Here is a 139,470-nt window from a genome sequence, read left to right as displayed (position 1 = left end):
AGCAAAGATTAAGTCTGAAATGCAACGGTCTCTATAGTTTCTTTGTATTTTTAATTCCCTTGACATTTTACATCTTCAGACAGAAAGCGTTGGTCAGACTTTGGTCATCTGTCTTGAACACTGAAAGATCAAGAGGCTTTAGAGAGACTGCAGCTTCACAACGATTCAGCCAATCTGTGCTTTCCCAAATGCTCACATCTATTTTGTATCACAAGCCTTTGCCAGTTTTAGTCATGAGTTTCTGCCTTTCTAATACATTGTTCATTTATTTATTTAAGTCCCAATGTTTGATTTAGATGCCCGTTTTTGAACCAAGGCCTTTTTTTAGTGTGCACACATTTTTCTCATGTATTTTTTTTTTTGGCTGCTTTAACTCCTCCATTTGTGTGGTCGTCCCTGGACTTTTCTGTCTTTTTTGCTGAAGCATTTCTTTTTAATATGTGTTATTAATTGATTTGGCACAATGGAGCATGAACATTGCGTCTGCTACACTGTCAAACCTTAAAAGTTTAGCTTTGCCAGATACTGTAGCTACAGTACTGTAGTTTTAACCAGGATTCCACCACTAGTTAACAAATAACACCAGCCAGAGACAGATTATTTAAAAAATAAAAAATATATATACAGAACAAATAAGAGAAAATTAATCATTACATTTATGGCACATTTACATTAATTTTTGCATCCAAATGTGGTATTATTAGCTATCACAGCCACATTTGATGCTAGCCAGCTAACATATAGTTATATTGTGTTGTAAGGTTCAATAGTGTCCATCACTCACAAATGTTCCTGTTGACTTTCCCCTGTTTCTCATCAGCTTCATTTGTAACGGCTGCATAAGAGTTTTTGTAGATTTTCAATGATGACAATGGCTGCTGATAGATGATTCACGTGATATGTTCACACAGTCTGTACTGACTGACATTTCCCAGCTATTTCCCTTGGCATAAATACAATCTTATCTGAAATTAACTTAGGTGAAAGTAGGGCTGGGTGATAAGGCAATAAATATGATCACGATAAGTGATATAAAATGATATTTATCACGATATATAATTTGATAATTCTGTCAGTTTGAAGAGTATCCTGATAATAACTGATGCCTGAAAAAAACAGAGGGTTCATTAGTTAAACTTTAGAATATAGTTTATTAACATAAAAAAATAGAATAACATAATGTAACATTTAACTGTGCAAACATGGCTTGGTTTAGAATATATTTTGTGATAAAAGAATATATTGAATAACATCTAAATGTAAACATTTGACTTTGCAAACATGCTTTATCTGCCTTAACAAAAGAGTACAAGTTAGTAATGTAAATGCAAATAATGTAAATAAAACTTAAAGCTGTGACTACTATCACATTCACTTTTCATATGGTGCAATGGTAGCAAAAGACGACATGATTGATTGTTGTTTTTCAGCCCCGCTGGCGCTGCTAACAGCAGAAGAACCACTAGGACGTTGGACAAAACTTGTGGGCAGACTAATGTTAACATGGGCCTGCATTTTCAAACTCTGGGTGTGGTCGCTGGGATGGTAGCTTTTCAAGTGACAGAAAAGATTGGTTGCGTTTCCCGTCTTGGTTGACACCGACCGAAGGCATATTTTGCCGACCGTGTTAATCTGGTCTTCGTCACTTTTGAGATATCCAAACCACTTCCATATAATTGACGTTGTGTTACCTTTTTTGTCAACAATTTCCTCAGCTTTGGAGGATAATGCAAGTTCACTTTCACCGCTTTCGTGCCCATGCCCCTCGTTTCCACTCATTTCTTCCATTTTCTTCAACGCCGGTAGCTCAAACAATGCTCTGCGTAGCAAAAGGGCATGTACTTTGACGGGCAAGCCAAACATTTCTTCTACTATTGACGTTTTTTGGCGGTTGGCAAACAACTTTTGGTGCGCATTACCGCCTCCTTCTGAAATGGAGTTTATTTCTGCTGTGTGATTGGCTGTTAGATCTATCCATATTGAGTAAAATATGTCCAAAGTTAATCATCGTTATAGACCTGAATTTTATCGCGATCCCATATCGAGATTGTTTTATCGCCCAGCCCTAGGTGAAAGTCAGAATCTCAGTATTTGAATGTGAAGTTAGACGTCCCTTAATTTTCATGTAAAGAGCACAATTTGCAGTAGCCAACTTATCTCAACATGGACTGAAATAGGGCTGCACAATTAATCGAATTTTAATCATGATCACGATTTTGGCTTCCCACGATCAAATTCACGATATTTAAAATGCTTCATTCCGTTCATAGAACGCTCTGTATCAAAGTTTTTTTTTTCCAAAGCTCCGTAAACCACTCTCTGATCACGTGCCTCCATGAGCCAATCAGAGTTGTTCCCTGCACCGCGCAGCTTAGTTTAGATGTAGACAGTCACAGAGGACAGAGTAACGTGAGGAAAATTCCACAACAGATAGCAGTCGGTCATAAGTCGTCACGAGGTTTACCAGTTTACCAGTAAACGCAACATTTTACTAGCGTGACATGCAGCGATGTTTCTGTTGCCTCTAACGTCTGTTTTGGAGCATCAGAGCACAACGTAGACATTTAAAGGACGCGCAAAACAAACCTAGGGGTTATTAACAGATGTGTACCCACTCTGTCGCTCTCTGGGGTGTTTTCATGCTAATCAAATGAGTTTTTAGCTTGAAAGACGCTAGCATGGACCGCCGATTAGCTTACAATGCTAGTATTCGGGGCACAGGGAACGTAAAAACAAATCGCTATTTATACCACTAAAAAGGCTCAAAATATCACCAAACTTCAACGGTAGCATAATGAGGGTCCCTAAATGTTAACTGAAGCATTAAGAACTTTGTAAGTGTACAGACAGTTTATTGAAAAGATAGATTATAAAGACACTCGCGTTCATGTAACATGCCGCCGCCATCTTGGACACCAGTCATGACTTACAGCTGGCGATGCAAACTAAAATCAAAAGCAATTTGCTCAATATATCTGAAATAATCGCACTCTGCATAACTTGTCTAGTGTACTTACTCAGTGGATAACTGTCCATCTGGTCCCTCCGGTCTGGGTCGCCGAAAAAGTTTCAAGTACAGCTCTGTTTATCAGAAAGGGGAAATCTTCAGACTGTACAAAACACTGCGTCTCTTGGGCATCGCGACGCAACAGGTCCCACTCCTTGCAACACAGACACTCCTGTTCGGTGGCCATAGCTTCATGATGTCCGCAGGTAAACCACCGGTTTCCCGAAGTCCGAGGCTGTGTTGCGGCATTGACTACCGGTAGCTCTCTCTCTCGTAGCCCTTTCATGGAGCTCCCGCAGCTCTTCGTTCAATAAACTGTCTGTACACTTACAAAGTTCTCAATGCTTCGGTTAACATTTTGGGACCCTCATTATGCTACCGTTGAAGTTTGGTGATATTTTGAGCCTTTTTAGTGGTATAAATAGCGATTTGTTTTTACGTTCCCTGTGCCCCGAATACTAGCATTGTAAGCTAATCGGCTGTCCGCGCTAGCGTCTTTCAAGCTAAAAACTCATCCGATTAGCATGAAAACATGTCCCAGAGAGCGACGGAGTGGGTACACATCTGTAACCCCTAGGTTCGTTTTGCGCCGGAATTGTCCTTTAAGTGGCACCATAATCCGCGTTACTATTTTGTCCGGTGGATACCGGGCACCGGTGCCCTATTGGCACCGGATTTTAACATGCACCGTTAACGTGAACAGAAAATTGTGTTGCCTGTATCTTTTCACGGCAAACGCACATGTTTGGAAAGCGGTCGCACAACAGCTGAAATGGCATACTCCTTCATAGTATCCTTCAACAAAGGAGGAATGTAGCACAATATGGATGTGAAAGCAGTTATAATTAGCCTATGTGACTATAAAATGTGTTTTGGTTAAAATCAACAAATAATTGTGATAATTAATCATGATCAATATATTGATCAAAATAATCATGATTATCATTTTGGCCATAATCGTACAGCCCTAGACTGAAACTCCACCGCATAGAGCTTGAGTCAAAGTCTGAAGTGCTCCTGATCCTTTCTTTTTTCTGTTTGACTCTCTCTCTCCTGTTCTGTCAGATGAATCTTGGTATGTTTAAGCAGTGTAGCATCATTAATGATAGGTGGTATTATGTGAGATACTCAGAGATAAATGAGGGTGTTGGCCTTGGCTATTACTCCCTCTGTTAGAGCGAATCAGCATGAGCACCTCACAGCTCATCTAGATCCGTCTAAATTTGCCTCGGGCAGGCCGGACCAAGGTCACTGAAGCCTTACCATCATATTCACATACTGTGTTTACTATATATACAGTAAGAGCTAAGGTCATTTGTTACTGTGTTGGAGTGCAGTATAAACATGACTCTATGGGTGGATACAATTTGATAACGGAGTAATCTGTTTGTTTTTGCATTCATGTGTGATGAGCAAGTACTGTATGTAGTTGCTAGTTTCCATGTCTCTGATATGTGTCTATTTATTCCTTTTATTGATTTACTCTTGTTCCTCTCTCTCTCTCTCTCTCTCTCTCTCTCTCACACTCACACACACACACACACACACACACACACACACACACGCGCACGCAAACACACACACACACACACAATGCATTTTCCTCAGGGGGTTTGGTGCTCCTTCCCCAACCTTCACAGAGCTCCCAAGTCTCTCTTCCCTACTGTCTCACTGTGTGTCTGCTTGTGTGGGGCTGAAGGAACAGTCCACTAATAGAAAGTCTATTGACTGGGCCAGTCACTCATTGCTGCTATAATAGCTGCCGGGGCCCTCTGGATGCCAGTCGATAAAAGCGGCTTGTCTCTGTTCAATGGTGGGAGGCCTTTGTCAGCACTGGAGGAAAATTAAATGTTTGATCGACCACCTTTTAAGATGTAGTTCATGGTGCGTGTGTGTGAGCATACATGAGAGGTGTGTGTGTGTGTGTGTGTGTGTGTGTGTGTGTGCGCACTAAATACCGGGAACTTGGGAAGCTTGTTTCTCTGTATGTTTGTTGCTGCAGGTCCACAAAAACACACTCCTGCCAAGTCTCCCCAAATAATGTTTGGCAGCAGAAATGAAGTCTTAGAGGAGACAGCGTGAAAACAAATTGGACTTTGGATAGTGAAAATGGACAATGAGGTAAATGTTAACTTACAGTGTGCAAGGCTCGATATCGATGGATGAATGAACTGTCGAGTATTTAAAACTTTCAACTACCGAGAGCAGATTGTTTCTGATTTAAATCAGAATGTTGCCAATTTTATACCATATTTTATTTAGGCATAGTTCTTGTACAACTGTTTGTTTAGAACAATTGAGAACTGGATGCTTTTTGTCAAATAAAGAAAAAGTTTAGCAAAAAAAAAAAAAAAAACATGTTCATATTTCTTAAAGTAAGGTATTGAAAAACATTGTTTTCATACTGAAACTCAGGAATTATGTCAAAAAATATCTAGCGCTCTTATTATGTGCTGTATTGCACTACTACAGAGAAAAATAAATCTTTTTATGGCTTATCTATCAAACAGCTGGATAAAGGTGCTATCACTGTCTCTATGTTCTCTCCTCACACACCATAATGACTGCCCTTGTATGAAACAGTCTTACAGGCAGCCTTTTGTCCCATAATGCCAACATGCACCTCATTAGAATAGTCCCTAAGGTAACGCTGGGGGGGAAGTGAGGAGGCTGTTTGATTGACAACACTGGCATTCAGACTTAGGGGGTGGAGACAGTGGGGAGACAGCGCAGCAAGGTCAATGTCAAGGGAGAATAAATATAGAGAGACCTGCCAGTGCTTATAAAATCTGTGGCACATAGTGAACTACCTCAGTCATCCCCACGCACACTCACACAGTGGGGACCAAGGCCACAGGGTGAAGGACCATGGTGAGACAATGGTATGCAGTGTGGATGTGAGCGGGTGAAATATGTAACTCCCTTTTCTCTGGGCCACATGATCCTCCGGGGGGTTCCCTCGTAGCCAAGCATGGCAGCATGGTAGAACTAATCCCGCCGTCTGGCCACTAACCTCTGACACCTGGTTCATGTCATTACTGCGAGCGGCCACGCGGACAAGCCGAGACAAGGACATCACATTTGAGATTTGAAATGTGGTGTGGTAATTCTGTGGCAATAAACTCCATTGTCAGTTTTAAGTGTCTTTTATCAGCACTCACACAACACTCAACAGTGGTCTTTGTAAACACTTTGTCAGGAGAGTTGATCACAGGCGTGAGATTACTGGGAAGGAAACTTGCTGCTAATTCTGTCCCACATTTATACTCGCGGCGGATGAAGAGAGAGAGCGGTAAATATGATTATGACTGATTTCTGCCAAACTGCTGGTAATGCAGCTCAGGGAGAAAAACACATCCAGACACAAACACAAACACTCACACACCCTGCTTCCCTCCATGCACATACACACACACAATGCAGGAAGACAGGCAACTGCTGATTGAATAAAGGTAAAATTAACTGGGAACTTTGTGAAAGTTGTGCTGCTCCACAGGCGACAATCCGATTAACTTCATTAACATACCTGGCTAGAGCTCCGGTGCTGGGAAAGGAAGACACGCTGATAGAGAATAGACGGTGTGTGTGTGTGTGTGTGTGTGTGTGTGTGTGTGTGTGTGTGTGTGTGTGTGTGTGTGTGTGTTGGAGGTGGGGGGGTAAAATTGTGATGAGCCAGTAGCCAGATGGAGAGGTGAGGGAGAAGGGAGGGAGGCGGAGGTAAGGGCTGTGCTGAGTGATATCTGCAGTGTGCAGGGTGTGAAGCGTGTCATCTGTCATCTAATAGAAAACCTGTTTGTGGCCCAAACTGAAATGTGAAAACATACTTTCCTTTCCCTTCTCACGCTTGCTCTGTGCTGCTATTTGTACCCACAGGGTAAGCGGTCCAATCAGTAACAGTTCCTCTACTGTCCCTGTCCATCCGTCTGCCTCTGTCACATATGCAGGTGACGCAATTTCCCACAATTGTGTGCTCCGAATTTTAAGTAAGCTGTGACTGAGACGTTAGTCGGAGGCTGTGTTTGTTTAATGCAAATTTTAAGACCTATACACATTTGTAAAGCCAGAGTAACGAGCATCTCATTTACTTTTTAGATGAGTGTGTCTGTTTACTGCTTGTTGACAAACCGTTATCTTCAAATGAAAGGCTTGATTGGCAAAATATGCTTGCAATTAGTCCTATGTGTTCTGAAAAGAAGATGTAATCACATAACCATGTTGTCACTGATGAGCTGTTTTACCATTGTTGTAGTACACATGATGGTTGCTGATTGCATTTATAATCTATTGTCTTACAAAATAATTTGAAATCAGTCACACATGAGATTCAGTTCAACTTTGATGTTACTACAGCTGTTGCTGTTGCAGCTTTGAACAGTGAGGTAGCCATAATAATGCCTGTAAGCTGATGTGTTCATATTTAGTCTCTGAGGATCTTTTGACTCTTTAGAAAGATGGCACCTGTCATGGAGTGTTTGTGTGTGTGCATTTTCTGATGACGGGAGCGTGAATACAATGGCATGAACAATATGTATACCATTCTGCAAGTTTTCATTCATATCAGTTGTTATTGTTTTGAAAGATGGAAATCTTTTGCAAACTTTTTAAGACGGTCTTGCTCAAGAATCAACATTCTTGTTTTGCTTTGTTGTGTTAACATGCGTCACAAGAAGTGACGCTTGTTACTCACATGTGCGAACTGTCAACTGCCTTTGCACGGACGTCAAAACGGCTTCATATTTTAGGAATGACATCATCCACCCTTGGGACCTGAGATATATTAGCAGTCTATTCAAACCCTTGCAATGTTTTTCATCCCACAGCGATTGTGATGACAGCCGCCCTCTGGTTTGTGACCTAAAAGATTATATTTCTCTCCTCATGGGCTCAGCCCAGTTAACTCCCCGGCCTTTTACATTTACCAGCACAAAAGATGAGTCTGGTTGCCATGCAGTCACTTACCACTTTTTCCTCCTCTAATGAAGGCTAAGTGTGTTTTAGTGTTCTAATGGCTCTGTATTATACTCCATCTCATCCGGTTCACTTTTACAGTGGCTGATTGAGGCCAAGACCCATTGATATTCTGCCTTAAAGAGTAGAGGGATTGTAAATTGTTAGATACACATGGTTCATCCATTTTAGTGTTTAATTATTCATTTAATGTAACATTTAAGGCCTTAAACACATGAACCATGTAGTAAAGGGCTTCACACGGAGTCATTGTAATGATTTCCGACGGGGGCCCGGCTGGGGCAAGTCACAGATTGAAGGCAGGATTAATGTAAAGCCCAATATTTTCTGTGATAACAGAGTCATGGTAGGAATTGCAAAATTGACAATTTAAAAAAACAGCTTCCACAGGGCCCTTTTTAAAGCAACACTAGAGATTCTTTTGTACCTTAAAATAATGTTTCCAAAATCGTTTCAGTGGTTCATCAACTCGTAACAGGGTGAACGACACTTCTGCATTCGCTTTGCGAACCTTTATCGGCTAAAACCGCACTATGCAAGTTTGCCAGATCGGGTAGCAGATCTGTAGTTCGAATAAGAACGGTAATGGACAATTCCGCTTCCAACCTGTAGGGGGACCGAAGAGGAAAAGTGCTTTGGTGTTGCAGTTCCACTCTGGTTCCATTAGGGTGCACTCACGGGCGAATGCAGAATGAATGGGACTCTATGGAGCTATACCCCTCAAAATCCACTTTTCTCAGGATATAATTTTTTGTCTAGTAATTTGAATGTTGCATTCAAAAGGGGAGGCTAAGAAAATACACACTGCTGGGTGTTAGATTTTTTTAAAGTCGTATTTTTGTTCTAAAAAGCCTTTTAAAATGTCAATGACGTCATACATATCGTACAGCCAGAGATGCTGCTTTACGGCAAGCACTGAGTCACTTCCTTTTTTCTCTCGAGTCATCGACAACACAGCTGACAGGTTAGACTCTCCCTGTCAATACACATGCTAGAAAGAGGTTTGCTAATGTTTTAAAGACCACGCCGAAATATTCACTCTGACATTCTGGTTCCGCTTCGGATGCCATCAAGCGGGATCTCTGGTCGTAATCAGTCCTTCACTGACCAATCAGCATTCATTAGCAGAATGCTAGCGTGTTATGGGCAACAACGACTCAACCTGTAGGACATAGGACATAAGTACTCGTTCATTCAACTTTCAACCTATAATCCATGTTGAACTTGCAAAAACTACAATCAAATCTGAGATTTGTCAATGGAAATCAGGCGAAAGAGACAAACTTAGCAATCTAGCTCCATAGAGTCCCATTCATTTTGCACTCGCCTGCGATCACCCCCAGTGGAACTCTGGTGGAACTGCAACCAAATTCGGTACAATGGGGCTAAATAAGGAGTGAACAGGCTCTCCGTAGACCGGCTCTGGTTAGGGTTAGGGCGCGAGGGGGATATTTTGAAATAAATACATGAATTTAGGCTCTATGTTAATTTTTAATAAATTTAATTTTCCCTGTCACCCATAGATATAGGTAAGGGTATCCACCTTTCTATAGATTTATGTACAGAGTTCATTATTTCTTCATATTTTGTTGGTGCTACAGTTTCATATAAGGTGTTATTTTAATGTCCATATATGTAAAATTAGATGAGGGCTTGAAAGTAAATATATATTGGTTTATATATTGTCTTTCATTTCTGAAAAATGTATTTTCTTGGACTGTAGTGTATCCATCTTCATTTCTTGCCTTTTTCAGGGTCTTTATCTTCAGTTTGGTCTTCAGGAAAGGGGTTTGAGGTCAGGTGACTGACTGACTGAATGGCCAATCATGAATATTCCACAGTTTAGTCATACAAACTCTTTGGTTGCTTTAGTTGTACTAGGATCACTGTCCTGGCTGCTACATAATATTTGAAATGCACAGAAAGAGTATAAAATGGCTACAATTCCTAGATGGTTCACCCAGTAATGGTGTCAGCACTGTTTGCACCAGCACAGTTGCTGAAGGTTAGCTCTTTGCCTTACAGTTTTTCTTTAACTTCAAATGTAATGTGCTGGAGTACAAAAGCCAAAACCATAGAAAATGTGACACTGCCATACTACTTACTAACAGCACTGTATTTGTTAGTGAGAAGTCTTAGAAGCTTTTGAAAAAGTGTTTTACATATTATTCCACTACAACTAGGACTTCCCTTTCTCTGCCTGACCATTCTCCATGTTCTCTCTCTTTCTCTCCCACACACATAATGCTGACCCATTACAAAACCTAGTGCCTTGTTCTGTTACTGTGCACACCTTTAATTCGTCGTGTTCATGATTGTAAGGTAATTTTCTGCTTAGCTGAAACTCCTTACATCTTACATGATTTGCAGCAAAGTCACCACCACACCCAGACAGTTTGTGCAATGAAGTAATCTACATTAGGTACATTAGGCAGATGTAGTATTTGTATAATTTGCAGCAATTATAGAAAAAAACATGGAAGTAGCATCTTTGACATCACCCATATGTTTCTAAAGGGATGTTTTGAAGTTGGATCTGTGTTCCAATGTCACGGTACAACCTAATTCTAGCTGGACATTTAGTGTGTTAACACTTAACTGACAAAATGAAGTGCACTAAAGATGTCAGTATACATAGACAATTTTGACTCTTGAGTGGTGTTGATTGACGCTATTCTCCCACAATGCCATTAAGACAAGGAAATGGAGCAGCTGTTTACAGCTAAAAGATTAAGACAAATTGCACTAAGTGGGGAGACAGCTCTAGAAAGATTAGAAAAAATAAGACTTGGAAAATCGTTTGCTAATCAGTCTAATTCACAGCATATTTACAAAGTCTGTTGATGCACATCTTATTTGTATAAGATGTATAAATTGCTAAGATACATTAATTTCTTTCACACTAACTGCTAATGCATTAAGCAATGAAGATTATTATGTAGTACTGAATAGCATAGTTTGGATTTGATACTCTTTCTGTGATCGTGTTAGAAAGATGAAGACAGAAAGCTAAATTTAGGCAAGGATGAATAAACTAAATGGACCCAAAGAGCAGCGAGCAAACAAGCACCTGTCTGTCAAAGCAAAACGCCTCCAAACATAGTTCTCTTTAAGCCTCAATGGAAAAATAACTTTAAAAACCTGAGACCTTAAACTCAATAAACATATTGTTTAAAAAAAAACAAACCCTGATACCTTTTTAAAAAAGGATTTCGTATTTTATAAGACAAGGTAGATGTCCCCCTTTAAATTCATAGATATATTAAGGCAATTGCACATTGGCTCCAGCAATTATGGTTATTGATTGGATTTGGTTGACAGGGAGACAAAGGACCTGACTAGCTACCTGTTAGCTTTGACAACCTAATTTCAGCAGCAGATGGGCTGTCTGTGCATGTCCTGTATGTGTGTATGTCTGTATGCTGGTTACAGATTTAGATCCCTGTTTTGGGGTGTGCTCTGCAGGCTGTGAGCAGGATGCTGAGATGACAGCAGTCACAGGGGGGAAACCATCAGATGTAGCCGTCAGCTGACAGACAGACTTATTACACTGCCTGTCCCCCTCCTGAGTCGAGGCCCAGATACATATGATATTAGGCCAAATGCTGCCTCACTGGCCCAGTTTATGCATAGCCTCGTAGTGTTGTGGGACATCCATGTAATATGCCTACACTCAATCCCTTTTGTTTCTTTTAAGCCAGAATGTGCCAACTACAATTTGGAGCAAAGGAGCAACTATATTGGGTAAATAGGTTTTTGGTAAACAGTAAATTTGTTTGTATTTTTGTATCAAATGTAACTTGTTTGCGAAGAGGTCCCGTTTTATTTAAATCAAATTACTTTTCCATTGAACAAATCAGATTGATTTGTCATGAAAGATGGTGAAATAGATAGTTTGCGATGTGCGTGCATCCTAAAAAATTCATTACAACATTACAATTTTTTAGGGTGCACAAAGGGGCCGGCCTGCTAGTGAACCCAACAATAGTGACACAGACTTCAGTATGAGGACGCGCATTGTTTACAGACTTATAAAAGCTTCTCACCATCGGAGTACCCCGCTTCCATTGCTAAAATGACCCAAAACCTGGCCACAGTAATCAAACCAGCAGGCCCTAATGCTACCACGCTGTCACTCATTGATGGTAATGCTAGATTTTGGGCACAGAACACGATTATTATCTTACGGGACCACTATCAAGATAGCATACAAGACAACATCCAGATCCTCATTCAACTGCCACACCAGGAACAGGCCAACCTCAGGTACCTGAGTGGTTACATCACCACCAACCACAACTTCATCCATGAACTGCCCAGAATGAACTTCTCCACGGACAGAGAGCACATTCACTGGTCACGTTCCACAGCAACACACGTGCTGGATCACTGGTTGGAGGTTTTAAAATAGCTGTCCCCGTAAATACAGTTCCACAGACAGGGGAGGGAGAGAGTTGTAAATCTGTGTAAATATTTCACATTAACTGCAGCACAATTATCACTTTTGAACAGGGGTCTGAATTTTATTCCATCTGTGTGTAGCCAAAATAAGAGTGTGAGGGACCAAATTAGATTTGATATCCAGCAATACCACAGAAGGCTGAAATTAGCGGTCTATTTTGAACACAAACTGGACTCAGACTGTCTACCTTTCACCCCCAAATTAAACTGGACACCCTCTGATGCTCAACTGCCTCCCGAAGTCACAGCAATGATGAAGGCTGATATTCAGCATTTTCACTGCAATTTAAGAATTGGCTGGGTAAAACAAAATTTGAGTAAATATGAGTCTGAAGCACTCATTTCACTCTGTGATAACAAAAATATCATCATTAAACCGGCCGACAAAGGGAGCACAGTGGTCATCATGGACTGTCAACAGTATGTTTTGGGAAGGTTACAGACAATTAAAGGATTAAACTTATTATACCAAACATAAAAAACCTATTTATAAGGATACTATACCTATTGTGGACAAGATTATTCAATCATTATTGTGCATGCACCCTAAAAAATTCTTGTAATGAATTTGCTGCTGTGGAGCAAGAACAACAAAACACTTTTTACTAAAGGAGTGTTTGGCACTTGGCAAAGCTTCCTCATTTGATAAATGGCAAGAGACGGATTTGTGTTATAGCCGAAGCCAAAACAATGTCTCTGCTTGACTGGAGCTACAGCCTTGTTGTCTTTAGCTTAAAACAAGGTTAAGAATACTGGAGTAATCTGTCAGGCTCACTCATGTTATTATTTCATTATCATGTAACTATTGGCCTTGGCTACAAAAGCAGATAGGATACAAATTTACAAGAAGGGCCGTCATGTAAACACATTTCTTTGACATTAGCATTGCTATTTTACTGAGCTTTAATCTTTCAGTTGACCTTGAACACAGCTGGACTGTAAAATTGTTGTTCATTCACTCAAACCATTTGTCCAGTGTTGAGTCTTGGCTCTTGTTTTCCTACAAGGCGGAAAAACTGCCAATAGGATGAGATTTGGATAGATGTAGTTTCAGATTTTAAATCTGGACAGTTGAGGTGTGCCAGGTCTAAGGTCGGCATGTAGTCCTGCATGGATAAATCAACCCAGACAGGTCAGGTATCGCTGCAGAGTTGTGAGATTGCTTCTCTAACATCGCATCTCTGTCTTCAAGAATTAGCACACAACAAGTACTTTGGTGTTGATGCAGATCCATTCAGTCCTGCTTGCTGCATGTGTGTCAGGCTGCTTGTATGTCCCGCCAGCATGTGATCCACTGTCTAAAATGCCAGCTGGGGCTGTAGGGCTGAATATTGTGATGGCGACAATGATTTTTGACAGGGAAGCTCTGACAGGCTCTGACAATGAACAGAATGCTGCATGGAGCGGGGCGGCAGAGTGGAAATCTGTTGCTACTGGGCTGTCTGAGGTCACATCACTGCTGCTGACATACAGCCAGTTAAGGGCATGCAGACACAACATTTGATGGGTGAAGTGAGAGACACCTTAACTATAAGTAAGTTGTCTTTGAGTTGTGGAAGGGTGAGTCATATGTGCAGGTTAAATGTCTCTTATGTGTATTCAGAGACAAAAAGTATTCTGTGCTCGTTGTTTGTCCTGTTCTTTGTGATCATTGAAAGAGGTTTTTATTAGTGCTGTCAGTTAAATGCGTTATTAACGGCGTTAACGCAAACCCATTTTAACGGCACATACATTTTTTTATCGCGAGATTAACGTTCTTTTTGGCCTAGCAAACTTTGTAGTTTTTTTCACATGCTGTTGCAGCAACTAGTAACGTTAGAAAAACTACAACACCACACCGGATCTAGCTAGACCGGAAACAAAACAACAGGCACGCCGCACACACTTGTTTGGGCTTGCGAGCCGGCCAAAGAGTGGTAGGCTAACGTCACGTTTTGAGTGGATGGCGAGCGCGAGACGCCGAAATGGATGCCAATAAGATTCTGAATGGAAAGTTTACTTTTAATAAGTTGGCCTCTAGCTCACCCAGTAAGAGTGTTCGCCCCATGTTGGCTGAGTCCTGCAGCGGCGCGGGTTCAAATCCGACCTGCTGCCCTTTGCTGCGTGTCATCTCCCATCTCTCGCTCCCTTTCCGGTCTAGCCACTGTCAATAAAGGGAAAAGAAAAAAAAAGAAAAAAAAGTTGCCAAATGGTTCCATTGACAAGACCAAAGTGATCTGTGTGTTTTGTCGTTGTGAACTGAGCTATCATCGCAGCACGTCCAGTCCGAAATACCACTTGATGGCCAAGCATACAGCTGATGCGAATTCTCCGCCCCCTTGTCAAAGCCAGGCGACAAAAGCACAAAGCAAGCCGATCCACTTTTCCATGTTGATAAGAGCATTAAAATGAGAAAAAATAATTGGACAAAAATGATTTTATAATTAAATATTTTAATCGTTTGACAGCACTAGTTTTTATAAATTAATGTCAGCCTCTACACCTACATCATTAGGATGACATTTTCCATCAGGCCGGGATTGTTATTACTCTATTAAATTAAAGTACAATTGAATCAAAGTCCAGAAATTTTACCAGCCAGCGTTGTTCTCCCCTGAAAGAAATTGTGAAATTGAGATTTTCGGCACGAACTCCGGTAACGTTAACAGAGAAGTACGGATGGCCGCTGTTCACACTTGGGTGCCTGGGGTCTGATATGGTCGGTTTCCCAACAGATCATTAAACTGCCGTTAGCATGGTTAGCACCTGGCGCTGGAGTTAAGTGCTTAATCGTGGGTTAGCCCAGTGCTGGTAACTGTGGTCAAAACAATCCTACTAAAAATAACTTTATGAGCGTGTTGAACATGTAATCAATAAAAAATGATGCTGTGTGGCAGAAAAAAAAACTGTATTACAGTTACTGAGTATAACTCTAGAGGGGTCAAAGATTACATAGTCTTTATCCTTCGCGTTCCACTTCCGGGATTGCTCCCGTGCTGCAGGAAATTACGCTGGATGCATGTATTTTCCTTCCGCTTTCTTTGTGTTGGAGGACTATTGTTTACTGCTCCTCAGATCTCTGCAGGGTAAAGCCAGACAGCTAGCTAGACTATCTGTCCAATCTGAGTTTTCTCTCGCACAACTATTTTGCGGAGTTTAGCACCGCCCATGACCATTCTGATTGGTTTAAAGAAATGCAATTAAACCAGAGCACTTTTTCCTCCTATCCCGAATGCTATGTGGAGTAGCCAGACCCTCCTTCAGCGCGCTTTGGAGGAGGGTCTGGCAAAGCGAGACTAAAGGTTACATGACGCCACTGACAGGCGACCAAACGAACGTCCTGTCATTGAAATAAAATTACAGATTTCTAGGTAAAGTGTCCTCGTGGTGGCATAACAGTATAACACATTTACATGATATGGTAATAAACAGTAAAATAATATAGTACAGTATCGGCTATATAGGAATATGAGTGTAATATAGTATAAAGTGAGATGTAGTAGTGGTACAATAATACCATCGGTCTGTCCGTCCTTTGGCCCGTTTACCCTCGGATCATTTGTGATAAAATCCTCTGCATAATCACTGCGGAAAGATTGTGCCAAAAGTCACATGATATTGTTTTGTCTATGTAGGATATCTTTTTTTGTACCTGTAAGACATGGTTTATTTGTTTCTGAAGCATAATGTATTAGGAATATATTGTGTACTTATGTGATAGGTACGTTTTGTAATCGCAAAACAAAATGCATTAGTGTGCTAATGGTCTTTTGAATTTGCAAACCATACTGTTAGTTAGTGAATTGTAGGGCATTTGTAAAACATGGGTTTTGGCAGTAAGTTAGCTTCATAGATACACCGTCATGTGGTGTGGAACTATTACACAATCAATTACCACAGCTAATTCTTAAACTTTACAGTGAGGCAATGCCACTCTAACGGAGCAGAGTTGTGAACTGCAACTACAGTAGAAAGATTGCCTTTGCAGAAACACATCCCAGCAGAACATGGGGTTACATTGATAGGGTCATGAATATGGATGAGCCGAGATAACATGCCCTACTGTGGGCTAAGTGGTGTGGTGGCCTAGTATTCTTACACCCACTGACTTTTGATACACAGAGGTTGGATAGCACAGTGAAAATGACATAATACCAGCTTCAATGTTTTATTTAGTTCATCTCCTGTTGACTACAGTGGGCCATTAAGAGCGAACAGAATCTCCGGTTAGCACTGATTTCCTCTCCCTCCTGCCTTTATTTCTTCTCTCTTTCTTGCACTTGTTTTTTCATGCATTTACTGTGCTGCTCTTTACAACAAGTTTGATTTTCATTCAAAAGTACAAGAAAGATAAGCATTTTACTCCATTGAGATATCTTGAAGCTCAGTGTAACCACACTCATGTTGAAAGTCTGTGGTTATTATACTCATGTGTATACAATATTTTAAAGAAGGCTTGTGTGTGTTTCTGTGATGGTGCTCTTAGAATTACCTCAAACTCTCCACCTCTCTTTCCTCATCTAACTGAAAAAAACAATGTTACTATGGAAACTTTGTTGAGGGAGCTAAGCTTTGCAGCTAATTGCTTGATCAGAACAAATGGCTTGTTCTTTTAAAAACTTTTTTTTAATCTTTCACCATTTTCATCTGTAATTGTAATTCAACACAAGTCACATCCACACAGTTCAGATTACACTTTTTAATGGTCGTCGCTTTCCATGTGCTTCCTACTTTTCTGTATGAATTAATTATGCGTTGTCACCATGGTGAAAGTCTATTATGTGTATGTGTATAAGACACTGCAGTGTTATGATAGGAACAAGAACATCTCCTGCTAAGTCTACTGGATATGAGATGCAAATTATTACTGTAGGTTTATCAAAGTGGTTGGGAGATAGTTTTGGTGTGCTATCAGAGCATGAATGATGCATTAGCATTGTCGATATTATCAGCCTATTTTAGCTTTCACAGATATTGGTACTGGTATGTAAGAAATTGTTAGAAATTCCAGAAATATGTTTGAGATAATTTGGAAACCATGTAGTGTTACCATTACATATTTTGTCCAACGGAAAGCACTGAAAAGTAAAATGTCCCACTCAGAACGCTCTTAATAAGAAACGCTTTAATAAAATGTTTAATGAAATACAATTAATTAAGGGTTTCCCCCAGGGATGTTGTTTCTACCTCTCCTAACTTGAAGTCACAAAATGAAAAACGAGCACTATGAAAGGTTTTTGCCACAAACGCAAATGACTGGCTTCTCTCCTGTATAATTAACCTCTTCAGACCTAATACCTGTGGCGTTTCTACCGGGAATTCAAAATGCTGACATTTGGCACCAATTGATTAAACGTGAATCGGTCCTCAGTACTGCTGACATAAGTAGGTTGGTACCCAACCCTAGTGGCGGTGGGATCTTCTATGCTAATTTCGAGGTCAAAGCCAGACTCTGTCATGCTGGCTGCTGCTCTGCACTTGTGTACTGTTCTTCTTCTTCTTTAGGCTTTTACGGCAGTTAACACTTGTATACTGATATCGCAAGACAACTTTTCACTTCGGTGATAAATATTGTCACGTTTTAATATCGCAAGATCTCGTGGGACGAGATTTCGTCACATCTCCACTAGATGACGGTTTAAACTCATTAAATACTGGTGGTACATGTGTTTTTCTGTGTGAAGTAGTGCCATTGCTTGTTTTCCTTTAAGCTGAATATTATATTTCATACAAGTGTAATAATTTCTCCTGATGTCATTGGCGGTGTGCCACTACTTTTTTTACGCTGAAGGAAGTTATATAATTCCTACAAGCAATACTTATATTACCAATAATTCTTTAAAGAAATACCTTATGTAAAAAATAAATATCGTTTTCTGTCATCATCAGACTTTTTGAAACTCAAATATCGATATGGGTATTGATCTCAAAAAAGTGGTTCTGATTTTTATAACATCTGTGTGTTCTGTGCCACCGTAGAGTCCGATTTTACATTTTGTCCCATCTGATTTTGTCTGCCTAAGTTAAAACTACAATATAATTTGTTATTATTGGATATCTATAGCTTATATTCCACATCTCATATCTCTTGATGTATCTGTTGATGTACCTTTGGCTAAATTGCTGTATGATGGTTATACAGATAAAGAAGATTTGCGAAAAGGGAATGACAAGACGAACTGATAGACACTAAAAGTAAAAAGAGATTAAGTAATTAATAAGAATAATAATTAAATATTATTGTGTGGTAGATAGGGCTATAACGATACACCAAACCCACGATTCAGTTCGTATCACGATTTTTGACCCACGATTCAATACAAACCTTGATTCTTTTTTTTGGGTGGGGGGGGGGGGTTACTCAGTAAACGTAATACAACTTTTTTTTGCCACATAGCATCGTTTTGTCATTGATTACATGCCACTTTGCAACACAATAATACAACAGAGACCTTATTTATTGATATTGATTAATTTCAATATCGATCGATCCAACACAAAAGATTCTTTTCTACCTTAAAATAATGTTTCCAAAATCGTTTCAGTGGTTCATCAACTCGTTCGATTGAGACATAAGAATAATGGTAATGATAACAGTAATGGACAATTCCGCCTCCAACTTGTAGGACTGAAGAGGAAAAGTGCTTTGGTGCCTACTATAAAGGTGCTGCTTGACAAGTAGCTAATGCTAATGCTTGATGTTAGCTAATTCTTGGTGGGTAACATCATAAGATTACGACATCGTTCAACACGCTCAGTTATTTTTAGTATGATTGTTTTGACCACGGTTAACAACTCTGGGCTGACCCACAAATTCATCCGTAACGTTAACTGTATAGATAGACGACTAATCTAATGGTAATTTAGCCAGCTAGCACACCCCTGTCTGTCTGCCTCACTCTCCCGGCACTGCAAGACTTCAGTCGGGATGAAAGCTGACAACAGCACTGGCCCGGGGACACATCCACAGTCAGCCCCCAGCCAGCTAGCAGCCAGCCACGTTCACTCCGGTGCTAAGGACACTAACGGCAGTTTACTGAACCGTCGGGAAACAGACTCAGGCACCCGAGTCAGAACAGTGGCCATTCGTAACGTTACACCTCCGTTGGAAGGGGTGTGTCGCGATTCTGCCTTCTCACACAGATTTGAGGATCTGAGTGTCACGTTTTCGGTTTCATATCGCATATCGTTACAGCCCTAGTGGTAGATACTGCAAAGCTCGAGGTTGTGCATGTGTGGTAACAGATACTCGCTGGCAGGAAAAGCAAATTTCACACATCTACAAGGCAGTGCAAATGCACAGAAAAAGAAAAACACAGGTCTGGATTTTGCAAGAGAAAATAGATATAGGTGTCATCTTCATTGTATTCATCAGATGTGTTTACAAATGTGCTCATGGTCTACAGCTCACATAGAGTCTCCCACTGCCAGTGCAGTTTACAGTTTCACATACAGACACCTACCTGCAAACATCATGTCACAAAATTCCTACCCATAGATACATCTCTGTCATATATTATGTGACATCTAGTAAATTATGTGACTCATGGCACAGTCATTCTTTGCACAGACTGTGATATCGCCACACCCCGACACCGCTTCTATTGTGAATACACCAGTACAGGAGAGAAATGAGTCAGTGTGAGAAATGAGTGTAAATAGTAATAGTAAAAAACAGTCATGATGCAGATCAAAAATGCCAAATTACTTCTTGTTTTTGTTTTGTTCATGGCAACAGAGGGATTGGTAATTTTAGACATCATGTTAAAATCCAACAGTTTGTAGTCCTGCATCGTCGTTTTTGGCTGTTTTATGAATCCACTGGCAAAACAGTCACATATCGAATGTTTCTCTGAGGGGATTTCTTTGTGGTGATTGTGGTTGTCCTCATGAAAACAGCTGTTATCAGAATCCCTCTATGATCACTGTCTTCCAATGCTGGGTTTTGGTCCATCAACACTGACTCCTTGGCTCAGGATGAGTTTATTTTCACTTATGGTTATCCATTTAAAATCATGACTCACCAAAAGCCATTTTATTCTCATTTCAGTGCCAGCATATTTGTATTTTTCAGTAATATCCATGTGAAACACATTTCCCTTATCGCCCTATAGCTTAGTGCAGACAAACACTATGAATACAAAACTCTTGTACTCTTTTACTTAAAACACAAACTTCACCTGCAGCTATTGCTTATTTACGCAAACTGCTTTTTTTGTTCGTTAAACAATTTCACTTCAAACCCTCATATGGTTCTTAATATTAGTGTGATTGCATAAAACCATTACTCATCCATATGTCTGCAGAAGAAATACAAGTTTAATCAGGTCACTCGTAATTCACTCCCTTCACCATGAAATAAACAAATCACAAAATAAAAACATTTTTAATGTGTTTACAGAGAAAATAATAGCTTGAACCAACAATAACTCACAGAAGATAGCTTAGCATTGAGTGCCGTGTTTTTTTCAGTCCTTTCCCCAGGTTATAGAGAAATGCTTCTTAGTGCCAGTGCAGGAAAGTGGAGCATGTCTTCTCTTTGCTCATCTTGTGCTGCTACAAACCATTGTTGAAACTCCCTTTACAGACACTCTGAAGACTCTACAGATGAGCGGTGTTATACAGCGGTGACTCGTGTAATTTCCAGGTATCAAAAGGCTTACATTTTGATTGAATAAATTAGATGTGGAAAAGAAACCAGTACTAAAAGGTGACCTCTTTGCTCAGGTGCAAGCATGTGCAGTAATACATTATGAAGCTATCACTAGAAAGCAGCGCTATTGCCAAAACACGCAAGCAATAGGTTTCCAAAATGGCAAGTGACTGCAATATTTCACATTTTGCATGCATTTAATTACATCCCAGTTGTATTGTTCATTGGCTGCTACATGGATTGGGAGTGACTTTTTTTATTTTTATTTTTTTTTTCTCACAGAAAAATTTCAAAAATATTATCTACATGTCGCCCATCTCAACAGAGAAGATAATTTTTGTCACCTCCAGACTGCACCTGACATCAGTATTCAGTGCTGTGGGAATGTTTTCAACAATAGATGATTCACAAAATTGCACAGGGTACACTTCAGAGCAGGAGTTTAGAAGTCTTTGTGCTGTTTTTCCTCCACTGCCCGCTTTACTGTAACCATGCCATAGCTCAAGGTTTTGATTATATGAAATGCATGAAAAAAAAAGGGTTTTAAAATGACACACCCACCATTTGAAAAAAAGTGACACCAATCCACTACATTTATAGATAACACAAGATTCAAACCAAAAATACCTTTTTAATGCAAATTCATGCAACCTGTAATGGCTGAGGTCGTTGGGAGTTCTCTCGTCCTTGGACTTAAAGGTCTGGACCTGAGTAGGTCTCAAGTGGTCTGAAAGTGAGCCATGCATGTGCCACCATCACTGTATATGAAATGCATTTAGAAACAGAAGACTTGGATCACTGTCAGAGCACTTGGGGGACGGCTAGTTACATAGTTATTATTACTGCTGCTCTATGACTATCATTGTATCATTGTAATGATTATTACCACTCTGGGCAACACACTGACATCAGTTAAATTTTAGGATTGTGGCTCACAAAGGAGTTATATGGCAATATGCAGCCGCAAGTCTTTTGACGACTGTTGGGTAGCGAGAACTCATATCAAACACTTAGGTGCTAAATAAATCTCAGATATATTTTTAGATCAAAGATAGAAATAAACACAGTCGCAATGACCCACACATGCACACTGCAAATGCATACTGCAAATGCATGCATGGGTGCCTATGACACACACACACACACACACACACACACACACACACACACACACACACACACACGCTCTCTCTCTCGCTCTGAAGTTACTCTGCACTACCTTCTCATACTCTTCGGTTTCTGACAAGTCCTTTTTTTCTGAAGTTGTTTATTCCAATAATCTCCATCTTCGTCTCCAGAGTAGCCTGTCTCCGTGGCTTACTGCTGGTGTTGCTTCAAGCTGAAAACGAAACACAGGAAAGAATTTGTTACTCTTGTTTTGCCTCTGACACAACAGATCCGACAAGACAGGGCTCTTTAACCACAGGGAACATCAAGCCCACTGGGAGAAGAGATTCTGTTTCTGCCCTTCTCTGTCCCTGGGAAGTTATCTCATTTACCTGTAATTCTTTGTCTTATGCTTTTTCTAATATATCATAATGTAGCAGAAAAAACAACGTCCTCATTGCTAATCAGTCCCTCCAGGATTTCGCGATCGCACCAATTCACGCGAATTCAGCCAATCACCGTGAATTTGGGGCAACTCGCAATTTTGACCAATCACCGCAACTTTCCCGCAACTTCAACACAGCAGTCCCACGTGTCAGACTTTGTATCAGTATGTGACTCTGGGAGCCAATGACCAAGCGGGAGTGAGAACGGGTTGACGTCACACATACAGTACGTCGCCAAATTCATTTCCTTGTTTCTGATATGAAGACGTGTGTGATTCGAACATCTCACATTTACCAACAAAACGTACAGCGAAAGACCGTGCAAAACATTTCAGACCATCCTACCAACCTGTATACATTTTAACATCAATGTACGCTGTAACGTTTTTTCACTTTGAAGTCGCTGAAAGCTGCTGCAGTTTCAATCCTGTCGGCTCTCTGCAGCAGGCGGGGTTGCTGCTCAGTTCCCCCCGCGACTGGCGCGCGCGCGCGCACACACACACACACACACACACACACACACACACACACACACACACACACACACACACACACACACACACACACACACACGGTGGATGCAGGAAAAACCGGAGATGAGACGTACAGGATGACCTAAATTGAGGACAGCTACGCTCGTTATTGTAAGTGCAATGATAAGTTAAAGTCCAATAAGTAACGTTACTTTATCAAACCATATAAATGTGTGTCCCAGGCCTGGTTAGGAAATTAACTAACAATGTAAAGATCAACAAGCCACTGACACAAATCAAATTTGATTCATTCAATAAATTATTATTTTTTGTCTTAAATCCACCAGCCATTTTCATATTATACCAACATTTGCAGCATCCTGAGCCTTTCTGGAAAGGTTACCAGGAAAACTCAGCCCAGAGTAGTTTTATTCTCCCCAAAGCAAGTTTCCTTTTTATTTTTAAAGAATTATACAGCAACAAAAAAATCACAACTTTTTTTTTGCAACTTTCACGGTCTCTCGCAACTTAATTGAAACAAAAATACAAAAGACATCGCAACTTTTATCTCAATTTTTTTTTACAAAAGCTCAAGTGAAATCAGAGATTTGGGGCCGCAACAATCTCAAAAAAAGGCCGCGAAATCCTGGAGGGACTGGCTAATGTATCAAGATGCAGAGATGTTGCACTGTAACCCTGCATTGCTTTATTTCCTCTGCTGCACTGAAAATAATTTCCTTTCACCGGGAATGCTCTACTGTATGTGAAGCATTAACCGATAATCCTGTCTCACAATCTTCTCATAATTACAGTCGTCTATTATGCCTTCTGTCTGGCTGTTCCCCAAATTAAAACAAGGAGAAAGATATGAGCATAAACCCTTGTGTTTAAGGTGCAATAATTACTGTGGATTTGGCCTTTATCTTGAGCTGCTGATTGTTTTTCGAGATTACAGGCGCTGTGGCTGCATTCTGTAGCTTTCTCGCCATTAAACAAAGCAACTCCAGAGGCAAACATGCCACATTTAATTAAAAACAAAGAGATAAGTTGGATTAAAGCTCATGGCAAGCAACTCCCACAAAATTGAATAAGCATTTCTTCAGTGAAATTTATTTGGACCCCCAATAGGAAATGGGGATTTAAAGGCAGTAAAACTGATCTTTGTATAACTGAAACAACAAATCAAGTTAGCATTCAGAGCTGGTCTCATTCATTCAATTGCCTAAATGTTACAACAGAAATCCCAACAAAAATAAACAATACCTCTTTCATCTCAGCAGCTTTTTGTATAATTGTTCCTCTTGTCAGTTTGAGTAGATTTGTTTCATGATGCAGTTTCTCCTTAGTATGAGCTTAGCCCTGTCTGGTGTTACGTTTGTTCAGAAATACAAACAAAATCAGACATGCATAAAGGGAGAATAAGATATTTGTCTGCAAATGTGGCCATAGGCCTGATCCTGAAATGAAAACGCATCCTCCTAACAGAACAACAAATTCCACCATTTTCATCACAGTCCTTGCTCTAATGCCACTCCTCCACCGTGCCTTAATTGGAGCGTTGTTCCACACGCACACTTCCAACGCTGAGAAGGAGAGAGAGAAAGAGGCAGGGATGCACAGGCACTCTAGCTGTCAGCACCTATCCTGGTAATGGTTGTTCAAACAGTGGCCTCTACACCCTGTCTGCTCTGTTATCACTCTAGCACTTTGGACCCTGCGAGGGGTGGCAGGGTGTGACTCTGGTAGCCTGTATTGTTCTCTGGGAGGGGACAGGTAGCAGCGAGGAGGGAGGGAAGCACAATAAGAGGAGAGTAACAGAGTAAAAACAGTGTGGGTTAGGAGTGGTAGGGCTGCAACTGACGATTGGTGTCATTATCAATCTGTTATCTTACAATACATTTTTTAGTCTGTAAAATAGAGAAAAAGGTCCATCACAGTGTTGCAGAGCAAGAGGTGATCTATTCAAATCACTTTTTTGACCGATCAACAATCCAAAACCCTAATGATTTTCACTGTACAATGATGTAAAACGAAGGAAAGCAGCACATTTTTATATTTGAGAAGCTGCAACCAGAGAATGAAAAATACTTGTTGATTCATTTACTGTTGATTAACTAATAGATTAATGGATATTTTTCGGCCATCATTCTCAAACGGTGATTTTTCCTTATCAGCTTGTTTCATATGAAGGTTTTTAGAGACTTAAAGAGGTGAAAGTATGCAGTATTCACAAGAAAGAAGAAAAACCTTTTGAAAGTAAGAAGAAAAAAAAAAAACGTTTTTATTTTGTATCACTTCTATTGCCTTGGGACTGCTCAGATTGATCTTTGGACCCCCATTTCCTAGAGCCTAAGGGGATGTCTTTAAATTGCCTGAAGACATCTCCAACAGTCGAAGATACAATAATCCAAAACAGAAATGCAGCAGATCTTTACATTTTGACAAGCTTGAACCACCTTGAAAAAAATGCTTGGCATTTTTGCTTGACAATTGAGTAATTTCCTGTCAGTTGAGTAATCGATCAATTGACTAATTGTTTCAGAACCTCGGAGAAGCAGCAGGGAGCCTTCATAATGCCAGAAGAAGAAATGTGTTGCCTTTTAGGTTTTGCTCTAAGTTTGTCACAAAGTTGTAGATTCCAACCTCCCTCTGTGATCTGTCATATTGTTTTAAAAATGTCCCCTGATTGGACTGTTTCTATGGAAACATGGTACTAAGAACAAGAAGGTTTTGACTGTAGTGAGCGTCGGCTACATACCCAACATTTTCTTGTATTTTGCATGCACATTGATATCTCTCACATGCAGCACTTTTCACTATATCTTCAACCACACTATTATTAGTAGGTGCAGGGTGTGATTTGTGAAAAAAACAGAGGGGGGGGATGTTTTTTGATAATACAAAACAAAACATCCAAGAATTAAATCCAATACCATATACCATTCCAATCCCATGGATAGTGCCACTCGGCCAGGCATGCCAAAACACTTATTTATGAACTTCAATATTCAATGGAAAATAATCTCAAAATGAAATAGCAGAACATGGTGTCAACAACATCAAACATAGCGCTTTCAAGCTGGGGAGCGGAGTTCACTTTCCGGTGAAAACAAAAATCTTTCACCCAGGAAAATTGTGTTCGTTCCTCGGGAGTGTTTTAATCCAAACCACGATCTTTTTCCTAAACTTTAATAGTCATTTTGGTGCCTTAACTGTCATCGCTGCATGACACTCACTTTTTCTCGACTAAACTCCACCACCAAGGCCCCTGAAAGGACCGTCACCTGGCGGTGCCTGTAGCCGGCTCACAGTCACCTATTAGCGGCTAAACACGTCTACCAACCGCCGCTTATTCAACGGAACTCTGGAGCCGGCGTCCCGGAGCTCTGTGGAGGCTAAACAAAACTAGCAACTGCTGCTTGGATGTTATCGTTCTATTGCACTATAGACTGTTAAGACCCTAACAATTAATTAACAAGGGCAGGAAAGGTGATGGAGCCAACAAGGACAATGAAATGCAGAAAAGTAGAAGGTGATGCAGGTGATGGGGTAAAAGAGAGGTCACGGAGTGTTAATAAATTAATCCAATAATCTGTCCCAGAGAGTGGGCAGAGATAGTGCATGCAACTCTGTTTCCGAGGGAAGTGTTTGTGAGGATGTGAAGGTCACCTTGGCTGTGTGTGTGTGTGGTGTGCCAGGTAAATGCAGTCCGGCAGCTGCTAAGGGAGCGGAGCTGTGAGTCATGATTCAGGCATGATTCCCCCCTCACCGCCCTAGCCTTATTAACATCACAGACAGTGATGCTCATGGCGGTGTGTGTGTGTGTCTAAACAAAACTTGTTTGTTTGATTTTTGGGTGGAAGGTGTGATGGAACACAAGGACTAATGGCTTTGGGGCAGATGAGGAGAGCCTAAGGCATGAGCCTGCATGTGTGTTCAGGTGTGATAGGGAAGGCATGTAAGAGGAGAGCTGATCTGCGACGGTCCTCAATTAACCTTTCACCTTGCCACAAGCAGAGAGAGGAAAACCATATCTCTCTCTTTAGTTTGTTTTGTAGCTTGTGTGTGTGTCCTCTGTGATACTGATGGTGAATAATTACCAGGGTGAGTAGGCTAAATGGATTGTCCCGACCTCAACATCATACCCTTGGGGCCTGCGTTAACATCAGCATCAACATTGCACATATACACTCATACACAAGCACACGCTATGCACATAAACACACATAAAGGCTGGCCAGACGTCGAAAGTTGTATAACGAAACAGCACCCAGAGAGCAAAGGCCATACAATCCTAGTGAGCGATGTGAACATGAATAATATTATACGGGTCGTTAAAGCCATGCACTGTAATTGGTCAGAGACACTGTACAACCCTGCTGACAGTTCCCATCAAGTAAACTGTGCTTTACTGGTTGCTTTGTTTTCTTTTGTGTACTCCAAGGAACTAATTAGTGCCCTTTTCCTGTTTTATTCTGTTTAAAGTTGTATTTATTTTCATATATACTTGGACAACAACTTTTCAGGCTGATAATCATTGCATAAAAGCCATCATAGCCTTGAGGAGAAACTATACTGTGATTATGAGCTCTCTAACAACACTGGTTCTGGCTGAGACTACTGGATATTATTAATTAGGGATGCACCAAATCCAGATTTTTGGGGTTCGGCCGAATACCGAATCCACTGGTTAAGATTCTACCGAATACCGAATCCTACTCCCATCCTCAGTCCATTAACACAGTAAACACATTAATGAAGTAAACATCCACAGCCTCTAAAATAGTTAAATGTGTAACTATAATGGTTTCTTATATCGTCTAGACCCATTGTACCGAACTCGTACCGAACTGTGAATGTCTGAACTGAGGTATGAACTGAACCGTGACTTCTGTGTACCGTTCCACCCCTACTCTATAGTCACTCTATGGTCGCTTCTACTGTCATTTTTGATAATATGTTGTTGAACCACTCACATGTCCTTGTCACAACTCTTCAATCACCATATTTGAGGGATTCCTAAGTCATATTTTTTAACAATAACATACCTTCCATGGAAACATAACTACAACAAATAAAGAATAAACTCTTGCTTCTATACGGTTGGCGATAGTAATATATTTAGAAACATTTAAAACTTGATTAAAAATGACCTCCTGTATTAACAAAGACATACAGTCGCCGCTGGGAACATCCTGCCATCATCAGAACATTTGCCAGATTTTTACACAGCTGTAGGGCTGGAAAAACCAATTGAGCTCCTCTCTGCTGACAGCCTTATGTTCATTCTTTAATTGTCACTTTTTTCAAACTAGCCATTAGATTTTTCTCGTAGTACTTGAGTCAGTAACCAACATGGGGATTTAATATTCATCTATCAGGTTTAGTTTTATCTGTTGCCCACTTATGTCCCTGTCTGCCTGCCAGCTAAGTGCATCACTTAATTGCAATACAGAGTGTACACTGTGAAAATGTTCTGCCAAGTTTATCTAGTTATATCTCTTCTGTTATCATCCTGTACAGGTCCAATTACAACAGCCAGTCTGTAGCGAATATGTGGAGTCTGCAGCGTTTCAAATGACCTGCAGCTGATTGTGTATGAAGCAGATGCACGGTACAGATAAGAGCTGGCAGACAGATGCATCCAGCTGTTTAAAGAAGAGAGAAATATGTTGTTATTTCGATAGAGTTTCCCTGGTGCGGAGCCTCACCAACAGCCAGCCTGTGAGACAGGCGGTCAGATCGCCTATAGGCGATTTCGAGTAACCACGATTGGACAATTTGAAAATATTAGCAATCGCCCAAGCCTACACATGATCACTGTAATGTTCTAGTACAAGTCAGAGATAACAGTAAAGTTCTCGAATTACTGGTATTAAACCACTCAAAACAGTGCCATAAAGTACATTATTATTATGTGTTGCAATGTCTCACAGAAAATAAAATGTATGCATGGTGCGTACAGTATTACGGCTGCTGGCTCTATTTGGCACCTTAATATTCTGATTATGAATGGCCAAATGGTGATGCATCGCTTCAAATTTTGCTGGCGCAAGTAACTGTGGGACGGCATTATCTCCTTTATAAAAGATGGTCCAGTTTATCTATGCTAAAGGAGATACTAAAGGAAGCATTGAAGCACCTTTCCTTAGATAATCATATAGATAATTTGACCGGCTCTTATCATGGCTGCCACTGTACTACTTCCGTGGTTATAGCCCTCCGTTAGGAACCGTCTTAAGCAAAAAGGACTATTCGACCGCAGCCACAGTCATGGATGTTTCTTCAGTGAGAGCTAATCCCCTGCCGCTGTCAGCCGTGCTTTCATGTCCTCTGGAAAGCTCCTCACACAAGCCAAAGCTCATCCTGAATGAGTGTGAAAGAACACACACACACACACACACACACACACACACACACACACACACACACACACACACACACACACACACACACACACACCTACCTACCTACCTACCTACCTACCTACCTACCTACCTCATGGGCCCTTATGTCCTCTTATTTCTAAACTTGCAATGCCTCCGACGTTGTCTAGTCTTATATGTATGCTGCAGCCAGAGTGTTCATGTGTGTCTGTGCGCATAATTATTGAACAGAAAAATTACACTTGTATACAGTTTGAAAGTGCCATTATTTGCTATCATATCATGCCCCGTTACTATTGTGTTGCAAAGGCTAAAATGTAATGCACATTGATGTAGGAATGGTTAGGGTATGTGTATGTGAGCGAGAGAGACTTATCCTGAAGCGGTTACACATTTGTACCTGTATTGTGTTTCACCTGAGTGACTGGGTGAAGGCAGAGGAAGTGCAGTTGATGAGGTGGAACCTTTGGTCTTGTTTTATGTTTCCCATAGGATCGATCCAGCAGTGCAACAGAACTGGCAAGACTTATTTCCAGTACCAGTGTTCACCCTCGTGGACACAACAGAAATCGGCGCGTGTTCACAAAATAAGTCTGCGATGGCTCAGGGCTGTCGCACTGTAAGATTGCTTGTGCTTTGAGGGCTCTCATGGACTTTTTTTTTTTTTTACACTTTATGCACACAGTAAGTCTGCAATCCTGCTATTGTTCTAATAAACTATAAACATATACAACTACATGTGAAATACAGTATGAGTCTCACATCATGAGCCACATTAATGCTTTAGCCCCAAATATCCCAGTGTTGTGCCATTTCCAATATACTGTATAAAATTGATGGGTGGAATTTAGGTTTCATAATTCAATAATACAAACATCTGGATAAAAATTGAATTTTAAGATTCATAAAATGATCATTTGTAATGCAATACATGTACTCTCTATTTAAGAAGCTGTGCACATCAGAAGAAGGCATTGTTTACCTTAAACTACTGTCTGGAAACATGGGAACCTTTGGATATATAGGGACAAAAAAAAAATCCCTGTTGGGTGACCTCTAGCTCACCCAGTAAGAGCGTTCACCCCATGTAGGCTAAGTCCTTTGCAGCGGCCCAGGTTTGAGTCCAAAACCTGCGGCCCTTTGCTGCGGTTCATCCCCCATCTCTCTCCCGTCTATCCACTGTCACTATCTAATAAAGGGAAAAAGCCAAAAAAAAAATCTGAGTTCACACCGATTTGCTGCTTTCTAAAAATCTGGGTGAAAATCTGTTGACAATGAACCTTAGAAATTTGAAGTCTTGACAAAAGTTTCTGAGACTGAGATTTGAGCGCTTAAAGCTCCATTGTGTAATGTTTTGAGTTGATTCTTAGCAAAAACTCCTTTGTTCTTTCACAAATATGTGCTCATGCATGTGTAATTACTTCCACCAACTACTCAAAGTATTCTCGTAAGCGTAGAATCTGACATTCAGAATCATTCAGAATACATACGAGCAAGTCACTCGAATGGCGCCAGCCGTGTTGCGCCTCCATCTTTAAAATACATTAGCCAAAGAGGAACATACCTTTGCCTTTTGCGCTTTTACACTCAGTGGCACCGTGACACAGGTGAAGATTACAGCAGATTTGAAAGCCTGTTGAAGATGGAAGATACGCCTATTCTCGAGGACATGTAACGGAGTCGCTGCGTGTAAACAATGGAGATACTAAGAGCTAATTTCGGTTTCATTGACATGATTGTTCATACTGCTCAGAGAAATATATTAAAAACACAAACCTCCGTTGCTTCTCTCCTTTGTCTTTGAAGGGCTTCCACTCTGTCCTCGTCATCTTTGGAGAGTGTCTCTTTAGTTTTTCTTTGCCTCACCGATCCACTGCCACCGGCTCTATCTTTTGGTTATTCTTTACCTTTCCCTCTTCCTTTAGCTTTACCTCGCAACTCCGTCGCATCAACTGATCTCTGACTCTGCTCACGGAGAAAAATATGTAGCCTACGCTGTAAACATTGCCTTACACTATTAATCTCGTACAATATACAGAATAACGATAGCACTGATACTTTACTAACATTAGCTTGCATTTGTTTGTGAACCTGATAGCTGATGTTAGCAATGAAATGGTACCAAAATAACGAAAATGTAAAACTATTATTGCACTGGAAGGAACACTCACGGACAAAGTCGTACTTCTTGGAAAAATACGGCCAGCGTAGGGGTTACTCTACGCTTGGAATGGGAGGGGCTAGAAAGTAATATTCAGTTGGTTGTCATATACAATTTCACCGCTAGATGGGAGAAATTCTTACACAATGTAGCTTTAAGGTGGACACTGAGTTGGGGCTGTAAAGTTTGTTCCAAACTTGATTCCTATCTCACAATCCTGCTCTTCTCTCTTTTCAGTAAACCATTTGATAGTCTATATTTTACCCACAGTGGCATCATGAGGTCCTTACCTTACCCAGACTTCTTTTACTTTAAGATGTCACCAAACAGTCATCATGCTACACAATGTTAGTATTATATCCTCTCCTTCTGTTGTAATCTTTTCTGAGTAAATTCCACTGCTGTGAAATAAGAACAAAACCCAGCTCGGTGCCTTCCAGGCAGCGCGGCAATGGTTATGTTTAGGGTTAAGGTTAGGGTTAGCTGCCTGAAAGGCAATGTTGGACACTTAAAACACCATTGAGCACCCAGCTCTGCACACTTCTCCCCCAGACTTCCTCCACTTCAGACCACTTTGCGTACACCTGCCTGATAAGTTGGATGAGGTACATTCTCCCCTTCTATCCAGTGACCTATCAGCACTTCCCCTGTAAATATCCTTGGTACCTCTCTCTCAGTTTGTCTCTCACTGCCCTGTATTAGTCGATGTCCTGTCAATCCATCCTTTCCATCCTAAGCAGCAAAGCCCTGCAGCTGTCAGCAACACTGGGTTCACCTCAATCTACACTCCAAATCTGCTCCTTATCACTCTGGCTCCACTTTTCAGTTCAATTTACAGTAAGAAGATTTTTTTTTTGTTTTACTTTCTCCTGCTCTTTGCACATTTCTGTCTCCAATCCATCCTGGTTCTGTCTGTATTATTTCTCCATGGCCATCTGTCTCCCCTTATCAATTTGATCTCACTCTTTTGCCATCTCAATGCTTTTTTCATTTGTTTTGCCTCTGTCTCAAACATGATGTGTCTTTCTGTCTTTGCATGTCTCTTTCAATCCATCTCTCTCTCTGTGGTGCATACCGTCTCTCTAGTGTCTATCAGTCTTGCTAACTCGCTCTTTCTCTCTCATAAACATGACTCTTTCAGTGTGTCTGCTCTCTTTTTCGCTTTACGACAGTAACACTGACAGAAGGAGAGGCAGAGTTATGAGGCACCATTTTCTTCCATGATTTACAGCTTCTGTGCAGAGACATTATACATCTTGACAATCACGCTTTGGAGTTTAGCTGACACTCTTATCCAGGCTGACTTAAGGCCCGGACACAGAGCTGATAATCGGCCGTTGGACAGTCTGGCGAGGTCAGTGACTCAAGTCTGTTTGGTGTGTTGCGTGCCGTTGTCCGTCCGAGGGACTGTCGTCCTTCATTTTGGCCGATTTGACATGTATAATCAGTAGAGGTGTTGAAATTAATCAAATAATCGATGCATCGGGATGTGGACATGGACGATGCTGCATCGATGCAGTGGCCCACCATAATCAATTATAACGCAATGACGTCGCTCGTTAATTTTCCGTCCACGGCATAAACATTCAAATGAAAAATAACATTCTCAGTAGCCTAACCCGTTTCTCACACACACACACACACACACACACACACACACACACACACACACACACACGTACACAGACAGACAGACATGCACACAGACAGACAGACACAAAAACACGCAAAACGGCTGAGCGGAGACACGGGAGAGTGGAGAGAAGAGGAAAGAAAACACTGAGAAACATCGAGAGACACTAGAATAGTTAGCTTGGAGAAGATCTAAGTGGAATAACGAAGCCGAAGAGGTGTAGCTACACTACGGCACTTTTCCTGTCTAACAGTAGTGGTTTAGAACAAATGTTGTGCTAGTGTCCCTGGCTAAAGTTGGAGCTAACGGACTAGCTAAAGTTGGAGCTAACAGCGGAGAGTTGCTCATTTTGGAGGACGCTGATTTTGGACCGGAGAGGACGACAGCGTGTTTCCCTGCTGAAGAGGACTTTGCCGTAGCTGGTGACTGGTTTTCGTTTTGTTTGGTTTTAGTTTGAGCTGTGTTTCTTGGACTAACAGCTAACTGTAAGTTGGATTTCTGTGTGTTTGCTTCTCTGAAGATAACGTCCTGCACGTCCACACGAGCTACCATCAGGCCCGCAACTTTTTTTTTTTTTTTTTCTGTCGGCGGGTGTGTGTGTGGGTGGGTAGGTGTGTGGTAACACAGTGGTTTAATAGGGTTTGAGTAAGTTTTACATTGAAACTGCTGTAAGGAGGAATCATTGTGTAGCTGGAGTGTTTTAAGTGGAAACTGATAGAGAAACTGGTATAGGGGTAGTTGCGTGTAATATCATTTGAAGAAATATTGCAGTTAGCATATTTGAAGGGTGTGATTTGTGTTATTTTTTTTGTTATTCAATCTAACGGCTAAATATTATTTGTACATTTAAGTTATTGTTCAGTAAACAATACCTTTTTTGTTAAAGAGTTGTCTGGGGTCAGTTATTCCAATACAGCACAATAGATTTGCTGGTTAAAAGTAGGGTGGTATATGACAAATCCAAAATAGGTAAACCTTCGTGGTAGCTACATTAAAAAAATGTATCCAAACTCTTCATCATTCCAGTCTGAAGTTACTTATTGCAGCTTGGGTATTGCACTTGACAATGCAAGTTTGTCAAGTCAAATATCCTATATGGCTTTAATAGAAAAATGTTTTTTGACGCATCGTGATGCATCGAGATATTGAATCACTGACCTGATAATTGTAATCGAATCGGGAGATCAGTGAAGATTCACACCTCTAATAATCGGTGGGGTGGGCACTGCCGGCAGTCGGACTCAAACGACCCATCTGATTGGTAGAGTGCTAACCCGGAAACGGGGAGCGGAATGAGCGTGACTCAAAGTCTCTCAAAATCTGACGAAAATCTTTTAAACTGACCTTTGTTGATCTGAAATGAAGACAGATTCAGCAACTGCATGGCCTATTTCTCGCTTAAAATGTTTTCAGAAACACGTTTCGGTGAACTATTTTAGTACAATATGAGATCGTATTCTGAACAAGCCGCCATGACAGTCTGTCTTTGAATTTCCGGAGAAACAAGACCCACGTGACGGTTTCGTCCAATCAGCTGCCGGTTTTCATTTTTGGGCGACACTACAGATTAGCGCCACCTACTGTTATGGAGACGTTATTACGTCTCGTCTCTTCGGTGTGTTCTGAGGCATTTTTTTTGACAAACTCGAGGAGACTGATCAGTCCAACTGCCTTTTCTGCCGATGGTTGGCCGTCTGGTTGGTGTGTAAGCAGCTTTAGAGTGAGTGAAGAGCTGTATTAGGCGTTCAGTTACATTGCCTTCTGTAACCTTTAGTCTCATCCAAAAACTAGGGCTGTCAAACGATAATTTTTTTTAATTGCGATTAATCGCTGAATTTCTATAGTTAATCGCGATTAATCGCATATTTTATCACATGATTAAAATTCTATTATTTTGCATTTCAGAACCGTTTTTAACAATCGAAAGCAATTCTTACCAGTGTATCTTGATTGGGAATCAAATGAATGTAAAGAAAGTTACTTTATGAACTTGATTTTAAGATTTGTAATTATTTATTCACTGTAAACAAAAGAAAAATGTGTGAATCTGTCATTATTTGCACAATTCCTCCAAGTACCTAACTAAAAAACTAAAAATCCCTATCCTTACCAGAGTCAATATAGTGTTTAGTAACTCCTAAATAATTTTGATTACTCACTGACGTCGAGTGATCACCGGTTAATGAGACCGCGTTTGCAGCACCTTGCAGCAATTCCACTGTGGCTGCTTTCTCCGTGTCATACAGGCTGTGCGTGGGGCTGCTGTCCCCCTCGACGGCAATGTGACGGGTCAGAACATGCCAACCGTAGTACGTCTTTAAGACCCGAGTCATCTACGATGCTGACAGGGCTGCAGTTAGTTGCCACCCATTTCGCAAGAGCTGTAGTAATTTTTTGTGATTTGGTTTCATCCACAGGTCGGCAAGTAGCACTCTCCAAAATAGTGCTTTGCCTGAGTGTGTAGCATGCTAGCGGCTAGCATCAACGTTAACTGTACTACTATGCTTAGCTCGTAGGTGGTAGCTTAAGCTTGACGTGCTTCGGTGATATTTTAATTCGGCTTTACACAATGTGCATATGGCTTTCGACTTGTCTACGAGCCGTCCGGGAGTTTTGGAAAATAAAAAGCGCCATTCAGAGAGTTGTGTTGCTGCTGTCTTTCTCCATCATGCCTGCAGCCTGCAGCAGGAGGATGTTTGGCAGCTTGATGATAAGTAACGGTGCTGCAAAGGGTCAAAATAGTAGCCTGTTAGGCACGACGCAAAGCCGAGTGTAAAGTGTAAAATAAATTAATAATAGCCGACATGTGATTAATGCGATTAAAAAAAAATTAACGCGTTATGCTGGGCCCTTAATTGCATCGCAATTAACGCGTTAATGCTGACAGCCCTACCAAAAACCCAATACAACATTTTCCTGCTACTGAACGTCTCAAAATACAGTATAATGATGCAGTTACTCATGGTCATTTCCAAACCTTGTCTTGAAGTTTTGACAATTTCACCAATGTCTATCTCTGCACATGAGCTTCTGTGTAGTACATGAAGTAATCTTTCAATTCTGTTTGAAAAATGTTAATGTACTTTTTGATGCTTTGACCTCCATAAACCAAAGTCCAGTTAAGTTCTGTTGTACTGATGTGAGCTGCTATTTCCTCACCTCAGCAAATCACACTAAAGCTCTTTGAATGGACAGAGGTCATTCTGGGTAAGAGAAAAACAAGTTTGACTGTTGGATTCCCTTCTAATGTCTTTTCAGCCCAGCCACAATTTTACCTCTAGCTTTAGTGTCACTCATACACAAATTTAGCTTTTTCAGTTTCTCACCCTTGTTATTGCTGTTGTTATTCTCACTACACCGACCACTCTGTAACAGTTAACTTGTTTGCAGAAGTTTGGTGTGTGCAGCCCAGACAAGTTATGCTCTAGGGCAGATAAATACAGACATTTCAGCTGAAGTGTCTCAACTCTCCTAAAAAAAAAAGGGAAAGAAGAAACAGCCGCAACAACAAACTTATATCCTCAAGCAACCTTTTATCTAACAAATACTTCATTCATAACTTACTTAATTTCCATTACATTGCTTTAAATACAAAGAGACGCATACATGCACACATGCCACAACAACGCCTATAACCATGCTCACAGCTATCTCATGGTAAATGCATGAAATGTAATCGTTCCATATCACACACGCTTCCTGCTGGTGAATATAATTTCCCTCACATTGGCTGTGATAAAATTTTCTAAAATTGGTAATGAAAATGAATATCTCATTGTTGTCACAATGGCAGACAATGACCGTAGTGTGACATATGCATCCCATCTATAGGGCAGGGCAAGAAAAGGATTGTGCTTCAGTTCAAAAGTGTTTTCAAATGCATGTAACACAGGCAAAAAGCCTGTTGTCATAGCCTGTCGTCGTAGCCTCCTCCTGACTGCATCGCACTGCCTCTCTTATCTCTCACTGAGTGCTTGTTTCTTTTGTGTGTCTTTATAGTCTCAATGCAAAGACTTACAGGGCCCTATTTTAACGAGCTAAGCGCACTGCGTGAAGCGCCTGGCGCAGGTGTGCTTAGGGTGTGTACGAATCCACTTTTGCTAGTTTACCGGTGGAAAAAGGGGTCCGTGCGCCAGGCGCACGGTTCAAAAGGTTTGTACTTAGTGTCTTAATTAATCGTAGGTGTGTTTTGGCCGTAACATGCAATAAACCAATCAGTGTCATCTAGGGATGTAACGGTATGAAAATTTTACCTAAAAATTATCACGGTTTTCGGTATTATCGCGGTATTATTAAAAGTGTGTTTAATATGTTCAGAAAGCACTGATAGGCCTACCAAGCTGAAATAGTTTCAAAAAGTGTAACAGTGTTTATTATATTACAAAAATATAGGCAATAGGCTTGTAAAAACTATTGAAAACTGGCTACTTAACCACTGGCCCGCTGTAGGGTGTCCAGTAAGAACTTGAACCAGAGATGTCTGACTTTGAGATCCAGGAATATTTATTTACAACTCCAACATGAAGTTAACTATGAAGTATTTGACGTTACATGTGAAGTTGGATGTGGTTCTGAAATATAAGCAAATAATAATGCACATTAATGAGCATCTGACTGAACATTATTTACCAAAACTAAATAGTATAGCCACCAGCATATAACAAGAAACAATACTAAGAATTACATTCATTTCTCTGTAATAATTAACATAAATGTAACATATTGCTCAGTAACACAAACTGAGAATAAGCCACATCTATTACAGCACACATATCCATACCCGAGCAAACAGTGTAATATACCTTTAATAGTTAAGCATGTTTACCGTTACACCGGTAATTGTTACATCCCTAGTGTTATCTCCCATTCCCTTATAAAAGCCAGGTGCGTTTGTACCTTGGCGTATTGCTATTATGATGGCGGATTTGCTAAGCAGGAAGGAGAGATTTTCAGGAGAAGAAACTGATCTGCTCGTGCGTGAAGTGAAAGCACGCGAGCAGATCATATATGGCACTAGCATTATACCACCAAAACTCCACGAGGTGAAGCAGGCGTTAAAATAACAATGAAATGCTGCGTTATTGACTTTAGACCAGAGGCCTCTACTATGAAGCAAGATTTGGCGTTAACGAGGTAACTTCAGGTTCAACCCAGGGTTTTGTGTCTCACGACGGTGGATCACTTGTTACTGGGTTAAATCGCCGTGGTAACTTATGCTCGGGAGCAGGTTATGTAGGAGATTAGAGATCATCCGATGTAAAAGCACCGCATACTGACCAATCAATACTCCATTGATAACGGCAACACCGTTTTTAGAAGATCCGGTGGAGCTCGGTGCGCGGAGAGAGAGAGAGGTGCGCTCATAAAAGTTAAAACATTTAGAGACCGACAACCCCATTAACAAGGCAGGTAACTGAAATAAATCCAGGGCATGTTAATCTTGATTCGCAGTACAGGCCTCAGGTTTTTGTTGGTCAATGGCGTGATCACTTTCTGCTGCCTCAATATAGCAATACACCAAGAATGCACAGATGGGCGCAGGTGCATTTGCTATTTAAACGACGTGGGCGCTGGATGGGAAATTGACAACGATCTTAAACTAGCAAAGACACTTGCGTCTGGCTTTGCATTGCCCCGGGTGCAACATAGGGCCCACAATGTACAAATGGGGATAGGGGCGCAAACTTTCGGTATTTCCTAAAAGGTATTTATGGTGTTACACTAATTTGTACACATGAAAAGTGCTTACAGTAGTTGTGTGAAAAATGAAAGACCTTGAGAGAAAAGTTCAACCCTGCCTACTCTCAGACCTCCACACACCTGGACAATCGCCATATGAAGTGGGCGTGATTGTCAGATTGTCCGTTTCGGAAAGTCTCTCCTTCTTAGCATTTTTAGATGGATGGATGTATGGATAGATAGTCAATCAGGTCCTAAGTTGTTATACTCACTTGTTCTGGTGCTTGGAGCCCTGGAGGTGTGCATGGTACTGCTCAATAGAGTTGAGGACCACACTGCAGACACTGCAGGAGTAACTACTGCGCAGCCCTGGAGAGACACAAATACAACCACACAGGTACAGCTCTTACTGTGAGGGCACTTTTAATAAGTATGGCTCATTGAAATCTTTAAAAATGGTCAGCGTCATCATCTGGATCATCTGCAACAATAGCCGTGAGGCCAACATGAGCAATAATAAAAATGTTAACTGACAAGTAGGGTTGTGAATTGTTTTTTTCCCACGATACCGGTGCCTGAACCAATACTAAAAAAAAAAAAAAAAAAAGGAAGAGCACAAAACATCAGAACGGCTTGTTTATTGCTAAGGCCATGTGGTCAAAATTGTATGATTTATTAAAAATGTAATAACAATAACCTACTTCATTAGGAAATTGCTGTTAAAACGACAAAAACAACCACTGAATGAGAAAAGTATTTTTTATTTTTATAACTTTGAATGCACCACGAGGCTTACTAGTTTCAAGTAAATGCACCGTCCGTGTTGTTTTTCAGACAACGGTAGCTGCACGCTGTTCACAACCCGTTCTCACTCCCAACAAAAACACGGACGCTTGGTCAGTGGTTCTCAGCGTCAGATACAACGCAATAAGCACCCCTCAGCATGTGTATGGAAGGCACCAGGCAGAGCAGCAGCTCTGTGGCATGTGAAGATGACGTAGTATTAAGAGTGACAACGGTAGCGAGTAGTATCAAAGGCCAAAATTCCGTGTAAGGAGGTTGGTTGAGGTGGTGTGAGACTGGGGTTTGTGTCCCGTGTGTCACTGAAATGTGCATTTTATAACCCCACCCACGATCTTGTCCTAAACCCAACTGTCGCGTTCTTCTTTTCCTAAACCCAACTCTCCCGTTCTTGTGTCACGTAAACGTACCTTTTATAAGCCCACCCACAATCTTTTCCTAAACCTAACTGCGTCAAACGTGACAATAGTCCCGACCCAGCCCGTTTAGATAAAGCACATTTACATATGACACTAAAGGAGACTTTTAGCGTCAACAACAGCGCCAAAAGCACCTGACCAAGCGTCCCTATTTGACACGATGAGTGTAATAATGTGTCTGTTGAACGTCCCGGTGTTGGAATCCTCTACAGTGAAATACAGTCACACTTTACACCGTTTAGCTGTCAGCATTTTAAACCTGTTTAAGCTAGTCACTAGCTAACAGTAGGCTAACATCAACATTACCTGCTGTCAAGTCTAGTGTTAACTAGCGTCCTGTGCAGCGATGCTTCTGTTGCCTCTAACATCCATTTCGGAGCATCAGAGAGAAGCGCAGGCATTTAAGTGGCACCGCAATGAGGCACTGAAATCTGCGTTGCTATTCGGTCCAGTAGATACCGGTCGTTTTGGCACCGGTGCCATATTAGCACCGGGTTTCGTTAACCAACCCTACTGACAAGTCTTATTTTTACACTTCACAGTGCGGGGTAATTTTCCCAAGTAGAGTGCATCTGGAAAAATACTTTTAGCAGAAAGCCAGTTACATTTTTAGATCCTTTGATCATCTTCTTTTTAGTGCCTGTGTGTGTGTGTGTGTGTGTGTGTGTGTGTGTGTGTGTGTGTGTGTGTGTGTGTGTGTGTGTATAGTTGTGAAGGTGCCTTTTGAAACTTGAACTTCAACAGGGTGAGAAGAATTAGGACACTAGGGGTAAGAAAAGAACAGTGCAGTAGGTTGTGTACATGTGCGTAGTACCGTGTACGGCTGTGCATGCATGCACATTTGTATTGTATTGGTGAATGCATGCTTGAGATGGTGCGGCTAAGACACAGATGTGAACTAATTAGAGGGTTTGCAGGTGGTCGAGATGAACACCCAAAAATAGATTGATGATGATGGAGATACTGACAGGGTGGGGTGAAGAGAGATGAGGAGGGGCAGGCGGAGGGTTAGGTAGACAGAACGAGTAAAAAGAGGACATTTTCAGGTGAAAACTAAGATGTGTATTAAAAGACAAAGGAGAGGAGATGGAGAAGTGGTAAGGATAATGAGTTATCAGACTGCAGCATGCTGGTCTTTAATGACCGCAGGAGTAAATATGACGTGTATCCACCCCCCAAAAAACGTTCTTACACATGTGGCAACTACAGCATGGCAGTGCACATCTTCTTACTTTCACAAGGGCAGAGGAAGCAGTGGAAATGCTCTGTCGACGAGGAATAGGCCAATCAGCAACATTACTTAATTGGCTGTTTTTTTTTTTGTCAGAGATGCAATGAAGTGCTATTTTAGTTTTCTCACATTTTGCACACTTCACTCAGATCAGAGATGAACAACCTTGACATTTCAGGACTGTATGAGAAAACAGTCAAAAACAAATTGCTTGAAGCCCTTTCCCCCCAGTTGATGCTCCCTCCCCTCATTGCTTGAGCTTCTATTTTATTTGTTTGGTGACTGAAATCGGGTGTGCTTGCTTGTGTGTAAGTGCCCGTTTCTCTGCTGTCATTGCTGTCCTTGAGATTTATGAGTTGTCTGTATTCCATCACCTTTTTGACCTTCTGTGGCGGTAATTGGTGATGTATGTTTGGAGACGAAGTTGTGATATAGTTAGGAGTGGTGGGAGGTCATTTAGACTGGGCTATAGCTGCATAATGTGGCATATCTACTCCCTGTAGTCTGAGTTACTCGGTCTGTTTCAGGGGTGATTAAGGACACGCCGTCATTTACAAGAAAGCCACGACTGAATTAGTTGCCTGGAGTAAGCACTGTCTTGGCTTAAATGTTGATATTTTGCATCTATTAGGAATAACTAAGTCTGTGTGCGTGAAAGAGAGACAGTACATCCTCTTCTGCCAAAATGTCATTACTTCTGTTCTCTCTTAATGAAAAGACCAATAATTGGAGAAGAGATAATTTAGAAAAAGAAAGGAATGATAATTCCTTTTCTCATTCTCCTTCCCTTTTTCTTCCACGTAATTCTATAACGCCGCAAGGATTACATAAAGAGGTATTTTGTTGTATACACGATTAAGTGTGTTTTATGTGTGTGTGTGTGTGTGTGCGCACACAAAAGCAGCTTCCATGCTTTTAGCCTGATTGATGTCACCTCCCTACTGCCTGGCCGAGAAGCACTGATGTACAATATGCTGCAGTTTGTGTCTGTGCCAGAAGATTGGAAATGTGCGTTTGTGCCAGTCTTATACACACACATACACACACACACACGGACACGGTCACATGCACAGACACTGTGCTTTTGGTTACTAAAGCAGTTCTGGCATAAGAAAACACTGCCCTAATCCATGTTAATTACATGCAGAGAAAGTGTGTGTGCAATGCAGCTGACAGCATGCAGCGCAGGCAGGGTTGTGAATGATGTTTTTTTTGTGTGCATGAGCAGTATTTTTGTGAGGGTGTTCTAAGCCTTGTTAATTACACAAGAAGATATGCCAGGGAGAGAGGAAAGGGGGGGTAAGATGAGTTAAGGCTGTTTGTGAATGTCATTTAATACACAGAGGCATTGCTGACACCTCTGGTATGGAGACGCCCAAATGCTTGTCAAAAAAGTAATGAGCTACATAATGTGCACAGAAAATTGAGAAAATGTTGAAAATTGATTGCTTCAAGCAAAGAAATGTAACTGTTTCCAAGATATATTGTAACTTAGCCTCTCCCATCAGGCAACATTAATGACCCATTTGGAGCGTGATGTTCATGGCTCGTTCCATAAGGACACACTGTCAAGCTCTAACTGCAGCCTTTTTTTTATTCTCAGAGGGTTTACAGGTAGTGGTCAGCGCAAGGGATCGACCGATACTGGTTTTTCAAGGCCTATACCGATTATTAGTAGTTGATGAAACTGATAACCGATATTTGGATCCGATATGCATTTACAGTGAGAATGAAAATCTTTAAGTCAAAATTAAGATTTTGGAATGTTACAAACTCCAACACAAAACTTTGTGTAAATGCTTAAAGTAATTATTTAATAAATTCGAAACTTTGAACATAATGAAATAGTAAAAGATAGTCAGATAGTTTTGTATTAAGTCAGACTCAGTGGTGAGTGAAACCAAACAGACATAGAGCTGTAGCGGAGCCAAAGTAGTGCACTTTTTAATTAATTAACTTTATTGGTTATCAGGCAAATTAAACGCAGATACAGATAATCAGGGCCGATAATCGGTCTATCCCTAGTCAGCCGATGGTAAAATCTAGTGTCGCGTGAACATTGTTGGGTAAATACTTGAATGGTTTTAGGTTGCATAGGGAGTAAATGAGACTTAAGCAAACTCACAACCACCGCTTAACATCAAGTTATATATGGATAATTTCAAGGTCAAGTTTCCTCTATTTTCCGCTTCCTTCCTATGGGCCAGACAGCAACTAAGAATCTCACTGTATGGTATTCATCTGTAGTTTTATTCACAGTGGAGGCAGGCATACTAGTTTTCAGAGCTCTTCAGAGCCTTTGTGCTGTGGTACACCATTAGTTTACCATTTGCTTTGCAAGATTAAAAAGGAGCTGGATCCAAAAAGAAGCCCATTGAGATGCAATCAGAACCAACAGTCTGCTGCAAATGCTTGACAGTACATCTCACAGGACTATATCACAAATACCATAGCAGAGAGGAATTGAGCATGGGGTGAGAGTGAGATTGAATCCAAGTGGAATTTTATCAAGTAACAATCTTTGAACGACCTATAGAGAGACTAATTAGTTTTGCAGCGAACGTGACAGTAATTGGAAAGGCCATCTCTTTTAGACAAAAACGTATTATACACAGGAAACAAACTATTTCTGAACTATTTCTTTTAAATAAAAAGACCTGGGGTCTCATTTAGAAATAGTTATAATAATATATAATAATAATAATTGCGTAGGATCCTTACTAAAAGTGTATGTACGCCCAAAAGCCAAAAATGGCATACGGCAAAAAAAAAATTCAGATTTACAAAACCATGCATACACACATTTGTAAGCAATGTTCCCTTTATAAATCACAGATTATCCACAAGTGTGCGTATGTGAATCGGCCTCTTATCCCGCCCTGTACACGCCCATTTTTAAACCATAAATAGTCAATGCAAAGCACCTTATGAATGCTGATAAGTATGTTAATGACCCTGGCAGTTGTTCTTTCATCGCCGAATCATGATGACTGGCAGGGAAAAAGCAAAAAACTTCTCAGACGCTGGTGAATTGCAGCAAATGGAATTATAATTTCGACCTGTTCTTGCACAGCGTAGGTAAACGAGACTACCTATATTAATAATACCGTCCAAAATGGCAGGCATTACGGCACTCGGGGACAGCTTTGATATACCAGACCTATATGATAAGATTTAACAGAACTATTTATTATATCCAAACAAGCTTTAGTGATAAAGTTGAATATTATATATAATATTTATTTTAAAAAAACACTTAGCTGCCATGGAAACAGCCGGTTGCCCACAGTGTGGTGAGGACCGTATATATATATATATATATATATATATATATATATATATATATATATATATATAGGACAGTATATCTTGTTTGTGTGCATGTATAAGCTTGATTTTCTTGTGCGACTGTGTCACAGTGAGTGCTATCTCATGGGAGAGGTCAGCTCTTCCAACTCCGGCACAGTCATCAATTACACAATTTTCTTTGGTACTTCACACACACACACACACACACACACACACACACACACACACACACACACACACACACACACACTCCAGTCCTAGACGCTTATCTCACTGCTTCTAATTATCTACTGAGTCTCCAGAGAGAGGAGACAATGCACTGGCTCTGTCTTGAGGGGTTTCTACCCATTGTGATTTATGTAAAAACACAGCCGAGTCAGCCGGGCTCCATCCCTCGTCAGTAGCTACCCCCACTGCAACTCCCTCGTTCACCTCCGTAATCCATCTCCAAGGGTTTTTGTCTGGCACCTAGCCGTGGAAAATAACGGCAAACTCCCCTGTGCCCTGTCTGCGCAATTACACCAGAAAATTCCAAGAGTAAGAAACAATGTCGATATATAAGTCATGGGGATTTTGTGATATGTTTCGGTCGTGAGAGTGTGAAAGCTGGGGCAAGGCAAGGGGGGAGAGACAAACAGTGAATATGCAAGTACAAGTAAAGGTCAGTATCATCAATAGGACGCAACCAGAAAATACAGCAGGGCAGACTCTGTAGCCATAGTTTAGAGACAGAGGAAATATTGGTGTGTAAGTAATTTACCTGTGCCTCGCGGGGAGCTAATAAGGATGACAGATGAGACATGACGAGAGATCGGAGCCCCTAGTGGTGCACACACACACACACACACACACACACACACACACACACACACACACACACACACACACACACACACACACAACCACCACCGCAGTAACAACGGACACAAGACAGAGTACAACAGCAGTGACAAATCTGCACTTGGCCGAGACAGAATTCTTGCCGCCTTGCGTTGGACCCTCCCTCTGAGATTACACCCGGCACACCTGTGACTTCACACATGAAGTGGTGATAAAAGCCAATCAGATGTGAGAATCTTGCACCAATGGAAATGTGTCTAACTGAAGAAGACCAAACGACTACTGACAATGGAGCCGTACTGTGATGAACAAAGTGTTTCAGACTAAAGGCACTGGAACAAACACTTGATTGATGGCACATATAATAGATCAAGTCAGCAGTGAGCTCACTTAGAAATCTTAGACCAGTTCATTGCCCTTGAAAAGAAGACGGGTAATAGATTTTGCAGTAGAGCATCACTCTTCACTGAGTGCAAATATCATTGATTAAACAAAAGCAATTTTAAATATTTATTTATTCTATAGTTAGAGGCTGAGATTTGGAGTCAAAACCTCACAATTTTTTTTTAGGTTGTAGGATGTGGGTCACAGTGTGTGGATAGAGGACGATATCCAACATGACACCACTTAAAGCCTCTGAGCCAGTGTAGGCGGCAACATGACTCATGCTTTTAATATGATTGGCTTCTTGAGATGATGGTTTGTGTCATGGCACCTGGAGCACAAAGTGAACAGCGCGGCTTTGGCTCACAGAGGATTTGGTATGTGTAGCTGTATAGGCGTGCTGCGTGTCAAACTTGAATTGTGTGTGCAGTAGAGGTGTTGTGTGGCACTCAAGTTGCATGTTGGGCTGCGTGCTGTAGTAGGATGATGAAAGACAATATCATTCATAGGAACCAGAAAAGGAAAAGCACTCTGTGCCAAATACTATTAATAATTTCATTAGAATACCCTTCTGGCATAAATGCATGTATGAGCATGTGAATCAGTGTTCTCCTTCTGCTATATTGGTGTGTGGAAGAGTTTGTGTAGGAGAGGAATAGAATAGTATAATAAATTCCAGGACTCGCTATAAATATAATTTCATCTCAGTTTTACCAAATAGGCTATTGAATATAGGCTACATTAAGAAATAATTTCAGTTTAATCGTTTACGTTTAAGTTCCTGATTGTGTCACGCTGTGTGAGACTCATGTTTCAACACTCAGCAGAAATGTGAGTGTGTAATTTGATAATTAATTTGTTCTGCACGGTGTAGTGTATTTTCTCTGCTATATGCAGCTTGCCAACAGAGGTCCCATTACTTTTTTTTTGACAGTTTAACACATTGCAATGCTAGCACTAACGTGTGAAAAGCTATGCTGCACTGTAATATGAGTGGACTGTGACCCCAGATAACTGACATGGAAACGTTAGACTGTGGCAAACAGATGAGGACTAAGATATGTCAGAATTTCAGTTGACTGAGATACACAGCTAATTAGGGAGAGAAGATATTTTCTTGGGATGATGGATGAGCTAACTCTTTCATTTTATTGGCTTAGGGTTCAACCCTTAAGATTATTTACCCGGTAAATACGTTTCAGAGAGTACTCTAATGATTTAGTATTATATTAACCATAAAGTTGGGGACTGATTAAAAAACAATGGTCAGAGTTAATTCAGCACTAGTCCCTCGTGTCCCTAGTAAGGGTCAAGCACCAAAAATGCTGGTTCCTACACTAAAGCCCCCTTCCCACTGCAAACTCACTAACATCTGGCTATTGTCTTTAGTGGGAAAGGTTTCAATCGGCATTAATTCCAGGGAAAAATGACTGTTGATCACCCATGTTTTTTTTAAACTACACGCCCCAGTTTGTAACGAAGGCCTTCTAATAAGAATCTGTAGCCTCCAAACCCAAGCAGAGATATCTAGGTAATGTCACTAGAGCTCTTTCAGAGTCATTACAAATTACGTTATACAACTGTTCTCACAGGCTGACTTCACAGACAGACTTTGACATATAAAACTGGTGGAGTGTCTCTTTAATTTAGGAAAGTTTATATATCAGTTTCATTTCTGCATCTAAATTTAAAGGTAATCATTAGCAGGTATTCCAACCATCTGTGGGATATTAATTCTCTACTGTATAAATATGTGTATATATATATATATATATATATATATATATATATATATATATATATATATATATATATATATATATATATATATATAATCTCTCTCTACAGTGGGACTGTAGAGGGGGTTGATCCGAGGGAGAAGCTCTGGACTGATTTAATAAACACATGAATGACACAGGAGAAAGGAAGTCGGTCACATAGAACCCATGTTTTTGTCCAAATGTATGGTGAATGTGAATAAGCTGATCTTTATACTAACTTGCTTATGGCGCTAATTTTATCTGTGAATAACTGGTGTGGCTTACCAATATCTGTGAAATGTACACCACATTGAAAGGCATATGAATAAGTCCACCCTCACCGCCACAGATCTTGAATGTGATCTCCCCCTTATCGTCTTTCCTCGTACAAAGTCGTAACACCCTTCCTGCCCTTCACTTGTCACTTGTGTCGGGCTCGGGGCCAAGAAGCTGACCTGTGCTCTCCGTGGCATCCAGACTGCCCGCTAGCTGCTCCAGGAGGCGTGCTCTGGCTGCGTTCCTGCGGTGTTTCTTGCCCTCGTAATGCTGCTGGGCCATCAGCGGGTTGTTGAACCAGGCTCCGCACAGGCAGCAGTACTTCCCGGCCTCTCTTCCGCCGTTTCCGCCGACCACCGCCAAGGGCCAAGCCAGGTCAGGGGGAGGAGGGGGGCACGCAACGGGGTCTGTGGGCAGCGGGGTGGAAGGGGAGGAATCTGGGGGGAAGAAGTGAAGAGACAGGGGTGAGTGGTGAGGGGACGATAGAAGGAAGAGAATGAGGGAACATATTAACATAAAATCAAATGCAAATGGAATGGCGAAAATGACGAAATATTTTCATGAATTTAAATTAACATGAAAGTGTCATGCGTTCATATTTGCACAGACGCGCACACACTTCGTCTTTCTCACAGACACAGATGACATTTTACATTTGAAAGCTCTACTTTTAGATCATACTGATTGAGACTAAGAGCAAAGAGCAATAGATTGCTGTAGGCCATCATCTGTGGAACATAGAAGAAGATCAGGAGAAAGTCATCAGCTCTCCAGGGGGCAGTCTTCAAGTGCTTTCTACTCCCATCTACTGTATGTGTGAACCTTCCTGCTTCATCTTTTTTTTAATGTACACCCTCTTCTCTCATCTTTCCTCCCCTTTCATCCCTCTCCTATCCGTGAGGGAATGATAAAAAAAAGAAAGAAATGGCAGATTTCCAGGTGACCTGCTACTCGTGACATGACACTGGTTACCATGGTGATTGCCCAATAATAGCCAACAGGCACTGACTTGTCCACAGGACGCTGTTGTGGCTCACGCAGCGAAGACAGCGAATACGCGTGCGTCTGCATGTGTGTCTGTGTGTGCATGTGGGTGTTTAGGTGGCGGATTAAATTTATAATCCATGCTTGAGAAAATGTGTGAAGGCTTGTGTGCATGAATGAAGCTCCAGAATAGGCTGCTTGTGTGTGTAAGGTACAGTACGTGTACCAAAGAATCTCTCCTCAAACTGTTTATGTGATCACAGTGAGGGAGTGTTAGGTCCACAGCCAAATTTTGTTAGAAAGCTCATAATGCCAGATGGCATGTCCAAATGTGCCGATTCGCCATCTACAACGTGTCAGTGACTCTCGAGTTATTACGACTATGACTACACAGCCACAACACAGCATGTTTAACATTTTATATCACGGACAAAAGCCCACTCACACATGCTTATAAGCCCAAATGAGTCATACCACTTCTTTCAACCAACAACCATCAACTGACTGATAACAAATGAAGAGCATGCATGATATGTTGACTTGTGACCACGAGTGTGAAGCGTGTTAGTTTGTGTGTGTGTGTGTGTGTGTGCAGCCGTGTTGACTTGACTCAAGCCCTGTGCGCTGAGAGGTTGCTCATACCTTGATGTGTCTTTGGGCTCTGTTCACATAGTTACTGTATCTATGGCTGTGTCTCCGCTCATCTCACCAACCCACCCACTCACATTCCCTCCGCTTGTGTTTGCCTTCACCACACTATCATCTCACTTCCAAAACTCAACCGTGGAACTCTTGTAATTTACTGTTCATTTTTCTGCTATTAATCCTAAAGACAAGGCCATCCTAAAATCTCTGGTGCGTCATTTGTGTGTGATCGTGCATGAGTGAAGCTCCTGAGCTCTGACAGCTCTGTGGAACAGCACGGGCTGAGCAGCAACAGCGAGCGATCCTCGGGTGTATTTTTTTCCTCTCCATCCCTTGTTTTCCCACCCTTTCTTTTCCCATGACTGGGATCTCTGCACACTGGAGCAGAAGTCACGGAGTGTGGCACAGGAAGGGTGTGTGACAGTGTGTGCGCAGGAGGAGGAGGTGGTGCTTTGGAGCGTGTAGTGTGATGTGCAAAAGGGGAGGGAACACAGGTACAGTCTCTGCTCTCCACTTCTCAAAGCCATCTCCAACACACATGGCCCTTGTGTGGTTTGTGTTTGTGTAAATGTTTTGAGTGTGTTTCTGTATGCATGTTAGTGTCCATGCATCCTTACATGCAAGTGAATGTCTAGCATGAATGTGCATGCATCAGTCATCTTGCTTATGTGTGTTTCTGATGATTCTGTGTGTGGATGTATGTGTGGATGTGTGTGATTCTGTGCACACAAGCCTGTCAGCTCGGCTGTGCATCTTCTGTGGTGCGCTCATCTCATAGCGATCATGAAGGCTACTTTTGACTTTAATCTCTCCTGAAATCCTCTTCTTCTCTCCCAGGTCACTCTTCCTCTCATCTTGCTCTCGTTCTCTTGTTTCTTTTCCTCCAGGTCCCACTGTCATAAAAACCACAGAAACTCCAGGGCAACGGTTGTACAGAAGTGACACTTTTCTAAAGTAGGCCAAAGTTTAGGAAAAGTCACTCAGGGGCTTGATTATAACACTCCATTTTGTAGCGATTGTGTGTTTATAGCTCTGAATTTTCACTTTGAATCCAATTTGAATCCCATTATGTTAAGCTCCCCTGGACACGATTCATCAGCACATACACTTAATGAAATTCTAATCTTAAAAATCACAAGTATGAACAGAAATATTACTGTAATTTGTGGATGTCTTCATTTGTTAAGGGGAGGTTTTACTAATCGTAAGACCTTCATAAATTAAAGGCTGTGCACTTCACCGTCAGAGTTTTGCTTCTTCGGCCTCTGGCATGTTAGCATTACCCGACATTTCCCTCTGATATCCAGGCTTGACGTTTTGACTAAAGCATGACTAAAGCTTTCCAAATCCACTTCCGATAAAAATGTAAGCTTTAAACTAAAAGTAATTCTCAGTCAAGTGATATATGTTGCAAAAACTGTCTGGATTACATGACCGTGTGCGAGCAGAGGTGAGTGTGTTTTTCAACCAAGTTGATTACCTTGGTCTTCAGGGAGGACAGGCTCTGTGTACAAACACCATGATTGGAATCCAATAGAGGTATTGATCAGCTAGGGCTGAAATGGGTGATCACCAAAGCACCAGTTTGTTGTCAGATGTTTGATAGATTTGATGTTTCAACTTAAAGTCTGACCAGAAGACCGACAGACAAAGACCAACTAGCTTAAAGGATCAGATTCATATTCTATTAACTTTGTTTCCCGAAACTCAACTGGCACTATGTCCTGCTGTGATCACTACATTAGCATTTGGCTCAAGTATTGTAAGATGCATGTCTCCAACAGTGCATGTTTGGATGTGTAAGTTTGATCTCGTTGCTAAAATCATACCCAGATAGCAAGACCGGCAGAAGGTTTGTGATACCTGTGTTTGTAGGGCTGGTCATGGCTGTGGGTAGGCTGGGCGGCTCCCCCAGCACCAGGCGGACTCTCTTGGCATGGGTTTTGCCCTGGTAGTGTGACTGGGCCACAATGGCGGAGGTGAAGAACATGTTACACAAAGTACAGCACTTGTTCCTGTCCACCTCTGTCTCTGCACAGTCCTACAGGAGGAGAGTAGAGGGAGATGGTGAAAGAGAGTGGTGGGGGAGAGGTGTTATGAAGCAATGGGAGGAGAGGGTGAGTGAGGTGAAAAGGAAAAGAGATTGGTGGAGGTGAAGACAGGAATCATGTGAAAAGAGGGACAGAGAGAGGTGAAGGTGAGAAAAGGACAGAAGGGGGGTGGGATGAGAAATGGAAAGTTGTGCACTTTGCACTGACCTAGTGCGCTTTGTCTGCTTCTCTCTCTGACACACACACACACACACACACACACACACACACACACACAAAGCAAATAGAAGGCTGATCAAATATTCATCTGTCTCTCTGGGCTGATGCTGTGGCTTGGCCCTTTCACCGCTGCTGGTTCATTACTAATGATGAGGGGGAGTTGCTCCCCGCGGGAGATAGGGATCACAAACAAAAAGACCAACTGCCTGATTGATACAAATGTACACACGCGCACACACACACACACACACACACACACACACACACACACACACACACACACACACACACACACACACACCGAATTCTAGCAATATTCCTCCTCTCTTGCTTTTTCTGTTTGTTTTCTGCCCATCTGTATGAAAAAACTCAAGGAAAAACTAAAACATACTGTAGGCTGCATGTCAGGAAAATGACACCAATCCAGTAATTTTTACAAATCATCCAACATTTCCAGTAGTGATTGATGGAATTTTTTTTAAACTGAAAAATAACCTTACAAAAACTCTTGGAATAAACTAACCACAAAACTACCAACAAAAACGGTGTTGAACTAAACAGAGGAATATCCAAGAACAAATATCTGCATGCAGTTACAGACTTTAAGTATGTGTCATGTATTTTAGTGTTTTTTTTAATGTTTTGGGCTAAGTTCCTTGTAGTTTCAATTGGAATCAAAATGCTACAGTATAGCATACAATAATATATTGTTTTGTGCTTTCAACTTTGTGGTAACAGTTTGGAGAAAGTCCTTTTTCTGTCCTCATGCATAAAGCAAGATTTTAAGAAAGACATGCTTTTCTGAGTTTGGTGAGAAATAGTCTGGATCAATAGAAGTACATTTCCAGGATAATGATCTGTTCCTCACCTTCCAATCTCTGCGTGTTGCCAATCTCAAACTCTGTTCACTTCAGGAAACAACAACCAACTTTGAGCTAACAAGCTACATGCTAAAACTGGCAAGTTTTGAAGATAATTTTGGTTGTGCAACAAGGCAGGCCTGCTTGGTTCTTTTGGGGGAATGATTGTAAAGATTTACAAAGAATATGTTTACTGTGTTTACTATCTAACTGGGAAGTTTTGGGACCGATTGGCATGATTACTTAAATAGCTCACGTTACTGTATTGTGTGGACAGTTAACTTCTGTGTGGCATTTTCTTTCGTGGGGTGCAAAACCGGTTCCTTTCCAAGACCATTTTGCAGATACACCATTGCTGCATTCGGAGGTTAGTGCCGCACAAGACGATTGTGATCGGTTTAAAGAAATCCAAACAACCGAGTGTTTTTTTCTCCTATCCCAGAATGTATGTGTGGTGTAGCCAGACCTTACTCCACAGCTCTGTGCACAGTTAGGTCTGGCAATGCGAGACTAGGTGAGAAAGAACTTGATTGGCCTGCACAAAGACCTGACCTCAACCTTATCCAACCCCTTTGGGATGAATTAGGACAGGCCTTATATGACATCAGTCCCTGGCCTCACTAGTGCTCTTGTGGCTGAATGTAAGTTAATCATGCAGCCAGGCTCCAAAATCTTGTAGATATCCATGGTTTTGTATTAAGATCTTGCTGTAAACAATCACATAATGGTGTGATGTTCTGCAGCCCGCATAGTTAAATACATGAACTTGAACAGGGACGGCTTAAATAAACTAAAAAAAAATGATCAAATATGTTTCATTGTCTTTAGGAGTTGTAATATTTCATGCTATTTCAGTGCAACCGTTTAAATTCTACACTTTCACAACTTTTCCCACAGTTTTTCTTTTCACTGCTCATATTGAACCTCCACCTTCTCACTGTCTGTTCATCCCGGCTTCAATTCTCGTAAGGTCTCTGCCTCTGCTGAACTCTCTTTGAGTTTGTTTGCACATCTCTCCCTTTTTTTCTTTCTTTCTTTTCACACCAGCACTCTCTCTAGTTAAGGTGTCGGCGTCGGAGAAGAGAAACCTCAGTCTCGGCAAAATCAAGAACAATAATAGAAAAGTGTCTGCGACACTGTATCTCAGTGTGTGCTGTGTCTCTGTGGATGCAATTTGTGTGTGTGTGTGTGTGTGTGTGTGTGTGTGTCTCTTGTGTCAGCCCTGTTTAGCATCACAGACAGCGGATGTGAGAGTTAAGGACACCTTTACCTCCCAGGCTTAGCTTAGCCTCTCAGCTGTCCCATCTCTCTATTGCTCTCTGTGTTTTCTCTCTCTTCTCTTGCTTTTTGTCTTTTTGCTTTGCCTTCACTCTCAGCCTTTTTTCTCTCTCCCTCCCTGCATCTCTCCCCCCCCCCCCACCGCGATCCCCTCTGGGCACCAGTCTCAGTGACTCTCTGTGTTCTGGGATGAAATATTTATCTGTATTGGCAGGCCCTCGCCACCCCCTCTCCTCCTCCTCCTCCACCGCCATGCCTCCTCTCCTCCCCCGTGTCTGTCCCCGCTGTGATCATGTTAAAGACTTGCTCTGAACTGTCCCATACCCCCCTCCTCCATCTCCACCAGTAACTCAATTTCCTTTTCCTTTTCAGTTGGTACAAATTAATTTTTTGGTGCTTTATTTGCACATGAAGCATTGTCTCATGTTGCCAAAGGAAGAGAAAGAAAGTGTTTTTTACATGAGGGATTTAGTGACGGTGCGGGGAAAGTTTTAAACAATCTCAAGTGTGTGTGGATGACTGACATATTAATAATTGTCAGCTTATTACAGCCGCCACTCCACTGAACCACTTTAAACAAACAGCATCTCTGACTCACTGTTTTCCTCCATCGTCTGTCTCTGTTGAAAGTCATCAACCTTTCAGTTTCCTCATTTTTGATTTCTAGATTCCTACCTTCGCTTATTTCAGTTTCTCTGTATTTTGTCCCTCACTGTCTCTACCTGTCGCACCTCTCACATCTGTTGAGACTGATTTGCATGCGACCTAATTGTTGAGTGTGTTTCTGTTTGTGTGCGCACAAGCTGCATGTGTGCCTGTTTATCCGCTGCCTGACAGTGACGCCTGTATCGCAGAATATTTTGTGTTTGGGTGGCTTCATCCTGCTCATGCACCTAACAATAGACTCCTAATTGGCTGTGTTAATCTTCCTCTCCTTCTGTTTTGCTTTCTGTCTGTTCCTCCCATCTTCTCCCCTTGCTCTGTGTCGAGGCGCTGTGGGAAGTATTGCTAAATATACACATGGAGCAGCACAGGCAAACAGACGCTCTCATTGGGAGTTTGAAGAAGCGCTCAAAGTGTAAATTGAAAGGACAGACAGTACAAATATAGCATTAGAAGACAATAAAAGGCGAGGGAAGAAAAAAGCATTTTGTTATCTCTTGCCCTTTACGCAGGTAGAAAACGGCACAGACGAAGAGAAAGCTGAGAATAGGGGAGAAAAACGGATAAAGTCCCCTCCCCTTTCATCTAGGAGCACCTTTGTGACCTACTTTCTTTGTTTGTTCTGTGACAAACACTTTCACCTACACACAAACACACAAGCCTCAAGGCATGGCATTTTACACTGGGTAGACGCCGGTATTTCATTCACTCTTCGAAAAACCCTTTTCTGCTGTTCCCATTGGACTGCACCATGTCAACCAGTACGAGAACAGAGGGGCAAAAACACTAAGATGAAGTGTAGAAAACAGATGGGCAACATTCCCCCTAGGAGAAAAAAAGGTACAAGAAATGAAAGAAGAAATGTTTATCCCAAATTGAGGTAAGAATTTCATCTCTGGAGAACCATTCGTCTTAAATGAGTTTTTCCTGAATTGTCAGATAATCAATGTCACATCTCTGCGTGAAAGGTTATAAGCAAAGTGCTAGCTGTGGCGCTCAAAGTAAGTTCCAGTACGGCAGATGCCATGAGAGTGTATGTGTGTGTGCACATGGTCTGTTTGTGTGTATTCAGTGTCCCATTTTAGGTAAAAGCCAGGAGAGGCTGAGTCACGTCCTATTCACTTAGGAAGACAGATGGAGACGCAGATGTGTATATTTCTACAGTATGTGTGTTTGTAAACTCGTGACATGCCTATTTCATGAGTGTCTGCAGTGTGGTGCACGCGTTTCACCTTTTTACCTCTTAGTGCACAGCTTGTGTTAAGAAACAGGGTTCAACTGGTTGAGTAAGAAACATAATAGCACGTTCCCATTTCAAGAGTTTTACAGTATAAAATGATTCCAAACAGCTTCAAGAAACCCCCTTCCATCCACAACTTTCCGTCGTCGGAACTGGGAGGGCTCTGTCCGACAATTTCTATAACTTTCCAATGTCGACAATCCAACATTCACACCCACTTTACGCAGATTGTCCAGGTTTGCAGAGCTGTGAAAGTAAGTGGGCATTCACACAGCCTGCATCGGCCGTCAGACGGTGTGGCAAAAACGCAGGTCTTTCGATTAATTTTGAATGGGGGTAGTGCGTTTAGGCTGCAGCAGGGTTTACCACTGGGGGGACAGCGAAAAAAAGAAAACCATAGGGGGAAATTTGAGACCAACTCTACTTTTGGGGAAACGCAACCCCACGCTGCGGTGGCCAATCATATAACAGGCGATCAGACTTGGTGTGTTTTGAGGCGGTGTGAGAATCCCGTACAGTAAACAGGAAACATCACTGCCTCTACCGCTGCCCATTCTCTTAATACGTCGCTGCCACAAGAAAGTTTAAAAAAAACGAAACACAAGCACTGAACTGCCCAGGAGTTTGTGTCACAGCTAATTGTTTCCTGCAACCACAAAGCAGAGTCGATCTGTCTCGCATGTCTCTTTTCTTTCTCTCTTTCTCAGGGAAATGAAACTGTTTTCAAATGCGGTCGGAAAAGTCAAGCTCTATAAACTATCTGACGGAAAACAGTAGTTGTGAAATATAAAGTCTACTTGTGCTACATTGGGTGATTAAAGAACACAACAGGACCTAACACAAATGGGCCGTTTCATGCGACCACTCCGGCTCAGGGTCTTGGATGCGGCACTGCACCATTTTTTGAAAGACGCTCCGCATCTTCCACTCCTTCTGTCCTCTCTCTATGGCACAGCTAGATTTGTCAGTTAGTTTGATGAGCTTTATTTTTCCACTAGCTGTGCACTAAAGTTTCTTTTTCACAAAAGTCTATTGCGTTCACAGTTCTTTTCAAAGACGCACACGAACAGATACAGACCGATAAATACATAATCCAAATTTAATCAACTGCTAAATAGCAGTTGTGCTTCACGTTCGAAGCCCAACAATTCACTGTGGATGCAAATGCAACCTCAGCATTCACTACAATTGCAGAACAGGGCCCTAGAAATATACAGACACAAAGGCCCATCTACAGTACACACACAGACAGACAGTCACACAAACATTGGTAATGCACTGACCTCCCTAGCCATAGCCTGCAATAGTCCGATATAGAGCTGCTAGTTGGCGTCTGCCTCCACTAAATCTAGCCAGAAACACCACAGCTAAGGCATAACCTCTCTTAGGAGAACAACTGCACACACCAGATCAAACAAATATTCTCATGAGCACTTGGCTGCAATGGCCAAGCCTGAGAGTGGATGGGCCCAGGAAAGGATTAGACTTAGAGGCAAGTCAACTCAGGTTTTTTTTGTCATCTACATACATGAAAACATGCTGCAAATTCACACATTTCAGCATGCAAATGATTGTCCTTCCACAAACATCTTCCCAGTTACTTCAGTTTGTGATTACACTGCAAAGCGGGTACATCTTTGAGTCATTTACTAGTTCATTAATGAATCTTAAGCTTGAAAATCAGAATCAAGTTAGGATATATAAATGTAAGTTGAGAAAATATCATTGAGGTTGTATGTTATGCAACACAGACACAGAAACACACACTCAGTGGGAGCATACTGGGTTATCTGGCCGCAGTCTCTTGGAAGGTGGTCCTCCGTCTTCAGGGTGAAGCATGTAGAACAGACGTACCTTGTTGGCATGTTTCTTACTCTGAGAGAGACAGAAACAGAAAATGAGAGAGTGTCAGCCAGTGAACTGAGTTTGATTTTATCAACTGAGCCAAGTGGAAGAAAAATCAATGACTGCCACTCCACCTTGGCTACTCCCTCCAAGCCTTTATCTCTGTTTCAGCTGATGATGCTAGCAGACATTTTGCCCCCGGCTAGGTGGCCAATGGCCTGGGACAGCCTCAGCTTTCTGTGAGCCCTGAGTAAGATGTTGGGAAAGGGGAGGTGGTTGGGAGATACATGTAAGGACTCTTTACTTCACTTGCACACACTGGCACCGTAAAATGCTAAAGGAAGTGAGGCAGTAATTTGGATGGTTCAAATTACAGTAACATCTTGGGCCCCATTTCAGGAAGGAGGTTTAACAAACCCTGATGTCTGAGTTGATTTACCCTGAGATGGGAAACTCAGTTTTCGGTTCCAGAACAGCTGATTTGAGTTGGTTCAATCAACTCAGAGTAGGTTCACGCGCGTGCACCACCACAATAAAAAGGCAGCATGAATGGAGCCATGATAATACGATTCACCATGGTAACAACCACAAACAAACGAGTCGGCGGAAATACTAATGCGCACATACAGCGAGTTAAAAAAAACAACCCAGCGGCTGCTGCAAAAGAAAGAGAATTTGCATGGGAGAAAAGTGCTGCTAGAGGGTATATTCCAATATAGTGTATATCATATATAATCATAAGTAGGCTATAGGCTAATATTACTTTTATATTACTAATATTACTATCGCTTTGCTATACAGTGGCTTTACTAAAATGCTCCGCATCACCAATGTTGTACATAAAAAAAAATGTATGTGATGTAGCGCATGCCCAAGATGGGTGACGTTAGTGCATAACAGACTGGGAAGAAAAACGATACCGCTCAAATAGGAAGTTATCTCTCCCGACATATAACACCCTGCGGAGTAAAGCAGAAGTAAAGCAGCTTCTTCATCAACGGGATCGTCGACAAAAGGAAATGCTATGTTTTAAGAAAAAAAAACGTTTTATAGTCTGCCTAACATGGTTAATAAACCAACACTGTTTTTTTATTCATGCCGATAACAAACTGCGCTAAAATGCGCCTGATACAGACTGAATGAATGAATGAATGAGTTAATGAGAGAGGGCTGTGTCAGAGGGAGGAGACTGAGAGAAACTCGAGGTTTCTTGAAGAAAACCTGCACCCGACCAGGTTAGGTTCACAGGCTCAGTTACCATAGTAACTGACTCTGAGGTGAAGTTACCTCTCTTTCTGAAACAGAAAACCCAGAGTTTCCCTCATCTCAGGGTTAACAAACTCAGAGTTTTCACTAAACCTGCTTTCTGAAATGGGGTCCTGGTGCCTCAAAAACAATAACAAAAAGTTGTTTTATGGAATCAATGATTAATAGCATATATATATATATATATATATATAAAATATAGAAAAGCAGATAATAGATTGGAATGAGTGCATGATATTAAAAGCTTATACTGAGGAGTTTGTGCTGCTTACTCATTGCACCAGCTGTTATGGTTGTATTTTTGCCCCACCTGTCTGTGGGTGCTTTGTGTCTGTCTCTGTCATAAAGACTATAAGCTGTAATAAGCAGACATACTGTATATGGTAGTGTTTATATGAAATGACAGTGAGCTGTCCTTGAAGCTGTTAACTGGCACTTTAATGCAGAACAATCAAAATCACTGGACATACTGCAGAGTAAAGATTAGTGCATGTGTACGTGTTTAGACATTTCTGTGTGTGTGTGTGTGTGTGTATACAAGTTTGACACCCCTATCTTGCTCTATACATATGATATCCTTTTATTGGCATGCTCTGTGACCTTCACTCCTTTCTACTATATCACATCTCTTTTTATCTGTAAATACCACTGCTGGTGCAATTTTACAAAAGCAAACGTTGACACTGTCAAAGAGATTATATCTCTTTACTGCCACATATACAGTGAAATACACATTATTGTATGTAGGGATACAGCATGTCAAGATTGTGGTTATGAAAAGCATCAAGGGAGAAAAATGTGAAACTTTGGATTGATGAGAGATGGACATGATTAAATGTGGTGTCAAGTGTGTTGAGATGGATATGAATCACTTAGTTTCCACCAATCATATGGGTTATATGATTGTGTTTTGTAGAAGAAAATGTAGTTGTTGGTTTAGGTGTATATTATGCCTGAACAGGACACAAAGAAAGCGAATGGGAGACTCTGACAAGACACTGTACTTGCTGCTCCAGTGCTTAGATTGGCTCCTCTGCCCCCGGGACAAGAAAGCCTACCTCACATGCCTCCTCACTTGTCAGACTATTTTAATGCATTTTGTCAGTGTGTGTGTGTCTGTCTGAGAGAGTTTGTGTGTCTGAGTGTATGCCTGTGTTTATAGGTATAAATGGTCATGCAGTTGATGGCTCTGGGATATGGACTAAAAGCTGGAACTTGTGTCACCATGGTTACCCTGAACTGACCCTCAGTGCTCACCCTACTCCAATGGACTGTGCATGTCTCTCTGTCTCTTCTTCCTCTGTTTTTTTGTGTCAAATCAAGTTGGAGGAGACAGACAGGGCAGAGGACAAATACATGCAGAATGTATCTCACTCACACATGATCAGATTCACAACCTTAATATCCAAATACCTTAATATTTGGCAACAATATCTGAAAGTGGTGTGTGACAATAGTGTGCATTCAGATCCTGATAAAGTTCCCTTGGCCTTTGGAATTAAAATAGCCCCACATCATCACATACCCTTCACCATACCTAGAGATTGGCATGGGGTACTTTCCATAAAATCATCTCTCAATGCAAATCAAACCAGCTATTAGGCTAACTGAAATAAAACCATGCCAATCTCTAGGTATGGTGTAGGGTATGTGATGATGTGGGGCTATTTTAATTCCAAAGGCCAAGGGAACTTTACCAGGATGCATAGTATCCTGGGGGGGGGAGGAGTGGCTGGATGCTGCTGCTCTGTGTGCTATAAAATGACATCGTTGATGGGAAAAAAATGTAATTCGGATTTTATCTACATGGGCGGGTATCAATCTACCCCAGTGGGGTGCCCAAGTATAACCTACTGTATGGATGGGAAACACTGGCATTGACTGTCTATGGGGCAGGTGTGCAAATAAAGAGTTTGGTGTGGCGTTCATCTGATCCCTGAACAGTTTGACTATTTAATACTCTGTGTGAGAGGACTGATGTGTATAGGTGTGAGGGAGCAGCAGGAGCGAGAGCCCTTAAAGACAGTAAACGATAAAAGGTTTGCCTCACTCGTAGTCCATCTATGTGAGTCAGTTTATGGATAGCTAGCTGTTGGTGCTAACTGTTATTTGTTGTAACTAAACTGCTGAAGCGCAGTTCAGTTATTCTCCTGGTGTTTTTGGCATTTGTCAAAATGCTTACTGCCATAGTCCCCAATTGGAGTAGGGATGGACTCCAGAACCCTTGACTCCTCAATAATTCATCCCCCACGATAGTGCTCCTTTCTTTAGCCTGTTGTTGTCTCCGTGTCTTATGTAAAACCCGTTCAGTTATCCTGCTTATGAAATATTAGAAGTAGAATTTTCTTCTATCCTTATTGAAACTAAAATGCAACAATTTCCTGCCTTCAAATTATTTCTTGCCTTGTCTCCTTGATCTACTGACCTCTACAGAGACCTTTTGTTAAGGGTGAACTGAGGAAATGCACTGACTCAGCTTGCCCATTTCTCTGCACAACTCAAGGTCTCTGTCAGAATTAGGTTGAGAGAAGGAAATAAATTACTTTCAAGTGAATATGGTTGGTACACATGCATGCAGATAAATGTTGTCTTGCTTAATTCTCTCTAGATAAGAGTCTTGTCCTCATTAGTTTGCTTGTTAATCCCAATTGTGTCTTGTAATCAAGGACAACCTCAATGCATATGCACACACACACACACACACACACACACACACACACACACACACACACACACACACACACACACACACACACAAGATAAATAATGCACAGGGATGATTATTGAATTTAGTCTTAGGGAGTCTGCTGAGAGGTAGACTACATTAAAACAAAAACGGTTTGTTTGTGTGCAAGTGACTTGCACCACACTGCATTAAACCTATGTATAATGGATGAGCACTGTATTGAACGGCACAAGCACAAATTGGTACAAATAAGGCTGATGCAAAGTGTACAGAGCAGGAATCTGCTTGTCAAAGCAGTGATTGTAGCAACATTTTTTGTTTGTTTTGTGGGAACATTCCTGTATGAGCAGAAACGGACTCACCTCATAGTGAGCCGTGCGCTGGGACTCGGAGATGAGCTGGGCATTGCAGATGTTACAATAGCTCTCTGTGAACAAGCCTCCATCCACTACGCCCGCAGACTTCATCTTCATCTGAGACTACACAAACACACACACCCAAACATACGCAAATATGATTAAAATGCAGAACGGGATAAAATGTCAGTGTTAAAGGGGCATGAGCATGCATGTATCTCATCTCAATTTAGAAATAGTTCTCCTTCAGAATGACAGATTCATCATGGCAGGTTAGCCTAAATATATGTTGAGTCTCTCTGTCAGAACATCCTCTCATGGGTGATTTTGGACCAGTGTACAAGAGTACCTTACTTATGGGTCTGTGATGTACAGACCACAGAAACCTAAATTGTTTAAAAACCAAAAATGTAAATATATTCCATGCCAAAGTAATATTTAATTATCAAAAGTATATGAGCTCATTGTAAAGAATGGGCCATTTCAAAGTGTTTATAGTGTTATATCCTTATTCATACATAAATGTGTTATAAGCATGTTAATGTTGTAGTTGGTCAAGGTGGTCCTAATCTTAATGCATTGTTGAGAGTTTACATTGTATAAATGTGTATAGGGTATATACATTATATATACATATATATTTTGGTATGTTTAATTATAATCTGCGATATAACTACTAGTTTATATCGACGTTTCATTTACGGGATTTTTCCGGTGCCGCCAGTTTCCACTGAATGTCCCTCATTTTCAGCCGGATGTCCCACACCTTCCGCTTTCTTTGTGTTGGCATTTTAAACCGCGGTCAATTCGGGAAACATCCTCCGAGCTCCTCCGACAATCAAATGAATTGATCAAAATTTTTTTTTTTGTAAAATTCTCATCACACACTCAACAGCCATTTTAATTCCAGAGCTCGCCTCCCTACGTGCACATGTTCCACCAAAACAAGTCCCTTCCCGAGGCTATTTTGGAGAGTCAACCAGAGCACGTTTTTCTCCTATCCAGTAACGTTGTGTGGACTAGCCAGACCTACCTCCGCAGCGCTGTAGAGATAGATCTGGCATTGTGAGACAATATAACTACTAACTACAGTAAATAAACAAATGTAGTGGAGAAAAAAACTTGAATTAATCAGTAGTAAAGCAGGATGTTAGACACGTTCCACCTCCGCCTTCAGTAATACAAATTAAACGAAGTGCAGGAACATTGGTTATGAGTTTGACAAAGTTTGAGAAACTTGGGTTTTAGCTTTCTGGCCATGTTAGAAGACCAAATATTACCAGCCATCTTTATTAATTGCTTCTTTGCTCTCTAAGTTGTAAATGGTAAGTTTCAGTTGAGTTCTCATTGTATAGTGACGTGGTAATGAAATCATGGTGTTGACATTTAAGTGAATAGAATAAAGACGACTCAAAGAGGAGTCATGTTTTGCCTTTTTTATGATAAACATTTTCATATCTTGAACTCCACACTAAGTTAGTACACAGTCTTCACTTAAAGCTCTACTGTGTGGCTCCACTCACAGCTTTCCAACAGTTTTTTGTGCACTGGGCTCTAGTGACAAAGACAATCACAAAGCATGTCTTGCCAACCTAAATTTGAATTTTGGCAAGCTAAAAAACACCGAGATCCACCATTCTCCCCCTTTGCATAAAATTCTGAACACTGGCAGGAAATAATAATGCTGTAAAGCGGTACAGTATAGCCAATAGCAACTTTGGTGAGGATTACAGTCTGAAGTCAATTGTTAAAAGGTCTCCAGCAGGATTCCCTGGTGAGAAATAGTGTCTTAAAACCTTGTGTGTGCTACAATTGCCCAACCAGTAAAACCATAGAGACCTGAGCATTCCACTGGGAGCCTGGCTCTGGGTTCTTAACAACCTGGCAGCAGTGTTTTCTTTCCCTTTTATACTGAGTACCGTAATAGAAAATGGTTTAATGATGTGCTCAGCGGTATTGTGTTCAATTTTCTATTCTCTTCATTATGTGTGCCCTGTTGGCACTGATCAGACGGGGTTATGGTGAGTAACGTGTCTGTAGGGAATAGTCCAGGAACATTAACCATTAAACTGGATGAGCTCCTTGCCCCAAGGAAGCAACAGGACAGGGTGCTTGCAGGGGCAAAGTGTTTTATAGAGCAAGATACATGAATGCTGCAGAGGTCAGCTCCAGTAACTTTGAAAGAATAGGGTCTTTTGTCTGGCATATCCTGCGAACCGCAAAATCTCCTTGTGTCAGCAGGGAAAAGTAGTGACAGAAATTGGTATTCTTTATTTCAAGTCTAGTGGGTAATTACCTTTTAGCCAATGCTCTGGCTCAACACCTATGCACGCACGCAAACACACTTCTTACACACTACTGGTAATTATCTGTCTGTTTCCCTTGACTGTTTAGTGCACCCTGGACCTTCCAATTAATTACAGACGTGCTGTATAGACACTTCCTTAATTATCTAGTTGAACCTACAGTACCCCAATACAGTACGTTAAAATTAAATGGCAATGCAGATACATTTGAATTAGAGCAGCACACTTTATTATTACCTTTACGTTTGCTGAGGATGTTTTCAGTGTTTGTAAGGAATAATATTTATTCTGAAATGTCACTGATGACAAGCTGGATACTTGTTTTGTCTAGAGGCATGGACGCACTATTACCTTCACTATGTGAAGTGTCCTATGAGACACGATAGAACAGATATATTTTGCAAATTGACACATTAGATGTGCTGCAGAATTTGTGTCCTCACAGAATTTTGTGGCAAGAAAAAGACCTTGCACTGTCTGTCTGGACGTCAGCCAGGCAGAAACGAGTATCTTTTAATCTTCAGGCTAATTAAAAGTGATTGTGACTGCAGAAATATCCTTATCTTCCTAATATCTCTATTACCTCTGATTATTACATCCAAGATGGGAGATGTAGACTAATTAATAGAGGCAATCTGTTGGTGACATTAATAGAATGGCAGGCCCAACGAAGCGAAAAGATGGAGAGACAGATTGTGGGGAAAAATAATGAAAGAGGTAAGAAAAGAGGAAAAAAGAGAGGGAGGGTGGAGTTTTACAGGACGTGATGTCTTCATGTTAAATGGGTTTAGAGATCTTAATTGAAAAGTGGCTTCTTTCCCACCATATCAGACCAGAGCAGTTCTTCAACGGACTGTTACTGTGTTAGTTGTTTTATGAGAATCTAATTAGTGCAACTTCAGCAGCAATCACAAATAGGCATGCTTTATATTTAGTATCAGCGAATAGTTCAACTTTAGTTCATCTTCCGATTCCTTCTTTATAGTTCAGCATTCTAGATTTACAGTAGGATTAGCATCTTATTTTTTTTGCTTGGATGCACACAGAGGTCACTGGGAAATATGCAATCAATGATGACTGAATTGACCATTTATAGCAAAGGAAAAGGCTCTGCTCTTTGAAGGAACTCTTATGACGTGCACAACTTCACTGCTTGATGTAACATGCCATTTTTTCAACCCCTTATCTCCAAAATATATTATCGGTGGGCTTTGCTGCTTATGAGCACATAAATACTTGACATGTGCCATTGTTGGACTGTCTACTAATTATGAGAATCATGTTACGCAAACCAAGCTTTTAACTATGACTGGTCTTTCTGTCTAATTTTATCAAGCAAAGGGCTCCGCCACACTGTTTCGAGGGTGTAGATTGCCTCCACAAAAAAGAGTATGTTGTGTTTTTAGTGTGTTTTCAAAGAATCTGAGTGGCAACAAGGATTGTGGGATTCTGCTGGGAGAGCTAAACATACAGTACATGATTATTGAAGTCAACTAAACCACAAATATAGCACATAAGGATGGGGTTTGGGTAGTGGAGGGAGTGGTGATTCAGTTTATATTGGCTGTGTTATACACATTCATGAATATGATTGGATGTTCCTAGCCACAGATGATGCCAATCAGCCAGTATAATCGTGAATTTAGTGCGTTTCCTGAACTAATGCTATGCTTTATTTTTGGTTGTTTCACATGAGAGACTTGTGTCTTTGCTGTTATGTCTGTGTTGGTGGGGCTCAGTTGGAAAAAGGTAATTTTACATACTTCTGTGCACCAAGCAGGATTTTGCAACATGTGTTTCACAATCTGATGACAGTTGGTGGGTTGACAGGCCTTTGTCAATCAAATGAAACTACACCCACACAGTCCTGATGAAGCAGATATGTATAAGATTTAAATGCCAGTGTTAAATACTCAAAAAATATTATGAAAGTCAGTGAATATATACTAATAATTAGGGCTGCACAATATATCATTTTTTAATCGTCCTTGTAATATCATGGCACAATAAAGACATTGTGAAAGGCTGCGACATATCGCGAATGACTCAGATTTTTTTGTGTGGTGGTGATGGCGCAGTGGATGTGACACGTGCCATTGGTATGGGAGACCTGGGTTTGATTCCCATTGCGATACATCAACCAATGTGTCCCTGAGCAAGACACTTAACCCCTAGTTGCTCCACAGGCGTGCAACCTCTGATATATACCAACTGTAAGTCGCTTTGGATAATGTCAGCTAAATGACATGTAATGTACTGTGTTACTCTCAGTGTTAAATATCAGTAGACAAATGATCAGTAGAAAAATGCACTTTAAAATGTATGTTGGAAATGATTTCCTTTAATTTGTTCTAAATTTAACAAGGAATTTATTATGTTTTAGCAGAATACTGAAAGCAGCAGAAAGGCAGAACTGAGTACACTTTAATATCTGTTTATTTATCGTTATTGGGATATTCAACAACGTTATCGCATATTTTCCTCATTTCATGCAGCCCTACTAATAATATATATATGAAAGAATAAATATATATATATAAAAAACATCTTTAAAGCCAGTCTCCACTCAAGTGTTACTCACTGAGCTATCCAGCTGCTGCAAAAGGCATCTAACAGGTAACATGAGGACAGAGATGAATATTATACACAACCAGTATCTCAAATTTAAAAATGCAAAAAAGGCCAAAAAGAAAAAAACTCGAAACAAGATTGCAAAAACTAGATGAGTCTTAGCGAATGCACGAAAGCTTGAGGCATCCAAAGACAGAATGAACCTTAAGGGGATTGTCCCTCAAATCTCAGCTTCTAGCACACCATTCATTAAAAAGCTGCCATTGAATTGGACGTAGCTTTTTGTTCTTGTCTAGTAAATGCAACCACTTAGACTATTTTCTGTCACCTGGGTTTAGAATATTAATTAGTTTGCAACAAGATAGCGTTGTACTAAATGAGAGCCCTATTGTACTGAGCTATAGTGTAATTTTTATACCAAGGGGAGCTTCAGAGACACTACTCCTATTACAAATGCATTCTTAGTTATGACCTGAAAACACACCTTTATTGGTATGATGTAGACTTTAGATAAACTAGTGAAATGTGCCACACTTGACAGAGGACATTCAAAGAGAGAGAGAGACATATAAAGAGACAGGGATAAAAAGAGAGGGAACAGCAGGTGGTTGGGACAGCAGGGCGTCTTTTAAGTTCCCTCATCCCCTCGTTCTTTTTCTTTTCGACATCAATCTTTCCATTTCTGCTTCATCAGATGGGTCGCTGTGTACTGGACTGCCTGTTCCCCTCTCCCTCTTTCTGCGCTCACATTTTATATAGTTCCTTTCTCATTTGAAAGTGCTGCTCTGATTTAACTGTCAAATTATGCACACAGACGATGACATTTTGACATCAGCCTGTGAGCCAATGGCCTGTCTAATGACTCACTAGTGGGTAGAACAAGAGAAAGGGTTGCAGGGTTAATAATATGGAACCCTACGTATATCGCAAAGGCACCCTGCCGTGTCACTTTGATGTTCCACCTTACAATTTTTTTTCTCTGTTTCACTCTTAGTAGTAATGTAATCTTACTAGTAAAGTAATCTTTTCCGACACTGTCTTCCCTACGTCTACAAAAAAAAGCATGCACACTCGCTCCAAGATTAACATCCTCCCCTTTGTACAGTAGTAATCAAAGGTACACTGAGGGAATAACGTCTTCAAAGGAGCCGGAGCCCGAGTCTGAACCAAAATCCTCATTCATTCTGTTTGCACTGCAGGAGCTCTCTTTGTACTATTATTTCTCAATGCTGCAAACTGCAAACATACACATACTCAAATACAGCCAGGCTACAAACACACAAGTCTCGCTGTGGAAAATAAAACTAAGAGCTAAACGCTAAAGATGCAAAATGAGTGACACATATGTGATAAGGGTTCCTGTCAGTTCCCTCATAGTTAATTTCAGCATTGTCAAACCAAAAGGGTAAAATCTGTTGGAAAGAGACAAAGTGTAGTACAGAAAATAACGCACTTAATGTCAAGGTCAGGTCACACATATCTCTCCCTGAGTCAGTATGTGTGTGTGTCTGTGTGTTTTTATGACTCTCCCTTTACTTGCTGCTTGTTGTGCCCCAATTTCTATTTTGGGCCTAATTCTCCTATGTTATGGAGCATCTTGATATTGACAGAGTAAAAAACAGTTACACATATTCACACTACTCTCTTCATCTTTCTCCTTTTCCTCATCTCTTCCTCCTCTTTTCTCTCCTAGTGGTGGAAATGTGGCCTTGCGGGCAGGGATTATTCATGAGGGATGGTCGGGGCTAGACTTATCTACTCTTTCTAAAAAATAAAAAAAAAAAAACACCTTAATACAGGAATAAATTGCTATGCAAACACTGAGTTTATGAAGCAAACTTTATTAGTCAACTCTATTCATTTATTTTATATATTTATATATTTATTTTAGTCACACTCATTAATTTAAAATTTGTTATCTCTTATGTATGTATGTATGTAGCCTCTGTCAGACCTTTTTCTTCATGCGGGTTCTCTGGTGCTTTTATCTCTGAAAATCTCTCTCTGGGCCATTACTTGTTAATGGTATTAATAGCAGATCTACCACTTTAGGCCACAATATGGATTCATTAGAGGGTGAATGAAGACTATTATCCCGGGCAAAGTAAAGTTTTCTCAGTTTAACCGAGCACAATTGTTTGTGTGTGTGTGTGTGTGTGTGTAGTAACTGAGTTAATGGGGTGAGACGAAGGCGGCCTGAAGTTTGAATGGGGGTTGTTGTGTTACTGAAACATATGGGGGGTGCTATGCTGAATGGCAACAAAACTGTTGGGCTCAATCTGTTCCATTAGCAACTAATTGCACTGTTTCTATACTTTGGCACATTCTGTCCAAATGTTCTTATTCTGTTTAGTGTAACCTCCCTGGCAAGTTCTCAACTCCATATTTTCTCCTTTAAAGCGGTAGAGCAATTATAGACTAAACAATGTCTTGGTTTTTGCACTAAACATCCCGATTCAATACCAAGTGTATTAGACCTGAGATGACACTAATGATCCTACAAAAGCAAGAAATTGTGCGATCAATGTCAAGAGGGTCTTTAAATATGCTATTGCATTAAAGGAGAATTCCGGTCAATTTCAACACGTAGCTCTGTTGTTTGTAAATTTGGAGTGCTGGCATTAGCAAAAAAGACTAAAACAATCAGTGCTGCCTACACCGTGTTATCCCCCTGCTAGCGTTAGCACCCAACAGGCTTAAACAGGGCAAGTTTTAAATGTGTTTTAAGCCTCTAAACATGCTCATAATGTAATTACAAGTGCCTACCCATGTGCAGTGATTCCTTCTGAGGGAACACAGTGAATCGTTTTCCATGTTTCCATCGTAAACTTTGACCCTCTCACTGTCTGTCTTCACGTAATAAAAGTTTATTTAAATATTTGGTCGCCTAAAAATGTCTTGTTCAGCATTATGCCAACCAAGCTAGCTAGCTACCGCTAGTGTTAGCTGGTAAGTTAAGGGAAAGTTTCTGGATAAATCTCCACTGGATGACTCGCTTCAGATGGGTTGAAAATCGACAACTTTCACACTTTAGCATTTAGCTTAGCGCTGACGTCATTCACGTGCATATTAAGTTAGGGTGACCAGACGTCCCCGAAACCTGTCCTCAGCTGGAGCTGTCCCCGGAAATGTCCCCGGTTTTCACTGTGACTGACAGACCCAAAATTGGAGTGAAAGAAAGAAAACATTGACCAAACGTATAGTCGCGCACCCTACATGCGCAGGCTCAGACAGCCAGAGCAAGCGCTGCTCAGAGCTCAGAGATGTTCTAGAATGCCCATATTTCTGGCAGCGCAGTAGAAGAATCTTTGCCCTTTGCGAGACCGCTACAGTGGGCTTTTTTCATCCATCCATTAATTCATTCATTCAGCCAGCTAGCTCTGACAAGTGTGAGTAGTACAATATCTCATAGGATAGGTAAACCAAAGGTGTTCTTGTAGCCTAAGTGTTATTGTTTATCATCTATGTTATATATTATTTAACCTTTAACCTATATGTGTAGGCTGTGTATGATCTACAATTTGCAATAGCTATTGCTAACACTATTAGCAGTGATACAACTAACTACTACTACGGCACACAGTTGTACTATAATGACATTTCAGTTTAACTTGAGCTAGTTACTTAGAGGTAGGCTACTTGGTAACTTTTCATTAAATGAAATGAAACCACTTAATAGAGTGCGGACATATTAAACTATTCATCACAAACTTGTGCCAGCTGCATTAGGTTACCAGCCTGTCAGTGATGACTATCTCTGGCTGGCTGGCTCAGCGAGCAAATGTTGATTACAAAACTGCCGATCCTACTCCCTTGCCATTCATTTGGCATTGTTGTTGTCAATAGGCCTACAGTAGATTGCTTGCCTATTTCTCATTGAACACGAATGTTTTCTTGCCATATTATATCGGCTTACTTTTCAACTAACACTGACAGTCGTCAAAATTGGCCCTGGGTAGGCTGCCAGATGTCTAATTTATCACTATAACATTACGCTCGATATCTGAGGACTAGCCTATTCTATGCCACCCTTAGTCACACACTCCAGGCCAGGTTCAAATCACTCATGTTTATTAGCGCCGACAAATACTGAAACACTGTATAAACACAGGATAAGTAGGGACAAACAATCAATCAATCAATGATTCCACTAAATAGCTACACAGAGACAAACTAAGATGATAATAAATCAAACAGGCAAGACATAACAAATTTCTACATGGTCTCCAACTTTGAGCTAAAATTATAATGTATTCTCATGTAAACTATTTATGTCAGCACAGACATTTTTGTAAATTGCTTAGCCAGAGTATCCCACCATAATGGTTATTATATTGCCAGATTCCAGACAATCCCACTTACAAATATAAATATATATTTCTACTGGTATGCTTCCTAGTGACATTAATGCACAAATATGAAGAAAAAACTATTCCACCTGTGTGTGCATGGTTAAAATTCTGAAGTGCAAAATAGTTCAGGCTACAACATACAGCACAAATATTTCCATCCATAGATAAGAATAATCAAGTCTAACCTCTGAATTTCTTTTCAAAGTGCACCAGATTGATGCATTTAAATGTTAAAATAGACAATAAACATTTCTTACAGGGGAGCCCATGGCCCCCTTGTGCCCCAGTGCAGCTCTAGGTCTAGTGAGGCCCCTGGCGCAGTTTCCCCGTTTTAAGTTTACAAAGATAAAAACATTACCTGTTTTGGAGGTATTTACGCTTCTGAGCTGAAAATGTCCCTGGATTTTGTCTCAGAAATATGGTCACCTTATATTAAGTAGCCATGTGCAGCAGGCGCTGCTAAAGATTGAGGGCCTGTCTTGTCTCCACCAGCAGGTAAGTTTACCGACAGCTTTTGTTTTAGCTTGTTTTCTAAAAAAATTGCTATTTGCAGAGTAGCATGATGTAGTTGTGTAAAACGCTGGACGAGAGACTGCATGCAGACGTTAATGTTACCTTGTTTAACTTGTGACACACTGTCCACTGTTTTCGTTTTTTTGCATCTTAAAATGATCCCAAATTTTCTGTTGTTTTCTCCACCTGTCTCTTCTCTTAGCCCCTCACTATTTTCGCTCTCTTCCTTCATTTTGTAATCTGCGCTGTCAGTCTTCACGGCATGTGTCAACAGCAGCGTCAGCCCGTTGTGCGACAGTAATAATCATCTGTGCGGAAACACAGTGGTGTACAATGTTAGTTACATTGTTTAAACAAAGCTTTGAGGCAAATCATTTTGCATCAAGGATTTTTAGTAACCAAATTATTCGAGTTACTCGAGGAATTGTTTCAGCCCTAATTGTTATCAAACAAAGAGAAATGTTCTCCCCCCACCCAATCTCTCATCTGAGGTCATTAGTATGCATGGCTCCGGGGGTTGTGTCCCTGGTCGTACTGTATCTGAATTGTCATGACCAGGGATCAACCCGTGTTGACTGGCTTAGTTTGAATAGACAAATGAAGGGTTGAACATGGGTCAGATAACCCCGGTCCAACCCGGGTCATTGGTGTGAAAGAGGTATTATAGAACAGTGCCTCTAACAAACTGAAAGCTACAAGAAGAGAGAGGCAATCAATGGCATTGATAATGGCAATCAACTGTCAAATGATCAAACAAAGAAAATAAAGTCATGTTATAAAATAACCCAAAAAGAAGAGCACCTAAATGTTGAGCTATTTTAGATTTAAGCTTTAGGTAAATAAAACTATATAAAATTAAAAATAAATATAGTAGTATTCATCACGCACTAACCACCCTAACAACTACTGCCAATTTCAGTCACATGAACTCTACCTCCTTTGCCATTTGATTAACAGAATGAATACATTATGTTTTCTAAATACGAGTATGAGTTTGATATGGGAATTGGAAAATAAAAGCTAATGTTTATTTTCTCTTGCAGAAACATTTCCAAGAAAAACAAGAGAGGCCAACAGCCTTTACACATACAATGCAGATTCTACGATAGAGCGGTGAGTTATTTGTTATGAGTTATAGTCTCTCCACATGCACACATATTTCCCTATCTACAAAGATGGCATACATATAAACATCATACTGTGCTGGGCTCGTGTGCTGTGTAAATGATGACCAAACACACAAGGAAAATGCTATTGATATGTATGAGCTTGGACTGCATGCTGTGCAACCAACACGCACACACGCGCACGCACACGCACACGCATGGACTAAATAGGGCATGACCTTGCAGCACCCTAGCCCATATAAATAGGAAGCTATGATCTATGATCAAGTGCATGTGTTGCTGTGCTTCTTCAACTTGCATCTGTTCCTCAGTGTGTCTATAAGAGTGTCTATGAAGTTTTGAGAACGCAAATAACTTATTTAGACAAATATAAAGGAAAATAATGAATTCTACATCTGATAAGCATTTTTTTCTTTCCTCATTCACTAATGCACCCACAATATCCCCCTCTCCTTTCCTCATCCCCTCCTGATCTGGCAGCAGGCCAGTTTCCGAACATGGTGATGGAGCAAAAGAAAATTGATTTCTAAAGAGCTCTGTCTGCTATTCCTGGATATGAAATATGCAACCAGTTATTAGTCTAACACTGATATTAACATAACACGACAACCGTGTCAAGATATATATTAAAGATGTCTCTCTTGTTCCCGCTGAGAGATACATGAAATAATCTAAACATGATAAACTGCCACTAAGCATTCCAAAGCATTATCAATACTGCACAATTGTGATGATATCTGCTTTGTTTGAGAGGAAAAGAGGCACAAAAAGCTCTTTGAAAAGGTTGGCACTGCAGTGATGCTGCTATGAGACAGACAGATTCAATATCTTGATCGTGTAGACAGGCACAGTGGGCTGTTCCATATTAGCTATTATGCAGCTATTAATGAATGTACACTAGGAAAGGTCAAATAGCTCACACACTGATGTGCATGGACACACACATTAACACAGATGCACCCATGCGTAGACTCACATGCACAAAGTCAGCAGAAAGGTCACAGCATACGGTGTGTGAGAAACAGATTTTTGAAGAAGATATGCTGCCTGTTGCTATGGAGCACTCCTGGTGGAAAACGTACACACACACACACACACACACACACACACTAGACAGACACCTACACATGATGCGTTATCAATCTTAAGGAAACCAGAGCAATTGCACGCCTATGAACACACACACACACACACACACACACACACACACACTTGTTCAATCAATCTATGTCCTATTAAAAAGGCGAAGGAGCACACTGCTTCAATTATTGCTCTCAGATTGTGTGTGTGTGTGTGTGTGTGTGTGTGTGTGTGTGTGTCAATCTTTGTGTGTGCATATGCTTTGTATGTATAGAAGGAAAGTGGGCACTTTGCAAGAACAACATCGCTTTTCTGTTTATTCCTTCAGGACCGGGTAAATTATGCCACTCGGTTAATCAGATTCTTCCCCTGATGCAATTCAGCACCTCATGAGAGACAGAAAGAGGGAGAATGAAATGAAAAAAAGGCGTCTGTACTTCTAGATCACTCAGAGCTGACAACAGCTACACTGCATATGTTCCACATAATGAACATGCTAATGAACTACATTTTCTTTTGCTCCTCCTTAAAATGCTCACCTAGGGTATTAGCTTTGAAGTAGTCTCGCATTGCCAGACCTTCCTCCATAGCGCTGTGGAAGAGGGTCTGGCTAGTCCACACAGCATTCCGGGATGGGAGAAAAACGTGCTCTGGTTTATTGGCATTTCTTTAAACCAATCACAATTGTCATGGGCGCGCTGAGCTCCGCATGGAGCCATGTTGCCGCTGCAAAATAGCCTCGAAGGAACTTGTTTTGGTGGAACGGGTGTACGTTCAGAAGTTGTTTTAGTCGTGCATCAGAAAATCTGATTGGACAGATAGTCTAGCTAGCTGTCTGAATTTAGTCTGTAGAGATCTGAGGAGCAGTTAACCATAGTCCTCATAAATCCACTGGAGTTTAAAATGCCAACACGAAGAAAGCGGAAGGAAACGGACATCCAGCCGAAAAGCGGTGCATCCGCGGCATTTTTCTCGAAAGTAATTTTAATTTACAGTTTATCAAAATAGTTGCTGATAAATTTTCTGTCTGTTGATTGATCGACTAATTGTTCCAGCTCTAGTTTAGCACTGTTGTTTGGATAAAGCAAACATTTTGAAGAAGTCTTCTTGGGCTCTGGGAACCTCTGATGGGCATTTTTCACAAATTTCTGTTATTAATCTGTTATTTGGCAGTTTCACAATAGTGAAAATAATCATCAGTTGCAGCTCTGATATGGTGTATGAGGTGCATTCTCTCCTATTCTAGAGACAGTCTGTTGCCCTGTCTGCTGCAGTGACCTGAAGTACAGCAGAAGTCAGTGCATGCTGATCAATAACTGTATGTAAACAGAGCATGAAGCCTCGGCTCAGATTAGCTGTTGGGCTACATGTGGAAAATAGACCCAGTGCAAGTCAATGGAAATAAAAAGGCAGAGTATGGACTGCAGTGAGGGGAGTATGGGGTAAATAAAATGGCCTTTTCTGAGGACTGAAATGATGGCTGCATGTGTGATGACCGAAATAAATTGAATTATTTTACTTCATGGCACCTCATTACAATGTTTCTAAATGAGTGATATTTGGGGATAGCTTGTAATGTATGTTTGTGTGAGTCCAATGACAGGCACGCCAGGGCTGTGTAAAGGCCATAAGCTCGTATCATCCTTCCACAGATACCAAGTATGAGACTGTGCATTCTTCCCAAAGTGACAAATACTTGCAGTGAGCAGGCTCTCAATGAGATTAATAGGAGCCAGTGAAACTAGATGCAGCAAGTATCAGCCATAATCCATAATATGTCTGACATGTGTCTCATATTCATATTTCACATAAAGTCATTATTGAAGGTGTGCCAGAGCTTGGATTTGCACTGCCGTGAAAAGTTTCTGAATCTCTAAATCGCTTCTGAATCTTTCTCTAAATGTATTCAAACTACACTAGAGCTGAAATAAAATGAGCTGAATTTCTTCTATAGTCGATTGAAGATTAATCTACTATATTGATAATTGATTAATCATTTAAGTAGTTTACTGTATCAAGCAGAAACACCACCCATTCTCTGGTTTCATCTTTTCCAATGTAAGGATGAGCTGCCTTTTTTGTTTGTTGTTTTTGGGTTTTGCACTGTTGGTCAAACAAAACAACACATTTGGTGACCTCACATTGGACTCTTGCATACTGTGATGTATCACTATTTTCTGACATTTTATTGACCAAACAATTAATGGATTCCCAGATCCAGAACTGATATAATCATTAGTTACAGCCCTAAACTACATTAGTCCAGCATCTCATGGTGAAACAACCCAGAAACACATGCATCGACCTAGATAATTCAAAGTGCTGCTTTTAGATACATTGTTCTATAAAACCCCCAGGAAGGATTTTATAGCACGATAGGAAAACTATAATATCATGCAGCAATAGGCATTTGGAAACTTGGATCAAAACCATGCCTGAGATTTATCTACAGATATTTTTTAAATGCCACAAAGTTTGCAGAGGTTGCTACAAACTCTACTGACAGTCGCTATCCGAGCAGGAGTTCCATAGCGATATAGAGTGATTTAAGGTGCCAAAGCCTTAACGTATTCTGCTTGAAACAGACAGAAGAATGATCCAGACGTCAAATAAGGAGGTCAATACAGTTCAATAATTCATCTGTTGAACAAACTCTACTGTCAGTATCCTCCATTCAGTTCGGAGTCCATCACTCACCTTGCGCAGAGGCGCTGACTCCTCTCCACGAAACCGACAACCATCCGCCAAATGCCTGTATTTAATCCTTTAACGCACCTGTGCCGTAAAATCCGTCAAAACTTAACGTGAGTCTTTTCAGGTGGAGCGTCACCTAACGCTGTTATTCAATACAGATATTTTCTTAATTTCTTGTTTTAAATCATGTCGTACCCTCTTAAAAAAAAAAGCTTGCGCGCTGCTCTCTGTCGTGATGCGCGTGCCCTCCAACGACTCCTATGTATTCCGTAGTATCGCGGAGGCAAGAAGAAACGTAGCTCTGTTGATATCTTCCACTAGCCTACTACTGCGACCAAAAGGCACCGCGGAGGGAAAACAAAAACAAAGTAAGCTATCCCAGCGTGAGGGAGTGAAGAGTGGGGAGAGAAGGGGAACGAGGGGAGGGAGGGGTGAGGAGGGAGGAGAAGAAGAAGAAAGTGTGAGCAGCGTTTACCGGGATGAATGAAAGACGGAGAGCGCTCTCGGCTCACACAGTGTGTGCGACAGTATATGATACTGAATGCTGGATTTGTAGAGTGAGTGAGTTGTAGGACTGGTTGAGTGAGTGAGGTTTCCACACAGTGCACCCACGTGAATATCATCTTACATAAAAATGAACAGTGAGACAGAAAGAGCGGCAACATTCCCAATTATAGTGTTATGCTGCTCAGGTGTGTGACATTCACCTTGTCACATAATACTAACCAAGATGTTTTTAATGGTTTCAAATGATGTCGGGATCGTGCACCCATCTGAGGGCTGGCAAGAGGTTTAATAAGATAAGAGTAAATAATAACAAAATACTTCTGCTACACAAAACTAGATATTTTTCAGCTACCATTCTCTAATCTTAGTTTTCTTGTGATACACAGAAAAATATTCAGTCAAAGGGAAAATTACTCTTTGGTCACATTGCTTGCAGCCTAAAGATATAATACATGAGGTGGTGTAGGTATTGTGAGTTTCTGCACTGTTGTTCCAGCATGCATTTGACTGAAGACATTGAAGCCTCCTGGACAGGCCAGGGATTCCTATGATATTCCTACAATGATTAAGTTGAATAAATATCCTGTGGTATTTTCTTTTCACATTTGATTCAACAGTTTAATAATTAGTCATTAGGACTTTGTTAATGTGCTGAAACACTGTTTGAAGACAGCACATTGGTCTCATTGAACTTGTGATTGCCATTTTTCTTTCACTAAACATGTAGTGGGAATTTTTATAGATCTAAAGAAAGCATTTGACACCATAAATCATGACATTTTATTACATAAATTAGAGAAATATGGTATCAGAGGACTTGGATTGGAATGGGTGAGTAGCTACTTAACAAACAGGCAACAATTTGTAGAAATTGGGGATCATAAATCAACATACATGAACATAACATGGGGTACCACAGGGGTCGGTCTTAGGACCAAAGTTTTTCATAATTTACATCAATGATATATGCAGGGTATCAGATATACTAAAATGTATTCTATTTGCGGATGATACAAATATTTTCTGTTCTGGTGATAATTTACAGCAGCTTTTGGAGATGATCACATCAGAAATTGTCAAAGTAAAACAGTGGTTTGATGTAAATAAACTGCCATTAAATATAAGCAAAACAAAGATAATGTTATTTGGAAAACATAAAACTAACTGTCAAGTAGAAATACAAATCGATAACATAAGTATTGAAAGAGTATATGAAAATAAATTTCTTGGTGTGATTTTAGACCACAAAATCTGCTGGAAACCTCACATAAACCATGTCAAAGCAAAACTAGCAAAGACGATAGCAATAATAAATAAATCAAGACATATTTTAGACAATAAATCATTACATACTCTGTATAATACACTCATACAGCCATATCTAAGTTACTGTGTGGAAATCTGGGGACATACATACAAAACCAACCTAGCCGTTATGCACATTACAAAAGAAAGTAGTCAGAATCATAAATAATGTTGGATACCTGGAGCACACAAGTCCTTTATTCTTCAAGTCACACATTCTGAAATTCATTGATCTGGTTAAATTTAAGATGGCACAAATCATGTTCAAAGCAAGAAATAATTTACTTCCAGGAAATTTACAAAAAATGTTTATGGAAAGACAGGGTGGGTATAACCTGAGAGAACAAATAAACTTAAAAAAACTCAAAATAAGAACAACTTTAAAAAGTATGTGCATCACGATCGGTGGGGTGAGTTTGTGGAATGGGCTAGACCAGGTGCTTAAACATTGTGCAAACATAACAAAGTTTAAAAAGTTATATAAAAACACTTTATTAAAAGGATATGAAGAGGAAGACAGATGATTGTGAAAGGGGGTTAGTGTATGGATTGTTAGGATGATGGATTTTCGGAAATGGGTTGTTGATGTACTCAAAATGTAAATAAATAAACAAAAGGGTTTGGTATGTGAAGAATTAGAGATGTATTGTTGTGTATATTCATTATCATGTTGTAAAAATATATGATATATAAAGAAATGACTTAAAGTGAATCAGGGGTAGGAAACTTTACAAGCTTCGGCTTCATCCTGCTCCTTTTCGGACAAATTTTTTAAATCAAAAATGGTAATCGTATTTTTAATATTACTTGTAAACACTGGATGTAGATTGTTCCTTTTCCTTTGGTGTGTTGCTACACACTTTTATTTTATAGATATATTTATATATGTGTATTTGTATATATATGCATATGTATGTATATATGGGTACATGCTGTATGTGTATATGTATTTTTAGTTTTGTTCGAAATAAAAATAAATCAAAAATGAAAATGAAATGAAATATTTACCCACCTTTTATAGACCCAACAATTAGTTAATCAAATTTGGAAGAAAAAAAATGGATAATAAAAATAACCATTAGTTGCAGCCCTACTGTATTGTACCAAAACCCAAAAGCCAAGTAATCATAATGCTACCAAAGCTATATGAATATTTTTCGCTGTTGCCCCCTTTTCTTATGGCTTCAATTTCGCTTCTTCATACAGCATTTTTCTGCAGAAATGAATTTATGCTGATGACCTGAAAGCAAGAACTGAGTGGTCAACATATAAGCTACAATATGAGGATGAGAATGGTTTCTCGCTGTATAGGTCTGATTCTGCAGACCCACTGAAATAGAACACACTTGGGTTAAAACTGGCAGATTCTACAAATTGTTATTTCAGGAAAACCAAATTGCTGCAAATGAACCCATATTTCAAGAGGAAGTATTTCTTAGGAATTTAAATAACAAACAGTTACATTTGAATCGCAATCAAATCAAGGCATTACAAAGCCATGATTCACAGTCCAACCCACAGAAACTCCATGTTTGGTGCCAGAATGATTTGCACAGCCAACAATAACCACCCATTATCAAAAATGGCATTAAGTCACTGTGGACTGCAAACAGTTCCCAAATCATATGCACCAAATTTAGAGCTTAGCTGAAAAGAATGACATTGCTATGCCCCTTTTAAAAAAAAAAAAAAAAAAAAAAAAATCATTTTTCTGTTCGATTATCCAGTCTTTTTGAAATGCCACATTTTCTCACTAGTGTATGAATGTGCATTCATTCCGGGAGAATGGACGCCTATTACACGCTTTCAGAGGCTGTGACAGTAGCCCTCAGTGAGGAAGCCAAACACTTCACAGCTCAGACAATGTACCCAGGCAGACGCACACACACTTACACACACAAGCATGCACTCAAAGATCCAAATACACACAAACCCACTGACACAATGCACATCGACGAGATGAAAGGGCCAATTTATCAAACCACCAGCCAAGGCAGGCCTGAGGACATATAGTGCCAGCATTGGTCTGGAGAAAGAGGGCAGGATGTGCCTGTGTGAGTGTGTGTTTAACTTTTCTTTTTTCCTTTGCCTTGACAGTAAAGTCGTTCCACCCAACATAACATTCACTTTTGCCTTTGGGTAGTTTTCCCAAGTAAAATGCATTACCTTTAATACTGATGCCGGCTGACATGGCTGCATGGCAAGAGAATTTATAGTTCTTGTGATTGTCAGGTGCTTTGGAGTAAAGAAGTGTGTGTGTGTATTTGTTTGTTCGTGTGTGTGCGTGTGTGTGTGTGTGTGTGTGTGTGTGTTAAAAAGAGACAGTGAGCAAAAGAGAGGGAGGGAGAGATGGTGCTATTGTCCCATGTTATTTCTCATTAAACTGCAGGATAAATGTTCATGTTCATTCTCAGAGCTTTACAGCATTTACAAGCCCAAACTAATCCACTATTAGAGAGCTGCATGACAGAGCTGCAGAGAAGGCACAGAACAGTGCTTGGAAAGAGGTTGTGTTTAAATGAAAAAAAGAACAGTACCAAGTGTCTCACGTCTGTATATATTCTCTCTGAACATCTCATGGGGTTTGCATAGCACACTGGTGTGTAAGGACATCCTCACTGCATGCCATGGCATTGATCAGTTGTGGGATGTTGTATAGTCTTGAAACTGTCAGGGAGATATAGAGACAGACACAAAGAGAGAGAAAAAATTGAATTTGATTTAAAGCTCGATATTAGACCGTGACAGATGTGATGCATTAGCTGATATTAGCCAATATTGGATAGTGACATGATGCAGGCTCTTCCTGGATGACAGCTACGGCAAAACTGTGCACAATGGCATTTTATTCTCTTTTGACATTTCATTTACTCATTCACTCACTTAACCCCTGATTTTTCTTGTAAATTAATAATAGTTTTTTATAATTGATTTTCATATGCTGCAGAATTTGTGTGGTCGATGTGGATCATAATGACTTGAGAAGCTGCTCATCTTGAGGTAAACATGCGGACAAGACTTTTTTTTTGAGGATATACTGAATGAATAATAATACACAAAGCATACTGTAATGCCTCTCATACTATCATAAAATATAGACTTTTTGCAAATGCAGTCTTAAAATATTACTAATAATATTAGTAAAGTTTATGATAATAGTACTATTAACATTGGCATTCCAGAACTTGTACTGTACTGGCAGGACCCTCATCTACTCCACTACACATGAACTGTTTGGTAGAAAAGTAAAGCCATATAGAAACAGAAACAAAGCCAAAAAGAAATTAGCGGAGGTTAAATTGATAAACCAGGTTTTATAGCTACTCATCCACCAACTCCCTAGCTGAGGGAGTGTTTATATTTAGCTGTGAATAAGTGTGTGTTCATGTGTGAGGGAGAACATTTCAAATGTTAGTCCCCTGATTTTGTGATGTCAGCTCTTGTGCGGTGCATCTGTTAGGTTTAGGCTGCTGGGATACGGGCCCGGTCTGTTTGATATGGCTCCGAGGTCCGGGGGCAGCCTGCTGGCACTGCCAGTTGGTGGCAAGCCCGATGCTCATTGTAGTTTTTTTTTGTTGGGGGGGGGGGGTGTAGTAAGGCCAGCTCCAAGAATCATGGTCCCAAAAGTATTTACAAAACTGTTATGCCTTTGTTTGTCCAACACAGGTCAGAGACACAGAAATATACATTGATTACTGAGACACAGACCGTACCTGAATGTGTGGAGTGCATGTGTCTGTAATGAGAACATAAACCACGAGGATACGGATAAATATGGGCCCATGTTCTCTCCAATAAAGTGTTTATTGGTAACAGGTGAGGGGTAATCCAGAGATAGAGATTGGATTTCAGGAGCATCAGCAACTACTTACAGCTCAGATCACTTACAAAGAGCCATATATAGAGTACAGCTGACACTGAGAGCGTACAGAAAGAGCTAAATCAAAATTAATGTGATCTTGTCACCACCCTGAACACCAGACTAGGAAGAAAGAGTGAGGACAGAAGAGTAATTGATACCTACAGTGTCAACTCCAATGCAAATCTACCCTTTTGATTTAATGTCTTCTTCCTTTTATCATCCACAACTTATAGCAACTCAAACCGAAAGCCCTGCTCTTAGTTTTTATTGCAAATATTTCAATAAATGTATGTGGCTTATACCTTAAATAAGCACAATTATTTCAAACAGCTCTCCTTAAACTTAATTTCATTCCACAAGCGATGTCACATAATTTATGCAAACCCTGCCAGTATTAAGTTTTTTTTTAATTATTTATTTATATGCATATTTTTTTTTTTTTTTTTTTAAGCTTTTAACCTTTCCATTTTATCACAACTCAAACTGCTTTATTGTGATTCATAGTGAGGTGGCAGACAGATCTATGGCAGCCCCACTGTACAAACATGTACATGATATTTGTCATCAGATCTCTGGAGCTGTAATTTTACACTAACAACACCTGTAGAATTGGAACATGCGAGAGAGTCGGTCATCTGGTTCATGTGTAAGGAACACATTATTTTGAGAATTGTTAAAGGGCTCATATTATGCTCATTTTCAGGTTCATAATTGTATTTAGAGGTTGTACCAGAATAGGTTTATGTGGTTTAATTTTCAGAAAACACCATATATTTGTTGTACTGCACATTGCTGCAGCTCCTCTTTTCACCCTGTGTGTTGAGCTCTCTGTTTTAGCTACAGAGTGAGGCATCACACTTCTGTTCCATCTTTGTTGGGAGTCGCACATGCGCAGTAAGTACAGCTAGCTTGTCAGTTGCAGAGCATGAGGGAGTGCCACGCTATCAGCTAGGCGAGCATTATAACGTGTGTTACAAAGTGACGCATGTTCGTCACGGAAGTAAATGCTGGACTACAATAGAGCTGTATGGAGCAGTTTGTGAACAGTGTTTTCTGTTGGAGATGGTAAGTTCCTTTGGGGTGGACTTTGGGCTTTTTCACTTTGTAAACCTATAACATGCACAAAAATATATATGACACAAAAAAGGAAAAGGGAAAAGCCAAAAAGCAATATGAGCACTTTAATGCATTTTATACCAAAACCTAATTATTAGGATTGTAATTCAAACTGCATGCCATGGTATCATTTGCAACATGATCTTGTTTAGTTTTTTTCCTTCACACAATAGCATGCACACATCTGCAGTTACAACTATTGCACTGCTGTACTTTCCTCATTAAGGTATAATCAATAGGATGCTGCTTTTGGATACCGGTGACTTTTGTTGACCTCCATGCACATTTAATGTATCCTGCTGCGCTGCAAATACTGTCCTCCCTTCTCTGACCCTCTGGTCTGCAGCTGGTAACTATGGCCATCTAGAGGAAAAAATAGCACAGTGCAATTTCAATCAGTGGGCCTTATACCAGTGGTTCCCAAACATTATTAGCTTGTGACCCCCCTAAAGGCAGCTATGTCTACTTGCAACCCCTTGTTACAGGCTACATAGTTCTACAAGTTGTGTATATATATATATATATATATATATATATATATATATATATATATATATATGTATATGTATATGTGTGTGTGTGTGTGTGTGTGTGAGTGTGAGAGACACATGAAATTATCCAGTAATTTACTAGAAACAAAGTTTAAAAGAAGAAGAAAAAAACAAAAACATTTCTGTGTAGCAGAAAGTACAATCTTGTTAATCATCTCGCGAGCCCTTAAATTGATCTCATGACGACCCCTTGGAAGGGTCCTGACCTCTAGGTTGGTAATCACGGCCGCTGTCACGTGTGAAATTAACATTGGCGAATATTTGCCTTACGTTAACTTCCATTCTATGCGAGTGAAGGGGCGAATAGAACATTTGTATCAGTTTTTTGGTGAACTTTGACCGGCGAAGTCTCAGCCTGAAACAATAGCAAAGAAGTGTCCATGTGGTTGACCCCACTTGGCTGTCATTGGCTGTAGTTTTCTTCGTCAGCCAAGATGGACGAGACATTAATTGTTGCAGTGTATAACATTGGCTACACTACACTGCATCTCCCTCTCCTTCTCCTCCTCACTAACCTCAACGACAGAATCTTTCTCTGCTCTTCAGTATACATTTTCCCATCGCAAAACCAACAACCATGACAACTCAAACGGACTACAAACTAGCAAACTGATAACCATGTGCATCACATCCTGCACTGCCCATATTCAGCATGAATATCGCCTCAGCAGGCAATGGTTATTTGCCTGCATTCCTTCACTTGTGACTGTGCCCTTATAATGTTTACTTCAGAAAGTAACTGCCCCAAATTAGGAACAGCTTTGGATTTGAATAACACCGAAACACAAGTATATATTGCATGGATGGGGTCTTACAGCATATTAATATGATTTAATTAATATAATTTTGAATAAACGGGATAAACGAAAAGTACTGCACATCTTTCCATATGTTATTCAGCATTGTTGAATATAGTGATAAACTGAATATATATACTTAACATACATTTTAAACTTTTTCTCTACATTTTAATTTTCTGTTCAACACAAAGGGTAGGAGACTGTCTTAACTGTTGTAGGATGCATAAGAAGACACAAGATGGCACTAGAGCACTGCTCTTTCACTCCATTCTTGTGGGTTGAGCGAAAAGAATAGTCAAATGAGAGAGCATGACAGAGAGAGACGGAGAGAGTGAAGCCGAAACCTCAGCAATGTTTTATGACGCATTATCAGCTGAGTGCCTCCATTTAAACCAACATTAATTACATTTATGGCGAATTGAGTTTACACTCTGGAATTGAGTTTTCTTTAATGAAATCACTTTGAGTTGATTTACTCCATCTTTTCCAATCTGTTGCCCATAATTAGATCCAAATGACTCAGTCTTCATTACAGACGTCTCCCTGGAATCTAAACGCTTGTGTCAACTTGCTGTGCATCTGCCTGTGCGCATGTGTGTGTGCGCGCCTGGAGGAATTTAATTATGTTACAGTACATAGATGCATTTACATTCTGTGTGTGGTTTGTCTTTTTCTCCGTTGGTTGGTTGCTGAGCATGCTTTTGCAATGTGTCACTAATGCTATCAGCCACGTATAGTACTTTGCTTCCTGGCCAACAATATGTATGAATGAGCTCTTCTCAGGCTCTTACCAAGAGGTGAGGGTCATCCTATTTTCTTTAACCTCACTTTTTACCTCCTGACATCCCAGCCATCCACTCCTCCGAATCACTCCCAAATTTTCCCTTTGCTCCTGAGGATGTTAACTCAATCTCTTTTGTATATTTAAGCATGAGTACTGTATTGATGCTATACATTTTCCCACAAGCATCAGATTATGACTATGCCAATATGAATGCACACTCAATGAAATTAATGTCTTTGCGTGGTACAGTATACATAGGCATGCCTACAGTTGACTTTGACTTCACACATTAATCTCTCCATCACCAGTTCCAAACATTTTGAACTGCGAGCTCTACCTAGGTTCTGTGACTTTCCATTCCCTGTGTATCCATGCTGCTCCGAACAATGACATGATCCTCAAATAGCTTTATTCTAAATCCCCAGAAATCCGTAACAACCACCGGCATGAAAGTAAAGCAGGGTAACCCTTTCCAACAAGCCATTATTCTCTTTCTTCTAAACAAAAGGGACTCAGCTTTCCAGCTAACGAGACTGAACTCATGGTCTTGTGGTTGAAACTCAACAAAAACATTTACAGGGGCTGTATGCTACAGGCTCTCATCGTAGTCTAACTGTGTATGTGTGCTTGTGTCTGTGACCATGACCGTGTGTGTAGTAGTGTTTGTGAGGTCTTAGGCTTAACATTTCCTCTTCTGTGTGTGTGTTGTAGGGGGGCAACTACAATACAGTGGAAAAAGTCAATAAACTCATGTTACAAAGCCACCCACCCACTTACTTATACTAACCACACACAACCAAAAATAATAGCATGCTGACAACTAAAAGCATGCATGATTTAGGCAAAGTGCATCAAGGATAATACAATGCACACAGATACAAAAAAAAAAAGAATCACTTTTCGACACCTTTGCAATAATGGGCCTCTTCCTGTTTCTGTCTTTGCTGCTAAATTCATGTGGACGTCACAGCCAGTTTAAAGTATCAAAAATATGTTGATGAGCTGCATCCATGCTTCTTTCCACATCTGTTGTAGGTTGAATTAATTGTTTAGGACACAAATAAAAGAAATGTGTTCTTTAATCAACTCAAAATGTTGGACACATGTTGACGCGAGAAACTGAAGGAAAACAACATTGTTTTGTGAAAAGGTTCAGGAGTAACAGTCAAAACTGTGAGTTGAACTTTCAAATAATAGCATTTACATGTGCACATGAGTTTGTGTTTGTAGGATTGTGAACAATATTGTTTTTGGGGAAATCCTTTGTGCATCTTCCAGCAATGCTCATCAGGTTCTTTTCAGATCAGTTATAGTAAACTCTGCAAACTGATTGGGTTGACTTTATATGTATTTATTTGCCTCATGTCTTTGTCCATTTTGACTCTGATGAAGACACAGTAGTGTCAAAATAGTCTGTCTGTGCTATTGGCTGCAAATCAATCTGTGCTCCAATACTGATCATTGTCGATACCAGGCAAAGCAGCACAAAGAAATAGCTAATTGTTCTGTTTTTGCAAATTTGCTGCCAATGCCATTGCTGCGTGCACAGACAAATTATTTAGCTGCACATCTGAACATATGTTGGACAGTCTGCAGATAGGCCAACTAAAAGCATTTAATGTGGTTATTTTCCCATATTGATGACTGGATCAACTCGGGAAAAATTGAAGGAATTTAATATGTAGAAATGTGTGGGCCAACTGAAGTGAACTTGCGTTTGGAGGTGCTAAAGGAACTGCTGTGTCAACACTGAAATGTGTTCCATGCAGGGACGTTTGGTATATACAAACACTCAATCTTTCTTCTTCCATCACTCCTCAAAATGTCACACTGTAAATGTGACAATATCACCTCTTGGGGGAACTCCACCCTGCTGTGCACATTGGAATCTGCGGTGCACACTTCTTACCTTGTTCCTATAGGTTAGCCAATTGGCCAATTTGGCCTGACCAAAAAGAACATTTAATACTACACTGCAAGTGTTTCAACAGACAGTCTAGGATAAATGGAAGTGGTGGCTTGTTAAAGCTATCAAACAGAATTACCTGTGAGGGCTACGTTAACCTCATTGTATGTGTACTTTGTGTGATATATTTCTATGTCTGCGTGTCTTACTCCGGTAATTCAATATCCATCATTTCCTACACTTTCTCCTCCAGTTCTGGTGTGTTTTGCCAAGACATGATTGACAGCTGTGCCAAGGCGATCCTCTCTGATGTATGTTTTGTGTTTGGCCATCACTCAATAGGTATCAGTGATTTATGTCTCAGGTGGACACACACTTAAGCATCATGGGGAAAATGTCAGATGATACCGAGATCAGTAATGTAATTTCTGTGTGTGTTGTATGCTTCAGTGTTGTCACTCAGGTGAGTTTGGATTAAAGGCGTCCAGGGGAAGGGCCTGCTTTCCTGCTACTGTGCTGTACATTCATTGTAGCTGCTGATAACGAGCTGTTTGCTTTTTTGCAACTGGAGATCCATCATGCAGCAGAGTGCTGACCACATCATCTCATGAGCTCTCTCTGTTTGGTTGTTGCTGCGCATCCTGTTGCTTCACATGTGCCGCTCTGAGGCTGTTCTCAATATGTTTTATATAAAGTAGCAGAAACCCTCATTTGTCTGTCGACTCTGAAGTTCCCTCTGACTGTGGGACTACTGTGTAGCAACTTCTGTAAAAAATTGATTTCATAAAGAAGGGATTTTGTGCCTAGTATGCTTTGTTTCCTTGTACTTTAGTGTGTGTGTGTGTGTGTGTGTGTGTGTGCATGCATGCGTGTGTGCATGTGTGTTCTTAGCACTTGGCCCTGTTGTGTGTGTGGGTATACTGTGTATATATAAGCGAAGTGCTATGTGTGTGTTCTGGTCTGCTAATGAAAATGTGTTCCTTACTGACGTGGCATTTGGAACAAGTAACACTTTGGAACAAGATGTTTAGCAAGACAGAGACTTGTGTCATCATCTAGGGACAGGGTGGGAAGGAGATTTATGGGGCGCTGAGACTGACATGCCTTACTCATGCTACTAATGCTCATGTAGGCTTGGAGATAAAGAATAATCATAAACACTTAAGCCAAGAGCCTCCCAAAATACACACACACACACACACACACACACACACACACACACACACACACACACAATACACACAATACACAGGCCAATACATACATACATACTGTACCACACACACACACAGAAACACGTTTTTCCCAAATGCTTAGAGGAGACAGCCTTGCCATTCTTCTGTCGACACAACACTAACACATTCTAAATTAACAGACAGGAAGGGGTACAATATATTTTGTATTAAATAAAAAAAATGATTAGCTGCAGATGGACAATCCAATTGTTATCAGTCTGACCAGAACAGTGGGGATGCAGATTGAAACATCACTCTGTACTGTGTCTTGTGACTGCAGGCTTTAAACTCTGGGCCCAGGTGCTTTAGCTGTTCTGCCACAGCATGTGTTGACCATGACGGGCTGCACTCTGGCTCGCCTCAGGTCTGGAGTTCTTGGTTGGCTCCAGATGTGGTCTTTGGACCCTGGATGATTAGGTACGTAATGGAGGGCCAACTGGACTTGGCTAGTGCCTGTCCAGGCCCCCACTGGGCCAAAAGTGAGGGCAGGGTCATATAATTTAGATAGACCAGGGTGTCATTGCTTTTTGATGATGCAATGGGTAGTTCTGCCATGCAAGTGAATTTATTCAATGGGTGTTCCAGCCATGCTTTATGTGTCCGTTACATGCACTGAGGTGTGTTTTATGGGTTGTTTTTAAGCTACCTAGTGGTAACCAAGGAACTAGTTAACTTAATTTCTAGCTTTTTTAGCCTATTGTTTTTCTCCTGGTTTAGTTTTATTTGTCGTCTTCCACCGTGGCTCAAATTTCCGTGAGCTGGAATGAGCTAGAATGATGTGCATTCGGTTCCCAAGAAATATGAGCCCAATCTGCCACATGGTGGCGCTACAATTAACGATCAAAAAGCGATTTTGGAAAGAAAACGCCCCTCAGGCCGTAAGTCTGATTGACTTGAAATTTCTCACACATATGCAGCTCGATGTGCTCTACAAAAGCCTCTTGGACCATAGAGGTGCGCAGTGATGGAATTTTTGGCTAATTTGCATAATGTGAAAACCGTAAAATGAATAGAACTTTGTCAATTTTGATCCCATCAACACCAAAATTGGTATAGAACCTTGCAGGACTGATATACATATTTCTACTATAAATGAGCAAGATTGGTGAAAAAATATGGCCGCCATCAATTAGAAGACGCCATCGTAAGAATTACACCAAGGGTGGGCCTTAGCAGTAAATTGGCCATAACTAACTAAAGGATTATGAGTTTAACCCATAGGGGCCGCCCAAAATACCACAAGTTAGTACCGCAAAACCTGGTAGATGGAATTTCACCAAAATAGGTACACATGGTCTGGGGGCGAGTAGTAATCAGGATCTGAAGTGTCATATTGATTGGTGCATGCGGGCGTGGCCTATTTAGCATTATATGCTAAATTATGCATTTTCTCAAGTTACTGGGGGCTTTAACGAGCTAGAGACATGAAAATTGTCACCATATGATGCTGATGTGCTCATGCTCCCCAAAGAATATGATGCAATTCAGCCTGATGGTGGCGCTATAACTTAGGCCAAACATTTTAAAGGCCATGCCCCTCACACAGTTCTGCTGTAGCAATCCTGTCTAAAATTGATGGAGACATTTAACAACACGACTTGAACGTACGTACCAAGTTTCGTTAAAATCCGATAAAGGGGGCGAAATCGCGGGACTTGCTGCATCTATTGTAGGGATGAAACAGGTGTGTGGTTGGTTTCACCACTTTTTCTATAGAGTATTAAACCATCTGAATTGGTTTTGCTCAGCTTTGTGAAGCTACAAACCTGCTCAAATCTGCTTGCGGCTTTGACTTTGGCGATGATTTTGCATCTGTTCAATGCTGCTTGCTGCTTTGACTTTTGGCAATTGGGCTGCTTCCCAAGTCTGCAGTAGCTCAGGCAGTAGAGTTCTTGCCTAATGATCAGAAGGTTGACGGTTCAATCCCAGGCCCTGCAGTCTGATCCCAAAGTGTATGAATGTGAGTGAAAGGTACCTGTAACAAGTGAAAGTGCTTTGAGAAGCCGAAAAAAGGGTTTTGAACCCGTGAATTGCCGCTCACATGTGCTGCATCTCTAAGGTGTTCTTTATCATCATTTCTGTACTTTGATGAAGCTAACATTTTAAAATTATATGACATTCATGTAAGTTTAAAGACAGCTGGCATTAGAACTGGGATTTTAGAAAATTGATGGGATTAAGAGACCTAAAATAAAGAGTTTGAAAAGTAGGCCAAACTGAATCAAAGACTATTTCAGCTGAAACCTTAGTATTTGGCAGAATGCTTTTCTATTGCAACATCACAAATTAACTAAATCCCTAAAAGACCAGGGAGGTTTTTGTTTTCAACTGCAGTGCTGAGTTCCATTAATCACTGGTTAGTGATTAATGGAAAGCCATGAGTACACATACAAGTATGATCATGCACCAAACAAACACGGTGTACCATACTGCACTAGTGCTGTCAGTTAAACGCGTTATTAACGGCGTTAACGCAAACCCATTTTAACGGCTTAAATTTTTTTTATCGTGAGATTAACGTTCTTTTTGGCCTAGCAAACTTTGTAGTTTTTTTCACATGCTGTTGCAACAACTAGTAACGTTAGAAAAACTACAACACCACACCGGATCTAGCTAGACCGGAAACAAAACAACAGGCACGCCGCACACACTTGTTTGGGCTTGCGAGCCGGCCAAAGAGTAGTAGGCTAACGTTACGTTTTGAGTGGATGGCGAGTGCGAGACGCCGAAATGGATGCCAATAAGATTCTGAATGGAAAGTTTACTTTTAAAAAGTTGCCAAATGGTTCCATTGACAAGATCAAAGTGATCTGTGTGTTTTGTCGTTGTGAACTGAGCTATTATCGCAGCACGTCCAGTCTGAAATACCACTTGATGGCCAAGCATACAGCTGATGCGAATTCTCCGCCCCCTTGTCAAAGCCAGGTGACAAAAGCACAAAGCAAACTAATCCACAAAAGTTTCCATGTTGATAAGAGCATTAAAATGAGAAAAAATAATGGGACAAAAAGAAATCTAGGGACATTTAGAATAGATAAAAATGTGCGATTAATTGCGAGTTAACTATGACATTAATGCGATTAATCGTGATTAAATATTTTAATCGTTTGACAGCACTAATTCAAACACATAAATATAAGTGCACATACATGCATATATATATAAGAGCAGTGCCAAAAGTATAACAGAGGTACATCAAGAGATTAGAGTTAGATTTACTGCTGGACTAGGTGATATGCAACCAGTGGGGTTGAAGGGTAGCAGGAGGGTCTGCAGGTTCCACTATATTCTCCAAGTCTGAGATTGAAAAATGGAACCCACCGTGGACTTTGACAAGTAAGCTTTCACTTAGTCTTACATTCCTCTATTCATGTCACTCATACTGTAGGTTAGAGCTGGGCAGGATATCGATATTATATCGATATCGTGAAATGAGACTAGATATCGTCTTAGATTTTGGATATCGTAATATGGCATAAGTGTTGTCTTTTCCTGGTTTTAAAGGCTGCATTACAGTAAAGTGATGTCATTTTCTGAACTTACCAGACTGTTCTAGCTGTTCTATTATTTGCCTTTACCCACTTAGTCATTATATCCACATTACTGATGATTATTAATCACAAATCTCATTGTGTAAATATTTTGTGAAAGCACCAATAGTCAACACTACAATATCGTTGCGGTATCGATATCGAGGTATTTGGTCAAAAATATTGTGATATTTGATTTTCTCCATATCGCCCAGCCCTACTGTGGGTGTCTAATTGGCATTTAGCTGCTTCAGTTGTGATCTGTGTGTGTGATTTCTTTGATGTACATCTTTATGAGGACCAATTTGAGTTTTAGACCTTGAGAGCGGGGACATTTTTGGTGGAGATTTTGGCCAAAATTGTATTGTTGTATAATTGTGTTTTCTTATATAGGAACCTCCCAAATATAGAAGTACAAATGTGTGTTTGGGTAAACATGTGCCTCTGTGTGCACACTGCTGTGCTACTTCCCCCTCAGGATAATTTTACAACAAATGTGCTCACCTCAGTGCCTCTGACCAGCAGTGTGTTCCATGGGTATGTGTGCCTGTGTGTTTCTTGGTTTAGATGCATTGTCATTAGTCATTACCTAACACTGACTCATAACCTGTTTTTGGGCAAGACGACGCTCCAAGCTCCCTTTATTTTGAGCGATGTAGCATTTAAGAAGGAAATTAAAGGGAAAATAATGAACCAGACTAAACATGCTTTACCTGTGTGTTTGCATGTGTGTGTCAGACTAAACAAGATAAAGAGTCAGTAGATGTGGTCTTTTTAAGATTTACAAGTAGCCATTCTGTAAACAAACATGAGGAAATACGCAATTAGAATAATGAGCACATGTGGCTCAGCTTCAGTGGCCGGTAGTGAGCATCTGCATAACACTGACACCAATTAGCTATGATGGAAAATGTGTATATGCATGTGTTTATATCCGTAAGTAAGTGTGTGTGTGCATGTTCGTGTGTGGCAGGGCTGACTTAAGTCGAGACGTCAGTATGTGTTTTCACAGACCGTAATGATTCTGCCAGGCAGCTCTCCCATGGGGGCAGTTCAGTGGCAAAGACACACACACACACACACACACACACACACACACACACACACACACACACACACACACACACACTACTGCCCCCACTCTAAGGACATTATTCCCCCTTATTTACTCAGGCCAGTAGCACTGCCATGGCAACCAGCAGTGTTTTGGAGAGTGCTTTTTTAGGGAATGTGTGTCGAGGGACAGTTGAGTGAACACATGAGACTCTCTCTGCTTTTGCCGGCACCTGAGAGGGGAGGAAGTCAAACAAAGGAGGTTGAGGGGAAAACCAAAGGGCAATAAGTCCACAAGCAGAATAGTACTTTTCATAGCACCTGATCTTTTATGTACACCTGAAATGTTGGTGATGTAGGTCATACGTGCAGGTTACCTGCCTGTTTAGCCCTACATCATCCCCAAATGTATCTGTGCACTGTGTAATGCAGCAGCTGCACTTACCTATTCTTACTTAAGTATTCCAAAGCAGTATAGCCTACAGCTAACTTGTGTTATTGTAATACAGTTCTTGTGTAGTTGGGAATACTCATTAAATCAGCTCTCTGCCCTCTGACAGCAGAGAGGGAAAAAAAAAGCATTTTAAAATTCAAAACATTTCCTGATGGGAGTGGAGCAACAACACAGATCTGCAGAGCACCAGTGCACTGTTGCATACTATGGCTACAGTGAAAAGTAGTTATCTGTACAGTATGAGCTGGTGTGTCAGTGAATGGCTGGTCCCTGCATCCAGAAGAGTAGCTGTTGTTCTCTGTTTGAGTTTAAAGAGTTGAGAGCCTTTCTGCAGTTTTAGGCCTGACCAAGATAAACGTGGCTCATGTCTTCCCTCTCATAAAACCTAAAACCTCATGACATTTCATCACAACAAACTAAGAAAGGCTAGATCATGATTGGACCAACACAATTTGCAACTACCTATCACTGTAAAGAAATTCTAATATAAAAATTATAGTACTCATGCATTACAATAAAAAAAACAGTATTAACAACATGCATAATTTTCAATTTTATGCATAGAAATGAAAACACATTAAACCATAAACTTCAGAATCCACTTAATAGAACTAAAACCAGTAGAGGGCAGTCATGTGCAGGATAAATAAATATTGGCTGACACCCTTGTATCTAGTGCTGTCCTAGTAGCTTTATTTACTTCTATCTCTTCAGATAAAGTTTTTATATTTAGTGTCTTATTTTGTCTTCTGTGTCTGTATGTGTGAACAATACTTGCACATTATGTCTGCTGTGGGAGAGGTTCATGCAGTGGGTTTTCCCCGTCCAGCAAAGAATCTGAAGAACGTCTTTGGCCCGATAAGTGAACTGGTCCAGAGGTGAGGGTGTAAATCCTTCCGTCAGATACTTAGCAGATACACAGTGGCTCACTTGCTCTCAACTACTTTTGTTCATCCTTGTTGGATAGAGTCCATTGCAGTGCTTGGTATGAGACGCATGTGTGGCTACTTCGGAGTTTTCATTAGATTAGTAGTTGGACATCCTACAGATAGACTCGCATTTAGCACGAGAGCCGGTGCTGACTATAACTCGACTTCAAAGGGAGCGGCTGCTTCGTGTGGTTAGTGATAAAACTGCCCTTCAATGTAAGAATGTTAATGATCAGGACTGTGCTACTTTTGGTGAATATATATATAGAGCCAAGTGAGAGCGTGTGAAAGAGCTTAAGTGGGTGTATGGGTGTCTATGGTATTTCACAATAAAGGACACATAAAACAGTACTTGAACATAATACTTAACATAGTAATACATGACAGAATCACAGAGATAAATGGCACTGTTAGAGCTTAATAAAGTATCAGTGGAGACAGTCCAGTGTGTCTGCTCTGAGTGCCGGACAGGCTTGGAGGTTTAGAGCGTGTGACCACAGACACTGATGAATAGAGACCGTGTGAAAGTGAGGCCTGCTAAGCTGCTGTGAGGGGCTAATTCAAAGAGCCACTCAAGGGAAATTATGAATCAGATTCTTTTCGACACTACAACTAGAATTTGGGCTCAGAGAGAGACCTAGAGAGAGAGAGAGAGGGGCATGGAAAGAATCACAGAGGATTTATGATGTCTGAGCCCTCCTGTGAGATGGCCTTCCCTCTGACAGGCAAGGAAATACTTCTCCAATCTGTCTCCCTGCTGACACCAGTGCGTAACAGACACAAACATGCCCCCCTTTAACCCACCCGTGCCCCCTCACTTTCCCTGTGTTGTTCTTCGTCTGCCTTGTCTTTAAATCTGCTTGTAATGATGCAGCTCATTGAAAGTGTTGAGAGCAGGGGAAGGAGAGACTGGGAGAAAAAGAATGAAGATAAAAAGAGGGATACGTCCAGTCCCCAGAGCCTTAGGGATTCCCGAGCTGTGGAAAATGTGCGCTTGTTGTCTCTTCATCCTTCTCCAGAGAGCATAGTTTCCAGGATGCGTAGGGGTTAAGCACACACAGTTTGGCACTGACCTCTCACCTATGATTAGCCTAGCGTAGCCGCTAAGTGGTTCTCTGCGACTCCTCCACTCAGCCCGCCAGCTTCTTGGGCCATTTTCATACAGTAGCTATGATGTATTTCATACCTGCTGCTAGGCCCCGGCTATTGTGGTGAATGGAAAACCAGGCCAGCATGTTACAGTTCAATGTAGCTTGGTTTCATTTAGGGCACTGGTTCTCAAACTGTGGTACAAGTACCACTGGTGGTACGCAAGCTCCCTCTAGTGGTACGTGGATGGAATCTCTGATATATATATATATATATGAAATAAATACATTTGAAAACATAATACTATAGAAATACTACAACATTTCCAGTAATAATACTTAAACTATGATCAGTTAAAAGTAATACAAAATAAGGGTTTGTTTAAGTGTAATATTTTTTGTTTAGATATTAGCTTGCTACATAGTTACGCACATGAATGGAGGGCGCATACATTCATGATTAGTTACGTGCTGTGATGGCAAGATAGCAAGCAGAGGTAAAATGATTAGTTGAAAAACACTGCAATCGGAACAGGAACTATTTGGAAGAAAAGTGTGGTTGAGGAGGAGAATATTTCGTGCAGCCCTGTTGAAACTAAAATGGACAAGCACAAGTGCTAGTCGCTACTTAAGCAGCGGCGGTGAAGTCTCCACAGCGCCTGCAAGCAGCAAATGATGCAAAACAGTAAGGAGATATAACTCGAGGTACCTCAAATTTGGATTCAGTTGAAGCAGGATGGAGGAAGTCCAGCGTGGCTGTGGCAACAATAAAAAGGTTACCTATATAAATATAAAAATATATTTCAGATACAGTATTAGGGGACCACTTAGGCCTATATAAAAGAGACTTCAGATACAGTATTAGGGGACCACTAAGGCCTATATAAAAGAGACTTGAGCTACAGTATTAGGGGACCACTAAGACCTATATAAAAGAGACTTGAGATACAGTATTAGGGGACCACTAAGACCTATATAAAAGAGACTTCAGATACAATATTAGGGGACCACTAAGACCTATATAAAAGAGACTTCAGATACAGTATTAGGGGACCACTAAGACCTATATAAAAGAGACTTGAGATACAGTATTAGGGGACCACTAAGACCTATATAAAAGAGACTTCAGATACAGTATTAGGGGACCACTAAGACCTATATAAAAGAGACTTCAGATACAGTATTAGGGGACCACTAAGACCTATATAAAAGAGACTTAAAATACAGTATTAGGGGAACACTAAGGCCTATATAAAAGAGACTTCAGATACAATATTAGGGGACCATTAAGGTCTATATAAAAGCATCCAAAGAGCACCATGTCATGGGACCTTTTAATGTTAAGGTCTAAATGGAACCCATTTAGGCTACCCATGAGCATTAATACGTACATAGAGGCAAGAAGAAGTACTTTAAACCAGCCCCCCACAGGGAAGTGGAGGTGCAAGAGGATTTTCTGCAAGAAATGTGAGGATATGTTGCGCTGAAAATGGCTCAAACTTGATGTGACCATAGACTGTATGGACTCATCTGACACCATGCTGAAGTTAGCTTCTGCTTTACAGCATCTGATTCTGCAATTGAGGGAAACTTGTACCCCAACTTCCTGAGCGACTGATCCTGCCGTTTTTTTTGCACCTCTTTACATAAATATACATAAATATGGCTATGAAATACTAGCCTGGCTCCGCCCTCCTACTTACTTCCACTCAATTTTCATTTCCCTTCAGTACTCCGTCTGGGTTTGCGGTATATTCTTAGGTTTTCTCCGGTCAAATATTTGTAGGTCCAATCAGCGAACAGAGGGAGTGGCTGAGAACGATGACGTTGAGGACGTGCACTAGAAATATGCAAGCGAAGCCATTCGGTCCGTTGTGGCAGCAATGCTGCCGAATATCCAGAAGTTAAAGCCCGAGCAAGAACAATCTTTGCTGAGTTTTGTTGGTGGCCATGATGTTGTGGCCTTCCTCCCCACGGGGTTTGGGAAATGTTTGATTTTCCAGCTCGCTTCGTTAGTGGTGAAGGAGTTGGCTAAGGCTAACGCTAGCGATGCTAATGCTAAATATAAGCCGATAGTTGTTGTCGGTCTCCCCTCTTGTTGCACATGCACATAACATACGTCACGACCAAACGTTAGTGATTGGTTATGGCAGATCCAGAGTGGCTCTGGGCAGATCCAATAGTTTTAAACTTCAACAGAGTACCCGCCTTCAAGGAAGTTAACACTTGTCAATGGAGAGAGGCCAGACTCTCTGTACTAATGAAATGTACGAGAGTGTGGTAGGACCAGGCTAATGAAATACATCCTGAAATGAATAAATGAGGCAATACAAATAAAGATAAACATTAGTCAATATAGTTCAATAACCTAAATACATATGTTTTACTTTTATTTATTTCAATTAGACTCATCCCCCAGAAACAGTCCCACGGACCCAGCCCCAAACCCCATCTCTGCATTAATAATTAATAAAGGCTGGTTTAAAGTACTTCTTCCTGCCTCTATGTATTAATGCTCATGGGTAGCCTAAATGGGTTCCATTCAGACCTTAACATTAAGTCTTTTACTGTAAGATGTCAACAAGATTCAACAAGACATTTTCACCTGGCTATACCCAATGTTTAGATCTGTTGTGGTATTTATGCAAATTAGCACATACGTAATTAGATTATGCACCGTTTGCCCATGTTAACAAACAATGTCAAAAAACTTGTAATAGATTTTTTGTTTGTCTTGATGTAAGTAATCAACTCAGTAATTTTCATGGTGATATCTAAAGGTTAAAATGTTTACCTTATTCACGTGAGAAAAAGAATGAATAGGCATATGAATAGGCTATATTTGGGTCTTTTTCAAAACTTTCCCCTAATGGGGTTCTTTGGGGCTTTTCTTGCCTTACTCAGGACATATTGAGGATACAAAATCAGTTGAGTTTTCTTCTGTTGCAATTTGTTCAACGTTGACCCCCATTTTGGCTTAAAATGATTGGACTAATGTGCACATTGGTTTGAATTATATTTTTATATTTTTTTATTTGCTCTCACGATCGCTTCCCACTGTCAGGGTTGCAACTGAAATAAGAGGCTAAAGCAACGGCAGTTTATGGAAAGGACAAGTGTAATTATGGTCAGATCTTGTGCCTGACTGATGGGGAAGTGATATTGATAAGCGTTGTGATTTACGCATCTACAGCGTCGGCTATTTTTTTGCCAGCTTTCCTTCCTGTTTTAGGAAGCAGCGACTGTATTGCGTTTTGCCTGCAAAACCATGTCTGTGTTCTTAATATTTATGTAGAATTATAATTTGCTCTTCTTATGTAAAATATGCGGCTCTGGTAGATGTTTGCGATTGGTCGTGCTGTGCAAACACCGCCTCTTTTATGTGAACGCGCACGCCGCTGGATTGGGAAACCCTGGGTTGATTGAACAAGTTGATAACCACCATCGTGACTCAGATTATGCGGGACCACAGTTGTTAGGTTAGGTGAAGCCGGATAACTGAAAGAAATCCATAGCATGTGAATCTTGATTCGTAGTACAGGCCTCATATCTACATGACAGCTGAGGTCCAGAGGTTTCTATAACAGCTGGTCCTATGTGTGAAGCACCTTCTGTTGCTAAATGACAAGCCTTCAAACATGTACTGGGTTCAAGATTCAGAGGTCAATATTTCAAAGCAGGAGTAATGTATCCTCTTCAGACTGACAGTTGTTACTCTCCAGGTTGAGACCTTTCCAACGATGTGTTTGCTATAGTCCTACGATAAAGTTTACATTTTTACATATCATGGAGACCACTTTGCAGGCGATACGTTATTGTCCCCAGAATGATAATTGCCTTGAGTTCAAATGCTTCACACATAACACTTGACATATTGTTTTATCATACAGCTATACTTACAATAAAAAAACAACATAAACAAAGTGATATGTAGCTAGACTGAAGCGCATCACACAGCCACAATCTATTGCTCATCTTTCACAAACAGTGACAAGAGCAACCTACACACAACCCTATATGCATCATATCATAAAGCTGTTGCACAACCCCTGCAGCCTCAAGCAACATTATTTAAAGTTTTAATTGAGGTAGGTCCAAATTAGGCATATAGTTTAGAAATATTTAGGTTACATTGGGGTACTCTATTTCTTCTGCCAGAGGATAAGAGCTCATCTGGCATGGAGAATAAAGATAGATCAGACCATATTCTCTGTGCTTGCCTGGAGAGACAGTCACCTGACAAGCAAGCTTTAAATTAGTTGTTTTTAGATATTGCCATGCTGACATATTAAAATGCTCTGTAATGCAGCCTTGTATAACATCAACCCTCTGATTCACTGTGAGTCTTCTCTAAATGATAACGCACACTTTCAACACGGGCCTTCCAGCCAAAGGTGTTGTCCATATGAACCACAAGGTGCCTATGCAACGTGATATCATGACTTCGCGTAAACACTGTCCTAAAGCCAAGTGACGTGGTATCTGTACGCATTTTGAGCTATCTACGTGTATATCTACACTGTATACAACAGACGGCAGTATGCTGTATCACAGCGTAAACATACACGTCACCCGCCACTTTCTAAATCCACGTGGCGTGTTATCGCGAGGCTACAGTTGGTTTTAACGTCACACACGGGGGAAAAGAAAAAACGGTTGGGATTAGGAAAAGAAGAACTGGGTTGGGTTTAGGAAAAGAAAAACGTGGTTAGCACATGTTGTATATGTACACATACCCTTCCTAAAACTAGTCCCTTCTTAATTTTGAAAAGGTAGTCTCAGTAAAGGCTACAAAGGTTAGGATGGCTACAAGCTGTAACCACGGTGATTGATATGAGGATCATCTTCTGAATATAATAATTCATATGTTAGGCCTACCATAAATTGTTATTTCAAAAAAGTCATTTATTTAAAACAACTAATAATGCAGTGTGATTTTAAATCAAACTAAGTCCCACACATAAATATGCTCATGTTTTTTTCCCTTTAGTCTTTGCTATTAACGTTCAACAACCGCAAAATTAGAATGGATGCATGGAAAATAAAATAATAGTTTATTTTTTGTTTTTCACAACAGTACAAGTCAAAACAAATGCAAATTAGTCAAACAACCCATTAGGCTGTATTTCTAAACTGTTTCAAACTGTAGGTTTTTTATATAGGCCTAGTATTTTTCTGCGACAAGGCAAATCAAAGTGCTTAGCATAAAACTCTATTTTTTCATTATTGGTATTTTTATTGTATAAATTCTCACGTACAATGTGCAGCAATCTTTCACAGACGCGGAGCGGTAATTACTACGTCACTTCCGGAATATTTCGCTAATTTTTTAAAACGTTATTACGGTGCATAACTTACTGGAACAAAGCTGAGCAACGTGTTGCTGCTGGTGACAAAACCACTGATTAAATATGTACATTGAAGCGATATTGTCATTAAAGACACGCTGATTGCTGTCCGATTCTCTGATATGAATGCCCGCATTGCATTGTGGGATATCGGCTTTGAATGCGTCCAGCTTGGCTCATATCGTAGCCTACTGTTTTGTCTTACAGCGTACTGTAATATTTCACTGGTAATAAGACTGAAATAATATTGTTAAAATAAAGAAATGAATACCATGATAACATCTAAATAAATGTTGATAGATGTAGCGTTATGGTTTTAAAAATATCAATAAACAACAAAGCAATCCAGCTTCCCTGGCCGAAATAGACCGAAATAATAACATTAAAAGAAATACATATAAACCATGATACGATCTGGTGAATAAATATTGATTAAAACAACGGTTAATGGGCTAAAAATACCAATAATAGCAGAGCTGTATATAGATTCTCTGCTGCAGCCGACTGGCAGAAATAATCGTGCTGTGATCACGAAAGATGCTTCGATCTTCAAAATATTGTGATGGTATCACGATCTAATACATTTCTTTTCATGATGCCATCACGAACTGCCGTGAGACTGGGTTGGAAGTACACCCCAGCCCAGTGTAGACATGAGACATGCTAACTAACAACAGGCTTTGGTTCTGTTGCTGTGCATGAATGCCTGCAGGCAGCAACACCGACTTGTTTGTGGCTTTGCATTGTGTGATTTTAAAGCTGTGCTGCTGTGAGCATAACCACCGGCTTTGGTCTTTTTCTTTTCTCTTCTCCCACAGCTGACCCATTTATGACCTGTTTTTCTTGTCATGCCTGATATTAGAAAAGTTTAATCATTGCTGGGAGACATACAAAGAGGATTAACATTCCTGGGTCTCCTACACTCAGACGTTGCCCTTTTCTCCCATTTCTCCTCTGTTTGGTCTCTCACCCCCCTCTCTTTCTTCCTCACTTCTCTACACTTTTTGCCCACTTTCGTTCCTGTGCTTGTTACTTCAGTATATTGCTCCTTTCATATTTCTGCTAATAGTCCTGCCAGCAATCAAATAAGTTATTGACTGCAGTTCTTTCACCTCTCATAATTTATTCTACTGTAAAAGTACTAGTGGACTGGTGTAATAATACCACTAGAAAGATGTAGTTGTACTGACAGCATTGGATATTTAATGTTGCTGTTGTATTCCTCTTCCTTTTCCTTTGTTTGTTTGCATCTGTGCAGGATATGACCCAATTGTTTGTGTTTGTGTTGGACAGTTAAGCTGCAATTACAGCATTTCACCACGGAGGCTTTTTTTGCTCTCAGCCTGAAGGCTGAAGACTCTGTGTGGTGTGTGGGCTCGCTGGTGCCATGTCTTCTATAATACATACAGGATGTGTCTGCTGTCTGTGTATACTGTATCAACATAGTATCTGTATGCTGTCACCTACTGTACACAGTGCTCTCTGTATGGACAGTAATAGCGGGGCTGCATTTTACTTAGTAATGAGTTTGAAAAGAGATTAGTGTGGTTAGAATACGGGTCTGTGTCTTAAAACAACTCCACGTCTCTTCTATCTATAACGGATCATGTGTACATGTCTCTGCACCACATACACACACACAGACACACACACACACACACACACACACACACACACACACACACACACACACACACACACACACAGAAAACCACACATTACAAAAGTTTGTTTTTTATAATATCAGATAATAAGTTTAATCGGCTCCAATCAGTTCTTATTAGGTATAATTGAGTAAGAGAATGACCACCACGACTCTCACCCACTTTTTGGTAGTAGCACCTACTCCCTTCTAACACACACTCCAACTATTCAGCAATGGAATGAGTGGATAAAAACACATCAAGATAGGGGAGTATTGAATGTTTCTCATATTATTCACAGTCCAGCAGCTCCAGTTGCACATTTGACCCTTGAATGTACAGTAAAGACGGATCAACTGTCAAATCTTATTTTACAGCATAACCCTGTAAAACGAGTCTAAAACCAATACAAGTTCAGTGTGTTGATTGTGAAGTGAGATTGTAGAACTGAATTTGATAATGGAAATTGTTAGTGTATATAAGCATTCCACATGTATGTTTTCCACGTGAGGCCGTGTGTGGGCTAAAACTAGTTTTCTGCCGCAGCCAGAAGAGCTTGGTAGTATTTCCAGAGTTTGTTTGATGTATAATGCTATCTGCTGGATGTATAGCACCACCTCAGTGCTGTCTCCAGATTGATGATTAGTCTGCTTGAGGCTATACTGTTGAGACTCGGCTGGCCTTTGAAGTTCTTTGTTAATGGAGTCGGACACCACCGGTCACAACCTTGTTTCAGCTGTCCTACAAAATGCTTCAAGAGTTTAAGTATTTTCTGGTTGTAGATCCAACAAATGTTTGTCCTCACATACGTATTTTATAGGCTACGCTATTAAAACCAAGTGCTATACAAATTAGCCAAATACAAAGAAAAACAGTTATTAAGCATTATTACTGTGTTCAACCTCCCTGAGCGATCAGAACAGTATGAACTCTGGCATCTTATTCTGTGAGTATCTACCTCTCTGCTTGAAGGATATAACAGCGTTCTTCCAGGAGAGATTGGGGTTTTAATTGCTGTTGGTGGAAAGCACTGCTTAAGGCGCCAATCCAAAATGTCCTATTTAATAAGTGTTAAGATGTGACTGACATGGCTATGTCATATGGTTCACATCATTTCTATGCTCATCAAACTGTTTTAGTGACCACCAGGGCCCAGTGGAAATGGCTAATGTCATCCTGCAGACAACCACTCCCGTCAACTCATGGGATGAATAGGATCACCCAGAATGGCTTTGCATGTATTATTAGAGATATTTCCAATGATCTGTTGCAACTCCATATGTAAAACATGTCAGACAAAGGCACCCTACTTTAGAATAGAGCTGCCAAATCTGCCTTCAAAGCCCCTGAAGATTTGGTTTTACGCATTTTTTATGTTTTGCAATTACATGAAATAGTAAAGTTAGGTTATATTTATTAGGCTTTTAAAAGTCAAAACTCAGCTAATCTGGGTCCCATTAGGTTGTATCGCAGAGCTCCCAGTAAGAAGCTGATTGGAAAATAGGTTTTCAGGGTTTTTAAAATCTTATTTGGTCTGGTGGAAATTATTTTTTAGCAGTCACTCTAATTGTTGGCCAAGCAAGTGGTAAAGGTTGAAATAGCTGTGTCATTAGTGTTATCTTTTGTGCGCTGTGGTCCACCCGGCCACAATCTGACCTCTCTCTCTCTGTCTCAGTGGCTTTCATCAGTCATAGAGCTGTTCTTCTCAGCCTATCATCAGCTGTCATTAGCGCTCTGAGAGGCCCCTGCTCTAACTCTCTCTCACACACACACACACACGCACACACATATTCTGATGTGACACAGCACAGGCTATTATTCAAGGTTACGCCTAAATCCTCCACCACATGGGAGTCTTTGATAGTATTTTAGCCAGAAATGTCAGAGAGTGAGAGGCATTTCATCCTTTACCCATTAATGTTTTGGAAAGTTCATTGTAATCTGATGATTTCTGACACCTGCCTTATGTTTGTCTTATGGTTTTGACCTTGTCTAGGAGAAAGAACCTTTACCCAGCACACACCCTAATTGATTGCTATTTGTCATTGACCATGACCGGTCATAACACACAAACATATACATGCACAAACTGATATAGTATCTTCTCCAAAGGCATTGCTTGTTGACAGGAAGCCAATAAAGCCTTCATTTTCTGGAGGGACATGATGAATTATTGCAACCATTCTGTCTCTGTCTCAATGGATACACACACATCAGTCTCCCTTGTAGTTACTTTGAAAAAGACATGACCCATTTTTTACCCTTAATTGCTGCAACAGGCCTTTATCATTAATGGCTTTATTATGGTACATGCATACTGTTCCTTTTCAAATACTCTTATGTAAGTATTTTTAATCCTTGGAAAAAAAAATACTCAGGAGCTCTTTTTAAACAGTTGTGCTTGGCTAATAAAACACAAGTGGTTACATGTGCTGCCCTCTGATTAAATACATCAGACATTTACATACCACATTTTAGAAGGGTTGCTTTGTGGGAGTAGGCTGCTGCTGTTCACCTAACTAGAGATTTTGTCACGCTGTAAACATTTTACATTTCAGAAAGCAGTTGTAGAAACAGACAATGAAGAGAAGTATATTTTATTTGTCTTTAAGAATCTCCCTGCTTGCTGCTTGAAACTGATTCAGCTCGCTCTGACCTCTTCTGGGGTGCCTTCTCTGGCTGATCTGACTGACTCTCAGAGCCCCTGTTGTTGTTGTGAAAGTGTGTTGGTGTTTGCTTTGGCATGGGGGAAACTGTAAATGTCTATTCTTAGCCTTTGAAAAATGTAATCAAGCAGCCGCCAAGCTGTTGGCTGTGAACTGAGTGACTGTGTCATGTTAGCGCCTGGTAAACATAGATGAACACACACACACACACACACACACACACACACACACACACACACATCAGTGACAAACCTGTGTTTCAAGTGTAACCATGAGGTTAATCACAGATGTGTACAAGTGCATGTATGTGTTTGTGCTGCAGGTATTGACATGTATGTGTGCAAACTCCTGTATATGTGTGGATGAGCCAGTGCAGCACAGTTTGAGCGTTGTGTGATAGGTTTGGCATAGGAAGCCGTTGATTTGTTGACACGTCCCTCTACATCAACAGAGCTGCCAGCAGTAGGTCCACAGTCAGTGAAATGGCAGCTAGAGAGGAGAAGAGAAGGTGAGGGGCGTTGAGGCTGGACTGGCTCCTAACTGATCAAATGCTGCTGCAAACTGTGACCTGAGGATACATGCACACAATGGCCCCACAACTGTAACGTCTGATTCACAAAATACTTGTAGCACACAGAAGACAAAACACATGAAAGAAGCTTCTCATGGCAGTGACATTTCTAAGAATCAGGTCACAGCATCTGAATCTTTGGAGAATGAGTGTTAGATTAAAACCTGATGCCATGCCTTCCAGACAATGGCTTGGTCCCCTGGGTAGCACCAATGACACATCCAGCAAGGACAGCTCATCAAAGGCACGGGGTGGTGAGTAAACAGGGACTTACTGGTCAGTGCTCGGTGCATCAGAGTCATGAGTGATAGGGAGATGGATGGTGCAAGTTGATGAATGTCTGTAAGGAGTAGGGTGTGCGTCCAGGAAAAAGGGTTTAAGCAACAATACAGGACAAGAACAATACAGGACAAGAATGGATGAGGTGTCGGGGTGGTAGTGTGGGTTCAGTCCTCTTACTTGCAGCACGCATTCATAGTCCCGGAATCTCCCTTTTGTTACTGCCAGCTATTATGCATTAAGCAAGTGAGCTACTTGAGAAATGATGTCATTCAGTTGTAGCTACAGATACTCACTCTGTAAATGCTGAGCTAACTACTCGTGTCTCTTGCGTGGTACGGTATTGCCGTGTGTGTCTGCAAATGTGTGTATGTTTGGTGTGTGCTGTCAGCCAGTGATGCCTCTTTCTTTATAAGCTGGTGTTGACAGGCAGAGACAGAGGTTGTGTAGAGTGTGATGAAGGAGCCAGGGGAGCTCTTTCAGATAGCTGAAGGTCAAAACTACCAAGGGTTTCATCATCACTCACTCATATATCGACTGCCCTGACCACAAGATGACTGTGCTCTTCCTTACGGTGTAGCTGTGTGTGTATACACTCAGGCGTACACAAAAGCAGCATCATTACTCATATTTTGCATTGATTTTACAATATGAACAAATATGCAGATTATCTAATAAGCAAATCACATAGCAAAAAAAAAGTATTAATTACAGTAGGGGGACCAACATTAACGTCATGAATTAGCAGCAAGCTCAAACATTTTTGTCTATGCATGCTTTCAAGTGTATGCCTTGCTTTTGCTTCTTCAGACTCTTAGTTGCGGAGAGGCTTTTACTGTGAAGTAGCTACAAGCATGCAGGCAACATACATGAAAGTGTGTGAGCTAATGAAGACTGGAATGCTAACTCATTGCTCTTAATCTGGATTTGCACTTTTTCCTGACTTTTATTGTCAAAGGATCAGTTTAAAACTTTGCACAGGAGGTCCTGTGAGAAACTACACACATATATATTGTAAGTAGAAGGATTATAAAGTCTTGTATGGCTTTTAAAGATATCCCTTGATCATATTGATCCTGTGATCCCTTGGGCTCATAATACCCTTTAAGATCTTTAGAAAACCACAAAGAAGCATGGTGATCCACCGAAAGCAAGGATATTTATCTTACTTATTTAAGATATTATATATATTAACATATACCAACATACAGTATGACATATGAGTTGAAATGTAATTTGTATGTGGCAACCATATGTGGCAACCACTCTCACTAACACACCACTTGGATTCCACTTAGTGGAACGTTTCACATTCTTTCTGTAGGAAGATGTTCATACTTACTGTCTCTCTACATGATGAATAAAGCGGCTCCTGTTTTGCAAAACCCCTGCAGTCATAGCACATGTAATGCAGGCTATTGGATGTGATTGGATCCATTGTAATTCACATTGTGTGATGCAGTGAGTGTAATTAAAAAGCAGTCTGTCCCACTATACAGTTTGGATAGCTGCACCCACTTGCTCTCAGCGACTGTGATCTCACTGAGTCTGTCTAAACAAATACTTCATCCCTCTGAGGAGAAGGAGGGGTGGGGTGCAGACACTGTGAGTGAGAGGGAGAGAAATCTGTACCATGCAGCATAATGAAACATGCATTAAAGGGGAGGAAAAGGAGACACGGTAATAAAGGAAAGACACATCCATATACCTTGAGGGCTTTATCTTTTCATTGTATATGAGCTACAAAATATTTGCTGCTCATTTAGCCTCATCCAGACCCACCTAAAGACCCAGTGCTTTGATATGATACTCAGAAAACTCAGCAGCATGGTGTTCGTTAAAATGCTGCATGTTGATTTAAGTATCCAGTGACTTATAATGGGAGATTGCAACATGTTGAAGTACCTCAGAAGACTTAAGAAACTTTTCTTCATCTTGACATACAATCCAAACTAATTCTGTCACCATGCGCCGACTTCAATGCTTTTGCCTGTCATTTAAGTTATTAAAGCAATACACAGACCAATGACTTCATCAGTATATGATTGATTTAAGTGCTTTCAGCTGCACTTGACTTCACTGTATCCACACATGTAATGTGTGGACATGCTGAGGGTCTGTTCCACCATATTATTGTCATCTGGTGTGTTTGTACCACACGTGAGTGGCCGTCTGTTTTTGGTTGTTTACACACAAAAATAAATCTGATTTTCACACATTTATTAATTAAATTTATATAAATAAATCATTTTTTTGGAAGTGAAGGTGGCACTCTGATGCTTGCTAATGTGAATGTGTGTCATCACTAAAACATGTTTTGACACAAGACACCACAAACCTAGAGGTCAGGGTGTCCCCTCTCAGCCCTCTCTGATTGTTTATTTTATTGTCTTTTATGCCCCATTTTGGTTATATTCATGTCAAAAACATATATTGTAGCCTAGCAGCAGTGCTGCATCCTTCACAGACAGACAGTTGGGTGACTTTTGCATGTTTGAAACACAAGCTCCAGCTCTCACATAGTTTCAGTGAGGCCTCATGGAGGCTGACTGATGTGTGGTGAAAACATGTTCCTGTGTCCTCTCTGTCTGTCCTGAAGGTTTCCAAGAATCTCTGGTCTGTGGCTGTCATCCCTTAAACTCTGATCTCTGAAATAGACATGCAGTCACAATGATGGATAGATGAACAGGTTACAGTTGAGAGTTTAGATGAGACAAAAAGAGAGTGAGCGTAAAATAAATGAAAGATCTTGGACAAAGGCAACCAAAGAGGACAATAAGGTTTAACGGACAGAGAATCTGCCCGCTGAACTGACTGACCTTGTGCTTGTCTTGGCCAGAGACCAGAATGCAGAACATGTGAGAAACACTCTGTTTATGGCAGATAGGGAGCAGGGTTTGTTCCCTTCATTCAGTTACATGTTCTAGAGGATCACAAGTTTCCAAAATCATGTAAGCTGAGCGGAGAACCAAAAAAAAAGCAGCAAATCATTTACATCTGGCTCGGTCCTGCTAGACGGCCACAAGAGCTCTGTGGTGGAATACAGAGCTGTGTTTTCCCTGCTGATTGTATCTGTTTACCCGTCTGCATACTCTCTGTCCTTCTGTCTATGACTACACAAAATTATTATTATTATCATCATTCTGTTATTGTTTTGTTTTAAGATTTGTTTTTGGGCATTTCAGCCTTTAAATGAAAGGACAGCTAGATATGATAGGGGCAAGAGAGGGGGAAGACATGCAGGAAATCGTCACAGGTCGGTCCTGAACCCTGGACCGTCTGCGTCGAGGCATACATCTGTATATGTGTGTCTGCTCTACCAACTGAGCTAACCCGGCCACAATGTTTTCAATAATTTGATTCTAAAAATGTCAGAAAATAATGACAAAATGCCCATTACAGTTTCCCACGGCCTAAAGTGACATCTTCAAACCATTGTCTAACCAACAGTTCCAAAGATATTAAAATCAATGATACAGAGAAAAAAAACAGCAACTTTTGGGCATTTTTGCTTGACAAGTTACTTTCGATTATTAAAATTGTTGTTAAATTTCTGTCAACCGACTAATGCGGTGATGTTATGATTTAGTAGATGATTGCAGCCCCACGCTATATATCACCTGAAGGAGCAGATGTGTGTCAAGCAGGTCTGACAGGAGCATAGCATGACATCTGTACACCTGACATCTCTATTCACGGCTTAGATGCTCTTACTTCTACCTAAACAACAATGTTTTTCATAGCATGTCTTAGATGTCTCTGCGGTCGGACAGCCTGGGGTTGGGGTACTCACCCGACCCAGACCACACAACCCTCACATCCCACACTTGTGATGAAACATTTTCCATTGAAACATGCTTTCTCCTCTTGCCCAAGTGCTCCGCTATGCCAAACATGTGCTGCTCTTTTGAAATGTTGGATCATTAATGTCCATAAACACTTCAAACGCTGAAGAACGATTGCTCTAAAGCTGGCTCATTGGAGCTGCATTTGGTGGGGTTATTGTTTTAGGCAGTGGAGGAAAGTACAGACCGTTTTTTGGATGAGGAATCTGCTCATGGAAAGGAATCAGATTATTAAGCCTATGCAGTCTGTATTCACACCAAGGGCAAATACCAGCAGGGGACATTTAAGGACTTTGCTTATTGAAGATGTATGTGAATATTTATTGCAGTAGGCTTTATTCTAAAAATTCAAGATAGAATTTCTAGGTCTTTCTGAAATATTGTAAAATTCATTTAGGTAAAAAACCCATTTTGGAAACCTGCGCCAAATCATTAAAACCTCATTTCCCTTGTTTTGTCAACCTGAAAGACATAAGTAATCGCATCATTTCAGCTTCTGTGCCAAACAAGCATATTATTTTGCAAGCAATATTACAAGGTTGCTAATTGAATGCTGTAGATGTAGCACACTGTGAGGAGTATTCTCAGTCCTGTGGTTACAAGACAAATGTGTGTTTTGTCATCTCAGTAAGCCAATGGGATGATATCCTGGGATTTATTATAAGTGACGCTGGGCAGAGGAGATGTGGTGAGGTGCAGAGAGGGGTCAGCGATAATGAAACCATGAGTTTAGGTTTATTGTCTGAGAGTGAGAGTGAGTAAAGCACGAACTAGGGCTTGTCATCAGGGAAAGGAGGAGTAAAGAGAAATATGAGAAGAGTGAGAGGTCTGTTGGCCTGGCCCCATTTCAGAAAGCAGGTTTAGTGAAAACTCAGAGTTAATTGATTCAGAGACAGAAAATCTTTTCGGTTTTTGTCAGTTACAATGGCATCATACTCTGTGAACCTAGCCTACTCGCTAGCAGATTTTCTTCTACTAACCCTGAGTTTCTTCCCCCTTATAACCCGATGTGTTATTATTCTTTACCTCCCCATGTGTAAAAAAAAAACTAACAATATGCCTTTCTTTTCATGAGGTCTTTATTTCCTACAAGTACACATGCAGTACAGTACTTAATATTTGTCATTTTGTTCATCATGTTGTTAAAACAAGTAAAATCATTCACCTCACCCACCTTTTAACGGATGTTCTAGCAGTTGTATTTCAAATTTCAAAAGTCTTTTTCATCTGCAACCTTATGTGGTCCATTTTTTTTCTGCTTTTTTTTTAAAAAAAAAATTCTCTAAGTACACCTTGTACAGCCGTTTCACAGTGAGCTATAGGAGCACAAAATGACATAGAATTTTACAGTCCCAGGCCTTCTAAATTTCATTGTAAGTCATGGCCCAACAATGCTGAACATCTTAGCCAAGTTGGGCTGTGGAAGTGGAGGGCCTCTTTTCCTCATAATCCCACCCAGCATTGCTCTGTTAAAGAAATAAGGTGCAAGTTTTATCATGGTAAACCATCAGATCTTTTTTTTTTTAAGATTATTTTTTGGGGCTTTTTTCTTTATTAGATAGTGACAGTGGATAGACAGGCAAGGTGGGAGAGAGATGGGGGATGACTATTTGGTAGTCTAGTTGGATCTGTTTGTCTTTAATTTTGCAGTGTTACTGTGATATATATGTATGGCTATAATTATCGTTTTAGGCTAATGTAATAGCCAACGTTAGCAGCAGGGTAACCCCTGAGTGTACCCCTATGGTTGGTTTATGACTTAAAATAGTGGCCAGGATTCCCGGGCGAAAGGTACGATATGTGTCTCCATTTCAAACATCACTGTAGGTTGACTGTTTTTAGCAGCAGAGGTTGATTGTGGGCGAGAGGGCGACAACACTGTCGTGGTTAGCTCGCCGAAACTCTACTGCCGCTGCCTCGGCAACGTTAGCTAATGTCCGCTAGCATATAGGCTAACTATAGCCAGTTAGCTTTGTGTGTAACGTAATAAAAACCCACCTATCTCGGAGGAGCGAAGCTTAATATTTTATTCAATAACATTATGGTACAAAAGGAGCACAAACGCCACAGGTCTTATGTTGACAACGTGGACGCAGATATAAGAAACTCCAAAGGCAGTCGTAATATTTACCTAGCAGGCTATGCTAACGCTGTTGCGCTAACGTTAGCAAAACATCGGCGTAGCTTTAGCTAGCAGTCTAAACTTGTCTCGAGTCCGGACCTTTAACTATCTACGGTCCGGACTCGAGTACTACAGCCCTGACAGGTAGATATTAGCTGAACAACTGAACAAGCTGCAACTTTTCTGATTGATACAATGGGAGCCTCTTGCATATGACCCCAATCTGCCCTTCTTATGGCTTGAAGCCAACCTCCACCGGTTTTTGGCAAAAGCATGCTTCCCCCTAGGTATGTTAAACATCAGACACCCATCACTGGCTCTGTTTGTGCAATTTACCACGCAACAACTCCTTGGCATTTTGACTTACACTATGCTGCTACTACTAGCTACACGAAACACGTCTTCTTTCCATAGCTTCTTTCTGCCCCCCGGTTGCGTGCGCAAGCAGTGATGACGTTGCCGAGAAATCCATGTATAGGGTAGGCTTAACAACATTACAATTGCTTGAAATAAAATTATACCTTTTTGATGTATATGTTTATATTTCATCTTCAATTGCTGCCAAGTGCATTTTGTGCCTGTTGGGTTTGACCTGAATAAATATAAAGACATACGCATACACACAAATGTTGAATAAGTGGAATACTCAAGATAGAACTTTAATTCTTTTTTTAATTAATACTCACTCATACTATAATACAATATAATACTCGCTTTTTATACAACCGTGCCCGCCCTTTACCCAGGGTTAACTTGACTCAGAGTTGATTAACCTAATTCTTATCACCTGTTCTGAAACCAGCAACTCTGAGTTTGACAGTTTAGAGTTAATCAACCTAGAGTTCAGGTTGGAACTCAGAGTTTGTTAAATCTGCTTTCTGAAATACAGTGCAGAGGAGAAAGACAGAGCAGAAAGGAAAAAACAGACTTAAGTAGAGATTTAAAATACTGCTAAAATAACGCCCAACAAGGTTGATTAATATGAGGACACTCGTGTAGGTAAATCCAGCTTTTCTGTCATAATGGTGTGTAGTGCCTAAACAATTATTGGATGTATCGATTACTGACAGACAAAACAAACTTAAAGGACTCAATTGCAAAGTTCCCAACAACTTACCAGTGCATTGTCTGTTTACAAATCAGATACTGTACAACCTTTTTATTTTGTGCATTTTGTTTTGCATTTTGAAAGTAACTTCTCTTCCGGCTCATCCTCTTCATTTCTCTTTAAGCTAAGAGGACTACCTCAGTAGTTTTTGCCAGCTCACACGTCAGTTTTGGTAAACACACTACACAAGCCTCCCCACAGTTTGCTTGACCAAATCCAACATAATGAGAACAATTTCCCAATTGTCCTATAGTTGTAAAGGGGACCAGTCTTTTGTTTTGAACTGTTTCTGGATAACCTACATACACCATTGCTCTTGATTGCATAGGCTATACCCTAATCAACAGATTACCTTCTATAGAAATAATTTAAGACCCTAAACAGTACGTCAGTATTTTGAGAACGCATTGTGTTCAGTTCTCTAGGGCAGACGGAGGGCACTTGATAGCAGAGCTAGCAAGGGCACAGGGCCTATATTTCCATCTAACAATAGCAGAATGCCACCCAAACACAGCCTCTCTGAGCCACACTCATTATCCTGGTCTGTTTGAAAAGACACTGACAAGTAGGAGATGGGAGATTATGTCTAATTAGTGGCCACTGTCCCACCTAAAGAGACCGCCTCGTCTCTCGGTTCTGATGGGGTCAGAGTTCACGACCTGACTGCCAAAATATGGGGAGGCTGCTAACCCCCAGCCACAGAAAAGGGCTTTGACTCTGTGCACAGTTTTATCAGCCTGCATGCCCACACACACACACACACACCAACACACTTTGACCTCCCTCTGACCCTCCGCTCATCCCTGTCTGACCTTGACCTCTGCTGTTGTGTGTGTGTGACAAAAAGAGAGAGGGAGGGGTCAACAGGTCTCCAGGGCTGATGCTCCTGTTTCCAAACGGGTGTAAATCTGTGCGTCAGCCAACTGTTTGTACGTGCACGTGGGTGTGTGAAGAGTATGTCGTTTTGTTTCCGCTTATGTTTTTTTGCCAATATTTGTTTTGTGTCTTTGCATCCTGGCACTCTCTGTGTATAACTACATGTGAGTGCTTGGTTGGCTGCTGCACCTATGAGTATCCTCTTTGATGTGTGTGCAAGGGTGTCAGCTTGTGTGTGTGTGTGTGTGTGTGTGTGTGTGTGTGTGTGTTTTTCTGGGCAGCTGTAAATCTCCAGACTGACATGTTGCTTCAGTAGGGAAACAGCAGGTTTGAGACACACTGATGACCTTCACAGATGGCTTTAGGACCCTGCCCATGGGAGGCCTTCGACTTCACCTATTCATTTATTCATTTTCCACTGCAGAGGAGACACTGAGGCCAATGTGATTGTTTCCGAGAGCTGAAGTCCCTTGAGAGCAGCTTGGGTGTTTTCTTATCCAGTCCCTTCTCCCCCTTCATTCTTCCCCTCTAGCCTCTTCTGTCCCCCTGCCCTCTTTTCCCAAGGTTGATGTTGTTGTGCTTTTGTGTGTGTGTGTGTGTGTGTGTGTGTGTGTGTGTGTGTGTGTGTGTGTGCGTGTGCGTGCGTGCGTGCGTGCATGCGTGTGTGTGTCTAACCTTATCGCCCTAGTGCAACAGACGGGCTTTGAATGTCATTATCACAGTGTCATTGTGTCACCGAGTTTGTGTGGATCACAGATCAGTACAAAGAAGAGGAAAGGCTACAATTTGACTGTCACTTATTTCTCCTTTCACACTTAGCAACTTCATGCGTCTTAGATGGATGGAATAGAAAGGTGTCAATGCAGCCAAGAGGTTTTAGATTGCAATTTGATTGCTCCAACTAACTTGGTTGGTTGAATAATTGAAAATTGCTGTTTGTCTCAAAAGGTCGCTTTGTCCTTAGTATAAAATAGCAAGATGTAAAATGACACATTAGTGTCAGGGTGTCACAGAGCACGGCAAATTATTCATCTGATTCTGAAAAGCAGTGATTTCATATTCCACATGCATTGTGAAATTACTCAGCTAGCTGAAACTGGCTGGTTTAGCTTGGGCAAGTAGGAATGCAAATGAGAGCGGCCTTCTCACTGTGTGTGTGTACCACATGTAGAAAGTTTCTCTGACTTTATTATAGGGAGAAAATGATTCTCTGGCTTGCTCTAGGCCTTTTAAAAAAGGGAGTCTACATGGCACACTTATGCACATCAGCAAACACATGCTCACGAAAACACACGCACACCACGAAACACAACATCTTTAATGCATTTTACTGAGAAAGGCAGGCCAAGGCTCAGGGCCAGTACAGTCTTTCTGCCCATGTGCTGCTGTTTCCACCCTCTCTCACTCTCTTCTTCTAAATGAATGTACAACTCTCTCCGTCCTCTCTTCCTGTAGACAGGTGGTCTTGTGGTTCAGACCTGAAGGATGTTGGCTTACTGTCTAATGCTGTTTTAATGGTACCTTGTGTGGTGGTTAGAGAGAGGCATGCTGCAACTACTAGAAATTCTTCTGACCCTCCAGAATGTTATATAATGGTCTCTTTCTGTTGAGGTAGACTAGTCAAATCTGATTAACGTGTGTGTGTGTGTGTGTGTGTGTGTGTGTGTGTGTTCATGTGCTCACTGGTGTGTGAGCGAGTGTTCATGTCTGCCTTAATGTGTAAGTTAAGATAAGAAGATAAAAAATCTATCATTCCAATTTATCCTGATAAAGTAACAAAATCTAGAAAGTACTTAATTATCTTTTGAATCTTCCTTGTTCTTAAAAATGAACTGGTAACAATTTCTGTCATTTATGCCTTTTCACTTCTTTTGTTTTTTAAAGATAATTTTTGGGGCATTTTATTAGGCCTTTATTAGGACAGCTGAAGACATGAAGGGGGAGTGAGAGGGGGAATGACATGCAGCAAAGAGCCGCAGGTCAGAGTCAAACCTGCAGCCTCTGCGTCGAGGAGTACACCTCTATGTATGGGCGCACGCTCTACAAGGTGAGCTACCCAGGCGCACCCCTTTTCACTTGTTTGAAGAAAAATGTAATTTGTTGCCAATGCACTATACCTTGTCCAAAGACAATGCAATTCAAGACATCAGCAGTAAATGTCTGGCCTTTTTTGCCCAGAATCAGAGAGCGAGGGCTTTCTTCCAGACTTTCTCCACCCATCCTAAAAAAACGGAGTGAAGTTACAAAATCTAATATCTAATATTGAATATTGGATCACTGGATATTTGTTGGTTTTTTATTGCCCATGACTTCTAAAGAAATCAAATAAAACCTCATTGATAAAGAGATTTGTGATTACTGGAACAGATCAGCATCTTACAGCCACCGGTTTCAGTGTTGGTATGTATAAGAATAAAAAAATAAATAATACTGTGAATGTAATTTTACAGTACACACATTCAGGCTTCATAAGTTAACTTCCCAACTTCATCACACTAGAAAAAATATTTTCTCAAATATTTAAAAAAAAGCGGGTGTTAAGTCGATCACACCCATCTCTCTGGGTTTAATCAGAAGAAGTTATGGAACATTTTGAAAATCACCAAGTAGAACAAGTGGGTGGGTAAGGGAAAGTATGTTAAATGAAAACATCAAATTGCAACATTAACTGTGTGTGTGTGTGTGTGTGTGTGTGTGTGTGTGTGTGTGTGTGTGTGTGTGTGTTCTTGTTTAACTATATTCGTGGGGTCCAAAAACCAGGAATACAGTATACTTGTGGGGTCCGGACAGCTTTGTGGGGCCAAAATGCTGGACCCCACAAGTTTAAAGGGCTGTTTGAGGGTTTTTAGGATTAGTGTTAGAATTAGGTTATGGTTAGGGCTAGGGTAAGGGTTAAGGTTAGGCATTTAGTTGTGATGGTTAAGGTTAGGGTAAGGGGCTAAGGAATGCATTATGTCAATGACGGGTCCCCACAAAGATAGTGAAACGCACTGTGTGTGTGTGTGTGTGTGTGTTGTGTATTGTGTGTGTGTGTGTGTGTGTGTATGTGTGTGTGTGTGTGGCAGAGAGGCGACCACTATTCAACTGTGAAAAAGGTGCTGCTTATCTGCGCACTGCAATAAAAACAGGTAATATAACCATTCTTCTACAGTGCGTGTGTGTGCTGATGCCCTTTCTGCACTACTTCTCTGCAACTGGAGGAAAGTGAGACAATGGGAGCTTTTAGTCATATTTTTCCCAACGTGTGTCTTTTGTGTGTGTTTCTATGTGTGTCGCTGGTCGCTCATCGGGCCCTTATTAACTCCACTAAGTGATCTTTGAGGAGGTGCTGATGGGTGTCTGTGAGATCCAGCCAAGTTTCTCTCCTTTTCACCTTCCCTCCTTTTTTGTCTTCCTCCACTTTGAGTTCACTGATCACCACATCTTGTTTTATGAAACCTGCTCATCATTGTTCTCTAAGCTGCATGTATTCGACTGCATGAGAACTGATTTAACTCTGATCAACACTTTCTATACCTGTATGGAATTTGAATTTCTAGTTCAGTGTTTATCATGTTTGATTGCTCACAGAGACATTGTAGGTTTTGAAGTCTGATAAAGGCAGTCCTGTCCAACATGCGTCTACCCTATTATCCCTTTCCCCTCTTGTTTCTGTCCTTCCACAGTCTAGAGACAGAGTGTGCTCTATCTCCACAATCAGCTGGAAATAGGTCATCATTCTACTGGCGTTCACGCTTCGAGCAGTCTCCAAAAGTCTCCACATTTCGGGAAATGTGGCCGGAAGGCAATGGACATTGTTCAGTGTCACAATTGATCCATCTTGTATTTTGGAGAACAAAGATGCCAAATATTTTCATTGCAGTGAATTAGTTGTGTGTGCGAGTCTGGAGTGATTAAGGTCTGGGTGGTTTTGATAAAGTTGGTCGGTTACATTGCAGCCTGCTGTCTGTCTGCGTCACCCCTTTACTCATTAAATGCTGGTGCTTTTGTAGCCCAGGCTCTGTGTAAAGCTGTGCCCAGTGTGGATCTGGAATATTTTGGCATCGCAGAAAGCGTAACTGAGGTTTCACCTCTTTTTCCCCAGTGAAAGGAAAAATGAAGGTGCAAGACAGGCCATGTGCACTCTTACAATCCCAGAACTTAGATGAGAACATTAAATAGTCTAAATTTGTATTTATTGTTCATCAGATCAATGTACAATTGAAATTGTTTAGTGATGTTTTAGGTTTGGACTGTTGGATTGATACATAGAAAATGAAAAACTAGAAAATGGGAGTAGTTTCCTTTTCTATCCATCCATGCCATTGCTTGACTGCATCTGATTGGCCGGTGGGAACAATTTAATCTGTCAAAAGTGGAAAGACAGAACGCTTTCTATTACTTTTCTATATAAAAAAAGGAAAATTAGACTATTAAGTTTTACACTGACCCAGGATAGTATCTCTGTATGGAGTCTTATGTACAGTAAGTGTGTGTAGATATGCACATGCATGCATGTGTTTTCTCAACCAAGCAAATATTTTGTGATAAAGTCAGATAAAGAGGGATGAGTGTGCACACTGGGTTTAGTCATAATGATAATGAAATGGCATGTTTCCAAGAAATATTCTTTATAAAAATTTCAAATATATTTTATTTATTTACTTTTTTGTAAAACAAAGATGTATTTCAGTAACATAACTACTTACATGTTAACTGATTAGAAAATGTTGTCAAAGTTAAATTTTCATCTTTTACTGCTACGGCAACAGTGAATTCAGGTGCTATGTCTGTATGTATGATTCCTGCTTTCATACAATAGAGGCTTAACAGAAGCAAACTCAAAAATTGAAGTACAAAACAAATAAACATTTGAATAGTGAAAGTGAAAAAAAAGTACCAGAGACTTATCAACCCAACATTGTTGGTTCTGTCCAGAGTCTCTTTCTCACTCTTTCTCTCTCTTTTATTCTCCACTTGTTTTCAGAACGATGTCTTCTCTGCCTTAACTTCCTTCTTTCTCCAACTGAAAAAGCAAAAAAATATTCAAGTTTCCCTCTTTCAGGCCACAAAAAATGTTGCTGTACAAAGTCAGTGGAAGCATCATCCAGGCTGTCTCATCCCATCTGTCTTCTTTCCCAGCAGGGATAAATGCAAAAAGCCCAATTTTCTAATCATTTAGTATTTACCAGGATTGCCTACTTTTTACATTATTAAACCATACAGTTAAGTGGATCATCTACATGTCATTGCTTTGATATTGTTCCTGGGAGCTCTGTGCCAGTGTATGCACTGTCCCATTACACAGCCCACATTTACTGTAGCGTATCATTTCTCTCCGTTTTTTTTACACTGAAACAAACCCTGTGTTCCCACTCAGCTCCCTTTCCATTCGGTCTGTCTATTATCATTTCATTATCAAACATGTTCTCCCTCCCAATAGTTGCCTCAAATCTTTAGGTTCCCATTTCTTAATGCCACTGTCTTGATAAAGATATCATACAAGTGATTTGTTCTATGTCAGAAGAGGAAAGTAGAATTATAAGAAAAATCTATTAAGTTTTCAGGTGGTCAATCAAAATGTCTGTTTTACTTTGGAAAATAAAATGATTTCACCTAAATTAAAAAAAAAAAAATCTGTGGTTTCTTTGGGGCTTTTATTATTCAGAGGGAGCTGTGTGCAGCTTTTCCCCTCCAACATTAACATGTCTGATTCATCTAAGCAGATCAGGACGACCCCCTTGACGACCTGATTCATGTTAAAGCTGAGAAAATAAAAGCTTGACTGCCCTGAGACCCTTTGTAGGGCTATGTAGCGAGCTGGATTTTGCAGGGACCTGGGGTTTGGGGACGCAGAATTAGGATCTATGTGAAACAAGGTGGAATGTGGGAAGCGATCGTGGATTGTGCCAACAGTGCAGCCAGACGCGTCACTGGAAGACAGTGTGATAGGTGGGACACTGATGGGACTTCATGAACTTGATGGCGAACTTGAGCTCCTTGCTCTTCTTGTCCCACTTGTGAATGGACATGAGCAGCAGTTGCTGGTCCACTTTCCGGCCCATGATGAGGAAGTTGGAGCCCAGGCTGTCCAGCTGGGAGCACGGGCAATTTGCGCCATTCTTGATGTACAGGGTCAGTTTCTTCAGGTCCTTCTTCCTTAGCACACCTTGCTTCAACACTTTCTTCTTCTTTTGTGCTGCTATCAGTTTCCGGTCACCCTTCTCCTTCTTCACCTCCTTGATCTTCATCTTGAGGGCTGAGGGAGAAGAGAGGGAGATATATTTGAACTCAGTCCAACTTCTATTCCGTAGAACAATATTTAAACCCAGAAGCTGTTAATGTGTCACTCTCATTCCCCTGCTCTTTTTTTTACTTTGAGCAGCTGTGATATTTGTTCTTACTGCAAACCTGTACTGAGCTCTGTGCTGTTCCAAAGAAGCAGCTATTTTACACCTCTCCTGAGTATCATCTTTTAAATTCTCCTGCAGCGTATAAAAACTGCATCCTGTGTGTATGTTTGTGTATCTGACTTGGGGAATACCCATAAATGAAAAGGAGGACATGTTTTTGGAGCTACAACCTCTTTTTGAAGCAAGTTCAAGTCAAGTCTTAAGCCCTTGAGGGTGAGTCCAAGTCACAAGTCATTTGCAAGTCTAAGTCTAAAGCTCTGGTTCTACCATCAGTAATGTTTCTACATTGGATCTGTATGGAATTACTTTAGTATCATCCTTTGTTGTCTTCACTTTGTAGTCCGATGTAATTGTATCATGCTCCTCTATTGAGATATTACACTTAGACTCCTGTATTTTTACAACCCAAAATACAAAACAGATAACCTCTGTTTTTAGTATAAGTGGAGTTTGGTTACAGCAAACTCTGGTTTATCAACTTAATGAAGTACTGATTTGTATCTCCTGTTGAGCCTCGTGTTTATAAGTTTTACATGTGAGAGATTAAAATTGCACTGCCAAGCATTTAAGAGAGGAATTCTCTGGGTGAACATTTTGACAGGTGAAATTAATCACGAGCCGGGCAAAGGCGCGAGGTCGGTATGAAACATCGCTATGTACCCGAGCCTGTTGGAAGATCGCCATTTCACTTCTTGCCTGCATAAACATCCCTCGGCACACTCTGATACTGTGCATACACAGTACATGCGAAGCGATAGCATGTTTAAGAAGGAATGTGTGTTGAGTTGCCTCTCATCCTCATCCTGATTCACGTCCTGCTCCTTCACTGAAGGCGTGTGTTTGTGTGCTGCATTTGCGTGCCCAGGCATGTGTGTGTTTCTGTGAATGAATGCATTCATGTGTATGTGTGTGTTCAGAAAAAGATAGGAAGGATAAAATAATTTCCCTCCCTGCTTCATTTTTAAATGTCCACTCATATTTAGTCATAAGTGATGCAGTGGGGCTTACAGTGTGCACCCTGGCCAGTATCCTTGTGACAAGCCATGCCCACGTCTTTATACAAACTCACTTTCTTTAAAGTGTGCAGAAGGGGCGTAGAGGTAGAAATAGGAGAGAAAAGTGTGCTGTCATTTTGAGCAGAAACAGGTTTTCTTTAAGCAAGCAAGCTCCCCTACCCACCAGGTGTAGGCTTCATGTCCATGCCTTGTCAGACTCACTTTCCTCCCCCTCTCTTTCCTACTCTTGTCATTTGTGCTAGGATGGTACAGCAAGGAATGTGGAGGGATCAGACATCAAAAGTAGACTGTAATAAAACACGAAGCACAAAATTCTCTGAGGGTGAACTATGTCCCAAGATGAATAGACAAAAACATTCACGAGGTATGAGATCAAGCTGTAATCAGCTATCGCGGGTGGTGATGGCGCAGTGGATATGACACATGCCTTTGGTGTGGGAGATCTGGGTTCAGTTCCCACTGCGATACATCAACCAATGTGTCCCTGACCAAGACACTTCACCCATTGTTGTCCAGAGGTGTGCGACCTCTGACATATGTAGTAATTGTAAGTCGCTTTGGATAAAAAGTGTCAGCTAAATTACATGTAATGTAATCGCCCTATAGAATAACATTAGAGTCATTTTTGCCTTGATCTCCAGATCCATATGTCACGGTTATCTTGACTTCTCTACTCATCCTCATCCAGTCACATATATTAATAGCCAATAAAATGTCTTTGGCTCGCTGTCTGCTTTCACAGGTTTCATTCTAATGAACAGAAAGAATCTGATCCCCCCCCATAAATGTTGGAAGATTGAGATATGTAATCCTGAAATTAATCAGACAAATATCGGTGAATTGAGTCATGATTAATTATGGGTTTTAGCTGCAGCTCAAGAGTTTGAGCAATGTGCATAAATATGTATTTTGTTGTTGTTGTTGGATGTGATGTGTTGGTCGTTTATTAATTTATGATTTATAATGGGTCATGTATATTCAGGCCAGTAGGTGTGGGTGTTTGCCAGAAGACAGTTTGCGAAACTTGGTGTTTTTTTTTAAACTGCAGACATTTCCTCTGTAGGACACTACAACATAGAAATATGGTTTTCAGCACCAGTCTGGCCACATTTCATTTTCAATTACATTATTCTCACTAATCTGTTCAGAAACATAAGCCATGTTCTTCATGACTCTCCCAGGGTTATGAGTTTCTAGTTCAGTGCTCAGAATCTTATGACCAGAGAAAATAGAGAGCAGTATATCATTAACTCTAAAGACTGGGGCAATAGTCCATGCAAGCAGAAATTCAGCTGCTGTTGGGTATGATGGGCCAAAAGCCTCGATGAGCAGAAATAATGGAATAATTATGTTCTGGCTTTGTGTGCAGGTCATTACTGTGGTGAAACTGGAATGCTGAAAAGTATAAAGTTTAGAAAAATGGCGTTGAATGGACATCAGGGACTGGAAGCGGTTATATTAATTTATCAACTTATGAGAAGAAAAGGGTAATGCTAGCAGAGGGAATAGTGCAAAATTGATGTGTGTTCTGCTTGTTCATGTATGTGCTCATTCATTCCCCATTTTCTACAAATACCTGCAAACATATGGTTTAACGGAAAATCTGTTTAACGGAAGAGACTGAAACATAAATATGTTATGAAAGAAATCATAAAGCCCAATTCTTATTATTTTTATGTCCACCAACAAAGTACCTTTAAGTCTTTTCGTCTTTTAAAACTAAGGCCTTTGTAAATGCAAAGGCTTTTACAGCAATAAAGAACTGTGTGCATAATATTTTAAAGTTGATGTTGTTTTATTGACAATACTGTGCATGTGTATGAGAGAGAGTTACTTTGCAATAGTCCTCCTACTTTTGCTGTCCACACAATGTAATATAATTCTGGTGTTAGACAGGTAGACTTGTAACAAAAACTCCTGCTTTTTTTAAAGCCAAACCAAACTTCCTGAAATGTTTATGATGGCACATATCTGTGCTTTTAAATAGCTTCTTCTCAAATTCCTTAATTTTTGTATTCCCTTTATTTTAATAATTGACGTCAAACAGGCTTGTACTCCTTCAGTAATTAAGCCAGTGCTGAAACCTTTTGTCTACACAGTTGCACTTGCGATTTAATAAATGTGAAATGTCGCCACCTTCAGGCAAAGAAGGCAATAGCTGCCGCACTTTTAACTTTTGTGCCACCTGTAGGCAGTGAGTGTTACTGTCCTCCTCCCCTGTACTGTACTGTATGTGCGTCTATAGGATGCAGCTCTTAAGGCTCTGACACACCAACCCGACGGCCGGCCTTCGGCAGAAAAGGTAACTCCCCAAGTTGGTCAAAAAAGTGCCATGGAACACACAGAAGCGACGCTGACTTGAGCATACGTTTTGCGCGTGCGCAAGACGTAATACGTCTCCATAACCGCAGGCGGCGCTAATCTGTATTGTCGCCCAAAAAATGAAAAACGGCAGCTGATTGGACGAACGCGTCACGTAGGTCTGGCTGCTCCTGGATTTTACAACCGGGCATGATGGCGGCTTCGTTCGGAATACGATCTCATATTTTACAAAGATAGTTCACCGAAACGTGTTTCTGAAAACATTTTAAGCGAGAAATAGGCCATACAGTTGCTGAATCTGTCTTCATTTCAGATCGACAAAGGTCAGTTTAAAAGATTTTCGTCAGATTTTGAGAGGCGTTAGTCAGGCTCATCCTGCTCGTCATTTCTGGGTTAGCGCTCCACCAATCAGATTGGCCATTGAGTACGACTGCCCGACTTCTGATTCAACATGTCATATCGGCTCAAATGAAGACCAACGGCTCCTCCGACTGACGACAGCATGGAACACACCGAACAGACTCGAGTCACTGACCTCGCCAGACTGTCCGACAGCCGATAATCGGGTTGGTGTGTCAGGGCCTTTACTCTTCAATTGTTGATACTTACCAAAGTCACTCGCACAGTAATGCTCCATTATGTTGTCTGCTTTCAGCTCATTGTCACATGGAGGGCACACCTTTGACACTGAGGGGACAGAAAAAGTAATTTGTCATTAGCAGCTACACATAATTATTTTATAATCATATTTCATATGTTAGTCAAGTGCAGTCAGCAAAACCAAAGTTGTGTCGGTATGAAATCGTTAAGCCTGAGCACTTTTTAGGCACTTATTTGCAGCCCCCCTCTGCTTGTCAGAGGCTATTTGCTGCTGAGAGAATACACAGTCCAGCAAGCTGACTGATGTTTGCCCTGCAATTACACTGGACAAAATGTTTTTAATTCTGGCCCTTGTATATTTTGGTGGTGCAGGCGTGGTCTTGGCTTTGCAGAAAGGTAAACGCTGTTGCAGCAGGAGCAGCTGAACATGGTGAAAAGTGATTCAGTACAGAGACACAGCCAGCACTGAGGCCACACAGCAACCACACATTGTGAAACAGTAAGGGGAAACCGAAGCAACAAGTTCAGTTTATTTTTAACTCAAAATGTATGGTCATGCCTGCTTTGCTCGAAAGCATGTTTAGCCTCACTCACTTTGATTTGGGACTTTCTGATTGTTGTTATTGTGTACCCATACAACATGAGAGAGAAGTAAGAGGCCCTATATTAAACCTTTTATTTGTTTACTGCAAATTATTGCTTGTGTCTACAGCAGAAACTGACAAAATATGGAAATATGAATAATTATTATGACATTTTGACTTGTATATAATATAGTAAATATTCTTCCCCATGCAAACTACAAATCCTGCTTTCAAAGCCCTCAATCTCTTCTTTGTCAGACACACAAACACACACAGACATGCTACATACTGCCTTGTAATTTTCTCCAAAAGTAAACTTTATTATGGTCATTCCTACATAAACATATCAGTCTACTTATCCACAAAACAGAGGTTGGGCCGATCGAGAGAACAAGGTATAATATTAGAAATGGTCAGGGAGAGAAGGATGTGGTATAGAAATCTTCCCCACACCACATATATGCACCTACAGGGCAGTTAAATATCATAAGCAACCTTTGTTTGGGACATCTGCTTATAGGGGAGGGAACTTTTTCTGTCATTCACTTACCACAGTATCCAAAATAAGTTTAGATCTCTCCCCCCTCTCTGTTTTGTCCTGTGTGTGTTTGTAAGTGTGAGACACACAGGACTATCCTAGCACAGTCCAGCCTAGGCCCCTGGGTTAAAAGTCAGGGTTCAAGGGTTATCACCCCAGCCCAAACCTCAGAGTCTGGGCAGATAATGAGACGGGTCAAAGTTTAGCATGCTTCGCTGCTCGGGATCGTGGGGAGGTGAACCCCCTAACCACCGCTGAGTGTTATGTATGTGTGTATGTGCTCGTATGTGTGTGTTGGAAGGAGTTGAACCATGTTCTTGCAGAGTAACTGCCAGTTTTTCTCCTCTGAGGATTCCCATGCATTCACAGGCAGGAGACCTGCGAGGCTTTAGGGTCAAGCCTCTTAATTGTCTGGTGCTGACATAAAGACTGGGACAAGAGCATGGAAATACACAGACACACACACACACACACACACAAAGAGATGCCAAAACTCTGGATTTGTCTGTTTTGAATGATTCCCTTGAAGCTGTTGCATCTTATTCAGACTCCATGGTAATTCATTCTAGTTTCACTGGGGTGGTATGTTGGCAGGAGGCCCAGTTGTGTTGATGCCAGAGCATGTGTCAGGAGAAAACAGCCCCTCCATGAAACTAAGTTGAGCTTGGACCAAAATGTACCATTTGGATGCCGCTGAGAAATCAATTAAGCGACGACTGCCCTCATCACGGTCTTGTCTCCGTAGGGGGAATCACCGTCATGTTCTGATGGGAATCACTGCTGCGTGGCTTAGAGTGTTTTTTTTTCCTGGAGACATTTCTACTCAGCAAATATTTTGACATTAGGTAATGTATTTTGCCATCATCTCAAAGCAGTTTAGGATTTTTTTTACCATGCCATGTGAATGAATTGTAAAAAGTAATGTTCTTGCTTTTTTCTCCTTTTATGTTCTTTGAACTCTTGTGTATTGCTTTTCGTCTTCTGCATGCTGGGTTATAGACTTAATCACAGAAACGTAAAATGTTTCCATTCACAGTGACGGATGTTAGAATATAGTGTCTCAGAGCTGTTGTTCTGGAGGATGAGGAGGTAGGGAGTTGATGATTGAGGGTAAGAGGAAAAGGATGATGGGAGTAGGGTGAGTAGGGAGGTGGTCCGTTGGAAAGACCTGCTGTTAATCTTCAAACAGCAGGCCAGAGTGGAAATGACGTAGGGCAAGAGTCCAGTAATTTCACTGCACAGCTTCACTTAGTCATAGCTCTAAGGTTAATATCACGTTATCCATTTCAGTCTCCCTCCCCTGCTGTACAGTATATTTTGTTTCTTGTCCCCCCTCTCACCCTTTTTCTCCTCTCTTTCGCATAACTTGCTTATGTATTTTTAACAAATTAGAGAGGCTGATTGAAAACAAGGAAATGCAACAAAATCTCAGTATTGGAAAAAAATTCTTAAACTGGCTTGGGAAATTGTATGATGTTAATGATAAAAGGAAAAGTGGAAAGTAATTTGTCAGATAATACTTTTGGTGTTGAGGTCCCATAAAAAAGTGCCATTGTGCAACTATGTGAAATGTCTCTAAAATGTGTCCACCGTGACCTCCACAAACACACAATGAAGATCGTAATTTTATTGTAATTGGTTGGTGCAGTGGAAAGGTGCTGCACATTTATTTAATTTTGTTGTTTCAACAACATACATTTTGTTTATCACTAAGTAAAAAATGCCTTGTCCAAGCATTTGTCATTACATAAAATTTAAGAATCCTTTTCATTTGCCTCAAACATCAAATCACATTTTAGGTTTGCAACAAGTTGCTTAAAATCAATTTTACAGCCCGTATCGTAGTTACAGTTTGTGTAAAGTTACATGTTTCTGCTTACTTTTTTCTGTGTCTTTGTCTCCACACATTCACACGCACATATCTTCACACCAAAGATAACCAGATCTAACAATATCGTCGTCCGATTCCCTGCCGTATCTTTTGCCTCGTCCCCTGCAGCCTGAGCATCACTGACTTTTATGGGAAGAACGTTCCATTTAAAGTATGTGCAGGTCACTATCTCATGCCTCATTTGGGCCCTTTAAGTTATGAGCAGCAACACTTATGACATAAAACGGTACTATGCCAGGGATGAAATGCAGCGTGTGATTTATGTCGGAGGGCCTAACATCTGTTTAAATGCAGCATGCAGACGGACAGAGGAGGACTTAAATACGGCCCACAGACAGCCCCCGGGGCCCCTAAAACACAGCATGCTCCTTGCATCTGTAGGAATCCTATACAGAAGAGAAAATACATTCTCAAAAGGCAGAGGCAGTCTTCCATGCACAGAGCATTGGATCACATTTTCCCTTTCATATAGCAGCCAGGGCCACATGAGTAGCGCCCATTGTGCTGCTGGGGACCTGACAGTGCTGCCTGTCTCCTTTAGCACGGTTGTAACTTACACTAGCCGCATCAATGAGTAAGGCAAGGACAGACAATATCTTTCACACCATGCAATTTCAACGACTTTTACTGGACAACGTGCATATTGTCTTGAAGAGCATTTTCTGAAACATGCAATTTGAGATATGGAGTTTACCCTATGCACTTTAACAGACGGTGCAGAATCCTATCGACCCCTACCATACCTGTTTATTTGCTGATGCTGACAGCAGCTAAAGGTAGCATCATTAAATAAGGTGGAGTTGATGGGTGGCATCTGCCAGATGGACTGAGCTCAGCTGGCCTTCTTCACTCCCTGGGCCCTCTTTTGTCAGTGGACTGCTTGTCTTCCCTGGTATGATATCTACAGACTTGTGTTTCACATAATCACACCCCATGGGCCCCTGTTACTTACACACATACACACACACATGCACACGCACCACAGCCTGAGCTCAGGTGGCAGTGGTGTTCTTCTCAGTTTTGGCTATGACAGAGAGGTGGAAAGTGAATCTGACTCTGTACTGTTAGTTTCCACAGGAGCCCAGCTGGATAGCCCTTATATGATCCTGTCTGAAGAGAATCATCCTTGTTTTTTGACACGGTTCTCAGGAAACTCACTTCTAACAATTCTTAGCTGAAATTCCTTTTTATTATCGCTGTGTGTGTGTGTGTGTGTGTGTGTGTGTGTGTGTGTGTGTGTGTGTGTGTGTGTGTGTGTTTTAAAGCCAAGAGTTTGTCCTCAGGATGGCCTCATCGGCACATCTGAGAATCTCTGGTTCTTAACAAAATGTCAGTGACTGAGCCCTTGGGCTAGAAGCGATATGGGTTCACTCTGTTTCAAACACACACACACACACACACACACACACACACACACACACACACACAAGCACACACTCAAATGTAATTGTTAAACTTAACCAATATTCAATTTTTATTTTATTTTTTTTAATTTATATTTTACAAATTTAATTCAATATATTTCCTCTAATTTTCTCTCTTCATAAAATTGCTTAACAGCAAAAACCCCTCAACAAATTTGCACTGATCTTGCACCACTCTCTGTAATCTAGCTGCCTCCAATCATTTTTTGATTAGATAGGATCAACAAACTGTTGCCTGTTTGAGGAGATGACAGATAAAGTTTAAGCTGCCTCCGTCTCAGGCAGCAAGTAAAAGAATGAGTTATGGCTCTGCAAAGCTAAAGTGTCACATAGTTGAAACTCGTCCTACAAAAACAGAACAGCCACTTTTCCTAATGGAATGAGCCAGCTCTGCATGAATTCACCAGAGAATCCTAAAACGATCTTTTTTAGCAGGGTAGATACTTAGATATCAGTATAGTGCGAAAATTATTGATAAAAAGCAAAGATATTTGACAGGACTAAAATGATGTTTTGGCATTATTGGCTTTCATTTTTAGCGCTTTAGTAAAGTAGTACATTGTAATATATCAAAGAACAGCTCAATTCAAGGAAAACACATTTATCAAATGAAACATAACAGCAACATTTCAACCAAACTAGATAAGAAATGGCGTTAAACAGTAAAGGAAAGAAGTGGAATAATGAAGCAAATAAACCGTTTTTATTTGAGTCCTTATTGAAAGCAGAGAGGCAGACACTTTTTTTGTGCTGCAGGAGGCAGATTTTCTCCTATTCTACACTCTGTCTGCCTCTCTTTACTCTCCCGCTTCCCTCTCTTTCACTCCTCTCCATTGGGCTCTCAGGGACAATCAGACTTTCGTCATTCCCATTCTCTGCCTGCCTCCCTTGTCCTGTCATGTCGACTAATTAGTGGGAGCTCAGTAATTGGCCTAGCTAATTGGCCTGCTGGCTGCCAGACCCAACAAAGGCCTAGCAGGCTGGGACACAGTGAGGACTGTCCCCACTGTCTAAAGACTCTCATCAACTCCCTCTATCCCCCTCTTAGCACTGACTGCTTTTGTAAAGAAGCTGCATAAGTAGTTGTGGTGCATACACACACATGCACACACCTTTTTCTCTCTATTTAGTTCCCACTCACCCTCTCACAGCTCACTATTGGCCCATCTGTCTGTTCTCTTACTCGTTTCCTGTGAACAATTATATAATACTTTCCGATTTTTTGTGAATCAAATCTCTCTCAGAAACCCCAGTGTAATTTCCCTTCTTATTTCATCCATCTTGGGTTTATTTGTTCATAGATTGACACTCTGCAGACCAGCTTTTGAGTTGCATGCATGGCAGCTTTAAAATAAGACATTCTCCATTAACTCAGTTGTAAGATTGATAGATTAGCTGTTGATGGATGTCTGCTGATAAAGGTGTGTGTGTGTGTGTGTGTGTGTGTGTGTGTGTATATGCATGTGTGTCACCTTTTCAGTTGAGATGTGTTTAACATCACAGTCCATTAATCTAAACTCAGTGAGCGATCTGGCTGTCGGAGTCACTCGGTCTCCTGTCTCTCTCTCTGTCTGTCTCTGTCCCTCCCTGAGGCATATGTTGATGGCAGGGAGCCGTCCTGAACTGTCCACTTACTCAAGAACTTTCCCCTGTGGCCTCTTCCTGCTCCTGTCTCTCTGCTTGACTCTGGATAGTCTCTCACTTAAACTTTCATCTGTCATCATTGCAGTGCGGGTAAACCATATGAGCCTCACAGCCATTAGGCTCTCACTGTTTCTGACTCTGCAGGCTCTCAGGACACTTATCTGTCTTAGTAATGGTATTAGCGGGAGTCCTGAAATAAACAAACTATTTTATAGTGTTATTTTTGCATTTGGCAACACAAGTCATAGTATAGCAATGATTTTGTATGTTTATTGTTTTTTTTATTGCTGCATTTTTAACCCATGTATAATTTTAAATACTTGCTTATTATATACATATACATTCTTGATATTGCTTACTGAAATGCACGTGTTATTAAAAACTGGTTTGTACAATACAAACTATGTTTTGGACAGATTAATAACAAGCTGTAGCATGCTTTTTTATGCTGGAATAGATTTCTATTTTTAATTTGTATTTATTGATTTATTCAATTTGAATTGATTGTAATGTGGTACTGAGCTTTTCACTTTTGTATTTTGAGAGGACATTAAAATTAAAATGTGTGCAAAATGTCAAGCTAACATTTTACCTGCTGTATAAGCATTAATTCAACTTCTTTAGTACTATTTACACTATTGTGGACTTGTATGTGTGCGTAGATGATTTTGTGTGTGTGAGTATGCTTAAATGAGGGTGTGTGTTGGAGTGGGTGTATGTGCCCTACCTGGTGGCTGGGTCGCGTGGTTCCCAGTGAACTGCATGGGGATGCAGAGGTCATTATCAATGGGAAACTTATCACAGGTCAGCATCTCTGGCCAGGGGAAGCCATAGGTCTCCATCACCGGAGCACAGCTGTCCCTCACAGCTTCACACAGCGAGCGGCAGGGATAGATGGGCCTGTCCAGGCACACCGGTGCAAACAGCGAGCACAGGAAGACCTGGGTATCAGCATGGCAGCGTTTGGCCAGGAGGGGTACCCAGCTGCCCGCCTGCTGCTTAACCTCTGGCATGGTCTCGTGGTCCAGGAGGTTGGGCAGCCTCATCTTCTTGTAGCCCACATTGTGGCACAGGCGCAGGTCAGCTGGTATGTCCACACACTGGGGCTGCTTGGTGTAGAAGCGGCCATTGTGGAAGTTGTCCGACTGCCAGCTGTAGTAGTCGTACTCATCTGCAGCTGAGACGGTAAGGAGGAGGAGGAGGAGAGAGAAGAGCGACAGGCCCAGTGCCAAGCTGAAGGAGCCCTGGGTTAATGCCCACCTGGGGCTCTTTTGTCCGTGTGCCATGCCTCTCTGAGCCCAAACCAACAATTCAAGAATGTTGTATCCAAAGTCTCCAAAGTTAAGACAAAATGCAGAGAGAAGAGAGGAACAAGTGGGGCAGGCGTACAAGCTGTAATCCCTTTTTTTGTCCTGAGTATGGACGCCGTGGATTGAAAATGAAGTGTTTAATTCCCTTCTTCCCTGGAGAGTCGGCCCTCTAAGCCTCCCTGAAACACCTCCGTGTGTGTGTGTGTGTGTGTGTGTGTGTGTGTGTGTGTGTGCCTCAGGTAGTGGAGTGGGGAGGCAGCAGTCAAAGAAGGGTGAGCACACAAGTAGGACTGCTTATTAACTAACTTTCCCTGTTAACAATGTCTCACTCTCCTTCCCTCTTCCTCTCTTAGAAGTGTCTCCAGCCCTCCCCTGCTCTCTGTCTATTAGTCTGCAGCTGTAATGAGGAGTACCTTAGGTTTTAAGAGGCGGTGGTGGCTGCTCTCTGCAGCTGCCTGCCCCCTAGCAGGCTCCCAGACCACTCACCTTCCTACTGGCCTCCCCTGCACTCACTCACAACAGCCTGAGCCAATCACAACCCTGGGGGAGGCTCCCACTGGCCTTCAGGACACTCCTTCAACCCCTTGTCCTCGACAAAACCCCTCCTCTACAACAAGTTAACAAGAGAGAGAGAGAGAGAGAGTCAATAATCATCTCTCTAATATGCACAAGAATCTTTTGTCAGAAACAGCCACAAACACTCAGACATAACAGACACTGTCACCCTCTTATTCATGCTGTTTTTGTCATACATTAATAAACTTTCTACCCCTATTAAATTTACTCATCAAAGGCTCAACCAGCTCCCTGCACATGTCTGCTTACCATTCACGCCTACTCACTTCATTACCTCAAAACAGTCTGGCGTAACGGATTCTGCTGGCATCAACAGTGAGAAAACATATTCACACACACACACACACACACACACACACACACACACACACACATATATGCTCGAGCACAAATCTAAGTGCAAGAAATTCAGGAGAATAAAGTGAATGAAGTGGGTGGGAAGGAGCTGCAATGAGGTTACTGAGTGTGGGTTGTGCAGCTACAGGTGGCTAGGTGGTTTACTCGTGCTATGGGAGTTATGCTAATGTGTATGTTGGCTGTGAATAGAGGCTCGCTGCACCTCTGTCTCTTTCGATCAGTGCCACTGACACAGTGAGGGCCTTCGCCTTGGCAGCAAATTCACTAGAAGGGTCACATTCAGATTGAAAGGGCTGTAGCTGTGTGAGCAGGATGTGGGATCGGTGGCTCACATGGAGGGTGTTCTTGCATCTTGCATTTGATCTACGTCACGCATTAATGCTTCTCCTCATTGGGCTGTATATGCAGGTCCATGCAAATGATTGGAAAGAGCTTGTTTGTTGGTGCAAGATGACATTTTATCATGATATAGAAGGACTGTCAAGACAAAATTTGGATCATACTACAGCTGAATACTGCTGACTCTGAGATAATAGGACATGAGATTTTGGAATATTTTTATTATCTGTATGTGGCAGTACAAACAAGGACAGTTAGGAATTCATGTGTGAGTGTGTGTTTTGCAAACAGTCGGAGGTGTACTTGGATGAGAATCAGGGACAGTATTGTTCTTTGCCTGTAGCATAGAAGATACAATTCCAGAAACAGCAGTCAGTCCATAAAATCTAATTCAATGAGATGAAATGAAATAGATAAAAATGTGGCTCAATATCAGGCGACCAGGCACATCAATAAAACCCTCCACATTATCCAAGCACCCATATAGTTTTACAGTATCTTGACCACATTTATTTCCCAAGTCCGGGGATTGTGAATAAGATGACTGCACCATCTAATCATTTTTTTACTTGAAAATGGAGTTGAACATGTTTCAACCTTATCTTCCTGAGCTACAGTTCAAATTAAAAAAAAAAAGTCTGTTGATTCTTATTGATGGGTTGCAGACACTGTGGGGTGATTTTTCTGGGAATTGAAAAGCTGCCAGCAGAAAAAAACAAGCTCAATCTTCTCTTGGAGCGCTTCTCATAACTGGCAATGTGGAAAGATGATATGGCAGTGAGCTGAAGTCACCCTTAAAATGTCGTCATCATTACTAAAAGCATCGTTGAGTGGATATAAAGAGCTGTTGTAGTTTGATAAGTCAATAGCCAGGGCTTATTGACTACATTTCCTCACCTCTTCTCCTCCATCACTCTGCTCCTGCGTTTATTCTGTTATTATTCATGGATAGAAACTACACTGCTAACCTTTGCACTACAGCTAATCAATTTTACTCACAGCTAATAATCTGTGTGAACCTTACTCTTTCATGAAGGGGTGTTGAGATTGTCTTGTGCACACCTTACTATCTCTGTGGCGTATTTTGTATACACGTGACCTATTTTAAGACTGCTAGCGTTTCCTCTTGATACAGGCACAACGTACTGCCTTTAAGTCTGTAACAAAAGTGTCTTTCATGGTAATCAATCAACAATGGTTGTCTCCTCTTGTTCTCCTTCCCCTAACTGGCCCCTGTGGCCACCGGCCAATCAATTCCACTGTTCGGTTTCCAGCCCTCTGATTGGGCAAGGGCTATAAGATTAGGACCAGCCTGTATTGTTGGGCCTAAAGGTTTAGCATGGTTTGAAAAGAGTGTCTCAGCAATTGTATGAGTGTATGTGTGTGTGTGTGTGTGTGTGTGTGTGTAGATGGTGGTGGTGGGTACGGGCGGTTGTGTGTGTGTGTGTCAGGGAGATTCTAAAGAGGAAAGGCTGGAGGGTGTGGGTGAGGTGGCCAGACGCCCAGATATGTCCTCCAAGCAGAGTTTGAATTCCAAACCACACAAGAAGATGGAGGGGATGATGTGAACGACAAGACACATCCACATGTTGCATGCTTTCTCTGACTGAACTCGTACACAAATTGCAGCAAAGTGCAGAAAAATGTACTTTATTGTACTAGTACAATATACATATGACCTACTGTGTATTCTCAGCAGCTCAGTATTTCTTCTATTCTAATCAAGTCTGAGTAAATAAAAGCTTAACAGATTACTGAAATGTTTCTTAGATGCAGTGCAGTCCAGCTGCTTTTTAAATAAATAAATATTCATTGCAATGCAGTAAGTATAGACACATTTAAAAGTCAAAGTAGACGCATCTATGCAAACTTATTTAACTATAGTGTACAACAAGGAAATGGATCAGTTGTGTAGGAGGTAATAGGTTTTCTCCAAGAGGAAACCCCTACCTCCTCACCACACACACACACACACACACACACACACACACACACACACACACACACACACACACAGACACACAGGTTTGTGGCACTATCTTTGTGAGGACCCGTCACATAATGCATTCCCTAGCCCCTTACCCTAACCTTAACCATCACAACTAAATGCCTAACCTTAACCCTTACCCTCACCCTAACCATAACCTAATTCTATCCCTAATCCTACAACCAAGTCTTAACCCTCAAACAGCCCTTTAAACTTGTGGGGTCCAATATTTTAGCCTCGTAAAGCTGTCGGGACCCCACAAGTATACTGGACTTCCGGTTTTTGGACCCCACGAAAATAGTTAAATGTAATGTAAAGAAACGTAAAGTAGCTTCCACTGTCTTTTTTATTAAAAATTGCTTACGGTCAAAACATTTTGGTTTCATTAATAGTTCTAGTTTTCAAAATGAGCTGTATAATCTGCAATATCTGTGATCTGAAATTTAGTAGGATGAGGCTATTTGCACCCCTGGTACAATTAGCAGTGTATGCTATTTGTACCCTGGTGCAATTAGAAGTGAATGCTATTCGTACCCCGGTGCACACAGCAATGTGTTCTGTTAATACCCTGTCTGGTACGAATATCAATGTATGCTATTTGCACCCATATGCATTTACCCTGGCATATTGATCACACAATGTATGCGCAACACGTTTGTTGTTACAGGGTATGATTATCAATGTATGCTATTCGTACAAGTGTATAAATTAGAAATGGATGATATTTGTACCCTGGCGTAGGCTACCCTATATTTACACACAGTTATCTATACAACTCATGTATTACACCTTTTTGGAATATTGCTCTATGGCCTAAATAAAATCGTTGCAGTGTCCAATATTTCGCACACTTCAGAGAGACGTTGATACATACACTGGCGTGGTTCTCGACCTGACTTGCGCAGTGGCATGCAAATTATCCAATCCAAAATGAAAGAAACAAGATCTCTTCACTGGAGAATTGAACTGACTCCTGGGGCCATAGCTCACTGTTCTAACCACTCATCTAGCAGTTCTTGGGGAATGTAGTACAACCGTTGACCACTTGGTTGCTAGGTAACCATAATGTATACAAAAAATAGGTACTAACTAACAAACTAACAGTTGTATGCTTTCACTGAAGACAGAAAACGCAACTGTAGTATCCATTTTCCACTAGAAATGCAATGGTTATAAACTTTAGAGACAAAACTTTCTTAATATGCCAGTTTCTGCTGTCAAGGAAGATGAATGCCGGCCATGATTTCAGTGCACGAGAGCAACGTGTTTTTGTTGTTACGTCACAGGGTGTGAATAGCTCAGCTGTGTGGCCTAGGCTATTCGTACCGGGGGTGAAAATAAACACTCTGAATTTGGTATGCAATCCATGAGCGATTAAGGCTTGTTTTGTAATCTGCCACCTTATCCTGCATGTTTGCAAACAATGTTAGCAGGGTCAGTCGGTGCACAGACCAGAGTGGATAAAGATCCTACACATGCAGACACACAAACAAACAAAATAAATCAGCAGACAGCTTTACAGTAGTTCTCCAAGAATGTCACAGACTTGCACAAAAACTGGCAGGTAGAGTGCCACCAGGAAATATCAGGATTATACGCTATGACGGATTTCTGCCTCAGCTCAGCTTGTTCACTGAGCCTTGGGCCAGGAATGACTTCGTCAGTGGGGACTATTGCACGTAGTTGCTGAAATGTGATGACTTTAGCACCACAGTCACATAGTGTTAAACCCGTAGATGCCTGTCACAGCAGGCAGTGGTGAAGAGATATGCTGACAAGTGTTTGCTCTCTCCTGTCTTTGACCCTCACTATCACCTCAAGTATTTTTTTGCTTGATACTTTGCTCGTGTTCTGTTTCCATCTTCACTCCTGCTTCTGTTCTTGTTCCAGCCCTGTATGCTTCTCCTTTAGACGTCAAGGCCAGCACACAGGGTCAGAAGGTACATTCAGTCACACAATCAGACAATGTGACAATTTCTCCTCCCTCTGCCCGCCCGCCACACACACTCAGGCCCAGAGACAGACACACACACACACACACACACACACACACACACACACACACACACACACACACACACACACAAGCACACACACACACACACACACACACACACACACACACACACCTCCTTTCAATGTCAACTTAAACCCTTACAACTGGCTTCAGCTTCCCCCAATCGCTTCCCCCAGTCTTTGTAAAGGCGCTTTGACCAGATCACCGTCATGGAACCCAATGTAAAGAGACAGAGAGGAGAAAGGGATACCCAAACTGTGGCAGAGTTTTTTTTTTCAGTGTGTGTGTGTATGTGTGTGTGTGGCCAATATCTAGTCAGCTTCCAGTAAAAAACCTTTGAGTGATGGGAGACCCTCTCTTAATCTTGTGACATACTTGTACATGTACTTATAAACACAAGCAGCAGCAGACTGTACTTCCAACAGACCAGGTATGATGGCTCTCGTCAGCATTTTGGGTAAAACTTGCTACCACGGTGCTAGAATTCACACAATTGGTACATGTGTGTAAGTGTGAGCACGCTTGCATATCCAGTTGAATATCTCTACATGGGAAAAATGTGTTTCCTCCAACTGGGGTATTTAAGTGTCAGCTTCAGTCTCGTCAGTCAGCACATCTCAAGCAGCACTTCGACGAATGTTTGATCCTGGGATCTCGATTACATCCACGTGTTTGACAGGAAATGAGATGGGTGAGGAGAACAGGAGAGAAGGTGAAAAAGGTTAAAAGAACAATGGCGATGAAAGTACATCCCCCTAAAGAAAATTATTTTTCACAGAGAAAGCACAGCCGTGGCACATTAAGTCCACTTTACCCGTCAAAAAGCAGAAACTCTTATTGTTTTATTGACTAATTTCACTAACTTAATTACAAGCTGGACAACGTTGATAGTAACCTTTCCCCTGTGACGTTTTTTACTATTTGATCTGTGTATTTTTAAGAAAATGGGAAGGGATCGGTTTAAAGTAGAGATTTAATTTAGTTTTTAAGATTCAACACAGGCTTGGCGAGTGCCAGGCAGTGAAACCTCACTGTAGGAGGGGAGTGAACCTAAAGTTAAATGCTCAAAGCAACCACAGGTCAGGCTGAGCCCCAGCAATTCCAGCTACATTCACATAATTGGATATGTAGAATAAATAAATGTGGGGCTTTTTGAAACGCTGATTTATTTAAATAAAGGATGTTGACTATTTTGAAGCTCTCCAGGTTCCTCTTTGACCCCATCCATTTGACTCACAACCTGTATGTGAGCTACTGTATGGCTGAGTATTTTAGCACAGCTCTTAGTCGTTGGTGGTGTTCCAAGTGTTACTGATCGTAATGTGAACCCAAGTGTGTGTGAGTTGTGCGTTTTGGCCATTAGTGCACAATCTGCTGTGATTTATGAGTTGTGGACTTCCTTGTTAAACACTTTCCTGTCACTTGATCTGTTTGTGTGTATGTGCGTGTTTATCGCTCCATCTGCTTGTGTTTCAACATATAATCCCAAATATGTCTGCAAGGACAGTGGGAACCCATTTCTCCTCTTCACACTATCTCTTCATCTTTGTCTTTGTGTGTGTGTGTGTGTGTGTGTGTGTGTCCACATGCCCTCTCCGCTCATCTCTGTAATGGCTGGGGTCATCAGTTAAGGATCGGACCTCACCTCTGTTGAGAAATAGAGAGATAGGAGTTTCAACAAACAGGGAAGGATTTTCACATACCTTAGTGAAAGATCGCATGATAACATTTTTGGCTGATGAGAAAAAAATGTCTTGGCATTAATGTTAGCCTTCAGCAGTCGTTATTTTGAAACTTTTAAAAAGGTCTCCATCTAACTTAGGCCTTCTAAAAGCCAAACACACATGACAGTTTAGAGAGAGAGAGAGAGAGATTTTTTAGTATAATATATTTGTTGATTGTCCAGAGATGTATAGTCATCTGTGCACCTGGAGCCTGGCATTCCACTGCAACAAAGTTCATAAGGGTCTCTCTCTTAAATGAGTTGTAACAAGAGACACCATCTAAATGTAACTGATTACATTACTGAGGTTTAACAAACTTGGCTCAGACTTTAGCATCACTTAACCAAGTATTTATTGTAACAGATTTCTGTGACATCTTGGAAGTTGTTTGATACATTGCTCAGGCCAGCGACATAGTGTAACTGCATATTTCTGTTTCCTCCTGTGCTGTTTTATGAGTAG

At 40.9% G+C, this 139,470-nt stretch overlaps 2 protein-coding genes across 6 annotated transcripts; both read right to left on the bottom strand.

The window, feature by feature from the left end:
• Window positions 1-20,165: 20,165 nt before the first annotated feature.
• zgc:171482 (zinc finger protein) lies at window positions 20,166-77,270 on the bottom strand. 5 transcript variants are annotated; one of them, XM_031305261.2, is made up of 7 exons: window positions 76,713-77,268; window positions 62,073-62,189; window positions 57,696-57,788; window positions 51,466-51,643; window positions 48,153-48,410; window positions 39,226-39,322; window positions 20,166-22,407 (listed from the first exon to the last, which is right to left on the bottom strand). In XM_031305261.2, exons 2-7 carry the CDS (start codon window positions 62,181-62,183, stop codon window positions 22,386-22,388), a joined length of 759 nt encoding a protein of 252 aa, XP_031161121.1. In that variant the 5' UTR covers window positions 62,184-62,189; window positions 76,713-77,268; the 3' UTR covers window positions 20,166-22,385. The 5 variants fall into 5 exon arrangements, 4 of the variants coding, with proteins under 4 accessions (XP_031161121.1, XP_031161128.1, XP_035848267.1 ...); XM_031305268.2 differs by lacking the exon at window positions 76,713-77,268 and adding an exon at window positions 57,893-58,004 and having other exon boundaries at window positions 62,073-62,175; XM_035992374.1 differs by lacking the exon at window positions 57,696-57,788 and having other exon boundaries at window positions 76,713-77,270.
• Window positions 77,271-118,893: 41,623 nt separating this feature from the next.
• On the bottom strand, window positions 118,894-132,432 carry sfrp5 (secreted frizzled-related protein 5). Its single transcript, XM_031305238.2, has 3 exons — window positions 131,426-132,432; window positions 124,627-124,704; window positions 118,894-120,525 (listed from the first exon to the last, which is right to left on the bottom strand). Exons 1-3 carry the CDS (start codon window positions 131,982-131,984, stop codon window positions 120,197-120,199), a joined length of 966 nt encoding a protein of 321 aa, XP_031161098.1. The 5' UTR covers window positions 131,985-132,432; the 3' UTR covers window positions 118,894-120,196.
• Window positions 132,433-139,470: the final 7,038 nt, after the last annotated feature.

This window comes from Sander lucioperca, chromosome 15 (genome assembly GCF_008315115.2).
Source record: "Sander lucioperca isolate FBNREF2018 chromosome 15, SLUC_FBN_1.2, whole genome shotgun sequence".
In the NCBI taxonomy this organism is placed as follows: domain Eukaryota; kingdom Metazoa; phylum Chordata; class Actinopteri; order Perciformes; family Percidae; genus Sander; species Sander lucioperca.
This window is presented reverse-complemented; position numbering and strand designations above follow the sequence as displayed.

Excerpts from the sequence above, each read along its gene's own strand:
- sfrp5 (XM_031305238.2), bottom strand. The coding sequence starts at position 131,984 with ATGGCACACGGACAAAAGAGCCCCAGGTGGGCATTAACCCAGGGCTCC. Across the intron at positions 124,705-131,425 it reads CCACGCGACCCAGCCACCAG|TGTCAAAGGTGTGCCCTCCA; the intron begins GTAGGGCACATA and ends CTGTCCCCTCAG. Across the intron at positions 120,526-124,626 it reads TTACTGTGCGAGTGACTTTG|CCCTCAAGATGAAGATCAAG; the intron begins GTAAGTATCAAC and ends CTTCTCCCTCAG.
- zgc:171482 (XM_031305261.2), bottom strand. The coding sequence starts at position 62,183 with ATGAAGATGAAGTCTGCGGGCGTAGTGGATGGAGGCTTGTTCACAGAG. Across the intron at positions 51,644-57,695 it reads GACTGCGGCCAGATAACCCA|GACTGTGCAGAGACAGAGGT; the intron begins GTATGCTCCCAC and ends CTCCTCCTGTAG. Across the intron at positions 22,408-39,225 it reads GGCTCCAAGCACCAGAACAA|CTTGAAGCAACACCAGCAGT; the intron begins GTGAGTATAACA and ends TTTCGTTTTCAG.